The sequence below is a fragment of the Dromaius novaehollandiae genome, chromosome 2, assembly GCF_036370855.1.
Source record: "Dromaius novaehollandiae isolate bDroNov1 chromosome 2, bDroNov1.hap1, whole genome shotgun sequence".
Classification (NCBI taxonomy): domain Eukaryota; kingdom Metazoa; phylum Chordata; class Aves; order Casuariiformes; family Dromaiidae; genus Dromaius; species Dromaius novaehollandiae.
In genome coordinates this window covers 125025196-125169374 of record NC_088099.1, presented here as the reverse complement: position 1 = coordinate 125169374, position 144179 = coordinate 125025196, and the positions used below count along the sequence as shown (strand labels likewise).

Below are 144179 nucleotides of genomic sequence, written 5' to 3'. Positions count from 1 at the left end.
CCTGAGTGACAGCAGCAAAGATCTGAATCGGTGAGTGAATTGTGACAGACCCCAAAACCACTGACAAGCTGGAGACGGCACTTCCTTGCTTTCCTGCATTTATAGAAGTAAAGCATAGAGATCTTCAGTGCTTTCCTGGGCCTACAAACCTTGTGAAAATATTTTTAGCTAGCCCAGAACCAGAGGGGCAGGCGCATCTCAGAGAAGCAGGCACCAGGGCACCCCAGCTGCAGTGCTCCTGTACAGCCTCTGCTCCCCTCCTCACCGCCAGCAGGCAGCCTTTCGGGGTGCCCACATGCACCTTCTCCAGCCTTGCCAGGTACTTGGCTCCAGAGCCATCCTTGAACTGCTCAGGAGTCACCGACTAGCCACCCCCTTGAGGAGTCTCATTAGCATCACAAGCTGGCTGAGCTACTGCAACGGCTAAGGAGGAGTCTTACTCTTCATTTTAATTTTGCTAAGGAGTTTGATTGTTTTATTTTCCTATAATTTTGCTCCGCTATGGCAAATCCATGTTTCTAGGTAAACATATTCCTTAATCCTGAGATCCTCTGTGGCGCTGAACCTGACTTTGAGTAATGTAGCAGGGAACGGGGCTTTCTAGTCCTGCTTATGGGATGAACCTCACGGAGGAGTAACAGCTTCTCCAATGGGGCTCCTAGGATGATCCGAGAGACTTCACAGACTGACTCTGTGTGTGCAAGGAGAAACATCTTCTCGTGGTTAGCACTAGCTGGAGGAGGTCTGGCATACAGCCAGAGTGGGCACCTAAACCCTATTGTTCTCCCACAGGTCTGTGACTGCTTCACTGGAAATTTGGGCTCATCTCCTCAGGCAAGATTAGGCCCTGCAAAACGACAAGATCAGGCAGTGATTTGATCAGTCAGAGCAAAGCTGCACCTGTGATACATACCAGAGCTAGAAAGCAGAGAACTGGGGAACTCTGCCCTCACATCTTTGGCGTTCTCTTTTTATAAGCGTAATACTGCATGAATATCAAAACCACACCATGAATTTGTGGTTTCCTGTCTACCAACAACTTCTGGAACAATTTTTACACTCTTTCCAAAAGTGAACAACCATATCTTCAATCACAAAATTAAAAGTATCCCTCTCCCCAAATAACATGGCAGAAAACACTGTAAGGAGCTCTGGATAAGCAGAAAGATTGTATGTAGATGGGCTTGCAGCAGCTAGATCTCAAAGCTCCTCTTACAGTGAAAAACAAAGACTTCCCCTGCAGAAAGAGACAGAAAGGTCTGTCTCTCTTCATTTGTCTTCCCCCTGTCTTGGCTTGCCCATGAACAAGGGGATAGAGCAAAAGATGCACTGCAGGGGACACAGTCCTTTGCAGAGTCTGCTGGCCTCTGTCTTAAGGATTGATTTTCTATGACCAAAAGCAATGTCAGAGATTCTGTCATGTGGCAGGTTGCCTGTGCACCAGAAGGAGCAAACCACTGCTGTAAAGCATCTAGTTCTGGGCTTACTTGTACTTAGACTATGTCTATACTAGTAAATAAACAGGCCAGGGCTCATGAGGCCAAGTGGAAAACACAGCTTATATCCTTATATCCTTATAAACTTTCTTCCCCCTCAGAAGAGGGTGGCTCCATCCATTCTGCATGTTGGAAATGAGACTAAAACCATGCTGGTGAGCAATTGAGCAGCACAGAAGATCATGGAAGTGTGACCGAGCGCAGTCCCAGGCCCTGTTTAGCTCATTCATAGAGAGAAGGCCTCAGCAGCTGGAAACCCTGGTGTCGAGGGCTGCCAGCAGGGATCCTGCAGTAGGTCTGACACAGTCAAAGCAGTGACTGTTCGGAGTGTTCAACCTCCCTCCATCCCCATGCGCCTCAGCAGCTCTGCCAGCATAACTGCATGCATTATTAATCCCTGGCCCAGATCAGCCAGAGTAACCCAGGTCCGTTTAAAGAGTTTTGGTAGGAGGTTCTTCTGGGACCTGGGTGATTCAAAGAGATGGAAATTAAGCATTGCTTTTACAGTCAGTGATGATGACAGAGCGGGCTGCAAGAGGGGAAATGAGACGCTGCCAGTAGAGAGGGTAGGGCTTCAGTTCACTCTGGAAATCCCCAGGGCAAGAGCAGGAGGTAGAGGCAGAGAAAAATGGTTCTGTTCTTTATATTGCAGGGTCTTTTGCTACAAATTGTAGCACACCTCTATACCTTTCTCAGTTCAGTATCCACAACTATGTGAGCTTGGCAACAGCCTTTCCTTGCTGCCAACCACTCTGGTTTTCAGCCAGGGTTGCACAGATCAGCCTAACAGTAAATCTCAGAGACTTCAAGAGGTACAAAGCGTAGCTCCGATCCTGCCCCGCAGCAGGGGCAAGCTGCCCTCTGGTTCCACAGGGTCAGTGGAACCCCGGCTCCACTGTCAAGCATTGTCTCTCCGTTTGGCTTGCGTTTTATTTATGAGAATTAGCCTGAAGGTTAAGAAATTGCACACAGACTGGCCAACATTTGGGAGCAGACTTGGGCAGAGGATTATACAAAGCAGGAGTCACTGGAAAATCAAATAAAAGAACCGTCCTGAAAAATGGGTTGCATAATACTAATAACAATAAAAAAAACAAATCTGGTCTCTGGATGCAAGCCTTTATGGTCATTTTCTGACCCCTGCTCACCCAGCCCTGGAGGAGATGTGCAGACACAGGCGATTAAAGGGAAGGAAAGGAGACTGTCTCTTCCCAGCGGAGTGACAGCCGCAGCGGCAGATTCCCGCGGCAGCGGAGGGGCCGAGGGCGAGGAGGGCTGGCGTGCAGGCGCTGAGGTGCGACGGCCCTGCAGAAGGCCATGCTTTGGCCGCTCAGTGCCAGCCGGGGAAACAAATGCTTTCCCGCTGTCTGCTGGAAATGCTTCCACCGCTCCTGCTCCGCGAGTCCATTTCAAAGCCACCTGACTTTTTGCCCTTTCTAATAGAGCTTAAAATGTTTCTGTTTTAAAGCCCCCCTACCCTGACCCTCAACTCAGAGGCATTAATATTGCAGGTTTGTGAAATGCCATCGGAGTATATGGCAAGTCAAAAGGATTAGGAGGGTGAATGGTATCTGAGGAGGCCGTTAGGGTATTAAGATTCTTCCCCACAGTGTTAGTGAAACGCTATAAAACCGCAAATCTTAAAAGGTATCGGTTAAAGCCAGCAAAATCCCCTTTGGAGTCTGACCCCTACAGCTGCAGGGCTAAAATCCTGGCATGCAGGCCTTTCCCATCCCTGTCCTTTTTTTTTCTTCTCTTCTTTTTTTTCTGCTCTTCTTTCAAACCGCTCGCCCCGTCTGCTTGCAGACAAGAGCCAGCTCGCCGCGCCGCTGGCCGCGCTGCAGGCTCCCGGCCTGGAGCCTGGCGGGCTGCAGACGTGGCGGATGCTGCAGCCGCTGGCAGGGCTCTGCAACGGGCTGCGCGCGGCCCCAGGCCCGGTTGGCAGCTGCCCGCCTCCCCCTCGCCCCCGTGCCTGCGTGTGTGTGTTTAGGAGGTGCCGTTTCCCACAGCTCTGATCTAATTCAGCTGTAATTCAATCTCCGTGTGACCAACCCTCAGCCTGCGCTCTCCCACCCGCCGGCAGACTCCTCTCTCACGGGCTGTGTGTGTTACACATTTACACTGTCAATCTGACAGGCTCCCCTCAAACAACCCCTCTGTATAGATTTACAACGTCAATCAGCCCGGCTTTGGGGGCTGTCTGCAGCAATAACTCTCACCGCTCCCCCCGTGCACGCACCCTGCTCCTCCCTCCTGCCGGCGTCCCCGGCGCTCACGGTATAGTTACCCTATACCTGCCACTCAGCTGCTGCAAAAGGACTTTTGTTTAATGGCATTTGTGTGCAGCGACAAAGAGTAAAGGCAGCTGAACCAGATAAGGCTGAGAACCTGAAACAGATGTAAAAGAGATCAGACCTAGTTTTCTGTGGATCTTCAACTCCTGTAAAGATTTATGACCCCTTTTAACCCCATTTTAAATAGGTTAAACTGCGTTTGTTTTACACGGACAAAATGAGACTGGCACTTGTATAGAAATTTATCCTGAAGAATAGATCCGCCCCTGAATTTTGCTCCATCCCTTATCACTAAGCCAGCCCATTCAGCCGCCGCGTTGCTTGTCGTTTGAATGCTTTACGGTGATCTCATTATAACTCACATCCTCCAAAATATCGCAAAGCTCCTGGTTGACCTTTCGCCCCTGAAGAGTCCTAATTTGGGGTTGGCAACTTAAAGCTCTGCAAGCAAGGCAAAGCAGCCTGACAATAGCAGAGGCTGAGGACAGAGAGCCCGGCACAACAATGAGCCGTCCTTGGAACTGCTCGGCCCTAATTGTCGTGTGAGACACAATCATGGGAGACTAGGTTGGGATCGTTTTCTTTTGGCAGACAGCTTTGAACTCTGCTTTTCACTTCCTGCTCCGCTGTTAATTATAAGTTTCTGCTTTTTCCCAATGGCAGATGAATACTCCAGGAGCGAGAAGAACCAAGGGGACGAATTCTACTCTGTTAACACTGTTGAACCTCCGTTGACTTGCACCCAAGTGACTCCAGATTTACATCAGAAAGCTTGAATTAAGAGGACAATATAGCTTAGTAGTTTGGCCAGCGGTTTGTGCAAAACACACAAACCGCTCTTCCTTGGAGAAGGTTTGGCAGAGCACCACGATGCTCACTACAGGTAACACTGCTCATTTACTACCACAGCACTGCTTGCATCCTCCAGCAGGCACCAACAGCACCAGTTTCTAGAGCATCCTGGTGTTTCTTTCTTGAGGGCTACACCAAAATAGGAGCCCCCAGTAAAGCCCATCTGTTGCTGAATGTCACTTCCTTGCAGCTAGGGCACATGCCAAGTTTTGGCAGGGGTGTGGTGCCGGCAGTCGCTAGCCAGCATCCTTGGGCTGAGCTTTCTCAAACACCTGCGCTGCCCAACGGAAGTGACTGCATGGATCTGCAGCCCCCTCACAGCTGTAGTAGGTTGCACACACCTGTGAAGTGACAAAATGATTTTTTTAAACAACATTCAGAGTTTCACTGATATCAGGAAGGGGGCTTTTTAAAAACAATTTTGTAAAAGTGCTTTTCTCACTGGTCACTAAAATGGAGGCTCGAAACGAGGCAGATCTAAAACCATTATCACGAGAAGAACCGTGACAATTATTTTGCTTCCACGGACATTACTGACTCATCATAGTCTTCTAGTGCGCTAAGCTTTTAAAGCCAGCAGTAAGAGAGAAAACATTATATTTCATTTCTGTCATACAGGGCTCGTTCCGAATCCCCTTGTTTTCTCTGGTTGCAGCCTGTTGGATACAGAGGTAAAAGAGGAAAGTCCTCTAACAGTGATACAAAGTGTGTTTGACTTGTGGCTGCATCTCCACACTCCCACTCCCACGCACACACCTGTGCCCCAAAGACTCTAACAACAGCATCAGGGATAAAAAAAAGCTTTGCTGTGCTCACAGGAAAATAAGTAATGTGATCCATCCAGCCTGGAAGGGAGAGAGAGAGAACTCAGATAGTTAGAGGTTATGTCTCAAACCAGTATTAACAGGATATGGGCTACTTCTGGAGAAGAAGAAAGGAAACACACAGGCAAGAAAAGAGGTATCATAAACTAGAAATGGAAGTTTCCAGTTTCTCCCACTCCTGGGACAGGTATTTGCTGCTGATCTGTTCTGCCCAGCACCTTACTCACACACTTGTCAATGATTGCCAGTATTTTTCTCCGTATTTTTCACATGCAGAAGAGGTTTCAGCATGAACCGTCGGGGCAGAAAACCACGTGTTTGTCACAGCTGCCAGTGCTGCTGGTCTGTGTCCATCAGCAAACATCCTGTCTGGGGGCAGAGGAGGCTCCACGCGCAGGCAGCTGCTCTCCGACGGAGCACGGACCTCGCCGGGAGGTCCCATGTCTGGCAGGCGGCGCAGAGCTGGATTGGCATCCCAGCTGTCTTCTGGCCTTGTGGGGCTGTGGGGGTCGTGGTCCCTCTGGCAGTGTGCAGACAGCATCCTAAGGGCCATGAGCAGGAGGGTGCAAGGAGAGCTTCTTGCTTCTTCAGCAGGAACCTAGATAGAGCTTAGCCTAACTCCTTACTCCTATCATCTCTGCCCCAGCCTGCAAATTAACACCATCATCCTAAATCCACAAACTAAGCAGAGGGAGTTGTTTTTATTTAAAGACAACATAAAAGGCCTATAAAAAAGGTTAAAAGCCCCATATAATTATCTTATTTTATTTTATGTCCCACGGTATTAATTAAAAAAACATTATCTAGCTTGAAAATTTGATTCCTTCTGCCTGATATGGTGAAGGAAAGGAATCTCTCTTGAGAAAGGTCTCCAGAGTCCTTAATCACCATTTAGGGGCCCTGCTCTTTGAAGGGCCATAGAGGAACAAAGTGGTTTGGGGATTAGCGAATGGCTTTTATTTCTTCCCTAATGATGAGAAAAGTGCAACGAATGCCTAGGGCAGATGATAAATTGAGTCAGAATATGTTGCACGAGTGCCCTTTGCTAAGCTAGAGGATCAGTGTCAACAATATAAAAAAATGCCTCTGTTTGCTCATAGGAAATAATGTTTGAATCACTAAACAGTAGAGATGGTATTGGCCATATTTAACTGCATCGTACCTGCAGTCCCTTTGCAAATATCCCCTTTGAAGTGACATCAAAAGGTCTGTGCACATAAGGAGAGGCTGCAGCATCCATCATTTCATTGGTTATTCACAGGACCATGGAGCAGAGCACAACAGAACTAAGCTGCCTGCACCCCACAACCTCATTCAGGGATGGCTCTGAAAAGAAAGGCCATCCAAAAGCCCCTAAGACATATTTTTTTCCTTAGGAAAGAAGAAAATACACTGAGTTCCTGTTAATGTTGCCCCTAAACCACTTTGAGCAGGGGCTTCCTTCAGCCATGGGAAAAACAAAAGCTTGGTTAGTTTTAGGAAAATTTATTTTTTAAGTAAAGGTTCTGTGGCACTTTTCTGAAAGCGTCTGTGGTGAGGGTGAGGAATCCAGGACTGAACCAACATCCATGGAAATCACTGGAGGCTCTTACTGATTTCACAGAGTGCCCAGCCAGGCCTGAGGTTTGAGTCAAGGCTAACAGGAAAGGGAAGTTAGAAAACTTGGTTGGCCAGAGAGATATGAATCAGGAGCTGACTGAATGGAAAACAACCAAGTCTGCAGACCGGAGTATAAAAGCTTTTCCTTGATGAGGCTGAGTACAGTTCCATCTCAGGGTGTAGACAGGATTTACCTCTTGAATAACACTGCAGGATTTAAAGAAACCCCTTTTCTTCTTTCTTTCTTTTTATAGATTTTTTTTCCTCTTTTCACAGACACCATATGAGTTGTAGAATTCAGGCTGTCCATGGTGTCTGGACAGGCAAAGATGGTGTCACAAAGTCGTCTTGACTGTAAGGAGAGCATGGGACTCGCAGTGTCTAAAAGTGCCAAGACCATTCATCTGGCCAGTGGAGAAAGCAAAGATGGGTTGGAGAGAAGTGCAATGTTACTGAGCTCGAGACATCAGAGTAACTCATTGCTTTTTAACTTGGAGGAATGGTATGAGTTAGTTAGCAAGTCAGCTGTCAAAATCTCTTGCAATGCACCAGGCCTGCTTGGGATGCCTTCACTCAGCCCACATCACCAGATTCTTCCATTATAGACGAGCTCCTGTGAAAGCCCAAGGTGAGGATGCTTCCCTGGTGTAACTTTCCTACCTTTAGGGAGGATTTTTAGCCATGCAACCCACTGCAGAGCCTTATTTATACCAGGGAATATACCCACACATGAATATACCCATAAAGGAGCTCTTGGAATTGAAGAAAAAGGTGGATCTGGAGCTCTAACCACCTCCTTTGAAACTAGTGAGATACTGACAGGAACAGCTGAATATCATCCAGTCAGCAACATTGCCAAAGTTTTACTGTGTTCAGTGAAGATCAAAGACAATAGCTCCTATGTTCTCATGGAGTCTCAGTCATTTCTAGAGGGACTAACCTATTTATTCGCAAATTTGTCTGAAATGAAGATAGAATTGGTCAAAGCTGATCTGGATCCTGCAGCTACCTCATTAGTGTAGTGGGATTTTTTTCCATTCACTAAGCCTTATCAGATAAATAGCAGCATGCTCTGTGTGTAGCTGAACTGGTGCTCTGGCAGCATGCTGGGGATCATCCTGCTGCTCTCTTTTTACTTTCTGCATTAAACTTGTGACATGAGACTGTCAAGTCATCAATGACCATAGAACCATCTTTGCAGAAGTAGCTCTTTCATCCCTTGTACTTGGACTAGATCCCAGGTGATTACCTTTTTGCTGAAATTTTGGTCACTGCAAAAGGATACAGTATTTGCAGCTTCTCTGTGGCACAGTGATGGCTATTCACAAAAACTATTCTTGGATGAAGTGAGGGGTCTCATCAGACAGGAAGTTAATGATATGTGCTTGTTCTCCCTCTCCACTGATTAAAGAGGAAGTAGAGGAAGATAAGATGTTCAAAAGTGCAGTGTTTTTATGTCCAGGGCTATACATTTCAGTGGTGTCTGGCGTCCTCCCCCTACTTATTGCAGCCGTTTATAAAGCTCTAAAGCACTTTATGAGGAAAGACACAACCTAAATATATACTACATGATTTTATTCCACAAGCTATTTTTAGTAAGTAACCCTCACCACAGATGTATTTTTAGTATAAATGATTTAGTATAAATATATTTAGTATAAATATATTTTAAAAAATGTAAAAACAATTTTATGCTATTTATGCTCAAAAGCTTTCATAAGATGAGCTTGGGAAAGATGAGAAGTAAGACAAAGACCTCAGGATTTCTGAGATAATTAGTAATGTTTTAATGATGAAACAGCATGAATAAAAGTGCCAACAGTTTATCTCCATGGAGACAAATAAATTACCTGCTACTACAGAAAAGCAACCTGGTTAGCACCTTAGATATTTGTAAGGAATGAAAATAATAATGATAGGGCAAGTGGTCCCCAATTAGCAGATGGGAGAGAAAGACAATATGTTCTAATGGAGAATGAAGATTAGCAACATGCTTTGCTGCACGCTACATGAATACACAAAATAAATGCTAAATGAACATTATTGTCTGCATTAAAATACCTATACTATGTAGATGACAGAGAAAGGGAAGAAAAGGGAAGATTAGCGAGGTATTTTAAATACAAGGAGCTAGCGAGCTTATATTTGCCTCTCTTGTATTAAAAAAAAATAAATAAATGTGGGAGCAATTGCTTTTTGTAAAGGTTGAAATAAGAAGCAAATATTTTGACTAAGTCAAGGAAGAGCAGAGATTAGGAAAGCATTGTGGTCAAGAAATGTAGGGATGGATGCAACCTTCAAACAAGCTGAGGAGATTAGGAGATGGTTTTTACATATGCCAAGAACATAAGACTGCCAGCCTCTATGTCTATGGAGAGGAATAGCAGAAATATGTATCAATGGTTCAAAAAGGCTTTTACCAAAAAAAAAAAAAAAAAGAGGTTCAAAAAAATTTCAGGCAGCTCTTGAAGCCTTCAGTAACTGGTTGGGTGTGCTCCTGAGCTGCTGATTTCTGGAAGTGTCAGCTACTAGTCACTTTCAAATATGGGACTGGGATTATGGATTTTTTGTCTGTTCTAGTGTAGTTGTCCTTGGACTCTCACCTCAGGTACCCACTTCACAGCCCTACTCCCGCCACGCACCCCATGGGGCACTGCACAGTGGGGTTCGGCCATGGGCAGGAAGCCTCTGGGACCAGCAGCTGAATCTTCCCCCACGTGCCTAACTACGATGGCTGGGAAGGAGGAGGGAAGGCTTCACCATGAAAAGCAACGCCACACCTTATTAAGCCCCCAGGTAAAGGGAAGACTAAGAATGGAGACTTGATTCCCAGAGACAAATTTCACTGTGGTCTCCTCACAGGCCCAGAAAAAGGGAACGCTACCCTTAATCACGAACAACGTGGAGGATGTCAGCTTCAAACATAGGCAGCCCCTGAGGCATAGCTAGAGACAACTCTGACTTTGGAGATAGTGTAAGGAAAGTGGGATCTTTCTGAAACATAACAGAGAACATCGGAGGAACACATTGTGACTAGTCAGAAAATCTAAATACATCAAGACAGAAAGGATCCAGTAAGGAAAGTGCTACTGAAATTAATTCTAGTAAAGTGGAGAAAGGGAAGAGGGCAATAGATTCAGTGTTCCTAAATAGAGATGTGAGAGATTAGGATGAGCAATAAGCAGAAGGCCTTCCAACTGTAAACAAGCTGGTAAAAGAAGACTATGGGAAAGCTGTACAAATAAGCAGAAGTGATTTTAAAAGATATTCAGAGGAGCAAAAATAAACCTTGAGTACAGTCCTCCAGATAATGCTTTTCTGCACCACTATGATGTCTCACCAGACATTCAGAGCAGGGCACACTGCCCCAGCACACACTGTCACCTCTGTCAGCTGGGCATCCCTACAGAGCAGATTGAGGTTTGGATATCATTTCTGCAGATGCTGGAGGTTGTGTGAGCTTTCATGTAATAAATATAGGAAACATTTGGCTAAAGAAGGATATCACTGGGCAGAGGCACTTCCGGGGCATTTGGGTTTTGATTTCATCTGAATGAAAGAGATAATAATGAAATAAAAGACAGAGAAGCCAGATTTACTGTATCTTTTACTAGTTTTTCCAAATGGCATTTATACACGAACAAGTTAATAGAAGACAATCTGGGGTAGGACACTTTAATGTGTAAGCTACTGGTGTTTCATAGAGAACTTCTCAGCCCTCCCAGTCATGATGTTTTATGTATTTATATAAGAAAACATGAAGTAGAAAACCCCGCAAAAATTTTAATCTTCTCCTAGTCAGAATTGCTGCAGAGAAAAAGAGAGAGAAAGACGCTTTTTGTTTATTTCCTTTGGGGAGAAGATCAGATACTGCGTGGTCATAAAGACCTGAACTGAGAGCAATAACAATTCCCCTTTCCCAAAGAGCTTACAGTGTGTGTGTGGGGGGGAGCTGTTTTTGTGTGTAGAGGGGGAAAAGAATGGGATAAATGGTCTTTTCATATCCAGAAATGCTTTATTTTCTTATGAGTCATAGCTGGTTTGAGTAAGTCTTTCTAAATACCTCATATTTTGGCTCTAGGCACAGAAAGCCTCTGTCAGAAATCAAGTTTCTTAAAGTCACTCTGAGGATTTATATAAGCTAGGGAAACTCGTAACCATTTCCCACGCTGCAGACACTGTTCCAGCTCGTTGACTGTAGCAGGGTTGGGGACCCTGCAACCGTAGGGACCGCGCAGAGTTTTAACATTTGCATGCGAGCCTGCTTGGATCAGATCAAAATGATACGGTTTTTGAAATACGAGCAGTGACACAGAAGCCCATCTGTACAGGTGGGGATTAACTGGTACTAGCAACAGTTTTGGGGGGTCTGAGTTTTGTTTGTTTTGTTTTCATCTAGAAAACATCCCTAGGGATGCAGAGGGTGGCTGCTTTTAGGGAAGTCTTTTGTGCCAGCATTTAAACAGGATTTGTTCAGGAGGCTCACACTTAATTCATACCGTTTCACATTTTGAGAGTCTTTTTCAGTCCTTTACCTAAGCCTGAAAATGTTCAATTGTTTCCTCAACATTTCGAGATTGGAATCAAATCCTGTCTTTGGGTGGAGATATCCTCTGGGCCACAATATTGTTGCCCTCTCCCCCTCGAGCAACCCTGCTTGCTAGGACATCCAGCCTTGCCAGAGCCGAGGCTGGTAGAGCTGTTATGTGGGTACGTGGCTGATATCAATCTTAGGATTTTTAGCTCATGAGAGAAAGCAGCAATGATGGGAGGCTTTGTAGTCCTCTTGGTTAACTTTCCATCAGCTGAAAGCATTTTCTTATCTATCTCCCTGCAAGTGGTGGGGGAAGACATGTGGGAAAAGCCTTCAGCAGTGCTAATATCCGCCACAGCTCTTGTTACAGCGTTTCTGGATCACTTCACGTGTTTCCTTCTTATCACTAGGAGTGATGCCTGAGAAATGGAGAAACCCTCAAAGAAAACCTGCTGTGACTGGATTTCTGGAAGCTGTCAGATTTGCTCTGTGTTCTTCTGGGGAAAAGGGGGGATTTTCAGGCAGAGACTTTGGAGACAGTGCTTTGGATGATGAGAAAAATTTCCTTACCCACTGCAAGAGCTTTGTATCTCCCATTTGGCCTGCTTGGCTTGTTCCAAAGCTAAATAAGAATCACTAAAACTTCTGACACTTTGCTGCAAACCAGGCCTAATGTCAAAGCAAGGCCATCCCTGAGAATTATACTGTACTACATATAAAAAGAAATGATACAGTCAGTACACTACTAGCTCCACATTGTCTGTTTTATACTAAAATGAGCTTTCTCCCATCTATTCATCATCTAGTGCACTTTAACATACATAATGACATATCTCCAGCATAGAAATGATCAGGAGAGGCTGTGCTGTCATTCAGACACCTTTCTGTCATTGTAACCACAAGCCTATGACTTGATTTATTCCTGACATTTTGTTCCAAATATACCACATATTCACATCCATTAATGAGCCTCTTTCCTATTCTGAATGTTACTTGTCATATGAGGAAGGTGACTCTACTCTGAGGGGAGTCAGGAAACAGTCAGGACCAAGCAGGAGAAAGCCAGAGATTTCTTAACATGCAATGGCCACAAGATGCAGCCTACAGAAGGGAGACTTCAACAATTATAATGAAAAATCACAGCCAAGACACAGGTCAGATCTGAATTTGTCTCTTTATCTCACCGGGCTGCTCTGCAGCTATGACATCACCTAATTTAAGTCCATCGTTCCCTTGCTTCTCACACGGCAATTAGGCCCCGGCGAGAAGCTGAAGCTGACCGGAAGGGCTCAGCAAGCCAGAAGGGAACTCTGTGAGGGGACATTTGCTCCATTCGATCAAACCAATTTGCTGCCAGGCCACTGTGTGTGACACACTGCAATCCCTTTGACCTGCATGCCCTGAGATGACAGTCCCTGAGTTTATTAGGATATTGCATGGGCCAGGCGTGCTGGTGTTTAATTGCCAGCACCCTCTGTAGTAGATGCCATTACTTGTACTGCAGCCGCAGCCACTTTTCCCACCTGACAGCCTAACTGAAAAACAAGTACTGGGACTCCTCGTCCCACCGGGCACCCCACGAGGAAAAGTCCAACCAGAGGCAGCAAATTGCAGTTCAAACTGGGGCCTCCTGTGGCTGCAGTCTACGAGGAGCCATGCTAAATCTGCCTCTCTTGGCGAACAAATTGTTCAGTCTTCAGACCTGTCAGCAGAGTCAGGCAAGTCTCTAAATTTTTTCAGAAAGCAAAAAATGTCTAAAATTAATATGATTTTGAGACCAGATTTGCCAGAAATATGAGAAGAGAAAAAGGAAATAGGTTTTCATAGTACTGAGGCCAGTCAATGATCATCTTTTAGCAAAAGCCCAGCATGCCATGGGCATGCCACAAATCACCGGCAGTGCTAGTAGTTTCCTCCTTGACCCCTTGTGGAGTCAGCTAAGCTCCATGCGTTCCCATTCAAATGCCTCTTTTATGAAGGCGCATGGCAAATGTCTGTGCAGTCTGTGCCCTCAGCCTGCAAATGCCACTCCTTGCATCTTGGTCCCCTATTAAAGGGACTTTCCCATTCTCAAACTACCCCCCACCTGTCTCCCCATGCCACAAATAAAGCTCAGACAGGGCCGAGCAGTAATACCTCACTCCCTATCCGTAACACCCCTTTGAATTTGGGAAGAAACCGTCAGCCGAAGCTGGAGCCACATTCAGTGCTGGGCGAAGGAGGCTGTAGATCAGAATTTCAGAGTCTTGGGAAAGTATCATGGGCTGTCTTAAATAGCAGCGCTAAGCACAATGCTTAATTCAAAGCAGAAAGGTGATAAACCTGTCCTGTCAGATCACACCTCATTCCACATCCTATCCACCAGTCCAGTCCCTTCAAGTTTTCTGGTCATGGCCCAAAGGCCAGGAAACAATCCTGTGATAGAACAAATCCCCACAGTGCTGCAGGCTTGTGGAAAAATCTGTGGTTGGACTTCAGCTCCTGCTGGACTAGTGCAGTCTGTTGGGGTGATGGTGGCAGTCCATCGTGGTGGTGGCAGTGGTGGTGGCAGTGACAGTGGCATAGGGTTGCCTGAGCCCGGGCATCGTGGGGTCCGGGGTGCTCTGGTGGGAACAGCAGGGCTGGAACAAATGCAGGGATTGAAGTCAAGGAGGGTGTCAAGAAAATGTAATGCAGCCAGAAACTCCTCTGGGAGTGCCAGTCTCCCCCATCATGGTCAAGGGACAGCACTATGGGTTGTTTTGGTATCTGGAGAGGGGAAAAAAGAAAGGCAGTAAAGTGAGAGCAGAATCAGCCACGTCAGGGAGTGGGAAGGAGAAAGAGGCTGTGGCTGAGCCCAAACAACTGCTGTATTTTTCTGTTCTTTCACTCAATTCCCAGGCACAGCCTAGAGAAATCCTTCTCCAGGCTCTGCAAACTGACATACCGATCAAGCTCTTTCACATCCATCTGTTAGCATGCACAATTGGAAAGAAATTTCAGAAAGATGAAGTTAAACTTGATGTAAACCACAAAAGTCATGTTTTCTATAAACCTCCCACAAAGCATTTCCAACCTAACCTAAACTTAACATTGCCAACTCTCCAGAGATTTTCTTGGAGTCTTGTGATAATGGGTGTTTTTCCTAAAGCCTCAGCTCCCGAATGGAAATGATTATGTGAGAATCTTAGCTGTCATTAAAAAGTAAATTTCTATCCCTCAGGGCCATGAAAGAAAGCTTGAAACAAGGAAGCAAGTTATCAAAATGGCCTAAAAAAGAGAAGACAAATAAAAAGAACCCCACAGTAACTATTGTCTCTAAGATTCAGCACAATTCCTGATTTTGTAACATCTGGGGTTAGCAATTAAGTAACTGCATGGCCATGACTATATTTTCAGGTGAACTGCCCTGTGCTACCAAAAATTGTAAAATAATAATGCATAAACCTTTGTTTGGTAGTTGTTCTGTGGTTGGACACCTTTTTTTCTTTTCTTTTTCTTTTTTTCTTTTTTTTTTTTTTTGGATGCCTAAATGTAGAAACAGATTCAGCAATATAGGTGTAAACACACACACACACATGCATGCAAGTCAGATTCCAGGTTTCCTGGAGTAGACAAAGTCTTCATGATTTCAGTTACACTGATGGGAAACCCGGATAAATTCATCAGCCTCACAGGAGTCCCACGATAGGTATTGTTCTGTTACAATGGTGCTACTAAAATAGGATGCAAAGATTCTTAGTTTTCTAATCACAATATTACAAATAAATGTTACACAGCAAAAAATAGCGTGTGTTTATACATCCCCTCCTTATTTTTCTAAAAACTAAACTCCAAATACAAAAAAAAGCGCTAAAAAAATAATTTAATCAACATCCTAATGTGGAAACACATTCAAAAGAAGCAGAAAGAATAGGAACTACATTTTTATCTTGGCATCTCTGTTAGCTTTTTATATACAGATTTAGCTTCAGTGCACACTTAAACTTTTACATTTTATTTTTGAAAAAATAATTATGTTACTACAGTACAGATTGAACTGCACCATTTGACACGGGTTGTTTATATTCTTTAGATCAATGCTACCATTTCATTTGCATTTAATTGCAATACTGTCTGAAAGAACAAAATTCACAGGACATTTCCTGTTTGTTCTCAACCATGAATAGTCTGATGATTCCTTTTTGCCAGTGAAGGAGAGCATTTTTGGAGCAAGTACATAACTGACTTTGTTGCCCAGATCAAGTGAAACACGGAGGTAGGTGCTGCATTAATGCACTGGTATTGTTTTCTTCAAGATCGAAGTGAACTAGAGAAGAGAAGTAGGAATAGAAATTCCAAATTGATCAAAAGGGCAAAGTGTTTTGTGACCTTTGAAATAACATTGCAGAAATCCAACTGTCTCATAAGCAAGCAAGAAACACAGCATCATTAACAAGCTCTGCATCAAGCCCATCAGTCCAAAGGTTCATTTGGAGGAGAAAACTGTTTTAAAGGTTTTTAAAAGCAGATCACATGTGCGCATACACTGTTAAGCAAAATATATTCTGAGACTTTTCTCTTAACACTTTTCATTTTCTAACTAAGATAATTGAATGACTCAGTGAACATGGCTGGCATTAAAATCTTGGGGGAGGGAAAAGCAGAGGTAGCAAGCTCTAAATCCTCTGCCAAATCCCCTTTTCATAATTTATAGTCTGTCACCAGTTTATCACAGAGAACTGTCCCTCTTTCTCTCATTCTACAGGCTCCTTTCCCAGTGGACAGTCCATGCCAGCTGTCTCGGCAGCAGGAACGTCCTTTTTTTCCCAAGCCTCGACCTGTGGGAAAATCTTCATTGGCCAGTAATTGATTCCACCCTGCCAGCTCCATTACTTTAGTCTACAGTCAAACTGCCAGCAATCTGGAGACAGGCAGCCGCAGCCCTCCCGGCTCCCGCTATTGAAGCCTGCTCCTACCAGCGCTGTTAGCTACCGGGTCCCGGAGTTGATGTGTCAGCCCGCCCTGCAATTAGCACTAATCTGAAAATTGGCCTTTGCTAGCAAAGCCAAGCACCTGACAGCTAATTGTTTATGTCAGATTGATGTGCATTTAATATGGAAAGGTTATTTATCAAAGGGTACTTTTTTCTGTTTGTCTTAGTTCAGAGCAGGGAGAATTGCCACAGGCACTTAGAGCCTGCAAACCAATAAAGATCTTATACTTCATTTAACTTAAGCAGCCTTCTAAATACCCTTTTTAAACTCTCAGTGTAGTGCAGTGCAGTACTCATCTATTTATATTGCTTATAAAGAAACTGCTGCTAACCAAGCAGTTATTGTTTTTAGTCTCTTTTTTTGGAATCAAAATATTGAGGGGTGAAGAAAGGTTGATAACAGAATAGCAACTGCCAGCCAGCACTGGAATTAAAAATGCATTAAGTTTTGACTCATCCTCGAAGTCTTGCCAGTCTTTCCTTATACCAGGTTACTTTAGTATTTACCAGATTACCTACACTTTCCCTCACTGCATTGTATCATAGAAAACATGCAGGGTAAAATACTGGTTGTATGGAATATAGCACAGGTTTTGCCACTCGCTTCAGCAGAGCCGGGATGTCACCAGTAGTAATGAAGAGACAAAAAGACAAGGTTACCCAGGTCCTGATCCGGTGATCAGCTCACAGCAGGCCGAGCCTCACGCTCATGATCCCCATGCACTGCAGTGGAGCTGGCTGACATTCATCTACTGCAAAATAGGGTCCCTGGTCGCCAAAAGCCTCATCTAGGTGTTTCCCAAGGTTGTAGCACAATCACTAGACTGAAAACAGGGTGCACTACTAGCGTTACAATTGGAAGCACTTGACTGATGTTGAACAGGTTACCATTTAGCTGTTCTGTAAATAGCTTAAAAAAGCAAACTCACCAAGTATTTGACAAGAAGCATGTTTGTTCTGATTGGGCAAGCACATTTCATGTTATATTAAAAGTCCTCCTAAAAAACAATACGTCTTTGCAATCGTTTAGAGGAAATTAATATATCCTACCCAGAGTCCAGGAGGTCAACACAAGATAATAGTGGTGCACATGCAACTCTAGCACACAAGCAAGAGTAAGAAAAGAAAAGAAAAGAAAAAGCTGATGCTTTTAAATGAAGCAAGAAAGAGGACAGTCTCCAGTATGGAAAGAGTGTATGAAAAGTAATAAATCAGATGATAGGACACAAACACAACAACTGTTTGATACAAATCATAGTCTGACAGGGAAATGAAAAGTACCAGTGTGATTTGTATGAAACTCAGATTCATTCCACAGATGGAGGAAAACATTTTCCACGTATTTCAAATGATTCTTCTTTTTAAATGAAGAGGATCAAATATTGCACAAAGTATCTGTTCTCTAAATACTGTATTTTAAAACAGAGAAGTACACGATTTATAGTCTTCCCCTAACTACCCACCATAAAAATTTAGGTGGAAAACATACAAATATGCAGGATCTAGAAAGGACTTACACAAAAACCTCTCAAAAAATATTAATTACTTTTCATGTCATCATTCATTAGTCTTTGCCTGGATACCAACATCTGTGCATTACTTCCAATATTGTTTTATCCTCTACAGTGATACGTTTAATAAATTTGATAAATTAAAAATTTGGAGTGAATTAAAAACACAATCATCAAGTTTACTCAGAGCAATTAACTGAGCAACACAAGCAGAAGAAACGTAGTTGCCTCTGAGGTACACAGCTTACTTGGTTCGGGTTTTGGTGCTGGGAGGAGTTGCTTTCAGAGTTATAGTTGCACATGCTCCAGCTTCCAGCAGAGCTAATGCCAAAAGTTGACCTTAATCCTGTATGATCAGGCTTCAGAAAAGCAAGCTGCTAGGCAAAACTTTCTGCAGTACAAGACCTACTGGTTGCTGCTTTGCCACTTTCCAGCCAGTCTGGTCTCACTCAGCTGAGACTCTCGGGCTAAAAGTCCATGGCCACTGCACTTTTTAAGAAGAGCAGCTCTAACCAGAGCAAACATTACATTTGTCAGCACCAACGTGCACGAGCTGCCCTGCGCTCCCCGGCGTGTAGCTGCAGTGCACAGCCGGGTATGGGGCAACAGGTGGGTGGCGAAGTCTGGGTGCATCCGGCACAGGGTGCAAGGGCTTGTCTGCCTGCTGAGGGAGCACGCCCCGCTGACACAAAATGCTTCTTCTGGCACTGCTGCAGAGAACATTTACACTAAGCAAATGCTTAGCTTTAAATATATGCTTAAACCCCTCTGGGTTGGTCCTTGACGGGGATTTAAAGATGTGTTGGAAAGTTTTGGCAGTGTTGGTTTCAACTTGGCCAGCTAGGACATGTCGAAAGCTACATTATTGCATCCACTCTAGAGTTTTGAAATGTGTTAATTAAGACAGTCTGTTACCAGCCCCTTCCTTCCTACACAAGACAAAACCCATCGGGTTATAAACATGTCTGAAGTGATTCGTATGTTTTAATGCTTTCCTGAATATGGATCAATTTTAACACTTTTTATAACACTTGTATCCTAGCCAAGACAAAGCCAATGACTTCAGTGTGATCTGAGCACACATTTAACGTCCTCCATTGAGTAGGATCCTAGAACAGAAGAGAGTTCAAGAAGTCATCTAGCTTATTCCCTGTCTCAAGGGAGGAGAAGCGTGGGGTAGATGTTTGCATAAGATGTCCTTAAAGATTTCCAGTAACAAAGATTTCACAAATTCCCTCAAGTAATTTATTCTATTCCTTCATTTTCCTTACTGCTAGTTCTTATTCCATAAGGCTGATACAATTCTTCCTTACTGCAGTTTAAGGAAGTTTTTTTCTGTCTTCCACAGACAAAGACAACATTGTTCTTAGCAGCTGACAGTTATGTATTTGAAGCCCCCAACACTTTCTTTAGCGCAGACAACCTTGATTCTTTCAACATTTTCATAGAAATGTTTTCCATGCCCCTGAACACTGTTCTCTTCTGCACTCTCTGCAGCTGCCCCCATCTTTCTTCAAGTACTGAACCCATAAGTGGAACCAGCACTGAGCAGAGGGGAAGGCTGAACTCGTATGTCCTACAAGCTCTTCTCCTGTTACTTGGCTCAGCAGGACACTTCACACTTGCCTTTTTGGCAACAACATGATAATGCTGAATTGTTATCTGCTGCAAGCTTTTTTCACAGAACCATTGCTGCTGCTATATCTGCACTTCATTACTCATCTCAAGTGTAGAGCCTTGTATTGGCTCCTGTTGCCTGTAGTATCCTTTCTTTCTTTCTTTTTTTTATATTTGCCTTGCATTTTATGATATAATATTGCACTCTGCTCCTAATCATAGACATATGGGCACGGTGTCCCTGGCAAGGTGAACAAGCAGGCATACAGGGTCAGAGAGCCGCTGGACTCCCAGGTGCTTCCCTGCCGCCCTTGTGTAGCACGGAGGTTTTACGGAGGATTCCCACAACCACAGCTACTGCCTCCCATCCTGAGGGGCAGCCTCACCTCACCTGTCCTTCCCCCTACTCTGATATCTCTCCACAGAGTCTCACATCATGGGGACCAGCCTGTCAAAGGAAATTCGCACCTGGACCTGTGCCCTCTGCAGAAATCCCAGCCCATTCCGCATCCCCACACCGCTCTCCTGGCAGGGGGAGGATGGAGCTGCTGCCACATCTGTCTGTTGAGCACACCCAAGGCACAGGCTCCCGCCTGCAGAAGTTTCCGATCCACCAGAGCTCTCAAGGTGGGACTGCCACGTCCTGTCCGGTGTCTCACTTAGTGAGTCCAGTGGCCTGATCAGGGGAGCACCACAGGGGTGCAAGCCTGGGGTGGCAGCCCCACACAGTATGGTGTCCCATATGTGGTCAAGCATCCCTGAACCCATAAAGGGGCTCTCTTAGAAGGTAAAGAGAGTCTTGTTTCTATCTTGGAGAACATGTTCCTTCTGCGGAGCTCAGGGCCACGGTCTGGGCCCATGGGATAACCCACAATCCTGAGAACTGCAGTGTGTGCTTGGACAAATGCAGGAGCCTGACTCCCTTCCACCTTCAAAATACAGCAGAGTTAAGAGCCCTGTTCCCCACTCTTGCACCACTCAGTCAGCAAACTTAGGGACTTCCCTAAGCGACTGCAGGTGAGATTCACCCAGGTTCCTCCATGACAAGTCTCCCTCTTGCCCCAAAAGATGGCTTTGATGATGGACTCTCCCAGCAACATTCTTGTCTGCAATTTACACAATATAAATGTTATTAAAAGACCTATATCTGCATGCATCCTGGTATGGTCTATAACAGCTGCTAGTTCAGCAAGAGTTTCAGCAAAAATAAAGGAATTTTTCATTATATAAAGCTTTCTCTTACTCAAGTATTAATATCACTGGATAACATACATCGCTGTAACCTAGAACAAGGGTTTACTTCTTAGGATGTCAAAGCCTCTCTCTATCAGATGGGAACACATATGTGTCTTGGTTAGCTTATATCTTGGATTACTTAAAAAAGGAGGAGAAAACGCAACCATTTCATCAGCTAAAATGAGAAAAAGAACTCAGCATGTCCAACCAAAACAATGACCTGATGCAAGCTCAAGTCTATCAGGTAAAGCTCAGGGGAACATTTTAAATAAGGAAAAAGAGTGGAAGTGAAAAAAATATCATCATTGTATTATTCAGTAATGTTCCTCTACTAGCATTAACAGCTTATCTTGCCATCTAAGCACTTGTAGATAACAGACTCAGTTTTATGTTGAGTACAGGCTGTACCAAGTCACTAAAAACCTTCTATTGTTAAAGCTTATGTAAAATGGTCAATCAAAGTGTCGCTTTTTCCTGCCCATCCCCCACACTGTTATGCTGCATAGTTCCTTATAAAAGCCAGGCACAAAGGAGGAAGGCTGGGAGCAAAGCGCTGAAACAGAGAAAACTGCCCATTGCAGAGCTGAGACACACATGGAAATCACGGCACCGAGGCTCCACAGAGCTAATTTCAGAGGACTGAGTTGCAAGGTCGCCTAAGAGAACAGAGAGAAATATCTCAATTAAACTGTAAACTTTATCAGTGAATTTTCCCTTGTAAAAAATCTCATGTTTAACAACGTGCTCACTTGAAGAGCTGCTGAGGTCCTTTCCACTCCTTAGCCAGTGCAGTAGGCCCCAGCTACAACACAGCAGTGGAAAATGAAACTGGCGTAGGCTCAAGAGAAGTAAACTTTCCTAGTTTTTCAAATGAGATTTCTAGTTATCTACTCCAAATCCATCTTTCTGAAATAAACCATGACAGATCTGAGTAATGACAAATCATCAGATTTGATAACTGAATTCAGAAAGTTGCTTGTTTTTCTTTTCAAGTAGGTTTTCATACATGTTGCAGTGCAATTTTAAAAGACTTCTCTGAGGAGACATTGACTGCCCCAACGTGGCAGCTGCAGTTGGGAGCTCCATGCTCAGTGTTTGAGTGAGGCAGGAATCATTTCCTCCAAACCACAGAAATCCCACAGGCCTCATAAGCAGCAGAGCCTTAGAGACAAGTTCCTACTCCAAGTGAGCCCAAGCAATCATCTCAGCCATAGAGATACCAGGAGCCCTGACAACTGCTTTGATTTAGGAAAAATTACTCAGAAGAGGTGTGTGTGCCAGGCCTCAGAAAGGCAGGAAGTTTACATAAACAGGATGTCACATTCAATATGTTGCAAACTTTTTTTTTTTTTTGAATATGTATATTCTCCTTCACGCACAGGCCAGTTAAACTTTCCTAATAGATAGGTGCTACAGCATTCCTTAGGGGATACAGTGCTCTTGAAGCAGATGGAGAGGAATGGTGTGGTTAGATGAAATTCAATTTTAACCAGCCTCAGCTGGCTAATGCGGCATGTAGGATGTGGCCCACACACCTCATCCAAGAGCAGTTACCTGGTTTGGGGTAGATGACTGAGATGAAAACAGTAATGCTGGCTGTCCTGGGTCAGACCAGTATTGTCCAGCTTCCAACCATTTGCTGCTCAGATTTCCCTCAGCCAGCATTGGCTTCTGTGCATGCAGCGACCCTTGAAGGCTTTCTCTTCCTTTGATTTGTCCAGTCCCCCTCCAACCCATGCAAACTTTTAGTATCCCCAGCATCTGGCAGCAAGGAGTTAACTACATGTTGTTTGGAGAACCGTTTTTTTTTGCTTGTTCTGAGCATGCTGCTTGCTGTCTTCATTCAGCACCCCCTGTTTTTTGTCCTGGAAGTGGCCATAAGCTGTCAGTTCCTCCCCACCCCCTTCAAGCCATTCATGAGGTTACAGACCTCTATCATACTTGCTCTCAGTCATCTCTTTTTCTCAGCACTGGGAGGAAGTAAACCTGGTGCATCTCATGCCGAATGCTCATATTCCCGGGAAAACTGAGCAGGGAAGAGAGTGGGATACGTTTGTGCAGGGTTCAGATAAGCATTTGATAAGTATGTGCTTAACACACAAATGCCTGTCACATTTGAAGACAGGCAAATCAAGCAGAAGTTCTAATTAAGGAAGGGACCATACGATGTGCCTCCCTCCCAGCAGCGATTTTTAAAAATTTTTGTCCAGATTCAATCGCTTATTCTAACCACATGGACTGACAGAGAGGGAGATGGGTAAGATGCTATTCGTGATCTGTGATACAGAGTAAATAAAGGAAGGCAACAAGGAAAATAATTCCTACTTCTCAGATGTCCAAGGGCAGACCAAGTCTAAATGCAGTTTGTGTCAACAAGAACAGCAAACCACCAGCACGTCTCATTTTCATTTGATATACATGGAAGCCTGACATTATGGACTTAAAGGAAATGTGTGTATCATTGCACCAGGATATATGTCTCCCTATATACAGTACATGCACACACACACATAATACCCTTATTAACAAGGATATCTACATCATGTACTGGCAAGTAATGGAGAAGTTTAGCAAACATACCTGAAATATCTCAAATGCTTAAAGATGCCAAACAGGCTCAACACACCATTTCCAGTTCCCCCAGCCCTCAACATCCCCCATCCATTCAAACTACAGCTTCTCCTTTTGGCTTGCAATCTCAAGCAATCATCAGTTAGGAGAGGATGACTTTAAAATCTATCACTTGCAATCGCCAGCCAAAGCAAACAGCCAGGGATCACCTCTTCCTGCCAAGTGCTGGAGAGCTGCTGAACTTCCCCTGGGCCCATGCTTGCCCTGGGGCCGCAGGCGCCCCGCTCACCCGCTGGTCTCTACTGCTCGGCCTTCCCCCGTGGCTCTCTCCCCAGCACCCGGCCTCTCTCCCTCCTTCCTCCCGCCGTGCCGTCTTTCCTTCCAGCCTTCCCTCCCAGCCCTTCATAGAGAAGAAAGCTTTTGCTCCTCTTTGCTGAATCTCCCTCTTGCTCTGATCTTCTCTGCTACTAATCCAGCATCCCAGGCAATTAGCAGGCTCAAAGCGCCCACTGCTACAGTAGTTGAACAGTAGCTAAAAATACCTGGTCGGACAGAGCGACGGTACTTTGGAGTATTGTGCCCCACTGCAAAAAGCATGGTTAACCCACACAGTACTGAAAGCTAGTAAATACGTGGGAACGCATGGAAGGAACAAGGCGACAGGCAGCCTTTCGGTGCACTGACCCTCCGTGGCAGCGCTGGGCGCGCGCCCAGCCCTGCACTGCAGTGCCAGACTGGGGGCAGGGAGCCACCGCTGCCTCTGCAGCCAGTGTGAGACGGCACCATTGCGGGAATTTTGGACACCCCGACTCTGAAACCACAAAGAGGTGACTGACAAATGACTTTCCTGTAAATGAAGGCCAAAGACCAAATATGTAGAGAAATCTGAAGGCACTAAATAGCAGAGAGGGTACCTGAGCGATTGCACGGGATGATCCAGCTAACCAGGCATGATGGAAAGGATGAAAAGGATGGAAAGGAATAAAAAATAAAGAAAAGGTGGGCCGTCATGGGAAAGCTCCTTGGCAGGGAAGAGTGAGTCTCGGCTACGTCTCAGCTACAAGACAAGAAGGCAGGTGGGTGCGACCTTGCTGCAGGCATTTGAGACCAGGCTGAACGAAGCTCTGAAGGCTGCAGTGCGAGGACCAGGGCGGCCCCAGCGCGTGGGCCCGCCTCAAGCCCGCCGCCTCCCATGACCCTGATTCCCTGAAAGCAGCCGTGCACCGAGGGCCTTTTTTTCCACAAACCCCTTGGTGGCCGCCCTGGGGCCGGCGGTCGCAAGAGCCTTGCGGTCCAATTAGGCCAGCAAGCGGTCGAGCTCCCCCAGCGCGGCAGCGGCTGCTGGGGTTTCTGGGGGAAACAGCATACGGGAGTCACCTGATTTGCCCTTGCGGTTCAATTAAAAAGGGAAACAAAGCAGCAAAATTGGTCTCCCATGGGGGAGGGAGCAGAACAGGGACCGTCTCCCTCGTAGCTGCCTAGTCGCTCGCAGGGCGACTGCACTAGGACGGTCAGCACAACTAGCAATTACAATTAACGGGCCACGGCAATGGGAGCCGGGGTCAAAGGCAGACGGCGGGTCCCGTCATTTGCACACAGTAAATTATTCAGGGCCGTCAGCTGCTCAGACGGGAATGGGCAATGCTGCGGTTAAACGCTGGCCACATGGCTAATTGGAGGTGCGCCCGCCTGCCCACCCCGGCCCCGGCGCGCGGCACCTCCGCGTGGCGTGGGCAGCTCGAACCTGCGCCGCCGGGGCGGCCCCAGGGGACCCTGCACTCGGCCAGACCCCACAGCGCAGCGGTGCACGGAGAGCTGGTGCGATGCTGTGGTGGGAGCGAAAAACACCCAGAGAAACCCTCATACTGGAAAAAACTGCAGTTCTCCTGTTTACAAATGTGATGGCTCTTTAGGCTCAAATAGGCCTAAATCAGAATTCTGGAGAGTATTTTAAATTACAAAGAGCACTAATAGCCTTATCTTGAAAGATGAGCACACTGTGAATACCTGGCATGAGCAATGACAGACCTGCGCGGGTGAATTAGATGTGCACTGCTAATCTGGCCCTAAGAGATGTATTTTAAGGATACTGCCCCTCCTGCAAAAGATCATTCGTTCAGAATTACCCTTTAGGGTGGAGCAAAGGGAGACTGTATACACTCTTAAGCTAAACTACTGTATGTTGGGGCACAGCACAAAGAATAGTAAATGTGTGTCAGAAGAGAGTAATTTGAAATGTAATGGGGAAAAAAAATAGCATGGGCAGTTTTCTACCCACATCTCCATCCAGTCCTTAATCGCTGCTTTCCGGAGAAGAGAGAGGACAGGAAGGGCAGTGACACAAGCATAAAAACAAAGGGTTTTTTTCCGGTCTCAGAATGACCAAACTGTTTCTTCACTAGCACCTCAGTGTGGACGACCGCAGCAGAAGCCATTCATTCACATTCAAATCAGACTGCTGGTTTACGCAGAGGTCTAAAGGCATTCGTTGGTACGCAGCCTCAGGGGGGATAGATTTCATGTCAGGAGCTTGAAATGGTTCAGAGGTGTCCCACATGGCTCAGTCTCCCAGAAGCCCCTTTACCTTGCTAGCTATGTTCCCCTCGGCAAACCTATCAGACTGCACTACTGGTGGCTTTCCTGGGAGCGCTCGTCTTTTAGTTTCTTAAATGCAAGTTTTTTGGTAGTAAGAAAATATTTGATTAAGGAATAGAAATAGGAATATAAAGGAATTCTTCTGAGAAAAAGAAAAGAAATGTAGATCAACCCTCAGACTTTAAGAATTAGAGATTTAAAAAATGAGAAATAGAAGGGGAATGGCAACCCGTGATACTCTGTGAAAGCACAGTAGCATAGCCAGGGACTAAAGTCATGGCAATGAACAGCAGAACAAGCATCAGGTGACTTTGCTAAACGAATACCTAAGCTGAAAGTATGGGCACAGTGAGGTGCCTCAATCACTCCAATCTCTCCATCGCTGAGCTCACACGTATTTGAAAATGCTGGGTATGCCCCACTCAGCTTGTCTGTATTTAGGATGAGTGATTAAGAGAGTGTGATTGTCAGAAGGTCAAGCTATTTCAGATCTACGAAGACTTCAGATCTATCCAAGTGCTCAACTGTACACTCTGGACAGTCCCATCACAACCAATGGGCCATGTAGCAGTGTGGAAATTTAGACAGCATTTTGGTTTTTTGCGCACCAGAGCCATATTTTTATCCTCACTGAGGAGCAAAGTACTTATGCATATACATGCTAGCTGAAAAACAAGAGAGTGATCCTTTATGACAGTATGACTATAATCTAACTTGACAAATGCAATTGTCAGCATCCCTTAAAGTAAATTACAACTATGCCCCCTTGGCTAAATCCTGAGCCCATTCAAATAACAAAACAAACTGCTCTCTCCCAAGAGTTGTGTTCTCTGCTTTGTGTTTTCTGACATGCTTTCCCACCATCAACCTTTCATTCTGTTGAACTAATTTATACTGCAAGCTCCGGAAGGCAGGGAGGATAACTCCCTTTCATCTGCCGGGGAAGTGCGTGCCTGCTCTGGGTAACAGCAGCAGAGGGGGCACATCCCTGCGGGGCTGGCAGCACAGGCTGGTGCCGAGGCGACTGAAGAGAATAATATGCTATGCACAGCTATGCATTCCTATAAATAACAGGTAATGGGAGCTGGGAAAAGGTACTCGCCGACCACCTCTCTTCAGAGCTTGCAGGGCGCCACTGTGGTTTGCACCAGCGGAGCACGGCAGTGCTTGGCCGTAACGTCTGGTGCTCGGTGCTAATATCAAACAAGGCATCCAAAATAAGGTCAGAAATTTTGCAATTGAGCTTGGCTGCTGCATAGCCCCCGGGGGAGCTGGTTGGTTTTCAAGACCTCCTCAGCCCTTCCCTCCAGCCAGCTCTGCAGCACGCAGTGCCCCAGTTCCCCGGCCGGCTCTCGCAGTCGCCAGCAGTCCAGGCGGCCGCTGTCTAGGAGTGACACAGCCAAGTTGTGGGTCTTTCCAGAGCTTTGAAAAGAGACGCCATCAGGTGCTGCCAGATGCACTGCTGTGATATGGCCAGGAGGACGCTTGTCTTTCTGTCTAAAGGGAAGAAATAAGCCTTCTACGCCCTGTTTTCTCCGCACAGTACCGATGACCCAGTGAACACACGTTTGTACTACATCCCAGCCACTGCACACTAGGCTGGGTTGCACAAGGGACCGTGCTGTTGGTCCACACAATTCTATGCACGTCAGAATCAATCCAGGGACATCTCATGATCTCTAAATACAACTTAATAAACATCGAAAGATAACAGTACTTCTTTCTCATGGAGACAAGACCCCTTGCTCTGAGCTTACCATTTCAGCCTGGCTTTGCCATACAGCAGGAGTAAAATGGCCCTCAGAGACAGGTAATGGCTTTATCTCAGCGAGACTTCCCATGTAATGCTTCCTATTTCTGCAGTACAACTGCAGGGTGGATAAAACCTGAGATGAGCAGGAGTTTTGTCTGTTGTGTTTTCTCTTTGCTCTCTGCATTTTTCTTTATTCTAACAATTTTTTTTTCACCTTTACCTGCCTTCTGGTTTGGGGCGTGCTGAAGATTTGTGGGTCGGTCACATCACACGTGCAAAGCCGTATTGACATCAGTATAACTCACACAAAATTAAGCTCCACATCCTTGCCAGAGCCTAAGCCAAGGCTGTCTGGGCTGTCACAGTTTGGATGGATACGATAGTTCAAGGAAAATCATTCTCATCATTGGTGGTGGCAATTCATTAGGTGAACTCCTCTTTCTATGTCAACACCGGATCTCAGCCCCAGCCTATGCACATGTGATGGTGACGTTTTTAGGGGAAGAATAAAAGTCCTGCTCCCACATACGCCTCGTTTCACCAGGAGACAGGTCAGACCAGCCAAATCCCATCCCTGGTATTGCATCCCACCTCCTGGGCAACCCTCCAGCTTGGCCGGGCAGCGCTGCCTGCAGGTGTCCTCCGACACACTGCTCCGTCGTGCTGTTCCCACCGCGGGGGAAAAGGCAATGCCTTGAAAATCATCTTAGATATAATCCTCTCCCACTCATGTGCTTCACGTGTGGAGCTTTTAACAATAGGATAAAATTCCCAAGGACTAACAGGTTTATTGAGACATGGCTACATGCCCTGTGTAAATGCCAGCCCCTCCTCTTGCAGCTGCAAGACCTAGTGGCAGCACTTGTCAGCCCACCCAGCTCCTAACTTGGCCAACTACCGAAATGTATGGCAGAAACAGAGCCCACGCGGGCAGTGAGAACGGCCTCCGCACGCTCCCCGTGAGTCACTGCGCCCAAAGCCCTCAGCCAGCAGCCACAGCAGCCCGCTCCTGTTAGCAGAGGCAACGGAGGAATCAGCCTAAATCATCCTATCCTTATCCAAGGATAAACAAGAAAGCCTGAGAGTCTTAGTGTGTTCAATCACCGCTTCCTTTAACCCATTAGAGGTCTCAGAGGGACGGTGCCCAGAGCCAGGACAAAGGCATACGGCGTTTCACCTTGCGATCTAAGCACAGTTAGAAATGGGAATCGAGAAGGCAGAGATTGCATCTATCCACCTATCTGCAAGGACTGGTCCTGGTCAAAGCCAGGAGGAATGTGCTCGCCTGGCCGGACCCTGCAGGTGTTATCCCCGCGAGCCAGCCCAGGCCTCTGCCAACAGCTGGGCACTGGCAGCGACAGCAGCCCTTTCTGCTCCCACAACATGGGCAGGAGAGTCAGAAGGTGCCAGAGCCCAGCAGTCGGACCCGGGCACTGGCGTTTACACGTGCGAGACCTCTTCTCGTTACCACTGTTTTCAGAAACGTCAAGCATCGGTAGGATGGAAAACAATGAGTATTTTAAGTTCTAAAATAAGATTGTAACATGCTGTAAATTAAAGTAAGCTGTATACAGCAAAATAAGGAACAACAAAGAAATACAATTGCGGAAATACATTCATGTATGGGTGATCACCCACATGGACAATAACACAATTTCACACACACAGATCAAACAATCTTCTGCTATCTGATACGAAAGATCAGATCTTTCTTTTTTTTTTTAATACAGATTTCCAATGTGCTGAAACTGTTTATAATGAACAAAATAAAAATTCCCTGGGAAATTATTGGCGTGAACTTTGAGAGCTCTAAATTAAGACAAGCCTAATTTTCCAATTAGGCAGCTTGATAGGCAAGATGACATGTGCGGAGTAGAAGGGCAGGCTTTAAACTGCATTTTTATGAACATTTCTCATGACTACAGCAGCCTTTCTATAACTAACAGCTGAGGACTGCACTTTCCCATGCCGTCAGGGGTGAGGAGGTTACGACTTAAGTATTGTGGCAGTTGTTTTTCACACAAGACTCCAGCCCGCTGCAGCTCTCTTGAAAGAACCCAGCGCCCTTGAAAGAGATGGGCGCCCCCGTGCCTCCCGCGTGCACACACACACACACACACACGCACAGCTCTCCCGCCCCTTCGCCCAGCCCAACGCCCACCACTTGCGTGGGCAGCTCAGTTTAACCTGCCATTGAGCCGGGCGACTTGCAACACTAATTGGGAATAGGGACTTTTTTCAAAGTTGTTCAGTCGGTAAATGAAACTTCAGCTCCCCCGTGATCTCGCATGTGCAAAGAAGCTGCAGCCCGTGGCACAAAGGGCACAGCAGAGGGATTTCAAGCAGACGCTGCTCTTTCACAGCGCGCGCTCTCCAGGTAGCTGCCTGCCTTCGGTGGCTCTGTCTCGTGCATCCCCGTTGCTCCTCCAGCAAAGGGAAACACTGAGCACTTGCGGTCCCCTGGGGCTGGCCTTGGGGTGGCACATCCTCACCCCCAAGGCTAGCCTCGGGGTGACACATCGTGGCCACTGAGGACATGCTAACAGCTATCTGAAGACCTTGCCACCCCAAAACGTTAAGACCACAGTGGCTGGTCTTCTGGGGACGAAGAGGGATTCCCTGCTGGCACGCGAGTTGCTCGATCACAGTCACTAAGACAGCAGTCTAGTGTTCATGGCACCAGACAGAAAGAATGGAGTCACACACCACCTTCTGCTGTGCGCTTTTGTGATTTTGAGCAAACCATAGCAGGCCTATTTAAATGTTCTCTTCTGGTATGCTTCGCGCAATTTAACACTAGATATATGCTGGCTTGCAGGGAGCTGGGGAGAGCTCGCCCAAGTGCTTCTGGCAGATGAGAAGAACAGAGCATAAAAATACTAGTATAAAAATAGTATAAAATTTGTTATTTATACCAATATAAAAATATCGATGTCCACCATACCAACAAGTTGTCCTTAGGGTGGATACCGTAGCAACACAAGTTCTCCACGTCATCTCAGGTGAAATCATCTGTACCATTAGGAGTGGTGCTGCCTGGCCAGCTGATCTCTGCAAGGGGCTCTGCGAGAACAGCCTCATCAGTCAAGGGGCACCCTCTAAAACCAGCCATGCCAACTGAAAGAAGCTTGTGGCAGCTATATTAACAAAACTGCCCTTTTACTTGGTGTGGCTGAAGCCAAACTCTGAGTTGATGCACACAGCACAGTGTGCAGGAGCCTGAATCTGAAGGAATATGATATCGTCTTTGCCTGAGCCTGTTCTCCATCGACTCATACACACAGTAGGAATAAACTAGGAGGGACGATTCATTTTGTGGAAGATAGCAGTGTAACACAGTAGCCACAGTCTCCCTTCCACTACAGGGCAAGGAAAGGCAAATTAAACAAGCAGCAAATCAGCGACACGTCTGTGCAGAAGGCACTGATTTACACCTCAGCCACTTCTGGAAAACCCTACTTCCCTGCATCCTTTTAGCCATTGCACCCCCAAACCAATCAATCAATAGATCACCTGCTCCTGTCAAGCTCAGGAGCAGATGATCTCCATGATGGTGTGTTTAGAAGATGTTTAAAGTTTTGAGAAACTTGGAAAAATGAAAAGATCCAGTGCTCAGACTGAGTGGCTTCAGAAATAAGATACCAACATATGTTCAATATGATGCCAGTACGCCTATTTGTCAGGAAGTTCAAATGTATCCTGAACTCTCTTCTCCGATGTCTCTGTTTGTATGTTCTGGTAATTGGCACATTAGTTTGAGGCCTTTAACTTTAGTAAGTATTGTGCTTTATTTGCATTTGATTTAGTCATTTTAAAGATGACAAATCCTCTCCCTGGGAATAGAAGTATTAACCTCTCAGCTCCCTTATCCATGGTCTGAGACCATGAAATAACAAGTTCCCATGTGTGTTGTGTCTTAAATACAAACCAGATCTGAAGCTATGGAGAAAAGTAAAGATTCCAACCTTTTTAGCTGTTGTTGCAAGAAAGAAAGGCAGCTAAAGGGGAACTGCCATCTAACAGAGCTGATTAATGAGATGTAAAAGAACTACTGAAATAAAGTCAGGAGGAAAAAAGACCTCTTTTACCACTTCGGATTTTCAACATTTGCCTGTAGCATTTCCAAAGATGACATTGAATATAACTATCACTTCTCAGAAGTAAATGAGATTTTTAGTACTATACAGCTAAACTGCTTATAATGCAAAATGAATTTCTTTCTTATACTTTCAAAATAAGCCATAAGAAATCCTTCATCTGTTTATTAAGTCAAAGCTTTATGTTTTCGTTTGCAATTGGACCAGGTGCTCCCTACATTAACACTTTGTCACTACATTCCATTAGCAAAATGGTCCTTTTTTAATAAATTATCAAGATCCATATTTCCCCCATCATGTTGTACAAAAGATATGCTAATTAAGTGAAAAGATATTAAAAATAATTTAAATATATTGCCACTTTCAGAAGTTATCCCAAAGCCACAGACTGACTACAGTATCTATCTCAAAAGGTGTGTATGCCTGGGAATGATTAATCTGTTTAGGAAGTTTAGCTCTTGGCTGTGTTTTGCATCCGATGTTGCAGACAGGCTGAAATGTTAACAAATTCCTGATTTCCTCATTATAGCTGCAGCGTAGAGTGCATCGGCGTGCTTAATTCTGATTGAACAAGACAAGCCCAGAAGGAAACAAGAACATTTAAGAGTATTTAAGAACTTACTGATGTTAGTCTAATGCAGTCATACCAGAGATAATATTTATTTTGGGTTAAGGCCAGATGACAACGTAATAGCCTCACTTGGGCAGTCTAGACCCTTCATATGCGATAAACACTTCCCCAGAATGCATAATTTACTAAAAAACACACACAGAGTGCATGCTTCTATCTAGCAGAAATGGTATCTAGCCAAAACAGAAGACTTGAAAAGCTTTCCCAGAATAAGGGAATCATGATGTCAGAAAAAGCTTAAACAATATTTTGCCTGATTTATAAATGTGACAATATTAAGAAATGAGGAGGAACCCAAACTTTCCAGAATGCCCTAAAGAAAGGTAAAATGTTAAGCTTTCTTTTCTTTGAAAATAAGTTCAGTGCCGAAGCTTTGGTGGCAAGATGCTCATTTGCTCTCAATAGGCAGGTCTGATTTCTTCGGCATTTCTTTTTCCCCATCTCGTCACCTAAAGGTGGAATATGAAAGGGCAGACAAGCCCAGGGGAATCTAGCAGGTCCTGTTATAGCACATCAGCCATCAAATATATTATATTATATAATATATATTGTATATATATAATACACTCATATTGTTTTAATGTTCTATACCTGAAAGACAAATAAAAGGTACAACTTTAGGAAAACTTATTGAACTGGTCATAACAAGACGCAAACAAAACAAAAGCTGAAGTATTTGTTAACCTTGCTTCAGCTACAACCCACGCTGGCTTTGATTCAGTTTTTATGAAAGCCAGCTTCTGCTCACAAGCACATCTGTAAAACCAGAAAGCATTACTAACATCCAGGTGTAATATTTGGATGCCCTGCCAGGGGAGTGAGAAGTGGATGTGGGGTAAAGTGAAATCTGGGAGCATTTCAGTTACAGGCCTAGAAACAGGAAGTGCCTGTCCTTCTAGCAGAACGTGCAGAACTTATTAAAGTTGTGTGAAGGTTGAACATTCATACCTGCCCTGAGCTACTCGCCACTAAATCACACAGCTTGCTGCTGGCCCTGCAAACTCAATGCGCGGCAGCTACAGAGGCTGGGCCACCTGCGTGGTCCCTGCATCTCTTTTGTCTGCTGCAGATGAATTTCATGCTAGTCTCCGAGAATAAATTTTATACTATACCACATATGAATTACAACTGGTTGAAGTGAATCTGTCACAGTTATCCAAATTGAGGGATTTGCCAATTAAGAGATGCGGGCAGGATACAAAGCAGTATCTGATAGAGGGAAAGAGAGAACTGAATTTCTGCTAATGAGCTGCGGTCTTTGTTGATCCTTGAGAATTTTCAGAGCAAAAAGCCTTAAACTCATACAAAAATCAGGAGCGTTATAGAAAAAAAAGCCTCTGAAAAGCAGATCAAGAAACAAAAACTGAGATCTGCTAAAACCAAATGTCTTCTTGGCTGTGTAATCCAGAAAAAAATGAACTATTAGATAAATCCATGTGATTTACATGATGATCTGTGATAAGCCAATCAGAGTAAGACAAAATAACAGAATTTAAAAGAAAAGTACAAAATGTTCTGTAGAGGAATTCTTCATTCTAGCAATCAGCTGAAACTAGTCACAGAAGTCAGCTTTCACTGGCCTAAGAATTCTCAGCAAAATTATATATTTATACTTACAACTATATGATTTTAAGTGTCAGTACACTGAATCAGAGGCATTACTTCGGTTAACGTAAGTAACACACATAGCATACTTATGTGATAAGAGTATTCAAAGTGTTGCTGCGGGCTAGGCATAATGTCACAGAAGCTGGTGGTGTGACTATTACCCTTCCTTTATGTTAGTAGAAACAACTATCCTCCTATATGAAATAATAATGACCTCCAAACAAAAAGACAGATTCATGCAACCGCCCAAACAAAAGCACATGCAAGGCCACTCAGGAATCTGAACTATGTGGATAAAGAGACTTCACTGTGCATTGTTCAAGAAGAATGGGTTAGATGTATGCTCGTGTGTGTGTGTGTGTGTGTGTGTGTGTGTGTGTAGCAGCAGAAAAAGCGAAGAGGCAAAAAGGCATATGGCCACGAAGAGAGAATTGCTAGGGATAGATAGATGAGAAATGGCAGAAAAGAGGTTACATTTGTTAGAATTATTTTGTGTTCAGGGATGCAGAACTTTGTAAATAAGCTGGAAGGCACCAGAAATACCTGCCTGCATTATCAATTTCTCCTCTTATAAACGATTTGAGTCAGAAAGGAGAACAGCCTTATAACTTCTACAAGACACACTGCCATGCAAGTGTGCCAGCCTGCTTGTTTAACACTGAACACATTGGTGGTTCCTTACACCACATTAAATAAAAAAGCATGTGCATTCTATGCAGATTTTTTGGAATATATCGGTATGACAAATATAAAACACAAAGTATACAAACAACCTATCATGGAGACATCTCAAATTCCCCGCCCTATCATTCTAATTCATTTGGGAGGTACAAGGAATTAAGACTATGTGTAACAGGCATCGGCTACCACAAATGGAAGCTCCTCTACTGGATGACTCCTGTCTGAGCAGTCCTGCTAGGAGGACATTCAGAATTTAGAGGTTCCATAATGAACTGCCTTGAAAGGTCACCCAGGATAAGCTTGGGGCATAAATAAACAGTGGTTCTCCACAAGCCAGAAAGGCTAGCAGCAGGCTTTAGCCTGTGAAGGTTCAACCATACAGTTAATGTCAGTGGAACTTAAAGTGTAGGATACCAGCTTGAGCGCCTGCCAATTTACTGCCCTCAAAGGAAGGCAAGCTCACTTTGTAAGGCTGTGAACCTGTGGATTTCCAACTAAAATACTAAGCTGGTTTTGAACAAATCAGACTACACATTTAGCAATCACTACAGTCTTTAAAAGCCACTTCTCTAAGGGTTATCCAGAGGAAGCTTTGATAAAATCAATATTTGATAGTCTGCTGTAAAATAAGTCTTAATATCATAGTATGCCCCTGAAAAGTTAATGCATATATTTCCTCTTGAATCATTCTTGTTGAAGTTTGATCAAGCAAGTAAGATGGGTTACTTTTAACAGGAAGGATTATCTTTGATATTTTAAATCCCTTCTGGTTTCTTAAAAAGGCCCTCTTTCTCTATTTCAGTGGTAGCATAACTCTTCACCTGGAGGCTAACACCCAACAAAATTCATGTTCAAACTCCCCTAATTAAGATCACTAAGATGAATGAGCAAATTAAGGCAACAAAATAAGCTCACATGGCTTGTTTCCTCTCTCTTGCTTGGAGCTCTACTGATTTCAGAAACACAACTTCAGTTTGCAAAACTGTGAAAGGGTCTGCTAAAACATGTCCATTTCCTTCAGAAAGATTACATATTTTCCACGTGATTCCTCCCTGTATTTTGGGCAAATAAACACTTTATTTTAAAACATTCTTCTTGACAGATCATGCATAAGATGTATTTTGGAGACTATCCATAGGTGCTGATGCCTGCACAATAACTGTTTTCTCAGTGTTGCAAGAGGGCAAAGGAAGGAAAGGAATTAAGTCTTTCTTTGGGCAGGAGAGTAAGGAAGAATCACACAATAGTGTGGTAGGCCTCTGGTTCTAGGTGAAAAGGAACTTAAATATAAGCTTTGATTTTCCTTTTCCTTGTGTATGCTTTCAAAGGAAAGAATAAAAGAAGACAACCTTTAAAGTAAAAGAAAACTGTTTTTGGAAAAGAGCTCTAAAAAGATCAAAATCTGTGTAACCTTTTCTGTATGACAAAATTTTGTTCAACCACATGAAGACTTTTAAAGTTTGGGTAGCAAATCTCTGACCCACAGGCCAGCTGCAGCTTAACAGAATTATTCACATTTTCTGCTCTGATGACCTCTTATCCAAGTATCTAGATACACATATAGACCTCTATAGACCTATATAGATCTATCTATAGATCTATATTAATATAGATCTATAGATAAAATATAGGCAAGGAAAGTGGTATGTGAGTTGTGGCAGCCTAGAGCTGGCTCTTTGGTTCCCTATTTTTTATGGATCCCATATCACCCCTTCCCTCATGTGACTGAAATACAGAAATACCTAGTCATGACACAAAAAAGGAGCTATACCATCCTTTAGTGCCTCCATCACTGCTCATGCTGCCTGCTCCAATGGAAAGACCATGGGGATTTGAGTAATATCTTAAGTCAATGCACAATTTGCTAAATTATTACAAATAATTAGAAATGATTGTCACTGGACTGTCACTGCAGTCTGGCAAAGCATATGACCTTATCAATTCTCACTTTATTCCAACATTTTAAAAAATACATTTTAAGATTTAAAGGCTTTCTTTGGTAATCTGGTGTTTTAAATGACAAATTTCACTTGCCCTCACATCTGCTAGGCACTATACAGATCAGTATGCAGAATTAAGACTTGGATATACCAGAAATCAACAGAAAAGCTCTCTGATAGCAAATGCTCAAAAAAGATATGGAAACAACAGAGCATGATTCATGGCTTGTAAATTCAAATATCCATTATCTCTATCTTTCTAAGTTTACTTACAGAAATCCAAGGCACTACACTTAGCCTGCTACATTGAAATGGTTTCTTTTCATTTATAATAATGACCAGACAAAATTTACTAACATGCTTTGGAAATGAGAGCTCGTATTAAAGCAAAGAATAATCCCAAAACCAATATCTGCTGTACAAATTCTTCACTGTAACTTTGAAACCAGGAATCCTCAACATTGTTCTGTATGAAACATCTTACTTGAAGGAGCAATGCGACAGCCAGCTCTGGAATTCCTCCATGAAAGAACAACAATTTTGATCAACATTTCTTCGGGACGGGAGGGTAAACTTTGGAATTCTTTAAGCAAGAATATGCAAACATTCAGCTCGTGTTACCTAACGAAGCTTTTTCAGATGTAAATATAAAAGCAAATGGCTAGACAGGTGAATAAATAAAAAATGAGTAAGAATCAGGTACGATGTACTTACTGTCTTTTATTGATCTCACTATTTACATAGCCAAGAGGAAAGAAACTTCTCATTCATTTCCTGAGGGAACATTTCATTTGTATAATTAGCTCAAAGCGTATAAAGTGGATTTATTTATATGAAATTTACTCCTTTTGCTTTGTTTGCTTGCTTTCCACGAGCCCTAAAAGCACTGCATCAGCTTCCAGCAAAGTTGTATCAGTTGTTGCACCCAAGAATCTAGATGTGAGTTCAAGATCCAGCAGTCTCAGACGTACTCGGGATCCTCTCTGATATTTTCTGTGGACAAAAAGGAGAGGGAGAACAAGACAAGCTTTGATAAGCAACAGTCTTGCATCTTCTGAGGCATCGCTCCTCTCTGCGGACTGGAGTAGCAGCCCATAGAAAACAATGTATTATAATGGAATTTAATACTGAATCATACTGCAGCAGCACTAAAACAGTGAACTTAGGATACGAAGACAGATTAAATTCTGAGTTTATCTCAGGGTTTGGTCTTATGATTTCTCTTTCTTTTAAACCATTCACTTTCATGCATATAGTATTCTCCTTTGAGCCCTACTTATCACTGATAACAGCTTCCACCAAAAGGAAAGACAAATACTAGACAGGAAACCTTTACAGGTTCAGTGATTGAGAAAATACATTTAAGGGATTAATAACCCTACACAGAGATCCAAGGACATACTTTGCAACATGGCAGAGCCAATCTTTGTTGATATAATCCTGTCCATGGAACAGCAGGCAACAACAGATCCCACTAAGGGAATGGAGGCTCTACAGAAAAGCAGCTATTATATAGGAAACTTTTTTTGTCTTCTATTAAAATATGTTATTGTATCATCTGGCATCCTGCACACAATTATCTGCAAGACAATATATCATTAAAGGGGAGGACAAGTCATCATTAGATCACTGGTGACATTGCTATTATCAAAAAAACATCATGCCAGCTAACTATGGCTTATATTTCCAGCTCTGGGCCTCAGGCAAGGAACTTTCCTTTTCTTTTTCTTTCCCCTAAAAGTGCATATTGTCTGCAACTTTTTTAATACATATAATTAAAAAGAAACCCCACAACTATTCTAATGAAACATTCTGCCTACAGGGTTGGGGTTTATTGTTCTACTTTTTCTTTTGTTTTCCTTTTAAGTCAGAAGCAGAGGCGAGTGCTCAAAATGTTTTAAAGTTAGACCGTATGTCAAGCTCACCGTGCTGAATTAGTGAAGATTTTTGAAATGCTGACATCTTTCATAACGCACTTGGAGAGCTACTGATCAAAGTGTAGCAATAAAACTGAGGATTATTCTCATTTTGAAAGTTCAAGCCAAACACCTTTTTTCCTTGTTAAAAGAAAGAGCTGAAAATGTATCAAGCCTGACCATCCTGAGCAAAAACTAGAAAACAGCCACTGAAAACAACCATCCTCCAGTTACAAACTGCAGAAAACATAGTAGAGAAGTTTGCTGCATGACAGTTCCACCTTGCTCATTTTCCTCTTCAGCTTAGGCAGGCAATCTTTGTCATGTGACAACGACATGGAGTAAAACTGAACTGGGTCTGAACTTTGTTTGGCACATCAACCAAGATCCCTTTGGAAAACTAACCATTTTAAGAAAAGTTGCTGGATTTGCACATGCTTATTTTTATTTTCTGGCAATTCTATTTTATATTAACTTCCCATGGTTCTTGGTTATCCTGTGCAACATACTCGGTTATGTAACAAACAGAAAAGGACGATCATTTTATAGCTCTACACTGAACAAGCAGCTACAGAGGGTATTTGTGGAGCAAGGGCTTCTGCAAAGGTTTGTCCTCACGAACCCTTTCTCGGTCTGTATGAATCGACACAGTGGAAACGTCACACACTTTCTTAAAAACATGAAGTCACTGATCTGCCCAAAAAGTGAGTAAAACAACTGTTGCAGTGCAGAGCATGGCACAGCTACGAAAGACAAAGACCGGCTTGTGCGAGGTTGCTACATCTGCGTAGCTGGAAAGGATGAGTTTTACCCCTTTCTTTGTGAACTACCTGCATTTCCTAACAGGACAGTTTCATGACTGATGATAACAATTCACGAAAGGTAACATGCAACGTTTCAGAGAACTAGGACAAGGGCAAAACAAAATCAAAAGACAATGCAAAAGACCTTGAAAAGGGAAGGTAGCTTCTGGGATTTGTTAGGCTTACTTAAAAGAGAAAGTTCCCCAAAGAAGTCAGGATGCTTTGAGATAAGAAGAGGAAAAAAGAGGAAACCTCCTATTCCTTCCAGCTGCTAACAGCTGAAGAACCTTAAATAAAAGACAGCTGCTGGCTAGTGATTTTAGGCATTTGAGCGTAAGGGACAAACCTACAGAAAATCCTCTAGTATGAATCGAAACATCTAGCCAATACCTTTGACAGCTACTGGCTAGAAAAATTGCTTTAGCATCCAATCATAAAGTTATTCTGATCCCTAATCCTCTGTTTGGCATAAATTAACAGACTCTTCAGCCTTTATCTCTGAGTGTAAGGAGTGGATGGAGAATGAGAGAAGCCAAATTTAAGTTAAAAAATAGTTTTGGAGAGAAGGCAAAAGCAGAGGCAGAGAAGGAACTCTGAGGGAGAAATGGGCTGTGGAAACAAAAAAGAGGGGGCAGACACCTTATAAAAAGAAAAAAAAGAGAGACTACAGAAGATACAAAGGGGAGGATAAGTGATAAGGCAGGTGATAAGTAAGCACAGAAAACAGTATAGGCATATCATCTAGAAAAGAAAGAAACTACCGAGTAGAGCCACAGAAGAAAAAGTCACTGAAAAGTCAAGATATACTCCATAAAACTATCAAAGCTTGAGTGATATTAAATTCAAATCTGTAAAGTACAGGTGAAGGACATGTTTTTAATCTAATAAAACTTAATACTAGAGTTACTGGGTTTGTGATAAATTTTAAATCCCAATAATCAACTCTCTGCCTTTTTCTTCTCTCCTTTCTCCTACAGAAAAAAAGCTCACCAATACGACAAACTAGAATGCTATTGTGAAAACTCTTCATAATCCAACATGTCTACAGAATATTAATCTGAATGAGGTTTACACTAAATTAGAAGTCCCATCTAGATTCGATAACAACTACTTGTGCAGAGTAGGAAAAATATTAAGAGCTACATATTTGTAACTGAAATACAAAATATTACCTTCATCATGCAACAGCTCCTTTTGGTCTTGTTGCTAGACAACAGTGAGTGTTTTGCAACTGAATAGAGGAAATCAGTTTTTTTTTCTAATCGGAAAGTGTTATACAGCACCAGCAAAGCCCATGAAGAAAATCTGTGAAGGAACTGTACTTCTTATGATTAATAAGCAAATTCAGTGCATAAATCTTAAGCACAAGTGCCTGTATTTTATAGCATTAGGAAGACTTTGTGAGAACTTTGTTCAAGTTTCTGGACGTGACTTTAGCATATATTTGTAATGCAATAACCAAGCAACTGTATTTTCATAAAAGCCCCACAATCTTAAAATGCTGCTGCAGTAACTCAGACACAGATTGCAGATACTTTAATCATGCTTAATCTAATTATTAAAGAAAATTTTTCAGTCACTGCACACCTGCTTACAAAGAGATCCTGAAGAACCTCACTTTCAGGAGCTGATGCAACTGCCAATTTGTGTGGATATAAACATTTGTTGTCATGACAGATGTTCCTTACAGCTGAAAAGTTTTAGGATAAATGATCAGAGGAAGAGGTATAAAAAGCAGAATCGTGACTACAACTTGCAGTGGCGTTCTGTTGAAGCCAAAGGAAATACTAGGTTGCTCCAGGCATGATAATCATATTCTACCCACGGCACAAAGGAATTCATCCCTAAAACACATGAAACTATCCTACGTTCAAAGCAGAAGCTTTAAGCAGGGCCCAGAGACAAAGCAGGCATTTTGTGAGCTCCAGAAACAGCGCTCTAGGAGCTGCATGACACCTGCATAAAAGGGAAGAGACTGTCGTCTTCATTTTGCAAAAGCACTTGCTTTATTTTTACGTGACAATGCCAGCATTCAAGATCATCCCATGTCAGGAGGATTGGCAGGAACCCTTAACCTCCATGCAGCCCCCACGTACCGAGTTTGTCAAGGATGCACATGCTTTTCTCCTACCACTTCTATTGACAGGTGCTAGTATTAGATTCACTTTGAAGTAAACAAAGATAGTTTGGTTGCAAATATAAATTAAGGTACAGGAATCTGCTACGAAACTTTAAAGAACGTATTTTACAAGCAGACTCAAAGCTTTCTCCACTTCTTTAGAAAAGACAGAAATGAATTTATGGAGGTAACACATATGGGATACATAACTCATTCAGGCCCTTATATCCCACAGCATTTCTACACACAAGCCAAATCGTACTGCGAAAGCTTTCCTCTCCTCTCCTTCCTCCTGAATGGCACTACGCCAGAGCAGAGCTGGCCTCTCCATCCCCCCCCTTGCTATTCAGTTATACTTTATCGCCATCCTGACAACCTTGGAGCAGGTTCTTTGGAAAAAACAGTAGCTCCATTTTCTTGCCCAGAGCCTTGAAAATGTAAACAGAGAGCTGAGGCTTAAAGTGCATTTATTTTTCTTTTCTGCTAACAATCATTTCCCCATGAGAGCTATCAATTTTGATCCTTTGGGCATGCAAGCTTTGGGTGGAGGGACCCAGACTGACATCCCGGTTTGGAGGCGGGAGGTTGAAGGAGATGAAAGGAGGTGAAGTCACCTTGGCAGGTGCCCAGCTGCAGCCGCTGGCTCCTCGTCCCCTGCCGGCTGCCCGCGTCTCCCACGGCGCTGGTGGTGCGCGGGTACCCGTGGAGCCGCCTGACAGAAACCTCCCTCCAGCCGCAGTCGAGGATGCGTGTCCTCTGAAAGGCTTTCTGCAATTCGACAAATTGCTCGCAGGCTTCCCTTCGTCCGTTCTGGAGCGGGCAAAACGTTGGGTGCAAGGGCGTACCTTTTCTCAGACAGCCTTCTGCAGAAAATGACTTAAAAGTTCAGTCGGAGCTGTCGCAGCTAACTGTTTCAGTGCTCTTTGCAGCTCTTGGGCTACCATGGTAAAGAACTTGAGAAGAAGCCAAAAGAAACCCTTTTTCATACTCAAACCTTAAGTCCATATGGATTTAGCTAAAATGTATCAGAAAGCATGCAGTATAGCTTTGTTAATGCTGCCTAAAGAAACTTTAAAAGCAAATGAAAAAATTAAAGTCGATGTGCTGTCATTACATTGAAAGTAGAGCTTTTTTTCTTTGCACGTAAATATCAAACTATTGTGTCTTAACTTGCACAAAAAGCAGGTCCTTTCTTTGCAGAATACACATAAATAGCATATAACGTACCCTTCTAAACTTAAGCATCTCAGAGTTTCTATCTCCCTTTCACTGAAATCTGGTTCTTAACCTACCCTTTCACTTTTGCACTGAAGCTTTAAGTCTCTTAAAACTTCAAAGGAAACAACACCCAAATTAACTTTTCAGTCAAGATCTCAACTTGTAATTTTTAATAAACTTTAAATATTAATAGATATTATTTTAATGTCCCCTTAAAACATATATATGAACAAAAGGAACCTGTAATATTTTTACAAAATAAAAAAAAATTCGGAGGGGGATTACATGGAATGCTATATTTCAACTCTTGCTAATGTTCGAGACAGCTAAGGGGTTCAATCTTTTTTTTTTAATTTAAAAGTCATTTCAGTCTACAGCAAAAGGTTTACGGAGAGAGTTAACTTAGAAAGCAGTGAGCATGTACAAACCAGGAGGCTGTAAGTAAAAATTTTTTTTTGATTATAATTATACTGTTTGCTACAAAGAAAACAGGAGAGTAGTTTTGCAGGTGTGCAATTTCACATGTAGAGGAAGCATTCCTATTACTAAACGGCATCAGGAATTTTATTCAGATTCTAAATTACAGGCATTTTGTTAAACTATCCAATATTTAAAACTGCATGCAAATTAGCAAGCAGTGCTTTTTCTGTTAATAATACTGAAATCATTATTTTAAAGTTAACAAACCTTTTATTCTTGGCAATAGAGCTAAAAAAAATAACAATGCAATTATAGAAACGGTTGAGTCTCACCAGGTCTTGTTAAATATTTCCCTCTCACTTTAAAAGTGCATTCACAGATATCTTTCTATTCCATACTACAAAAATATAAGACCACTGTTTTGAAAGACAAACAGAATATCTTCGGTTATATTCATTCTATTTTGTTACTGCTTTTCAATTTCCATTGCTTTCTTTGGAATGATCACCTGTGAAATTTAAAGCTAAATGAGCTAACTCCTAGGGCCTGCTCTGACCACTCTCACCCACCATTCATTGCTCCATACCATCTGTTCCACACCTAATAAGCCTGCCTGTGTGAATGGAATAGGAAGAGAGCAATTAATTCTGTTTTGTTATTCCTATACCAATCCCATGATTTAGAGAATTTAGTTTGGATTGTTTACATTTTTTTGTTAGTATTTTTTACATCTCCTAACACATTCTAGTGATGGCTTTTAACAACAGAAATAAAAGGAATCTATGGATGAACTATCCATATAAAATATACTGATATAAAACAATTCAAAGATAGGGTTAGAGAGAATATCTACAGAGAATGCCATTAGAAGCCTTGATTTCTCTCATTTTTGTAATGTGAGAATTTCAAAATGTTTTTCACATCTATTATTCAAGAGTTTTTACTTCAGCACGTTAACATAGTACAGTACAGAACAGCGTAAGAACCTTAATTGTTTCTTATCATGTCCTGTTTTTAAGTGGAAGACATTACATTATCAATCTCAGAAAAAAACACAACAACAAAGATGGTCATTAATTAAATTTGACAATCGTTTTTCTCCAGATTTTTCATTCACCATTTTCACCACTGCTCACACTCACTTATATATATACATATACATATATATATGTCTGTAGCTCCTCACTAGCAATATAGAAACTATGATGCAACCCCAGAGAGCAAGCCCACCTCTAAATGAACTTACCTTGTGATAAAGCAGTATAGCTGTGGTGAGACAGAGCTGTGTGTGAAACAATTCATTTTATTTCTCAATATGTTTTGAAGTGTTCACAGATGCATCCTAAGCCTACAGCGGTCTCAACTTTAGCAGCAAAGGGAGGCCACGTGGCTGGCTCAAGCAGCTATCTAGACATAGGTCCCAGCTGACCAGAGCCGCACTTTTCTTGTACAGAATACTCACTGCTGGCTTGAAGGAAGGGAAGACAGTAAGAGTGCACCAATCTCCCTCAATCCCTCATTCGCTGCCAGTGTACATACGATTCTTGTTTATAAAAAAATATGGATAAGACAAAGATTAGCAGATTGCTTAATCAAGTTGAAGGCAGGATAGGCATACATGGCAATCTACAACCTGGTAAAGTGGACTTATTCAGGCAAAACACACATCCTACACCTAGCAAGGGGGGAACAGCAATCCTGCTTACGGGAACTCTGAATACAGGAATCATAATGGACAGACACTCAACATGAGCTCCCGTCAACACTGGGGCAAAAAGACCCAATAGTAGCCTTGTATCTGTAAACAAGACAGGGGAAAGTGGCAGGAGCAAGGTAGTGTGAACTCTGCAAAGAGTGGAAACCTGGATAAGAGAGAGAACTAGAACGGTATGTCGTGTGCTGGTGCCTACCTTTTTTTAAAGGCTGTTAAAGAGAGGACTGAAAACAAGCAAAAAAAGGAATAATCACTTAAAGATCCCAATCTGTTAAGTTATTAAAAAAAAAGACTGAGTTATCTATACCTTCACAGCAAGAAAATACTGATATAAAAGACTCTTAAATCCATAAAAAGAAAATCTCTTAAATCTAAAAGCATATAATGGCAGGAAACTGAGGTCAGACAAATGCAAGTTAGAATAACCTTTTTATCAGTTATACTGATTAACAGCTGGAACAAATCACCAAAAGGAAACTCTTTAGCCATTGATGGCTTCAAGTGAATAGATGTCAAAACAAATGCTTTACTTCACTTCAAGGCTACCTGCTGAAATTTCATGTCTCTTGATCCAGTGAAGTTCAGAGTGATGACCTGAACGTCCCTTTTGCTGTAAATTCTGTTCATGTATAATTTATTATCAGCAGCCAGTCATTCAAAAGAAGGATGGATGCTCAAAATAGGATTTTCAAAGCATCCCTGTTCTCTGCCATCAAATACTTCACAAAAGTGCTCCAAGGTTGCTGGTGACATTCCATCAGAAAATATAATCTTTTTTCTTGTGACTCATCAACCCATTGCTGCTTCAGCTGTATTTGTTTCCCACTCAATTTGTTTGTTTGCATCTTTCTATGAACTAAGCAAGCAAATATCTTTTTCTGATTTCTTCTAAGCATTTACTGTTTCTGACATTTGCTTAGCCAGTTTTCAGAATATTTTTGCTTCAAATGCCATGATAAATGTGTCAAAACCACCCTTTTATATGCAAAAAGGATATACTCTGCCAGATAAAAGCTCTTTATCCATCTCATGTTCTTGGGAGCGTTAAGTAGAGTGCTTAAAACTTGTATGAAACCATCAGCTTAAACAACATTCATCAGCATACTGTGCTTTCTGACAAGAGTACCTGAGTAAAGCCTATGGCAAGCACTATTAAAGCCAATCAGTGTTTTGTGTACCTGAGTCCAAGATAAGCCCTACTGCGTTCTGACCACTGCTAAAGCAGAAATTAGACATGAACTGCCAAAAAAGTTGGGGGGTATTAGCTAGCTGCTGACATACAAAACAAATTCTGGAGCACTTCAAAACATGCACAGCCAACCAGAGCTTACAGAAACATGCACTCACACAAATGTCACTGCATGTTCTTCAAATCTTCCCAACGACTTTCAATAATACTACCAGACTGATAAAAGTAGCAGAATTTGGGGGTCACCCGATGTGTGATATCTCCATTTTTATTTACAGAGCTGACCAAAACTTAAATGTACTGGTCAAGCCCTGATATCGTCATTCTGTGAGACTCAAAGTTCAGGGGCCTTGGCCTGTTTATCTGTGCTTCCATTGCTGGCTATTAAGATGACTGGCAGCTAATTTATAACACAACAGACACCGGTATAGTTGAAACATGGAAGTTTTCAAGTGTTGGTAGCTAAAACAAAGTAAATACAAAGCCTTACAACAATTTTCATGATTGCCATGGAAAACACCTGAGCAGACCATGGCAAACTTGCTGTCATTCTCTGCTATTATAACGATATCAATCAATGACGTTTGTTTCTAAGACAGGGAAAAACCACAGTCAATTTTGGAAATGTATGTTTCTTTTTAAGAGGAAGGATAATCTGTATTTTAAAATGCACTTCATATCACAAAGATGAATGCTGTAACCTTTTCTCTATGGCGTGGTGAGATAAACTTTGACGAATGAAACCTGCAAAAGGTGGCTCCTGTCATCCAAGAACTTGTATCAGATACAGTTATGCCATCATACAACAATCTACGCCAGTTCCTTTCTTGGTCTATAAGATAAAACATATCCTTCAACTTGAGAGGAAATATCACTCCAAAGAAACTGAATAAAAGCAAGCTGTGTCTTTAGCTCAGACTGTCTTACATTTTTTCTGCTGTTTAAATTATGTAAGAATTTATTTTGATGAAAACATTGTTTCAAAACTTACAAAATGTTTAAAAATAAATATTATAATGCATTTAAATAGAAAACAAGATCCCAGTTATACTACAAAAGATTTAAAAAAAATTGCCCTTCATGCTTATGGGTACCAGAAGACAGGCGAACTGCTCAAGACATGAAAGAGAAAGGTACTCAAGTGAAAAAAAAAATCAAGTGGAAGATCCCAGTGTTCTGGATTAATTCCAATCAAAACTCTGAACAGAAGCATGCTCTAGCAGATAGTCATCTTTCCACAGCTTTCCACTGTGACTCCCATCACAGTTCCTGTTCTTTCTTTATCCACTCTGGGAGCTTGTCTCAAGTCAGATACTCTTCATGTATATAGTCCTAAATCTTCACTGCTCCAAATTTAAAAGTCTCTACAATACTGGTTCTAGTGTTCCTCTTAACACACAAGCTCTTAAATTCATTCTCTTCCTATATTTGTTTCCTCCTGCTTCCCCTAAATCCATCTCCTCATGTGATCTCTCACCATCCTCCCTGGGATCTGATCAGGCATTTCCAGTTCTCTTTTTCTAACCCAGAAAAAACTTAGATTTTTTTTTTGTCCCTCCCCTTACCTACTGCCTCCTCCCTTGTTCCTGATCCCAACCTATTTATCCAGACATATTTATCTCATTTTCCTTTCAGTTTCTTACCCCATCACAGTTTACTCCTTCACCAGTACCAGTTAAATTCAATTCTCTTTTCCTTTCAATGCTTCTCAATCCTCTCACTCAGCCAGTTCCAGTCCCCTTGCAACAATCTTGACAGGTCTCTCATAAGGGAGCAAAAGTAGTGAGTTTTGATGATTCAGACATGGTATCAAAATTCAAATCAGACTGTTCCTCCCCCTTACTGTCCATGTAATGGTACTAGCTAAGGGAGCAATAACAACACATGAAAAAACCTGCTCAGCCTAGGTGCTCACCCCTCAAGCTTGAAGAAGCTGTTACAGAGGAAAAACTTCAGCATGCCAGGATTATTTATGCACTGTCTGCAGATTTTTGCATACGTCTTCTATTCCTGATCCAGTGCTCCCATCTTTGTCTTTAAACCCCAACATAGATACACAGTTAGAATTATTGCTCTCTTGGGAGAGCTGGGCTGCAGAAGACTGGGGTGGTGGTGATGGCTAGAATGGCTCATCTTGTGGCAATGAGTGCTGGAAACATATGAAGCTGGCATATCCAGCCAGACTGAAAAGGGAGTTCCTGAACATCTGAAGCAGATGCTCAAATTCTCAGCTGCCTGTGAATCCAGTAGGAGAGATGGGAAGGCGCCTAAAGGGAGGTTGGGGCACTAATGCTTGAAGGGTCTCTAAGAAGGGAGAATAATCAGAGAAAGACTAGGAGGTATGTGGGAGGTCTGGAGGAGATGCAGGTTGAGAAATACAACTTTGGACAAGATGGGTAAAGCCTTTGGAGAACAGTGGTTTGGTAAGAGTTGGTGTGCTTGAGGGAGAAGGAGGCTCTAAGATAAGAGGAGCTGGAGTTACCATACGATTCCCCTTTATCAAGTAACTAAGGCCACACACTGAGGACCGCTCCTCCCAAGGGACTGCTGAAAACCACCAGTCTCTTCACCTGTCCAACAGAACCTCCTTGGTCCCACGTTTTCCCCAGTTTTCCTTTTTGAGTGTTGGCACTTGCATAGCCCTATCCATAACACTTGCCCTCTGGCCTGCTTAGTCACTTTTCTGTTCACCTATGGCACAAGCTGAGTTGCATTTAGATAATACACAGGTGTTCTATAAGATGCAACATATGCAGATTGCTCAGACAACAGGATGAGGCTCAGAGAAGAAGAAATCAAACATTTTAGCTTAGAATATCTAACAGTATCAACATGATGGCTAAAGACTGACAAAGTTAAAAGCAGTTAAAACAGGATCTTACACAAAAAAAGCATTACTGTAACAACAGATTATTAACTTTACAACTTTAAGTGCACAAAGACCATACTGAAGCATCAATGAGCATGCAAATCTCAAATAAATACCTGTATTTAAAAACCAGGGAATATTACCCAACCTTTTAAGGTATGTCAAGTTACATTTTTTTTTTAGTTTCAATTACTTGTGTACCTTTAATCTGAATGTCCTAGGAGCAATCTTAGCTCCTTATATTTTGAATGCACAATACAGACTAGTACTGAACAGACTTTCTGATGAAAAAGAGGTCATGGTGCCCCTGTAAAAGAGACATTTTCAGATTTCATCAAGAGCATTTCTTTGTAAGCTAACACTTATATTACTCATTCAAATGGCTTTCCTGATTAATAAAAGCCTGTTCAGAGAGAACGTCAGATTCTTACAGGGAACTTTAAAAATACAAATTGTTTGACATTGTCACGTGTATTTTCAAGAACTGGCAAGAAAGAGTGTGAAGCATGGGCCAAAACTATCCACAAGGCTGTTTTCTGCTAAAACTAACACTAGAGGCCTTAATCGGAGACAGACAGTTCTGGGAAAGATATGTTTCAGATATAAAAACAAGTGTTTCACGAAATAGAACAGGAAAATGTATAACGAACATCTATGAAGAACGCCGTGGCTCTGGACAAGGCACTAGAAGTCAGATAGCTCACCCAGCAAGCCACTGACCTGTTGCACACAGTGATGTCAGGAGTGAGCACAAGACTGCAAAGGGCAGCTTTTGGAAGGCATACAAATAGCAGGAAACAAGGCATGGTTAAAAAAATATATGAGAAATGACAAAGATCGTCCTAATGCCATAATGCTTGAGGTTAAGGAAATACAAAATCTGTCACTGAGTGTACCTGTCAAGAGGGACTTAGGAGGAACAGCAGAAAATTTAGTTTTGGAGGCAATAAAGAAGGAATGAGCAGCTGGATACCTCAAAAGAGATATGAAGGCAAAATCTGAAGTTGAAAGTCAGAACTAGACAAGGAAGGACTTAAAGAGAAAGCTAGAAAAGAAATTTTGTCATTGGATACAGCAGCAGAATGGATTATCAAACCAACAGGGAGCAGAAAGGATTGAAGTCTGTTCAAGGGACACTGACTTTTATGACAGCAGAAAGAAGAGCACGTTCATATTTTAAAAACAGGGGGCTACACAGAAAAGGGGACTGAAAGAAGAGGGAAAAGATTAGAATAAGTATAAGTAAAGCAATTCACTGTTTCCAGTGAGAGTGTTTCCAGTGGAGAGATAAACAAGAAACAGGCCTCTGGGCTGTATAAGAACAGTTAAAAGTTGGTGTATTTATAACAGCAGAACTGGATGCAGTATGTGAAGAACACTTGGAAACGAATTAGCAGTAACTGCCATGACACTATAAGAACCACCAGCTTCCTGATCTAGTTGTTTGGATAATGCATTTTTTATAACCACTTACTCATCTTTTGTTGCATACTGGTTGATAGAGAAACACTGATAAGTTTTCATTAAATGTAATACAAAAACAACAAGTGAGAAAACAAATAATGAATGAGTTCTTTTTGCATAAATGTGGAAAGATGAAAGCTCCACAGAAAAATAAATCACTTCATCTTTCTCCACAGTAAGGAAACTAGTGATAAAAAAAGATCTGGGTAAAGAAGAAGAAACAGAGCTTCTATCACTAGAAGAACAAATTGAGAAACAAAATAATTAATGATTTGTTCTCATACATACTCAAGTAAGCTTTTGTCCTCCGTAGTCTGACCTCCAAACTCTAAAACCAGCTTCTTCCAGGAATTTTTAAGTTAAAATCCTTCTTTTCTGAGCCATTTTGAAAATGAGCCATACCTCATTTTCTCCATCTTCAGTTGTGTAATCTTTCAACTGGATCTGCATGAGCAGACCTTCCAACTCAAAACTTGTTTATTCTGAGGGTATAAAACTGCCAATCAAAACAGTTAAAGTCAGGACAAAATCTGTGCATATGGAGATAAAAAATAAAGTGGCATGGACAACAAGAACTTAATCAAGACCCCAGCTGACAGGTCTATGTTTCTCTCGCTCAGTATCGCCAACAACAGAAAAGTTGGATTTGGTGCTTTGGGCTGGCAATGTCATCAACTGCTTCCAAAGGAACACAGCGTTCTCTAATACAAGAGGTTGTAATAAAAGAACTAATTGCAAAGGCCTTGTTTCCTTTTCTGTATGAAAGCTTAGACATATTTAGTGCTATAAGTTTCTAATTTTGAGTTTTTTTACTTAGAACTATTACACAGAAACCCAGAACATATGTCCTAAAAAAGATTTAAAAGAAGGCATGTATAGTATCAGATCTTCATGCAATTAAAAAATAAGAGCTGAAAGCGCTACAGCTCTACCTTCACAGTCAGACCATTTTTGTTAAATCATTAAATAAAGTTATTAAAACTACCACTCAGTGCAGCAGAACTGCTGCACATGCTTGGGACAAACCCCATGACTGTACAAACCATGCCAACCCTACCTTGTAGGACTGCTTTCCAAGGAGAGTGTGTTACTAGCCAGGATTGGCTCAAACAATTCACTGCCCACAAAGCTACTTTAATGTACTGTCTCTACTGAAGAAAAAAAAAAGAAAAAGAAAAAACACAGTAATCCAACAATACATTACGATACTTTCCCATCACTGCAGCAGTTCCCACCACAGGCAACACTTTGTCTCCAACAAAGCAGCCTCACATTCTGCGTCTGCAGAAAAACCTATCCACACTGTAGGGATGCCAAGAGGAACATCTGTGTGCTCAGAACTACACAAAACTGGCTTTTTGTGTGTGCGTGTGTGTGTGCGCGCATGTGTGTGTAAGTCTGTGCGAGAGAGATGGGGGTGGGGAGCTCACAAACAATAGCTCGTGTGACTGCCTGCTAAGGAAATGCTCTTTCAGTCCCTTCCTCTTTCCTTTAATTTATTTTTTATTTTGAACAAGGGAGTCAAACAGCCACAGCAGTTATCAATGACTTCTCCGGGTATAGTGAAAAGGGTTAAGCTTCTTCCACGTTACTGGTTTTAGCCTAGATTTATTTTTACAGTAAAGGATTTCTTTAAATATTAAGCACATATACATAATTCTCACCAAATAATCTGAGGACTCTGGGTCTACTTTTCTATTTAGCACAACTTATTATGACCATAATGTAGACCATAGCTATTAAATGCAGAACTATAGATAGTAAAATACCTACTATAATATGGATTCATTTGGGGGGTTTTGATTATGAATATAAATCACAAAATTTAAAGGAGAAAAAAGAAACAGACAAAACCTCACAAATCCTGTTGCCTTTCTGAACGTTGGGTCAATCGTTCAGAGTGCAGCATACAAGAATGTGAGCCAGGAACTTGCAGGACTGTGAAGTTCAGGCTGCAAAGCAACGAAAACCAGTCCAACACAAAGTGCTCACAGAATGACCCTCTCACCATGCAAGGCAAAGACCACCCCTTAGAGTTGAGCATTCATATTTTCTCTTGGTAAGACCTAACAAACTATTTAAATAATACAACAAATCTTTGCCGATGATCCTAAACTTGCTTTTTTCTTCTTTACTTTAGAAAACACTTTCTGGCCATAGGGATTATCCTGGCCCAGTGACTTCAAATATGACTTCTCACTTGTTTATGTTCCAGGCTACATGTAAAATATTAGAAGAAACTAGAAGTTTTTCCTGCAGCTATGCTTACTAATGCCATATTCTCACTTTCTTCCTGCCCATTCTCCAACTGCTCCTTCCGCAGCCTCCTGGGTGGTACAATCTAATAGTCTGACAGAGATCACTAACTTGGACTATTTCATGCCTCATCTTTAATACAGGCATTACCTTCAAAACCGCGAACAAGTGGTCCAGAGAATCAATTAGCAGTGACTGATCTGTCTCTCCAAATATTTGTAACTCATTAACCAAGAGTCTGAAATTACAATCCCCCTTACTTTGGGGAAAACGGAGATAGGAGATGTAAATCTGGAACAATTCTCAGCTTTTCAATCAGCCTCTGAAATGCTCACCTTACTGGGAACTTGCTCAAGCCAAACAAATAACTGTTGTGCGTCAGACAAAGAATACGACATTTGTTGGTCTCAATGTGCAGCATTACCTTCATGTACCTTCTCTGAAGAGGAAAACAAGTTTTAGGAGCTCCTACAACTCCTGTCAGTGGGGAAATGGAACAAACAACCTCCACTATGTAAAAGAGGTATCCATTGCATTTTACTTCGGGTTTGGAGACACCAGCCCAGCACTTCCACTTTTGGAGATGCAATACAGAGATACCTGACCTCAGCCGTACTGAGTGCGGGTCTAGCAGGGCCTATCAGCTCTGTCACACCACACAAAGGGGCACTTTCTGCAGGGCTGCCTGGGTTTGGAAGCAGTCAAAGCACCCTTGCAGTGCAGATTTTGACTACTAACCCATGCCAATGGGTTCTCTGCGGTGCCAAATCTGATAGGTCTGTACTACAGTCCCAAAATCAAGAGCTTTGAGGGGCATAAGGGTGGCTTTTCAGGGAGTCAGCTAAGGACAAGTAGAGGTTTTTAGCTCTTGTTTAGCCTGGCCCCTGCCAAGTTTATATTGCTTATGCATTTCTGCACTAGGCTCCAATTTCCAGAAGGTCATATTAGACCAGGCCTAATGCTGCTCAGGCAGAGAGAGCCTGCTCTAGCTCAGCATCGCACTTCAGTGACTATATGCTGCTGGAAGGCAGGGTGTCCAGGGCCATGGCCCCGCTCTTCAGGCAGCACGGCAGGAAACCAGCCTACATTTGACAGGGACAGAGACAAGCTGCCGCTAAGAGGTCCTGCTGATGGCATGGAACCTCTTGGATATATTTCCTCTGTCCTTTCTAGTGCATCCTTCTATAGCTGCGTAATCCTGTGTAATAATGGAATAAACTGGGTATTTCCATCCCAACTGCCTTGGACTAAAAAACAGAGAAGGAAATCACTGAAAGTTTCTACAGGTGGTGCCACAAGATACAAGCACTCAATGAGAACATTACTTCTTAGCTGCTGCTAGAACCTGTTCCTGGAAGGACCGGCCATCCTGGCCTATTTCCTGTAATACTGCAGGAAAAAAGGAAAGCTGCTGGATGCTGTGTCTCTTTTTCACTGTCTGCTATCACTGCTGTATATTTTGTGCCTGAACCTTGCTCATATGCAAAAAAATCAAATACCCTGTACCACGATCTCCTTAATTCATCACTGCAGTTCCTTTTTAGTGCATCCAGGTCCTGACCTCTAAGCCCTCCTGCTAAATTGCTTGCTACTTAGGAAAGTAAAAGTCCACATCCACTTTGCTGGCATAAGTTCTGCAAATATCTTCCCTTATTTGATCAGAATTTATTTTCACTGTGGCTCTGAAAGTCTTTCCCAAATTATCTGCTAAATCACAGGAACGGACTTAAAGCTCTCAAACCCCATTTTTCTTTTAAACAGTATCTGCAAAATACCAAACATTTATATTCACATTCTTACAAACACTGAAAAGATCTTTCAAGACTCCAAAGATCTCAAACGCTGTTATAAAATACAGTGTTTTCCTATAAAACAGGGAAACATTTGTTTAACAAACTGAAAATGAATGTTTAATATGTTCACGTCTAGTTACAGAAAAGTTTTGTATTTTAATGGGTTTAAAAACTTTTTGGGAATAGTAAATTAAATAGGTTCTGCCAGTGAATTATGGCAGACTCACAGGTAGTGGAATAGATGAACAAAACTGAAGGGCTTTGGAAATACTTGCAGAGAAGTGCAACACATCTACCCATCACCCTTCCATACACTTCTCTAGGTCACAGGCCCCCTTGTTTTTCATTTCTGATCTTTCAAGATCCCAAGCTACCTTGAAAACCTAAGGCTGCTCAACCTCTCCCCCTCCGCTTTCCTAGGACCTGCTCAGAAGTGGGTTGTGGCAGAGGCTGTGAATCCCCTGGCTTTGCAATGGTGAATTATCTCAAGAGAGCTGAAAGAGAAGGTTGCAGTGCTTTGCAATTCTCATCTTCCTTCTGCCCTGCAAGTAGAACAGGCTGTGAGGCTGGTACTACCTGGCCATATTAATCCAGCATAAATCTGAGGTGCTAAAAGGACAGTATGACCTGTCTCCCTTTCCTCTCACCTACTCACTCTTGAAGTTGCCCTCATGACAGCACAAGCTCTCTGCTACCAACCAGATCAAGGAACTGATTGGTGGGAAAACTAACCAAAGCTAAAAAAGGTTAGTTTTCTTCTGGATCAGCTCCCCGATCCAGCTCGAAATATGGTTGCACAAGGGAGATGGCAACTGCAAGCAGCTGAGGATGAAATGGTACTAGCTCTTTTTGCAAGAGAAAAAAATTCACCAATGTGGATTCTACCTGCTTCTGTTCATAACAGAAGACAAGGCCATAAAGATGATTTGGGACACGTGGTTATCCCTCTATCCACTACTGAATGAGATCAACAGGAATCAGTTAGACAAAAAATAGAATAAAAGAGAAGAGGTTTTGCAGATGCAGCAGATTGGAGAAATTTCATTAAAACAAATGAAGATCAAAAGAGAATTTACAATTTAAAAGCCTAGAATAAAGAGGACACCTGAAATGTTAGCAACTAGTCTTGTAGTAAAAACAGCTCTTGTAGTAAAGCTTTGTAGTAAAGATTCAGCAATATTACTAAAACAAAGAATTGTTTTGTCTCAATCGATGTTAAAATAAGTATAGTCATTGAAAAGGGAACTACTTATCACCTTCACCTATCTCAGAATTCAGAGCTTGTGGTTATATTTGTTAGCAAAAGTAAGAGAGCAAGATTTCTTCTACACCTTTTACTCCTTAATCATTTTTTTCTCTCTATCATTCAAGAATTTCAGCTCCTACTATTGCTTACATTCTGGTAAAGTATGGTAAGACCTAATTAATCACAATAACAAAATCCTATTCTCATTTGTGAGTAAAACTAATTGTACTACAGTATTTTTTTCCATCATCTTAGAAGGTGCCTTACAGCTTTCCCACAGTATCAAGTTCCCAATACATACACACACAGAGTGCCTAGGTGACAATTCATTCCACTTCAAACTACTTTTTCAAACAAACTTCTCCAAACAATGTATTATCTACATTTTAAATGAGGGGTGAAATTCTACCACACTCTCTATAAAAAGCACAGGGAGGTTTATTGTACTCAACAAAAGATTTAAGGAAAGTATTGACAGTAAAGCTAATACTCCTGGAGTGGAAAGAATTGTTCTAAAAGTTTTCTCACAAATAGAAAAGGAAATATATACATATAATTGATTTTGTCTATTAACATGCCAATCCCAAAATACTTTATTGCTGAAAAAATAATTTATGTGATATTTTAAAATATCATGGCTGTAGTACAGGAAAAAGCTTTTGAAGCTGATGGTGTTAGTTGGAACACGAAGGAATAAAAGAATATAAAGAAAAAAGCCAGGCATTCAGTTGTAATCAAAGAGGTCAAATTAAGTTGCTCACACACTTGGGAATAAACTCAGATTACCTGGCTGATTAAACACCCACATAGACCAGAGCACAATTTACCACCAGGAAGCAGGTACAGGTTTACATTATTACAGGAATGGTCCTCAGGATCTGCTCTGTTGTTTATCGCTTGCAGAAATTTGACCTGAAACCAGGATACGCACTCTACTTGCTTCCACAGAGGCGTATGTTTCAGCACTGTTACCACCACAGTACATCAATGATTATGTATCAAACACTTAAATTTAACTCCAACAAGGCTGACAGAATTTCCGCACCTCATCTATCTACCTGCCTTTTGAAGCATATTGGACTGTGTTTCAGTCTTACCTTTTGAATCCTGTCTTAACATGATTTCACATTTTTCCATTCCAGTACTATTAGCCATCCGTACTTAAGTGAAGTATTAGAAGAAATTTAAAAGAAAGCATTCTGGTTGAGATGAAGTTATTTAATCCCTGTACTGATGGATACATACAACTAATACACAATGAAAAATAGTTTAGTTAAAAAGTCAGTATTTATACCACTCCATAAGTAAAACAATATTAAATGGAAATGTTTAAATATGTGAATTAACTTTCCTTTTACAATACCTGATCAATTTGTTTTGCCTTTCGTCCGTGAGCAGAACACTTAAAATGTTGTTTACTAGCAACTAGTCTTTGAATAACTGATCAAGCCAAATTGTCTTAATAATATTATGTGACAAAACAGTTTAGGAGTAATTAACTAAACCTTAACACATCACTTTTTGCTCAGGAATCATTTTCATACATGGAAAGTAAAGCTATTCATTTAACTTACAGGATTTTAGCAACATGCCACACAACGCACAACTAAACAGCATATGAACAAAAGAGTGAGGGTTCTGTCTCATCAAAAAAATCAAAAAGAAACCTCAAAAATGTTACAGTTCAGCCAGCACTGCAATTATTGTTAGATAGGATGTGGAAAGCCCTGGCAGGAGGACTTATATCAGTCTGTGCATTGGACTCTGTGCTCCCAAAGCAATTCTTTATGGATAAGAGAAGCAGCGGAATTTTTGAATCCCCCTCTGGCATTAGCAGCCAGGTTCACCTCCGCAGCCCTGGGGTAATGATAAGACAGCAGCTACTCTACCGCTGCAAAAGTGATAGTGAAGTGGCTCTGAAAAGTCCAAGGGTTCGCCTTCACCAAGTAAAAAGTTCATTCTTCACACTCTTGTCATGTAATGATACAGAGAACAGATTTTGCTCCAAATAATGATTTCAGTGCTCTCCTTCCAGCTTTTTAAGGCACAATTCCAATGTTTCACCCTTACTTAAGAAACCCAGTTTATTTTGCCTGAGGAATTGGAGAAGAGACTGCAGAAATAAATACTTCTCAACATTCAGTAAATAACTGAATATTCTTGGAATATCACTATCACAATTAGCAATTCAAATAAACACATCCTCAGCTGAGCCTTCTGAAAAATCAACAGTTTTTCTGATGGAAGAAGAACATTTGCAACATTTGTGTTATTTTATATTGCAGTACAAGCAGTGGCTGCAACATACGTTTTCCGTTACACTCAAATATAACAACAACTAAGGTAACACTAGGCTAAAATATCTTCACATAATAATCTTTTGTAGCAAATTTGGATTTAAAAAAGTACAAAAAACTACAAAATATCAAGAAGGACTAATCAAACTAAAATTTAACATTCAAACCCCTGTTTTTTTTCTGGGTTTGTTCCTTGGATGTTGCAGAAGAGATGTTTCACAAGAAAATGTTTTGTGCCCTGATTGATGATACGTAGGTTAGTAAGACGCTTTTGAGCACAGGTAACTAACTTGCATCTTCAGTAAGGCTTAAAAAAAGTAATTTCTCATTGTAGCACTGTATTAATCTTAAAAGATAAAGATGCCATCTTCTAACTCAGGAGAGTGAAACTGTTCCAATTCAAGCTGCTAGCATGTGTCCTATGAAGTGAATGAAAAATCTTAGCTCTACATTATTAACTGTTGAGAGTTTTCACTATTTTTTCCCCCAATTTCAATATCCAAGCAGTTTCTATGAAATGACTGATTGATATATGCAGTGGTAACAAGATACCTTCTTAAAGACTCTTCAGGCACTGTTTTGTGCATGTGCACATATGCAAGCAGAAAAGCAATGACAGAATTTAATTAAACTATACACGTGTATAGGCTTTACCAGATATTGCTCTACCACGGCAATAGTGAATGTTCACATGCTCCTGTTTTTTAATTTTTTTCCTAATGTTTTCCATCTTAAAAGAAAACAGTTACAAAGCTGTAAGCAGTACATTCATTCTTCAGTGAACACCAGACATTTTTCTTCACAGCATGCATGAGGAACAGACAATTAGAAGGACAGATGTTGGGAAGATACTTGCACCATGGTGTTATTTTGTTGATAAATACTACAAGACCATGTTGAGCCAGAAAATGTATTCAAATCACAGTTTAGCTGAGTCCGCCAGTATACTGGTTTAGAGCTACTTCTTACATGCACTCCAAAACTCAGTCTCTTCCAATAACTATCTAGCAAATGGAGAGCAATGAGAGCTAGGAAGACTGAATGAATGAAATTTTGGTCACAGAATCAATTCCGGGCAATAGTTGCATCAATATTTGGGCCAAATACTTCCCATCAAGCTCCAAATTATTTCATGGTCATTTACAAATGCAGTTCAGCAGATTATTTTGAGATTGAATTTACAAGTATTTCTCATCCACCTGCGTCACTTATAAGAGAACGTAACATCCTTGGGGGAAAAAAAAATCCAGTATTTTCTATACAGCATGCAGAAATAATTATTTCAGGAATTTTGGAATGATTTTTGGTGCTTGTTCTGTGGAAAAGCTGGATTTTCTATAGTATTTGCCATTTCAAGACACTCGTCTTGAAAGCAAGTCATCTCTAAAAACCAGCCACTTTTTAAAATCTTGACCCAGATCAGAAAAATTGAAGATGCGAGAAGACCTCCAGCCCTACCTTTTACATTAAAGGAGATTATCCCTGACAAATATTTATCTAAGGTGTTTTCAAAAGCCCTCTATGGAGGAGAGAGTTTTTAAACAGCCCTTAGGCAAGTGCTCTTAAGAGTTTAAGTATCCTAATGCTAAGTTTATTTACCTAATATCTAACATAATTGTCTACGCTACTTGTATAATGCAAGACAACTTTTTCAGTTCTGCCTTGAGCAAATATCAACAGATATGAATGAATCATCTTATCTACTGAAAATAAGTTCCGAATACATGCACAACCCATTTTAACATTAAAATGCTTTTAAAAAAAGAAACGACTAAAAACAGATACCTTCCATATCAACACTTCCTTTAATACTTCATTTATTCTGGTATTTACTCCATGAAGGAAAATTATAAGAAAGTTAAGGTGGCAAAAACAAGCATTTGAAAGCTAAAAAAATGAAAAGTAAGATTCTCCAGCATTCTTAATTCAGGCATAAGTTCAAGTTTCATTCAACATTACTGCTATAGGAAGCCTGCTGTAGAACTGAAAAATAGAGCATAACTTTTCAGTGCGTTAATTCTCTTCTTCCCCAAAGAGAATCAGTGGTTTTACTACCTACTACTCCGGGCTCTGACAGAAATCAACATGTGTAAATTCTCCATTTTCCAATTAAAAAAAATGATACTTCATTCTTTAAGTGTAAGATTGATGACTGACACAGTGATAAAGGGACTGGGATATACAAATTCCTGTTATACCGTCCAGAAGAAAGAAATACAGAGCCTAGACATCACTTTCTTCCTGACTTACTGTCCATCCTCCTTCCCTGGGCTTTAGGGACATGAGTTTCCACTGTCACAGCTCAAGCTGCCTTTGGTCTGAAAGAGCAATCTATAAGGACTAAAGGGTACTGAAACTACTGAGAGCTCTCTGGCGATAGATGAGCTGATGCATTCAAGAATCCCAGCCAGAAGCCCCTATCAAATCTTGATGCATGTCCAAACACTTACTATCTTGGCCTAGTGTAAGTGGATTATCAAGTGAGTAGCACAAGGCACCTCTCTGATTAAGGTTATCCTTGTCAAATTTCAAGGTTTTGCCCTGAAGCAGGGTAGGATAACTCCATAAAAAATACCTAAAGCAACATACTTCCAGAAATGCTTGAAACATCTCTGCAACAAAAGAATACAAGACTCTCAGAAAAAAACAGTGATAGCTAATTTAATGCCAAGCATTCAACAACTGACAAAATGCTGAGCGACCAATAACAGGAGATACAAAATAAAATATATGAGGCAAGCTCACCTGGGTAGCATCACACTGCCTATGCAGTACAAACAGATGCATTCATTTAACAATTGCTTGCTAATAATGAATTGCACTGAAGAATTGCTTTGCTATGGGAACAGCTGCCCCACATCACAAGAACTTCATTTGTACATCAAAGTAGAAGTTATGCTCAGTGATATTGCCAAATAATGCTTCTTTAAATGTCCGCCTAAAAATAGCATAGAACAATCCTGTATTTTGATGTGACGACTTCTGAAAGGAAAAGAGATTTTCCCTACAGCAAAAAAATGAAAGGAAACATTTTCACTTTGCATATTACAAATATCATAGGACAATACAGAAACTAACTGTAACTCTACAGAGTGGGAGGCAGTGGGTGTGAAAAAGAGGAAGACTACTTCTTACACGCACTCCAAAACCTCTCAGCAACATCAGAGGAAAGCATGCCACATTCTTCAAGAAGGTGTTTGTTTATGCTACTAGAGCAGCTTATGGTGTGTAGGCCTCCCAATCACATGAAGGAACGCACTTTCATCAATACCAAGATCCCCTCATGCTTTTCTATTTACTCCCCAAACGTTCTTTACGCCACTAGGCCTCTATTAAAGCTTGTAATAGACTCAGAAAGTACACAGTACTGTGCCATTGAAGTCTGATTTGCCCACTGACTGGCATTATCAAGCAGAAAAGACCACTACAATAGAATATTAAATATCTTCTTGCTCTCTTTCTCTCTACTAGTCCCCTCTTTCAAGAAAAACCTTGGTGTTCTCTGCAGAATTTTGCTACTTCATTCAACACTGTCCACAAAGTCTAAAGTAGCTTAGTGGTGGGCTTTGTGTCATTTACTGATGATGGCATGGCTTTATGTCACACACAGCACTTTCAGGCTTTTCACTAATCCCCATTCTTCTTTTCTTCTAAGCCTTATGTTACTTGAGAATTTGACAGGAGGAAGTTTCATATGGACAAGGCTTTCCACACACAATCTGCCATTGGCTGCTGATGACCAGATCAAATACAGCAGAATGGAGCTTTCATCTGTCAAAGGCCGCAGGAACTGTAACGCAAGCTTTCATTCTTTTTCCATAAATAAGGGCAGAAGTACAAGCTCCAGGTTCAACCGTGTTTGGGACTTTTAGCCCCACAGAAGTGCATTTAACTAATAGCCAAGTGTGGCAAGCAAGAACGGCGACAAACTATTTTCCCTTTTACCTGTATCATCTGTATGAAAACTGTAGAAAATGCTGAAACTCTTGTGAACAGCACTCTAACTGCAGAATTAAAAGTGATAATATTACAAGATTTTAAATTCAGTACAACACTTCAACAGATTAAAATTAAGCAATAAAAACATTACTCATAAAAATTCAAGTTACCCTGCAGTGACTTTGTCACCAGCCTCAACCCATAAAGTACAGAAGGAAAAAAAGCTAGGTAACGTCAATGTACTCAATTACTTCCATTAATTGTTAAAACTTCCTAATGAAATCAAACAGTTTCGGGGCCCTAAGCAATATAGTTTGGAGATGAAAAAGCAGGCAGGCCATACCCCCCTTGTTTTGAAGTCTCTCTACTCCTATTAGCTGTTGGTAGGAAACACCCTTCCTCCAGCTGTAAAGACGGCAGAGCAGCTGCCTTAATAACCAATGCCAATTCTACATATTAATACATAAGAGCAGCTGCCTGCCTGCCTATGCAGCTGAAGAAAAAGTGCTAGAGGCACAGGCCAGTATCTAATACTGGCACTGATTGCAAAGGCAGCTGCTCCGTTAATACAGCTGCAAGAAGAGTGCAAAATCAAAGTCAGAGGAGAAATGGAAGATGGAATGGCTGAAGCTGTGTATAATAATTCTCAGAATTTATAATAGATACTTGCATCCTTATCTCTGATTTTCAGTTGCTCATTTGTGAATTGGAGATAGTATGTCCTTATACTCACAGGATCTTGACAAAATAAATTCATTTGTGACTATGAAGCACATTACTATAATGATGAGACCACAGCAATGCCAAAAAGAAATAAGTAAATCTGTCTTCCTTGCTATTTATTTTTCTTGCTATTTATGTCACTTTTCAAAGTGAAAGGACAACAATGAGCTATAATGAGAATACATATTATTGAACAGCTGTCCACTACATAAGTACCATTCATTCTGTGGATTAAACAGAATTAGATTTTGTTAGCTAAAATTAAAATGAAAACTAAGAATGGACAGGCAACTTAAGCACTTTTCAGCTTCTGAGTGCTAGATTTTGCAAACAGTTCTAAGGGTCTTTGGTTGCTTTTCAAGTGCATGTTTGCACATGAAAAAACAGCGCACTTACACACAACACACACATCAGAAAAGTCATGCCTTGGTTTCCCCATTCTGACTCAGTAGGCATATGTAGTACTGTATACTTCACTGCATAACATAAAACCATGGGGAGTTTATGATACCATCTTTGAAAAAAAAATCTCTACTGATATTCTGCAGCTAACAAATACTGAGTAACATATATTCTCTTATTTCTGATATAGAAATTGCTCAAAATTACTAGCGCAACAGGCTTTCAGATTCCCTTCCCTGCTGAGAGCGCAACTGCAGAGTTAGCAGAACTGACTACACTCTTACAGCTGGAAATGGAGAAAGGGGAAAGAGAGGCACAGAACTGAAAGATAAATGGATGTCTCTCAGAAAAACTGAATCTACACTGAAATACAATTCAGTATAGGAGGCACAAAGGCGGGACAAAAAACAGGACAATAATTAGAACTGGAGGGAAATTTGGGGGCAGAAAAACAGGAAGGGATGAGGAACTTTGTACAGGGCAGATTCTTTCAGCATAGCACCACCTCTTAATTTCCAGAAGGAGAACAAGGGGGCTGCTCCTGGGTTAACAAGCTCTGACTCAGGTGCTGGGAGTCTAAAGTGCCTCTGTGGGAACCAGAACAGGACTAGCAAGACTGGTAGGCCAAACCAATGCCATGCAGTCAGATATCTCCGCATCAGGCTCCTCAGCATAATCCACAGTACCAACACTTCCCCTCTAGGCTGCCCCTGTTCTCCAGAACATCCTAGACTTTAATCACCTTGCGTTGACTGTCCCATCTTCCTATCATTTTGGCTCAATTTCTGAACAAACGTCTGGGAGAAAAAGAGCAACCTCAGCCACTCGGAAGTCATACAAAATCACTGGCCATGTGATGGTAAAAATGTAATTTAACAGCTACTCTATTCCGCTAGCAGCCATATTAATACCTGCACACTGGCTAACTAGAAACTGTGTCCTTCAGTGGTGCCCTTAAGAAAGAAATACCTGACACACAATAGAAATTGGCTACCTTCAAATCATCAGAAATACTGTACATCCCCTAGGATTATTCAGTATAATATTTTTAAGAAAAAATAAATCTATCAAGAAGCTCGTTGGATGAAGAAGTCCTACATTTTTATTCAAACACACTAACTAAACTTAGATGACAAACAGAAGAAAAAAAACTGACATTTTTACAGAACAGCTTTTCCAGCTTATACAGGCTTTAAAATGTAAAGTTCAAATACTAAAAACAATATACAAAAAAAAGTGATCAACGCTACTTTACAGACACTTACTGTCCCCACCTTGGTCAGCTGTAAAACAGCCTCAAGCAATCTGACAGTAAAATCATTGCCTAGCAAGTCGACTCTGTAGGCTGCTGCCTCAGACAGCTCACAGCTGCTTGCTGACACATCATGTAAGCTACTTTGGCTCCTCTTCACCTTTGACAGGAGTGTCTTCTGTTCGGGTCAAGTCCCACATGCGGTGATGTGATTCCACCCAGTGCTGGCACCACAGCGTAACACCACGGAGGTGCGCCATTGTTGGAAGATGCCATATTTCAGATTAAACATCAATATTCCCTTGTCTGGGGGGGAGGACTCAGGAATACTATTACTGCAGATAAGCTGGCACTAATAGAAATGCTAACAGATTTATACAAGATATAGTGAGTACATGGCCATACTCATGGCCACCTACATGCCATCTATGTGTAACCACTGTCCAAACAGCGTGGAATTCGTCCCATTGAAAATCACTCCCCATCAAAACTCTGAAGGAATACAGACCAGACAGCACTAGCCCATGGCATAACCAAAGTAACTCAGATTTTTTTGTTTCAATATCCCGTACTCCAGTCCTTTTCCTTTTTCCCCCCCTCAACTGATGATACAATTTTGTGTTGTAGAAAATGTATATTTAAATGACCAGTACTATTATGCATGCCCATAACGTACTGTTCTAATACCATCAATTTTAAAATTGGTGTCAAATTGACTTAAGTTATTAAAACAACTTTTCTACGTGCTGCTGGCAATGTTTTTATGTTTCATAACCGAAGTACACAGTAAACAAAACACTCAACACATAGGCCCAATTACAGGCCCAATTACACACAGAACTCCAGTTGATAATTAGTGCTTCCTACTCAATTGGCTATCATTTACACAACACCTCTAATGAAAGGGAATACATCAATTTCTGACCCAGTGTGTTTAAGTTTATCAATACCCTATACACAACAGTAAAATTAATTCACTACCAATAACATATATCTTCCACTGCTTTAACAGCCTTCTTGCCTCCTCTCTAAGACTCAAGTAATTCTCATTTCCTCCCAAAATGCTGAAGGCACTTCTCTCTTTCTAGGATGCATCAGTTAGGTTGAAAGCCAATACAAACTGAAATAGCTGAGGAAATAAAGCAAAAACTTTCAAAATTATCTCACCAAGAAAAAAAGAAAAAGGGAGAAGATACATAACAAGCTACACGTGCCAATTGAGAACATCAAGAAAGTCTTCTCTGAGCTGAATGCCAGACTCCTAAAATGACAGACAGTAAGTATCAATGCTAAGAAAAAGATGATTTCCATCATTCATCCAAAACCCCAATGAATGATCTGGAGTTTAGTGTATTTTAGGATTTGGTTTAGTTTAATTAGGTTTAAAGGAAAAATGGCTAAAATATCTCCTGATAAGTAAAGCTCCTAGAGAAAGTGCTGAAGACTCTCTATTTGATTTCCATCAGACAGAAGACTCGACTATCATATCTATAGAATTTCAGACACAACAACAAGAGCAGCTGATATGGAATCGGATGGCATTTAGGATGTAGAAGAAATAAGAATAAAAATTTCTGCCCATCTCTGAAACACTGAATGTCAGCAAAATGTCCGGTCCTAGACAGTAAAGCCTCACAGAAGAAATGCTCCCGTAAGCCCTGAAGACAAGGACCAAATCCACGACGACAGTATACACAGGCAATATGCACCTGGTGGAGAAGATAACAGTCTTAATTATGCTATGAATAGAGGAGTAATAGTTTATTACACCACTTCTTACAAGTTGTCTGTATCATATTCTACCAGCAGCGACTACAACCAGGACACACATTGTGAGAAGAATTTGCCTTTCTCCATTTTGTTTCTCTAGGTACTGTATGTTTCTACGTATCTCAGAAGAGTTCAATACTCTATCTAATCTAGCTTTTACCTTTCCAAGATGAAGTAATTAAGGTTTTAACTGGAACCTTTTCCTACGGACAGGTCTTAAATTGAACAAGCCCACTAAGCAACTGCAACCAGGCAATACTGTTATTATAGCAAAATCTGTAGTTTTTCAAAACATGCAACAGACTACACGTCTTTATCCAAAACACTAAAAATCCTGTTTTCTGTACCACAGACAGTATTTTGATCTTAGCATTCAGCAATATTTATCTCATGCAAAACAGCAATCATATGTTTAACTCCAGCAACCTAGTGAGGCTTGACAGTATAATTATACATCTATGTAACATGTTACATAAAGTAACATTTGTGAAAATAAATACTGATAAAGGAATGTAACATTTAAATCTCAGTTAAGCAAGGTAAGAATTTAAACACTAATGAAGAGATCAATCAAGTTTTAAGCTTTTCTTCTCACTAGCAAAAAGAGGAAAAGAATCCTGTTTACGACCTCCATTACAACACAGTTCTGCAAACATTCAGAAAAGCAGAAAGGAAAATGCTTCACTAGCTCCAAGTTGCTCTTCAATTTGACTGTCAGAAAATGGATTCTTTTCAACTGTGATGTGAATCACTAAATTTTAGCCAGGAAGAATAGTGTCTCCTGGTTAAAAGAGAGAAATAATAAATTCAGTTACTTCCAACTCCTGCCAAAAGAATCTGTAGTCATGGGTGTCTTACCATCTCTGTGCCTTAATTTTTTCTTCCAAAAATGGGAATAATACTCTGTTATTGCAGTTGAGAAACCTGTTTTATTACTATTTATTATTATTATTAACATTCCTCTTGAGCATCCCAAAGTAAGTGACAGAAAGAAGTAATCTGTTACCACAACTTGTACAAGGACAGATATGTCTTATTGACGGTCTCTCATACAAACTAGAATGTGTATGTGTAACAGATTAGTTCCCCAATAACATCATCTGTTCTGCGTACGAACCTAAGATCATAAATAGGAACAAGAAATTTATTACAAAGATGTACAAAACAGCCAAATGGTACAATTCCTACCCTGAAAAGCCTACAAACCTATTTCTAACAGGAGAGTACGTTAGCCTAAAATGGCACAGCGGAAGGATGCATGGAGATGAAAACAAGGTCCCTTAGAACATGTGTTAAAAAGTACAGATCGTGCCAATTCAGAACAATTTTAACACACAATGAATGGGGAGCTGGGTTCATTGGAGGGATGAGCCCTACCACGAAGGGGTTACAAGTAAGATGGTACAAAAAAAACCTTCCTATGAATAACGGCCAAAACCATAAAGGTAGGAGAAAAGGCAAAAGGGACAAGGGTCAAAAAAATAAAAATCAAATTGTTCAGCAGTCAGAGTAGTTGGGCATGTATCGTTAGGGCTCCTATAAACATGTATATCATGTATTTCTGCATTGCCCCATGCAATCACTGATCGCCTAATGTGACCTAAATATTCAGCAACCTACAGAGTAGACGAATCAGCTCGCTTCAGTCTCCCCTTTAATCTCCTGGTGGGAAAATGCCTTTGGCAGGGAACACCAGACTCCGGGGCTCTGGCTGAGTGGAAGCCCTGGCTGCAGATAAGGGCTCCTACACGACCGTGAAATCCGACGAGTGTTACCACTTTTCAGCCTTGGTGCCCCTACTCCCACCGCCAACGGCGCGGCTCAGCATTTCAGCCAGTGAAAAGGTTTTTACACTTCAAACGCAGTTTGTTTTCTTACGGAAAGCTTGCAAACAAAGAAGGGGATGTCTATACATTTTGTACAGTTTTCAAAGCTATTCAGGAAATAAATGGTTTTCAGGAAATATTTCAGTGTACAGCAGACTCACAATTTACAGTAGGACACAGCCAATCCCAGAGGAAAACAGGGGAGATCTAACACTTTTATCTATAATGAACTCTCTAGACTTGGCTTATGCTAATCACAAAAATTGGTGAGGCAGGCTAGCTTTCCACATACAACAGTACTTGTGTCTTTCCAAGTCGCCTCATGTTCCTATGAACCTCTTATTTTGTGGTAGAGAACAACAGCATATTTGTTTGCTTAGGCATACTTTTTCCATTACAGATGTAATTCTGATTCTAGTGGATGTCTCAAAAATGATAATATATAATGAAACAATCTCCTTAGTTTGGGACTACTGCCTATGGAAACTTTAAACTTTACTTCCACGTACCAAAACACAAACCATGCAGAATATGATAATACCAGATGCAATGCTTAGATTACAATTCAAATGCTTGAAATTAAATTTACTTTTATTAAAACAGCACAATAAATTAGCTGCTTAGACCTCAATCTAAAATTAAAAGAAAAAAAGCATGCACAAAACATTAAAACATGCCAGATCAGAATCAAAGTGTATCGAGCCTATATCAGACACTGCTTATAATATTTTGGATGCCATCTTTCACCAGCCCCTCCAGTATATCTTCTCCAATCCCAACATGTGCTTGTGTCTCTGCCTGAGATAACTTTTGATAGTGGGCAAACTAATTAAACATTCTTTAGAAGCCACAGAGTTGAAGTCACAGTGCAGTGACTAACCGGCGCAGCTGTCAGCATAGACAGGGTGGGTTCCCATCCTAATCCTGCTCTGACCCCAGAGCCGAGCCTGAGAACCTGTCAGAAAGGTGCTCTCACAGTGCGAGACAGCAAGCAGCAGCTGCTTACACTCAGCAGGCTGCAGCCGGGCTTTTTTCCCCCCTTTTTACTGTCACTCTGGATACACACCGCACAACGCTCGCACGCGCGCACACACATCCTCATTCCTCTCAAGAAGGAGCTGCCAAGAAGCTCAGTATTTCTCAAGTTCTAAAGCTGCTCAAGCCCAGGTCTAGGTGAAACTCAACATTCTCCAGCCAAAATGCAGACAGAAAACCTGCATCCACCTTGCACGTGGGCTGAAGAGCATGAAGAATGTATTTAAGATATACTTTTAAAATCCAATTAAAAGTGGGCATTTGACAGTGTTCATTCCTTTATGCAATTAACAAAAGCATTAAGCTATTTTTTCCTTGGATATAAAGACAATTAACTGGGAAAGCACATCCATAATTAAAGCAAAAGGAAGCCTCTTTAATGCACTAGTCACTAAAGCATAACTACGTGGCAGAATATCTAAACCATCCTTTATTCAAAGGTGTGATTTTTTAAATGCAAACGAGAAAACAGAGAAAGCAAAGATTTTTTAATATTTTATTTCTGAGTTGCAATTGCTCTATGAAGAGTCAATGCACCAAGAGTGATAAGTGACAGGCGCAACAGAGAAGGAAATCCTGAAAAATGCCTCTGAATTAGGCATTCATTCAGACAAATGAACCTCAGAATTTCAGCTAAGTCTGGCTTATCCACAAAGATTCAAATTCCCAAACATTTTAAAGGACAACAATATTCTATCTGCAAATCAATAAAGGATGTGGTTCATCACTATCGTGCATTGGTCACTCTGCTGACTCTCTGATCCCCAGTGATCTCCTCATGGCATCTTATAGCTGCCTAATTTTCTGAGAGAGAAAAAAAGAGAATGCAAATATGATTGCTGCTTAGGGAAAACTAATTCTAAAATGAAGAGGCTGAAAAAGGATATGGCTTTACATGAGTTACTAAAACACAGTTCAGAGAATTATTCAGTACAGAAAACTGCTTCATCAGTTTTGCTTCATCTGCAGTTTACTGCAGATTCTAGTACAATGCACTGCAAACACCTATCCTCATCATCTGATCGAATAAGAAAATAAGTCACATGTATTCCGCATTTTCCTTTGATACCATGATCCCATCTTTTGCTACCAATTAAACAACTTGGTAAGCTTTCTTCAGTTCAATCCTTGCACGCACAAAAAAGCACTAGACAAACCTAAAGGGATTTCAATACAGCTTTTGTAATTTGACCTTTATATTTTCTGGTTTTGCAAAAGTATTGACTAGAAGAGTCAATACTCATGTCCGTGAAGAAACGCTTCTCCATTACAGATACAAAAGTAACACCTGTACTACAAGTCTCACAAAATTTAGAATAAAACATATTAAAATTCATAACCACATACTGAAAAAATATCCTATAATGATTGATACTTGCCTAACCTCAGAAATAAATACATCTTCACTACTTTAAGACTGGACAACCAGGATTATTACTTTTTGCTGAAGTCACTTTCAGAGGCTCTGCTTTCTCACTTTTTCCCTCCTCTAAGTGACAGGAATTGAACATAGTGTTTGGATACCACGATCTCCTCTCTCTCCTGTGGACAGCCTTTTGCTGTTTATTTATGAGACTATATCGAACCAGCCAAAGACTCAATTTCCCAGCTGTCAGGGTAACAGCAGACAGGTGAATATCAGACTTCTGGGCAACAGCAACATCACTTCTCTGGCCATCAAGCTATTCTTGAGGAAACTAGAGCTGGAAATGCACAAGTTCCTTGGCAAAACTGTTTACCATGAGCACATCATACCTATCCTTTGATCATCACATGACCTTATAAAATATAGTCATGATATTCCAAGCTCTTTGTCCCTTGGACTTAAAGGTATTTCAAGACACAGGGCTGGGATATACAAAAGATGCAGTATACTGATTTCTAGTTTTTAAATGTAGTTTTTGCAACTAAAATACATGTAGTTATGGACTCCGAAAAGAAAATTTAGATCTTCCAGACACCAACTGTTTTCTGAGGCCAGTCCATGAGCATAAAAAGAGTGCCTGCATAAATTAGGAATCACCCCAAAGTATACCATTGTGTTTCAAGCACAAGCTGCATTACTTCAACTTGGGTTCCTTATATGAAAAAAAACTTAACAAATCAGACATGAATTAAAATCTGCAAAAACAAAATTCCATATGAAATTTTACCCCTGGGAAAAGGAAGCAGAAACAAAGAATGGATTGCATGTGACAGATGTTAGTCATGCTTCTTACTGTATTACTGGAATGCAAATGAATACACAGCGATGGGTGCAATAGATAGAACCTTACTAGAATAAAATTCCACTGTCCTTACAGAAAGGCATAGGAAAAAATCTTGCTTTTAATATCCAAAGGGTCAATTGGGATCATTACACCATCTTCTCTAACTGATATCCAGAATGACTAAAACTTCGAGGGAGTAAGTTTATAACCTATGAGGGGCTGAGCCTAAATACACTGACTGCACAACGTGAGCCTCACTGCCATGAACAGTCCATAATACCTTTACTAGAACTCTGTGTAGGAAGTTGTAGGCTTGGCAATAAAAGTGAGCAGAGATGAGCTCCTTTAAATAAAGAATTTTGCTTGTCAAAATAAGAACTCTGCGTAAAGTAGGTAGACGTATTTGTTTCTGACTTGGGATTTTTAACAGCTCTGTTATTATCTGAATTAGAAGAAGTCATTTTTATGAATCAAAATTCTGACTGTAGCATCTTTTCTTTTTCCTTATCATAGAGAATTACCAAATGTAGTGATATGAATATTGGGAAAAGGGCTTATATGTTGGTCAATTAACATGGCACAGTTCATTATATAAAGAATACTTCCTGCTGCAATAAAAGCTGACTATGAAACAACAGTATACAAAAAAATTAAAAGTTGTACTTTCAAATCAAGAAAGAAAGAATGCCAGAATAGAAGATACTCCATTAGAGAAATGATTGATTGATCGATAAAATGGTGTATCTGCTGGTGCAGGTGTCTGACTTGACAAAGAGGCTGTACCACTGTTCACATAAATATAATCATTTGTCAATTTATAGCTGACAGGTGCCAATTTCAAGCCCAGTTAAAACAAAAGCATTCTTACCAGCAGCAGTTCTACGATGAAATCATCCGATCAGCTGCAAGGTGCCAAAAGCTAAAATAAACTATTCAGGTACAAGCCAGCCACACAGCTAGACTATATGTTATATACATTAATTGACAATTTGCCCAGGCACAAAGTTTTCAGTACATTTAATGTTTTAAAGGGGAAAATAACTGATTTTTTCTTGAAGGACAACATGTGCATTTTTTTCTTTCTAAAGTTTAGCCTTCTGAAACCTGATTTTCCATTCATGTTATTGATTGGGCTAATTGCATTTTATCCTGCTTCCTCCTCAAACAATAGCAACTTCTTATTTCATATTCGCATAGAAAGAGTGGCGTTCTTGTTCTCCATCTGCTGGCTCTGCAGTTAAACATGATTTCCAAAATACTGACACAGCTGATGAGGCCACAAGGAAGAGTAAGGAAACAAATGAAAAAGTTTTATGCCACACTCTTCACTATTAATATTTGATAAAGTTGTGTCTGTAATGAAATAAAAACAGACATAACAGAACCAGAAATCATTCGGAAACTAATCACAAAATATGAAGGCAATGAACTGGGCTTTATTACTGCAAAGAATTTGCTGCCTTAATCATATTCATTTCTTCTGAGTAAATTCAGCTTTAACATCTGTTAACATTGGTATTTATTTATTACATCACTGTTTTCACTGATCTCACATTACTCTAGCTTATACTGTGATACTCAGTAGTCCTTCCACGTGACCCAAGTTTTAATTTAACAGTTATCTTCGAAATACCCACACACACCTTCCCATACTATTATAGAGAGCTAGTATCCAATCAGTTTCTGACAGATTTTCTAAAAACCAGTATAGTAAGCTTAAATTCTTAAAAAGAATGATAACAAATTAAAAGTTGTAGATGCACTTGCAAGGGTGCAAAAGATATTTTCTGTCCTTGAAGAGACATATATTCAAGCGCACGCACACACACACAGAGCAGGATGTTTCAGAAGACAGCATTTTGGACAGGCTATCCTAAAACTGCAGGTAGCATTTAATTTTTTTTCCCTCCACTTATCCAACATCCTATTATGTGCAGCATGATTAAAGTTCCAATAGAGTCAATGGGACTAACTCATAAAATGACTTCTCAAATTGCTCCAGATAGTCCTATGTCACACAACATTACTCAAACTCTGGACAAAAACAGCCCAGTTGCCAAGAAAAACATTACTCTTAAAGAATACTAGTAACGATTGCCAGCGTCTCGTTTACTCCCTTGTAAGTCTTCACGTACCTCATCACCCACTCACTGAATTTGCCCCAAATCTCCAGTTCCCTTTCCCCTAGCCCAGGGCACTGGATATATTACAAGACTAACAGGGTCGGGGCAGGATGGTTGTACTGACAGCAGCCACTCCAGCTCCTGTGGGGGGATCAAAGGCAGCCCTTGGATACCCTCCTGCCTCTCATTTCAGCGAGGAACTTGGGGGAGATTATGTAACTGGAATCAGCTGGCCTGCAGTGAGGCTGAAAGGAGCACGACTGCAGACCAGCAGCACTCCAGTGAAGTCTACTTGAATTTCCAGAGGCTTTCGTGAGGTCCCTCGCCAGATGATCTTAGGAAAATAAATGGAGAAAAATAAAAGGCTAAGTTGTCATGGGATAAGACGGAAAATCATCACATAGGTAAATAAAAGGTGAAAGACAGGAGGTTAAAGCAGGACTAAACTGGTTTATTTTCTCAATGAAGGGAAATCATCAGCGAAGTCCCACAGGAATCCATACTGCAACCTGTATATAAGCAACCCCCCAAAAATGAATAACTAGGTTACAACACTTGCTCATAATACTAAGCATTTACGTTAGCAAAAACGAAGCTAATTTCAAAGTGCTGCATAAGCACCTCACAGAATTGAGTGAACAGGACATGAAGTGACAAACGAAATTCAATGCAGACAAATACAAAGCGATGCACACGGGGGTAGGGGAGAATACAACCTCCACATACACACTGCATAGATACTGAACTAATTTCTACTGCTCAGCAATGAAATCATGTGGCTACACAAGATTAAAGAAAACATCAACTTCAAACTCTGTTTCAGCCAAAAAAGCAAATCAAACGTTTGGCTTTAAGGAAGAAATAGAGAACTAAACCAAAAATATTTTATGCCACTATACAGAACTGTGACCTTATAAAGTGCCTTCTGCATTCACCCTCTCCTATAAAAGGATATAGTTAAACTTGAAATGTTCAGAGAACAGTGAAAAAATTAGGACCGTTCAGGCTAAAAAATAAAGAGAGGACTGAACAGGAAAACAGCAGAGGTCTCCAGAGTCACGGAAAGCATGGTGTGGATGAAATTGTTCAGTTTCTTCTAATACAAAAAGTAAGGGGCATCAAAAGAAACTACTGTGAAAAATTAAGAAAAAGCAACTGCATTTATCACACTGCGATACTCTGCCAAAAGAGACCGTAGATGCTAAAAAACTTGACAAAACAGAACTTGTTTCCCTGGGGCAGGGGAAATAATCAAGGGCTTTAAACATGGAGATACCACCTCTTGCTCAGGAAGGCCCTCCAGCCACAAGTTGTCGGAGGCTGGAAGAACATCCGGGAAAGCGCTGCTGTATTATTGCCCTGTCCCTATAGCTTTCCCAGGCATCTGCCATTGGCCACTGCTGGAGACGGGGTACTACATTAAGTATTTCTGTCTTACCCAATATAGCTGCTTCTCATTCTAATAAGCAATGGGCAACCACAATTATGACTACGAGCTCAGCCTCTGAGGAGAACAGAGGGAGATGTGAACAGGAAACTGGAGTCTACAGTCTGAAATTCCTTGCTTTAGTCTCAATTCTATATTCTGCATCCATCTAATAACCAGTTAATAAAATTGATTATATTCAAATATACACAGACATGAGTTAAATACTTGTGATTAGAGAGAAGTCAAGTCTCTAAAAGCTATACTTAAACTAAAAAACACTAAAACTAGGAATCTCACTTACCTGAAAGCTAAACCTACTTACTGAAAAGGAAGACAACAGATGCCCCAGAAACTCTCTCTCATAGAAATAATTATAAAACCATGTGGAAAAACATTGTTTTAAAAATACTGATGGAAAAAGTAAGTCTGAATCTGTATTGAAAGTAATGCAGCAAAGGGTCGTTCTTCCCTCCTTCCTGGAATGTAACCTTGCTTTAATTTGGTTAAAGTTTTCATGCTTGTACAGTGTCTTTCATTTGAAGTAATAAAAACCTAAGAAGTGACTGAACATCACATGCTGAACAAACTGTTATTCCTTTCATGTATTTATACTTATTAAAATGCATACAACTGGCTCAGCACTTGTCAACATAGTTTAATCAAACCCAGAAGACTCTACAATAAAAATGTGCATTTTCTACTGCTGAATAGCTGTAGGAAAGAGAGTTTTCCAGAGCTAATCCTTTTATATTGAGGGAAACCCACAATAATATACTTTATTCATTCAAAATGCATCACAATATTGTGACTGACTCTCATCTGACATGAGAGGAGGTCATGCTTAGTATCAGTACTTCAATGAATTAAAACTGTGCTCACAGAATGGTCTAAAAGACCACAAAAGTTTCTTTTGACCAATGATTGATCTGTAATGACTGCAGGATATCACAGTTACTCTAAGACAATGACAGCTACTGTGGATTCTCCCTAACAAAATGTAGGCAGACTGATGCTGCATTCCACATCCAACACATTTTATGACATCCGAGGCAGCTTGATTTCTCTAATCAACAGGCCTAAGAAATCCTCTAAACAAAAGAACAGATTCACTGAATTCTAAGAACATTGGAGGTGGACAGGGATGAAGGAAAGAAGGGAACTGTATAAATTACGAAAGTAGGAAGGGTGAAAAACCAACATGGATCAAAATAATGAAACTAGAAAAAAAATCCCTTTTTTAATTTTCTGGAAAATTTATTCCTGATCCCAGTTATAAAGTATAAATTTACGCATCTCAAACTAGTAACACTGCTTACTATTACCTCTAATTAAAAAGTGGGTTAAAAGTAGGTTGGGGAACACAGAATCCCAGGGCTGGGAGGGAACTCAAGATGTCACTCAGTCCATCTGGCAGGACCAGTTATACCCACGTCACTCCTTTCTGATGCCCATTACCTGTTCCTAAGAACGGCCAGCAGCTGAGAGTCCGCAACCTCCTCAGGAAATCTGTTATCACTGGAAAGGTTTTCTAATGCCTGCCCTATACCTTGCTGCTGTTTAAGTCCATCACTTGACATCTTTTATTTGGGGGCGGGGGGAAAAGCCTGATTTTCTTGGCTCATATTTAGCTTCATATCTGCAATAACATCCAGGCTTTATTCGGCACAACTGCTGCCTACTATTTGATGCCCATATGCGTAGTTGATTCCTGCAATGCTTACCCAACACTTTGTACAGTGCCTTTGGATTGCCTATCTATTTTTTCAGGCCCTTTTTCCAACCGGTCAACTTAATTCTGAAGTCTACGGCTATGTTACAGTTTCGAGGACTCGGAAGCTGACCTCGCGGTGCCTCTCAGCTTGGTATCCCCTGCACGGTTAATGTGCACACCCGCAATTTCACCAGCCCGATCATTAAGGAAACTTCTGATGGCTACCATTAGACCCCAGCTAGCCTCCTGTGGAAGTCAACTCAATCCATCTTTTCATTTAGACAATGAACCCCTCACTGATAATGACACAGTACAGTTTTACAACCGATTCTGCACCTATTGCATAGCTCCTGCCTCCCTAGTTGGCTTACCAGAAAGCCATTCAGATGGCACAAAAACCCACTTACTGACATCAAGCTTCAAACATGCACTGTTTCTCTTCTGTCCACAAAGCCTGTTAACCTTTTTTAAAAGGAAATTATATTGATTTTACATAATTTTTTAGCACATCCATAGTGGCTGTTACTCATTCCCTTGTTTTCTTCTAGGTCTTTGTAAGATATAAGGCAAAGAAGGAAATAATTTATTTTTCTAAAACAAAAGAAAGAATTAACATACAGTAAGAAAATTGTACCTCTGAAAGTTTACAGTCACCTGTCATATGCTGAACAAGAGTCTAGTGTATTTAAAAAGTGAATGTGTTAAATGTAATAGATTTCCCTGTCTTTTCATACTCCAGCCCTTTAATTTTGTTTTTCTTGCTTCATATATAAGATTTTAAACAGAATATAATCTAGACAGGGAAAAGTTCATTTTCTTTGTGGAGAGGAGCCTGCAGCCAAAGTGCTGTATAAAATACTGTCTAATTAAACAACAAAGCTGAAGAACACGTGTTGATTTTCTTTTTACCCTTGAATTCACCTCCCCTCAACATTAACCAAAGTCACCTGAATGTGATACTACTACAAAAACCACAGCTCTACATGAGGGCCAAATCTGCCCAGATTAATATGCTGAAAAGCCTCACTGACACTGAAAGGGTGCAATGACATTTAAATCAGAACACAAGAACAGTGTCCTTAAGTGTTTAAAGTACTTCAGTTTGGTCTAGAACAGATCCACGCTCAGTTACACTTCTAGACATATTTATTCACTTAGTCTTTGAATTTCATACAATACAGTATAACATATGCAGGAACCACCAGGCTTGCTCTTTGGTCATAAACTACAAAAGCACATTGCAGAAAGTACACAGGCTCTTTCCTAACAAATGTTTGCTGATGTTAGACATGCACACTGCACCCAGGATCTTGATTCATATTTCATTCTTGCAAGCTACCATGCCCCGTTTTACCATGCCAAAAGCATATGAAGATGGCACTAAGATGTGTTTCTCACCCCCCATTAAGTTTTACAAATATGTACAACGACACTTACACAAAGTGAAAAATATCAAAATGGCCTGTACTCTTACTAGGCCACAGTTTGACTGTCACAGTCCTCTGCTCAACTGAACTTGAAATAAAATACATAATCCAAAAAATATTTGAACTGAATTTATAGACACACACATCATTTTCAGCCACTTAATAATCATAATTCAAATAGCACACAGCAAGACAATTCCCTTATAATGAATATAATAAAATGAGAAAAAATCTAGTTCACAGACACATACATCTAAAAGCAAATACTGCTTTCAAATACTTACTTTACATTTCTCTTCAAGACATTTTAAAACTTAACCTCATTCCTTAATATATTTTACATGCTAAGGCTCAAATGTGAAGCGTTGTCCCTGGCTTATGAGCACACAAGCAAAAGGTTTTATTTAAAAAGAAAAGAAGAAGGAGAGAGAGAGACATTAAACATTGAAAACAGTGAATATATAGCTAATTTTCAAGTAATTTAGATAAGGAATTTTCATTGTAAATATTCATTGTACATTCCAATACATGTTTTCTCATGGTAGATCTTAACTGATCCTCAGCAGTTCTTCCATAAAACAACTGCTCTCAGACAACTGGGTCAAGCTATTCTTTTTACAAGTGTCTAAACACAGATTTACATGGAGCTGTTCTGTTCCTTAGGATAAATAAATTTTGACTCATGCAAACTGCCTATAGTAATATATTAGAATATTGACTTTACTGTTCTATCTAGCTTTAAAATAACTGCACAAACATTTTGAAAAACAGAGCATAACATTGACTATCCAAATATTTCTTCTGGAAAACAAATGCAGAAAATGTAAACACACAATTTCTAGAGCATAATTAACTTGGCTGTAGCTGCATCTACCCAACAGACACCAGTCTGGTCAGATGAAAACATCTGCACGCTCAAGGACTTTTACCCTGCTTTTTGCCCTGCTCTTTTTCTTTTGTAGAAATGCCTCATGTTTTCACTTCAATGGGCAAGAAAGAGAGGCTCCAACTGTTCATGGCATACAACTAACTGCCCTTGCTACCAAACCACAGAAGATGAGTTACCTGTCTCAAAGGCATAAGGCAGGTGAATAAATCCAGAGCAGCTTAATTTCTTATATTCTAGTTTGGTACACTAACTGGAAAATATTAGCTGCCTTTCTGTTATTCCACAGGAGACTAGAATTCTTTATCACCCGTGCTTATTATAAACTAAAACAGATCCTCTCTGTCAGCAGAAAGTAATGCTTCTTTAGGTAGTGAAACTTAAGCTGGTGTGCTGCTCCTCCCCAGAAAAGGCATCTCCCTCATCATGGTCTTTCTCTTCTGAAGCTGTCTGCATTATAAATGAATGTGAGGGACACAGGTCCTTTTCTTGCTTTACAAGGTGGACCTTCAATGATGGAAGGATTCTAACCAGGTCCTTTGAAGCAATGTATGATCCAAGGCAAAAAGTCGAACTTGTAGGTAGAAAGCATAAAATGGGAAGTAATCTTCTCAGGGTCATTACCATCTTATTCCAAGCAGTTTTTTAGCACAGCAAACTGTGGATTGTAACTCAACAGCTGACTTGGTGGTTGTATGAAGACAAGTCTAAAATCCACTCCAAGAGTGCAGCAGAAGTTCATCATTACACCTACCAGACTGGAAGACAGGGAAATGCCCGTGCTGGCACTCTGCAGTCATTCAAGAGGATAGTGTGGAGTTGGGAACTTGAAAAATGATCAGGTGAGATGCTAAAGTAACAGATTACTGTTACGCACAAAGATAGCATGGATTAAATGAGCAATCAGCCCCTAACTAACTAGAAACTTCCTTTCCTCTACTACTGTCTGCCACAGCTAAAGCTAAGGGCTTCTGCTCTTCAGTGACATGCCACGGTCTACTATGATGTGATTTACTACATACTACACAGTCCCATTGAAGGGAACAGGGCCTACCTGGAGATTTAAAGATGCACATAAGCATGGTTTTTGATTCAGTCTTGTTACCTACTATTAAATATGCATACTAGTAAAGATTATTTTTGGTATTAAGGTTTTGTAGAGTCAGACTGCAATGCATTATTAATGTTGTCATACCTCAAAAGGAGATGGCTCTCCGACCTTCACAGACATGAGTTAGGCACTTAATTTCCACTGAAATTCAGTAAGAGATGGAACGGCTTAACTGCCCCTTGTGCCTTTGGAAATTCCCTCAAACCTACAATGCTCATTTTTTCCCTTTTCAGATATAGGTGTGTGACATGTCCACACTCACACTCTAGATATAACCTTACAACTTCTATTCTTTAAAAATGTTTTGTAAAATTTTTTTTTTGTAAAAAGCATGCCTTTGTACACTTCACAAATACACCAGTTTAAGGAGTAGCACTTACCCTACAGTCTCTTTCTAATGTGTCTACACACACACAATGTTATCAGCTCTCAATTTTATCACAAGGCTTTATATACCTGTATTTCTCATTATAGGCGCCAGTGACCAAGTCCTGCAATTATAAGCAGTTTTCTTGTTTACTTTTTAAATAACAGGTTTGGGGTTTTGTTTGTTTGTTTTATGTTTAACCTGTATCAATCTGTCAATCTGTGACAATACTTGGTTAACTGGGCCACCTGATGATGTACTATTTTTTTCTGATCAGTCATTACTCCAGGACTGTAAACAGGCTATAGCCTTGGGAAAGTAGCATCTATTAATAAATTCCTAAAAATAAACCAACATTCTTCAAACAAAAAACAAACAAAAACCAGTAATTCCCTATTTGAAAAGCATCAACACAGATCAACAGTTTAAAATCTTCTCAGCCTAAAATCTTAAATTCTCATGATTTCCTTTTTAATGGCAAATATTCTATTCCTTCTCTACTGTTTGCAAAAGAGATTTGCTCTACAGTTTTAACTAGCCTCTCCTTTAACTGCAGGCTGCTATGTGCAGTGATTCACTGAAAAAAACACATTTATTGGCAGGTATCTCCCCCCTCTCCGCATCCCTGCATCCTTTCTTTTTAAGGATACAATGGTGAAGCTGGATGGGAAAATGCTTGGCTGTTTTGTTTCAGGTCTGGACAGCATCTTGCTTTCCCACAACAGGTAGGCACAAGCACAGAATGCTGCTGAATGCACGAGACCTCGCCAGAGGCTCCAACCACTAGTTACTGCTGCTGTCTCAGGCACAGCATATTTTCTACTGAACATGGCTCTTTGCCAAGGTCTAATTAAGACACTTCAGAATGTCAGAGTGTTAACCCTCTACTGCACCAACCTTCTCGAGAAGAAACAAAGGCATATGCATCTTTCTGAAAATATCTGAGTAGCTACGTCACCAGACTTGTGAAGCTCCTAGCCCTCTACATTTTTACTTCACTGATTCTTTACATGAAGATGAATTAAACAGAGAGTTGGTACTGTGATTTTATAACTGTTCCTAAAATTGAGTAAGTACTCTTCCTGCACAACTTTGGTGTGTATTTCCATATTTATCCTCCTTCTGTTTCAAAGGAGGACAGCAGTGTCTCAAATTTTCAAAAAGCAACAATTTCTCAAAAAATAAAAAAGAATGAATAGGCTGTTGCAAATTCTTTAGTCTCTGAATAGTACTTTATTTCATTCTTTGAAGGCTGTACAGATGCAAATTTTTCAGGAAGGAGACAAGGAACTCTTAAGGAACCAGACTTGCACATCTGTTTTACAATAGAGATCAAATGTTAAAGCAGCATTTGCTGATTTATCAATACTATCTACTCGTCTCATGCGAAGGACAACGATTACCAAACTGAATGACGGGAAGCTGTGACAATAGTCACAGTGGGTAAAAAGAAGCTCATGTTGAGATTGACTTGTACATTTTGTAATACATATATTCAGGTTTCAGAACCCTGTTTAACTACTGCGTCCTGCATATATACTGAAACTTTCCCTAATGAAAAGCAATACAGGTCACAACGTGACTGAGCCATGAACTGAGTTCATTTGATTCTACTAACTGAAAAAAAAAATCTAAATTTGAATGTAAAAAATGTTTACATGCAACAAAAGCAATACAGAAAAGCAAACTGTTCTTATTTAAGTTATAAAACCATAGAATACTTAGTTGACTAGCCGGTTACTCTCATTTTATGGGCTATCACAAGACATTCATAATGGACACATTAATTACTTTTGGGCAATAAATCTGGATTTTACACAGTCTAAATAAGATAATTTGTAATGCAATTCCAATTCTTTGCTCTTACTGTGCATTAGCTCCCATGCTAGGGAAAACAGGACTGTATTCCAAAGCCATCACTGATCTGATCCTGGTTGTGCAGGTGTTTTCCTCTTTCACAGTGAAGTTCTCTGCTTTAGACAGTATGTTAATAACTAAAATACCTGATCCTCCCTATATCTCTGCTTCTGTAAAGCAGCATCTGAGCTCTTCATTTCAACACATCTAGAAAGCTACACATTACGTAAGGATGCTAAGTCTGTCCCAATATGAGATAACATTCTACATTTTTAAATTGCAATAAATGAGGTACCTAGTGGGTTTAAGATTTACTTTCTTCTTAAGTTAGAAAAAAAAATCAAGTGCTTTGTGTTCTTTCAGTCCTCTGCTTTGTGAGATAAACACAGCTTTTTTCCTGAAAAAATGTTTATATGAAAATATTATAGAAGGTTCAGTTATGCTGCTAGTTCACAGTACCACAGATCATTTTCCACAGGCTGTACAAAGACAAATCATGCAGAAAAAAAAAAAAAGCAGTGGAGAAAGATTAGTCTTAATCTATAGGTATTTTCCATTCTTACATTACCCTGCTGTACTTTATAGCTGTGATCCACAGAAGCTGTTTATCAGAAAAGCACACTGTGCTATTGGAACATAATTTCCAAAACTGAAAGGGTATGCCCTGGGATGTATTTTTAGAAAGGTTATTTCAGTTTCCATAAAGTTCTTTTGAACTCACAGGGGCAACATGTGCCAAGTGTACTGTTGTTTTTGCACATAGATTATAATATCCTGGGGCCCTTTGCTTAAACAAGGCAACTAATTTCTGTTAGAAAATTATTATTTTATTTTTTTTATGAATCACACTTCTTTTTCCTTTTAAGAAAGGTACACAAACTATGCCCATTTAGATTATGGCTAAATGATATATATAAATATACTCAGGGCTGCCTTTACCACACATGCCCATTTCAGAAAAAACATTATCCATTACTATTTCGAATGCATAAACAGATGTTGATAGATAGATGATACAAAAGTAGACAGATGTCACACTGTGAATTAAGTCTCATATATGCTAACAAACTAAAATAGAAGCACAAAGATATATTAAAATGTAATTATTACCTAATCCACTATATAAGCAAACATCTTAAAAATCAAGTGGAATTCTTTGTAAAGGTATAAGGAATTACTCTTAGCTTTTCAGTTGACACATGCTGTTATTTTGAAAGGTAAAGGAAAAGCTGTCAACAGTTGATCAGAGACATCTTGTTTCCCCTTTAACAGTAAGCATTTCAAGTATTACTACCTCAAAGACAAAAAAACATAAAATTTCAACTGGAATTCCTTATGCTTTTTTTGTCTGTTTTTACTTCTGTAAACTATCACTGCTTCAAAAAATGAATTAGACCAATAAAATAATTAATAATTTTTCATTGTGGGATAACCCAGGGGCCGACATTGAGGTTGTTCTTTGAGAAGAGTAGGCCAAGACGTTAGAGAGCCACATTGCACGTGCAGGGAATTAGTTTTCAGTGCATATGCAAGAATGCGACTTTTTTCCTGTTTTGTCTAAAACTGTAAGAAGTTTGTCTATAATGCCTTGTTTGCTGAAATATGAAACAAAGCTATAGATACCATGGTAGGGTCCCCCAGGATTAGACTGATACTACTACCTTAAGCCTCCCTGATTCAAAGTTTTATGTCAGCACAGAAATTTAGAAATATTTCAAAATAATACACTAAAAATAGTTAATAGTCTTGAAGTTATCTGCATGATCCAATTCATTGAGTTCATAATTATTTTTATCTTTTCTATTCTATTTCTATCTTGTTTGCAACCTTCCTTTCACTACCTAGCCCTGCCTTTCAAAGGTATGAGAATGCTGCAGTGGTTAATACCTATTTCAGTAAGTTTGATGAATAGCTAAAGAGAAGAATTCATCTTGCCTCTTTGTAAATGATACTCTTATAACTTCTTTTGAGTTATCAAAAGAGATGAATGGCATTACAGCAGAGGTATCAAAGAATGCATGCAGCATCAAAATTTGAGTAACTGAGCTAAAACTTTGCTCAAATTTTAATCACTAGGTAATCCAGGACAAAGCATATTTGACCAAAAAGCTTCTTGTGCTCTGCTGGGATTTCCTATTCCAAGTTCTTCTTCACTTGGAGTGGAACAGGGTTTTTCAGCTCTAGAACTGAAGTATTTTTAAGAATGTAAGGCCTTTATGGACTTTTACAGGATTAACCTGCAGTCTCACTTACCCCCTCTACAGAAAACTCAACTAAGGAAAACATTGTTTTAGAAAGACTTATAGGGACTAGGGATGGGTCCTTTAGATAAATATTATTCTTTGGTCTTCACCTTAAGGTAGGAAAAAATGTGGGTGCTGAAGAGGAAATACTGCTTTGAATATTTTCTTTTTTTTTTAAGCACAGAAATCAACAACTGGTTTGGGAGACAGAGCTACACAGGTAATCCTAAGGAAGAATGGTAGCTTTCTCGGATGTGTAGGACTTTGGTAAAGTTAGAATTCTACCAGGGAACCCACAAAGAGAATTTTCGGCCTATCCACAAAAATCTTCTGTGACTCTTAGGAAGCAAAGAGAATGTATATAGACCAGGTATATCCTACAAAAGTCTTTCTCACCCTAAGAAAGTTTATCCCTTTCTACAGTAACTAAGTAGCCTCAGAATCAAATAATTTCAGGAATTCAAGCCTAAATAATTTAACTCAGTCTTCTGCTGGTAGAAGAACTTCCATGCTCTCCCTATCTAAAAAAGAAGCTATTTACAACTCTTTCCAGATACATTTGAAATATTTCTGAGTTTGGTTCTTTCGCCTTTGCTTCTTGCCTAATAGAATCAGTAATTTTTTATTCTACAGAGGCCTGTACGGAGCATAAGAGGGTAGAAAGCAAGCTAGAAAAAGGAAAAGAACACAGAAAAGGTATAAGTGAAATAGAACCACATTCCAGAAGCTTATCCTCAGTGAGAAGTTAACAAAGAGAAGAAACTAATTGCACAACAGATGCCTGTACAAGACAGAATTTCAGAGATCCACATTACAAGCAGGTTCCTGGGCCTTTGAGGTGCTTTTTTCCCTCCCTGTTACATGCACAAAGAGCCAGCCCTTTACTCAGAATCAGTGGACGTGCCTTTGTAGGAGAGTTTCACACTTTCAGTAATTGCAGTTGTCCTGCAACTGTAAAGAATCTATTATACATTTTCCATAACACTACTCTGCATCACCTAGTCTCCCTGTTGCATTATGTTTCACATTGCAATAGCTCCTCAGAATAATTGGCTCCTAAGAAATGACGTTAGAGTATAAATGCAAACAGAAGTAGCTAACCATTCATTCCTGCAAGAAATTCCTTAAAGTAGAGATTTATCTACAAACTGCATTTCCCTCTTGCCCTGCTGTCAGGGCTGCCTAGTACTGCGTGTCCTCTCAGTTTGCATGTGCCACGAAAGTCACTCACAGCTGTGTAACCCTCTCCCCTAACTCACATAGTGCTTGTTGTCCACCATATCCTTGAAAGTTGTACAGTGCAGAAAAGCACACTGTTTTAATAGTTATTTATGTATATATGTATAGACCTCTTCCCCCGCAACAGAAGGGGGAGGGGGAAGGATGTGTTAGACTAATTTACATGCAAATACTATGCATCAGTTCCAAAGTACATTAAAAGAAAAAGCAGTTGCCCTAAAATAATTTATGGCCAGCAATGTTTTATTACCCTTGTACACTTAGTGCTACATTTTGAAACGTTAGCCTATTGTTAATAAAGACTTGTTATCTGGAAATCCTGGCAACCCAGGCTCAAAGGATGATAGCCATTGTAAGCACCTCAGTAAAAAACCAGCTAATGCAGCCACTGTTTGCAGAGCTGTTCTGCACACAGATTCTGGAAGACAGGATCACAAAAGTGTTTTGCCATCTCTCCTGATCCAAAACAGCTAAATAATAACTGGATCTTGGGTCCAGCTAACCTTGGAGCTATGGGAAAAATGTGGTGTGTAAGGTTGAAGAAACTCATAAACAACTGATTGGACTTACTTTTGTCTGCATGGATAAAGTATCCACACCTTGTTGACCTGTCAGTCTCACTAATCCACCCTCTATTTTCAGTTAATATCCTTAAAGTTCAGTTTTCAAGAGCCCAGACACAGCAGAGAAAACCACATATACTTTTTTCACGGGGCGGTAACCAGATGTCAATAGCTGCAGCTGTGACTACATAATTACCTGTTTGCATTAACGCAGACCACAGTTTAGATTTAATAGGTCAGATGACAATGCAGCAAAATGCATTTAGCCTATGATTACCCCTTTTCAAACATTCTCTCACTCGCAACTTCGACCCTGGGAACATTGCAGGCACAGACTTAGGTCAATAAGAAACATTGGCCGGCACAATGGGCCTTGCCTCAAACAGCGCTGTTGACAGACACCAGCACAAAGGAAATGAATAGAGTCCCCCTCAGTTCTCACACAGAGCGAAGAATGAGTCAGTGTACTGCTGCTTTGGTGCTCTGTTTGTACAGTGTATACAGCTTTTGTCCTCCACCACTGTTCTCGGCTCAATGGGGGCTAAAGAGCCTAGGAAGTGAAGGCGGAAGACTGGCTCCGCACTCCCCCTCGCAGCCGGCAGCACATCCATGTGCACATGACAGGTCAAATGAGAAGCTGAAAGTCACTGGTCACATATCTCCCACCACGCCGCCTTAAAACAGCACACCGATGTTTCCTATTTTGACCTCAGACCGACTGTATTCATAACGGCATCACTGTGGAGACAGGCTATCGGTTTTTATTAGCATACTTTATCTCCTTTAAAAAAAACATCCCCCTTCCCCCTCAGTATTACCCAGTTCACTGCTGCAACTTCAACTAGCAGGCAAGCAAACCGGACCCTGGCTATGGAGTTAAGATAGGGCCCTGTTCCCTGGGCAGGCAAACCAAGCCCCGTAACGATGTGTTCATCATCCTAAGTTCCCCCCTGCAGAGACTTTTAACAGAACTGAAAATAACAGACAACTATAGCTGTACGGTCGTGTTTCACACCAAACCGTCATACAGGCATATAAAGGGTCAGGGAAAGATTATCATATATATAGTATTGCACAGGCATCTCTATGTTAGTTACCTATACCTATTAGCACGAGAAAAAGAAACAATTCATACAGATTACTGGCTATTCTTCAAAAAGTTGTTTCTGTCAACTTTCCCCTTATGTAAACAGTACTTCTAACACTTACAATACTATCTTCATAAACCTGTTTAAGAAACAAAAGTAGCCCTCTTTTAAAACAATTCTGGCACAGAGTTGAAAGCGTTACCTTCACCTGCTTCATACACTAGATTATAAAACAATATGCTTAGATTATTCTAAGGATCAAAGTCTTTGCTTGTAAAAGGTATTTAGACTTTGGTATGATTAGCATGAAGATTCAAGTGTAAGGGAATTACCAATATTCCTCTTTAACTCATACAGATAATACTATGGATAAAGTTATACATGATAAAGTTTGAGTTAAAGACCTGCTTAATACGATTTAAGACTCCAAAATGGTAAGAAAGAAAGAAAACGCATTTTAAATTACACAAATCCCTGGATTTCCGTGAGTGGAACAAAGAACATTGTTCATTTTAACACTAACAGCCAAGATAGTATAAACACTCTCTCTATTGCTTACTCTTTCAATTTTGTAAGTTCCAAATACTGGAATCTTGTTATTATCCAATAATAAAAAATAATCACATACAGAAGAAAGCCCTAAAATATTAAAAATGGATGTTTCTAATAACTGAAAAGAAATTAAATCCTACGAACTGAAAGTTTCATGATGTGTGAGGTAGTCATAAAGACGTTTGGAGTCAAAAGCCATGACTTTCACTCTTGGCAAATAAGTTGTGAGCGAGTAACCTGAAAGATATGTGAAGACAATCACCTTATTTTCAGATATTTCATTTTAAAACAACACAAGAAATTTAAGTTTTATATTTACATATGGCCTCATTGAAATAAAGCAGGCATACCTGCTTTGAACACTAGCTATAAGACATATGATTGCACTCGAGTAAGCTGGCATTGAACGTGCAAAGTAGGTAAATGTTTGTATGAATGCCAAAGTATGCCTGCAAAACTACCAGGAATCTGATCAATGAGAATCCCAAATGGACATTTTTTAGTTTGCTGTAAATGAGGAGAAGCCTCACCTTTCAACTACTATCAGGGCTATTACACTCCTTTGATATATTTAAATACATATAGCGCAGAAATATATAAAAGGGTTATAAACCAAGCAGGAAGAATTAAAGTCTAGCACAATTTTTATAATGAATTGGCAAGTCACGAAAGACCTTCAAATCAAAGTTTGTCCTATGATCAGAGCAGAAGAAAACAGAGAAATATAAACCCTGCTGCATCAACTCTTTTAATGGAGTGCTTCTAATTCACTGCAAACTCCTCTTCTTTTAAAGACTTTCTGATTTTATTTTTGTTTAGTTTAAATCACTGCCGAGCCAGTGAAATCTAGCCTAACCTACTACAGGCATACATTCCTTTCCACTGGCTTACTATAATTTATAGTTTTAGATAAAAGCACAACTGATTTCTGCTGTAAACCAAGCCAAAGCTTAGCATGCTCTTAATATATCTTGCAGAAGCAGAGGATCAAGAATCTCCACGTTACAGCAATGTGTAATTCAAGTAACTGAAAGACCGCAAAAGGGATATTGTATTTTCGGCCACACATCATTGTTGCTTTGTATCTCGTACAAAGCTGGCAGGAGTGGCAAAGCTATATCCTGCCAAGCAGAGGATCACAATTTGTTTACAGAATTCTGTCTGGAGGAAGCAGAGAGCATTTCATCCTGATCTCTAGCAACCCTTTCAAGATAGCTGCCAAGAACAGGCTTGAAAGGCTTCAGAGGGAGCAAAATCTACTACTTTGCTATTAAAGAGACTGGTCTGATACTGGGCATCCAAAGATGAGTGACAGGGAGTAGGCACTACCATATCTGAAAGATTAAAACACTTTTAGATAACTTCAAACGTATGAAGTCGTAGCAGTAAATGTAAACAAACTCAGTAAGTGGAGGACAGATTAGCAACCAACTTGTAATAACCACTAGGATTAAGATCTCTAGTTCTCTATACAATATTTGAAGTTAATGAGTACAAATTACAAATAAATTAAATCTGTATGCTACTTGTATTTCCCTAAAATGTACAGAAAAGGCCTAAAAAGTTTGATGGGGACTTCGTGTTGTAGACGACTGCAGTTTAAATATTTTAATTTTTAAAACTAAGACTCTACTACTTCCAGAAGATTTCAGAAGTGTTAAACATGTATGCCATGCATTTTTATAACGACATGCTTCTCAAATATTTTGGAAAAGTCATTAAAATTGTGTATATGTTGAACAGGCAAGACTCCTAATGAGGCTAAAGATTTATTTCAAGTGTTCTGCTTCTACTTTCTTCACTCCTTTTTTATGTTATCACTTGAGTATTTCTATAATAACAGAAGTGGATCATCACTGGGTAGAATTATTACAGTACCACTACCTTCTAAAAGGTACTTAGATTTATACCAGCTGTGAAACTTGTTAATAAGATCTCATTATCTTTGGAAGAACCCACTAACTATGAAAATACAGAAGAGAACAAGAGTTTTCACAGAAAACACAGAAGCAAGCAAGCAAATCCTTCACTCCTTTTAAAATCATTAATAAAAGGAAAATTGCTTAAGCTTTTTTCTCTTACCCTACTAATGTAAAGTCACCAAACATTAATAAATTATACACATTTTTCATTGCATCCAAATGCGATGGCTATTTCCCTAGCTCTATAGTAATATTTCAGTTTCTCAGTTAAGTGGGTATGTGCTCACACAGGGACACTGTGATCAAATTATGTGCCTCTTCCATGTGATGAGAGCCTGCCAAGTCTCAAAGCAGTCCATTTGAAACACATCTACAGTATTTGTCAGAATAATTCCTCAGGATTTGGGGGGGAGGGGGTGTTATTATTTCCCACCGAAGCTGGGTGGCTGGACTTTCAGTTCTTCAGATAAAAATAAATTGCTGCAAAATGCTAAGAAAGCAAAATGGAAAATTTGACTCTCTTGACAATTATCAAAAAAGGACAAAACGGAGAGCTTTGAGGGTTTTTTGTTTCATTTTTTTGGGGGTTCTTTTTTTAGAAAAAATGTTCCATAATTGACTATTATCACACTTCATATTGCAATGTCTGTAAATCACGGCTATGCTCAGCAAGTCAGCAAAACAATAGCAACTTGCATCTCTGCTGGCTGCTATGGTTCCTAAAATGCTGACAGAACCATGGCAGCAGTGACCACACACAGACTGAAGAATTTAGTGAGGCAAGTTTTAACAGCTATTGAGTACTCTTAGAATAGTAATTTTTTTTTTAATAAATAAATGAATCTTTACGTACACTGTACTTCCTCCAGTATAGCAACAATGCCTGCCTAAGATTTTAAATTTAATCTTGGAAATAAAGTAAAATTAGGCAAGCAAAAACGATGGCAGGGATTGCACTGTCAAGTTCTTCACTCAGTAAGGGAGATTATACATACCCCAGTGTTGCTTTAAGTTCTTCTGTTTTCTCTGCTCCTTACCTCCAAAACATTTGATATAAAAATTATATTCAATTTCTATTCCAATCCTAGTCCTACACAAATGCACATGAAAACAGAGGCAGCAAGGACACTGTGGTGTTTTTGTGAGCAATTTGTGAAGAGAAGAGAAAAGGAAAGGAAATTATTCTTAGATAGCAGACATGCAATAAAATGCTATTTATTTTTTGCTTCAAACTTTTTTCTTGCTATTCAAATTTGATGAACTGCCTAGTAAGACCAAAGAAGCTGAATCCCCTACTCTGAAATACTTAGAATTAATTTTATCTATCTTTTGGGCCTATTCCAAGTGGCAGTCAATGCCCACTACTCTCTTTTACGGAACATCCCTCTGTACAGACAGTTGACTGCAAATACAAATGTATGGCTAAATCATCAGTGATCACCACTTCCGGTCAGGCAGACAAATCTTCTACCAAGTAATTATCTTAGAATCAGAGAATAGTTGAGGTTGGGAGGCACCTCTAGAGACTGTCTAGTCCAACCCCCCTGCTCAAGCAGGGTTAGCAAGAGCAGGCTGCCCAGGGCCATGTCCAGTCAGGTTTTGAGTATCTCTAACAATGGAGACTCCACAACTCTGGACAAACCATTCCAGTGTTCAGTCACACCTACAGTAAAAACATTTTTCCTATGTTTAAATGGAATTTCATGTTTTTTAGTTTTTGCCCATTGCTTCTCATCCTGTCTCTGGACACACTAAGAGTCTGGCTCCATCTTCTTTACTCCCTCCCATCAGGTATTTATGCCCATTGATAAGACCCCCTGAGCTTTCTCTTCTCAAGGCTAAATGATCCTGCCCTCAGCCTCTCCTCATTATGTCAGATGCTCCAATCCCTTAATGATATTCATCACCCTTTGCTGGACTTGCTCCAGTGTATTCATCTCCCAGTATGCCCATGTCTTTCTAATACTGGGGAGACCAGAACTGGACCCAGCTCGCCAGGTGTGGCCTCACCAGTGCTGAGTAGAGGGGCAGGATCACCTCCCTCAACCTGTTGCAATGTTCCTCCTAATGCACCCAGGATGCCACTGGCATTCTTTGCTGCAAGGGCACACTGCTCGCCCCTGTTCAGCTTGTTGTCCACCAGGACCTCCAGGGCCTTTTCTGAAAAGCGCTTGTACTGGTACATGAGGTTATTCTTCCCCAAGTACAGGACGCTGCATTTCCCTTTGTTGAACTTCATGAGATTCCTTTCAATCCATTTCTGCAACTTGCCCAGGTCCCTCTGAATGGCAGCACAACCTTGTGGTCCATCAACAACTCCTTCCAGTGCCGTATCATCAGCAAACCTCCTGAGGGTTCATTCTGTCCCATCGTCTAGGTCATTAATGAAGACATTAAAAAGTACTGGACCCAGTATACCCCTAGTAAGTGGCCTCCGGCTGGACTAATCTTACTATTATAAAGCAGACTAAGAAGAATAAAATCAGCGACGTGAGTCTGCTGAACATCTCTAACTTTGCTAACATTAACAATTTTATCAAAATTTTGTATTTGGTGTCTGTCTTAAGTCTTGGCTCTTACAGTTATGCTATTACACAAGAAACTCAATTGCCTTTTAAAAATTGTTGGTTTAATTAAAAATTACAAGACTGCAGAGTAAGAAAAAATTGTGACATAAGCCCAAACATTAATGAACCCAAGAAGATATTAAAAAAAAAGTTTTTCATACCATGATTGGTTTAAAAGCGACATGATTTGTGAGACACTTGACTCATGATTTCTGAACAACCTGAGGTCGATATACCATCTACAGAATGTTCCCCTAGCTGAGTTAATGCCCTTCTTAGACTGAAGGAATGCTTCTGAGTTCCTTACTGAAATTATTCCAGAGGGATGAATAATTACTACTCCATGGTTTAGTGTTATATGATAGCACTAGTTTTCATGAATAAGATCTATAGTTTATGAAGACCTGTAATTCACATTTAGTCCTAACTGTAATTATTTCAATTTCTCAACCTAGAAACTAAATAGTTTCTGTCTCTGGGCAAGTCTACACCTCTCAATGCATTGCAATGCAGAGACCATAAGGTAGCACAGGCCAATAGCATAGCTCCCAAACTGGAATCAAAGGCTCCATCAGCACAGCACTGCAGCTGAACTAATTCATTATGCTAAGAAGAGGGTTTAGTGCACAGTTACACCCAGTCTAATAAAGCACTTACATTGCTTCAGTAACCTGGACTGTCTTTTCATCTAGCACTTAGCTATGCTACAGGAATAGGTCAAACTGATCAGAATCTAAGTCAGAAACATCTGTACCTTACTCTGCTCTGGGTTTTAGTCGAGTCTGTGCTCCTAGAAAGTAAAAGATATTTATTTTCAATTAGCTGTACACCTGGCATGTTACTACTTCATCAGCTATTAGCCAGGAGTCACTAGCCACTGAAACGTGTTGGGCAGGGTTAGCGTTTTTCCTAAAATCATTATCTTCTGCATCTAGAATGGTTGAGATTCCTAGCTATTGAGGTAATTATACTTCATTAAAATACTTCAGTAAGAGAGCTTCTCCTTGCAAGGAAACTGCAAGGCTTTCTCAAAGCTGGAAAAAAAATGAATTTCCACATAGACTGCATGAGAGATTTAAGTCCTTATATTCTCATAAATTTCAAAAGAGAGTATTAGAAAATTCTAATTCTTCTGCCAAATCATGAGTTTATAATTCTAGTTCCTACAGTTCTTGACATCCAGCACCTGAAGTAGGGCAAAAAAGAGAGTTAACCTACCTCATCTTCTACAGAAAACAATCAAGCCTTCAATGCAATAATAAGTTTCCCAAGCTTTATTTTCTATCATGTGTGTGTGCACGTCCACGTATGAGAAAAAGTGTGGCTTAACGAGTATTTACAGACTTAGACACTGCCAAAAAAGCCCCAGGCCACCTATGGACTGCTTTGTTCTCCAAAGACTTTTTATACAGCATATTCCAACTCCCATATATCACGATGCCCTGGGAGGACTGAGCTGGCACAAAGCTTTCATTGGTGAAAAATGTTACTTGTTTCTTTCAAAACCCATCAAAATCTCATAGCTCTCTGCTACTTTAAACTAATGACAGAAGTGAAAACAATGCTTAAAAAAAACTGATTTGCAGGCTAGCATGCAGTAGTGTGTCAGTAATCCTAGGTCTATAAGGTACACTCCATACTGAATGCACCACAATCTGTATCATTAGTATGGATGAACTGTACTTCTGATAACCAGTACCTGTCCCATGCTATTACGTTAACTAAACTCTAAAATATCTATGATGCAAAAATGACAATATTGCCCCCAAAACGTTTACAGACTTTGGGCTCCAAGAACGCTGGAAATACAGTCTTTGTGTATTACAGAACTACAAAAAACAACACCTCAATTTGTGGTTGAAAATAACCACTGAAGAACAATGTACAGTGGGTGGCAAAAAACAGTCACAATTGTAAAGTAACCAAGAAAATAGCAAGCTATGTCTATAGGGAATAAAATGCTGTAATTTCAAAAATGCATGCTGCTATAAATAAATTAGAGGTTATTTGCTGAAGTGCACAGATTAAGTTTGCAATCACATGGCTATTCTGTGTACGTTTTCAAAAAGAAAAGCTGAAATTGTTTGACAGCAGACACAGTGGCACCACATGCATTGTTTGGGCTAGGAGCGATGGCAAATTGCACTATATAGAAGCTTTGTAAAAAAGAGAGCTCATACTACCTCCTTGAATTTAGCTGTCTTTAGCATAAACAATAATGCTTCCTTTTAAAGTTGCAGTGTTGGCATGTGGGAATAGAGCAAAAAGATCAGTTCTGCTTACCACTTCTCCCTAGGAGTAAGGCAAAGTTTGCAACCAAGGGGGCAACCAGAGTGCCAAAAACCATGTTTGCTGATGATTAGTGCCAACCACCTTGGTCTTCAGCAAATTTCAACATGACATTCTTGTAATTTTAGTCACCAAAAAAGACTGCTTCACAGTGTGGACATCAACTGTCTGATTATGTTTGCCACAAAAGATACAAACTGGAAGATATTCAGGAAAGTGTGTGAGTGTTTTGTTTTATATTGCAGCAAACTTGACCAGGTCATAATTACTCAACAATTCAGAATAAAGAAGGTCTAAGTTCATCCCTCAAACTGCAGAGGAATTTTACCCTCCGTTATGTAAGTTCTGACCTGATGGGCAGGACAACTTGCAGGACGAGGAGGGCAAGGGAGAAGTGGGGAAGTACTAAGATTGCTTCCATTTGGTATGGCTATTTGACATCACAAATGCAGAAGACAGCAACACAGCACTGATGGACTTAAGTCATTCAAAGTTATATCCATGAAGAAATCAAAAACTTACCTAGGTTGTTTACCTACACCACTAATTTTTATTTTTTATTCCACCAAAAGGACCGGTTCCACATTTTCTGCACCTTATTGTAAGAGTTTTTTCTACAGTATAGTTACTATTAGAAAGACTTGTGAGGAAAAGAGCTAGCGACTGGGAACAAAGGCTACACCAAAGTCACCAGGAGGGAAGGAACAAAGGCGAAAAACAAAAATTTTATGCTGATGAACTATTATCAGCAATAATTTGAAAACATAAATAGAATGAGGAAATGATGTTAGTATAGTCATTATTTTCATTTTTCTCACTTACCAAAAGTGGTAGTTAAAAATATTTCTCAGCAGTCCTCAAGCCTTTTCTATGCAAGAATTACACCATGGAAATCAAATGCAATTCTGTACATTGACTCAATAAGGTGTTCATTGTATCAGAGCAGAAGCATTATTACTGGCAACTACTGCAACAGAAATTAAGTCCAGTTTTTTATTGCTGCCCTCCTTTAAAGGCTTCTTTCCTCTGCTTTAGTTAAGATGCCACCAACCCAAACTAATGAAAAACTCCTCCATGCACATACATACCATCCGCAAGCTACTTTTTCTAGATTATTTTCCTTTCAGATACCATCATGAATTCAGTTTCAGACAGAAAAAAACTAAGGCAATAAGGAGTAGAAGATTTTCAAGTGCAAACTAAAATCTACATTAATAAGTAACCATAATTATGCTAGGTCATTTCCTGATGAAAATTTGAAATACCTCAGTGTTAAAAACAAACTACTTTCAATATGCTTTAATAACAAAGGACATTATTTCTACAGGTTTTCAGTCCCCTTCAGTGACCTGTTTTCTCTGCATCTATAAGAAACTGAAAGTTGTATTTGCAAAAAAAAAAAAAAAAAAAAAAAATCATTTACCCTGTTTGTTAGCAATTTCCTTCTTTTCCCTTCAAGAATTGCATATTACACATAGATGTTATTTTGCTTGCAACAGAGAGCAAAAAGGAAACAGACTACTCTAAAACAAACAAGCAAAACAAATGTCAGCATTACTGCAGCAAGAAATATTTCCTTTATCCATCACGTTAATCACTGTTTTTATCAGGAACAGTTCCATCAAAACTAAAGTTTAACATGAAAGCTGTAAGATGTGCCAGGCTGCCAAAACAGCATGATTTCCAGTCAACAGCTGTACAGAACAGGGAAAATACAAGTACTTAAAGAAAAATATTAAGCCTCTCTACTGTCACTAAATCTACATCCTATCAAAGGCCCATACTGCTACTAAGGGAGACTTTGCTCAGTTAGTTACAGACTCTAGGTTAGGTGTGAGGCCGCTGCTCATGATTCCTATGGCGGTGAAGAAACCAAGGCCTTTCGGTACAGCAGGGGGGTTTCAGGTTTCTCTTTTGGGGCCCGGCTCCCCTGGGAACGTTTCACCTGACCCACGTGGGGCTCTCTGCCTTTCTCTTCCTCTGGAACAAGCCTCTCTATCACCTTCATACCTATCTGTCTACATAAGGGTTTCATTATAGCCTTCCCCAGCTCCAAACACACACCTTTCCTTTCTTCCACACCTTTATCTTCTCTCCCCCCTATCTACCTATTTATAGGGCACCTTTGTGATCATCCACTTGTGATTACTATCAAATTCTCCTTTGCTTTCATGCTGAAGCTCTATTTTCTCCTACTGCAAAGGCCTAGTGTACAGCCCACCTCCATCCTTCCTTCTCTCATACTGTTCTTATCTCCCAGGCAGAAAAGAGGTAAGTTACTATAAGGTCAATATTTTGAAGTAGAACAGGATACATCCCTATGCACGCCCAAGACACAGATAAGTCCATGGGACCAGACGCAATGCATTCAAGGGAGCTGGCTAGTGTCACTGTAAAGCTGCTCTCTACCTGAAAGATCATCATGACTGGGGGAGGTTTCGCATGCGTGGAAAAAGGCAAACCTCACACCCACCTCTGAGAAGGGCAAAAGTAGATCCAGGGAACTACAGCTCTGTCAGTCTAACTTCAATCCCTTGGAAGATTATGGAGCAAATTCTCCAGAAAACCATTTCCAAGCACATGAAGGAGAAGGTGACTGGGGACAGCCAGAAGAGATTTCTCACCAGCAAATCATACCCCATCAACTTAATAGATTTGCATGACAAGATGACTGGCTCTGCAGACAAAAGGAAAGCAGTGGAGAGAGTTTATCTTGACTTTAGCAAGGCTTTTGACAGTCCTCCATAGTATCCTGATGGTTAAATTACATAAACATTGACTGGATAAGCAGACAAAAGGTGAGTGGAAATGTGGCAGGATCACAGGCTCAAAGAGCTGTGATAAGGGGTAAAAAGTCCAACAGCCAGCCAGTGACAAGTGATGTCCTTTGGGGACTGATACTAGGGCCAATACTGTTTAACACCTTTATTAATAATGTGGATGATGTAAACAGATGCACTGTCAGCAAATTTGTAGATGACATCTGACCAGGGAGCAGGCAGGAGAGCAGGGATGATATTCAGAGGGACTTGAACAGATTGGAGAAATGGTCCAACACAAAACTCATGAAGTTCAGCAAAGACAAAGGCAAAGCCATGCACTTGGGACAGAACAACCCCATCCACTGCTACAGGTTGCACACTGACTGAACAGAAAACAGCTTTGCACGGAAGAACCTGGGGGTCCGCCTGGACAATGAGTTGAACATGTGTGATTAGTACGGCCTTGAGACAAAGAAGGCTAACTGTGTTCTAGTTAACTGCATACTGAGCTGCAATAGCAAGAGTGCAGTCTCCAAATCTAAATCTCCAGTCTCCAATTACTTACCAAGACTGGTAAGTAATTATTTCCTTTTATTCAGCACTTGTAAAACCACATCTAGAGTTGTGTCCAGTTTTAGGCTCTGAAATTAATCCAGTAGAGAGCCACCAAGATAGCCAGAGGGCTGGAGCACATAACATACAAGCAGATACTAAGACAGCTAGTTTTGTTCAGTCTTAAGAAGGGAAGACCAAAGGAATTTATTCTTGCCTCCAACTACCTAATGTGAAGGTATAGGGAAGATGGAGACAGACTCTGTATGTGCCCAGCAGTGCACGGTGACAGGATGAAAGGCAACAGACAACGTGTAACAAGAATAATTCAGATCAGACATTAGGAAAAAAAAATCATGGTAAGGGTTGTCAAACACTGGAACCGTTTTCCCAGAAAGATGTGGAATCTCCATCCTCAGATATTCAGAGCTCAATTGGTTGTGTCCTTCAGCAACCTGATCTAGTCAGACCTGCTCTGAACAGGGCGTTGGACTAGGTGATCTCCAGAGGTTCCCTCTAACCTATATTATTCCACGATTTTATTAAGATAGAATGTATTAATGCTCGCTCTCCTTTGAGGCAACTAGGCTTTTGTGCTTGGGTGTTTTTCTTTCCCCCACCTAGAGGCAGTTACTGATACGGTTGTAGGCGGTAAACATGCCGACCTACATGAGCACAGAGCACTGTACGCTTCAACTCACCAGTGTTAGGAACTGTGTGCTTCTGCCCATGTGCTCCCCTCCAAAAAGTATGTGAGTAGTGGCATACATCCATTCTACACACGCCTTGCGGATTCAAATCTTTGAAGAGGCTTTACTGAGTACGCCCCTGTTAAGCGCACAGTATCAGCCCACCACATACAAGTTCAACACCTTCTTTGCATTTGGAATAGCTCTGTCCTAACTGCTGCTAGTCTGGGATTTCTAGAAGTGCAGATGCTTACCTATTGGGTATATATGGCAGATTCCAGCAAATGTCTAGAAATCCCATAAAACTGAAATCTTTAAAATAAATTCAAATAATTTCCAATAAGTTATTTAGAAAACACCTGGGAAAGGCAGGAAGTACCACAGGCTGGCCCTTTCTTTGCTGCTGTTTGCTCACCGCCTCCTCCAAAATAGCAGGGTTCAAGCCCACTGATTCTTAAAACATTCCATGAAAAACTGGAACCAAAGCTATGCATAAATGGCCAGAAGTTAAGCTACATTCAAGTGTCAAAGTTCAATATGGGGACTTGCAGGTTTGACAAATTATATCTTGCTCTAACATGCTTGGATATGCTGTTCTTTGCTTATCCTAGTTGTGTTTTACAGGTTTTGCTTTGGAGAAGCTGGAACACAGGATAAAAGATGGATAAATAAAACACATACCAGATACAACAAGAGGAGGTAATGAAAAATAGGTGAATAGAGAGAGTAACAGAAAGGACTACAGGGTCACACGTTATGGTGTTGCAGTAACAGCAGTTTTGTGTAGGAATGAAAAAAAAAAAAAGATTTGAAGCAGAATGTACTAGAAAAGAGTCAAACCTCCAGGATCAAAAAGAAAACAGAGACCTGGCAGGTTGGCATTATCACAGGTTTTGCCAAAGCAGAGGCAACAATGAAGACAATGGATGTGTGATGGACAGGCAGCCACAGCGGCAAACTTCTGCCTAATATTTCTATGAACTTTAAAATAAGGTGAAAGTTTAAGTTTAAAAATAACTGTGATCTGCACTTTACAATAAATAGTGATCCACATGTACTGTATGAACAAATGACTGGAAGTGCAGGAGAAAATTATTTTCCCACCTCTCTGACTGCCTGTTAATAACAGTAGGTTTCTATGGGACACTTCTGTATATGTTGTATTAGAGTACCCCTTGCCAGTATCAGAAATTACTCAGTTTGCATGGCTTATGAATGGCACTACAGTTAATTACTTGGTGAAGTCAGATGACCTCTCTACCTGTAGCCGGGGCACAGGAACAGTGATAATGATATTTACTAGTCTGCCACACACCACTAAAAAGACCCTGCTCAGCTGCAAAACTTGACACATGCTCTCTTCCTCCTGCTTAACTGGCAGGAAAGACAGGATTTACTTTACAGCTCCAGCTAGTAGAAGCTGTGAAGTGTTCTGCACCTCTTTATATGCATGATACTGTAAGAGTTAAAACAACCATTTATAGTAAAAGAAAATTATACTTAAAAATTTCTTCACTTCTCTGGCCTAAATGGACACTGTCTTCTTTTTCTAAAGTAACTGACGAATCAAACAGCTACCATTGATCAAGTGAAAAAAAAGATCTTGAAATAATTTTACTAAGAAAAGCCACGAACAAAAGAAAAGGCACAAAACATTAAATAGATTAATGAAGTTCAGTCAACAGGAGTACCTACCAACACTGACAGAACACCACTAGCTATAAAAAAAGCTGACTCCTGACAGTTGTCTGGTCTTTACTTAATTTTCAAGTAAAGCGTTAGAAAGGTTATGTCTTTATCACTGTCTCTCTAGACTTTTCCATAGAATTTACCACATACAGACAGCTTTCCTTGTGCAAACATCTTGGCCACACAAAGGTAACTTACTCTATGCTTTGTGTGAGGTAGTTCATTCTAGCTGAAAGACACACTAATTGTTAAAGACGCACACTCATGCAGAAGCATAATGGAGTAGCTAACTCCACATTCACCCTCTAGCTTAATGCATGGTAACTTTGTTGAATACACAGTCCCAAACTGGAACTAAACCAAATGTTGTCTTACTGAAACCCTCTCCCATGCAGACCATCCTTGCCCATATACATCTGTTTCCCCATATATATCTGAAACTTTTTTTTAATCTTACAGAATCTTTTGAATAGTTTCACCTACCACTATTTAACTTAAAAAAAAAAAAAAAGACAGCCTTAATGAAATGAGTCTACTAGAAAACAGCCAGCCTCATTTACATTACATAGTCTAAAAATATGTATTTATCTGAATTCCACTTCTCCCTTTTCTATAAAATATTTTTAAAATAGGAAAAAAACCCAAGAATTTAAAATGTTTCCCAAATAAAATTCACCCTGGCAACCATTCAAACAGCATAAATATTTTGATACAATTTACAAAAAAACATTAGGTAATGTTTTATGGTGCTCATTAAGCTGTCATGTTCTAAATCACAACTAGCATCATACAATTTCTTCCCTCTCCGCTATTAAAGTTTGGCAAATATGAGCTGCATAAAAGGTGTCAAGTAAAATTGCCACAGGATATACTGGAAATCCCTGCACCAGCTGCACACTCAAACATAAAGGAAGTGTTTTCTGATTCTATAGCCTGATAATACTGGAATTGCTGCAGGGTTACAGCAGTCTTTGAAAATAAAGCTTCATTACACTGGCATGGGAAGGTGCAGTTTAATCCTCTTTAGAAGCTGGTCCTACAATCCTACATTTCAGAAAATTGCTGAAAGCCATTGTACTTTTACTTGGAATTAGTCATTAATGGTACAGGTACAGAGCAAGCAACAGCCAGTGTCAGCACAGCCCCTTCCCACACTTTATGATTCTTAAGAATTCCATCCAGTAATGGCAGAAGCAGGTTATAACAGCACCTTTCACCATGAATTAAAGTAGTGCTCTTTTGGAGATATCAAACAGACATTTTCATCTTTAATGCTTTATTTCCTCAACATGTAAAAAGAAAAACAAACAAAAATACCACTTTTTTCCTCTCTAATATTTGAAAAGTTATTTTACCTATATTTTTCTAGAGACCCTTTCTTCCATTCATATAGATGCTGGGTGATTTACAAATTCATCATACATTGTTGGCATGAAACAGATTTAATACAGCATTAAAACGAATATATCAAGAAACATGTTTTTAATAATTTTGGTTTATTTTCACATATTGAAAATGACTCTCCGATCATATGGATAATAAATACTTGTGTCATATTAAATAAATCCCAAACCACAATTTGCTGTTGATTCTTACATGCAAATACATCCTAGCCTGACTCCAGCCACATTTTACCAACAGTATCTTTGGTCTCTAAGCAAGCTGACTTATGTTTCCAATCTCAGTACAACCAATACCGATAATGAAATATGTTTTCCAAACCTATGAAACAGTTTTTCCAAAAAGAGTATAGTAAAGGAGGGAGACAATCAGCAAAAAACAAGAAGAAATAGCTAGCAGGTTCCTAGCCTTCAAATGCTGATTCAGTTTCAACTTTGTATCGTTACTGTTCTAAAGTTTTTTTACTTGTTTATTTTTTAAAAGGATGAAATTTTTACTTTAGAAGAACAGGTGGAAAAATATATTTGGGTAGGCACTTCAAATTTTCCACTCAAGAAATACATTTTTCTGTAGTTGCTGTTCTGCCTAGCATGGTATTGAGGACAAAATCCTTCCATATTGCCATGTAGCAGTTGAACTCCAGGAAATCAGAACCATCAAGATTAGGACTAGCAGCTTGTTTAAAAGAACTGGCTTTACAGACCAGAACCCAAAGAAAGTTTTCTTCCATTTCTTTTCAAATGACTTTCAGTGCTTTCAAAGAGCAAAGAACACATTACTTGAGAAAAAGCAAACTGTATTATAGTATCAAACAGATTAGTTGAATTCTAGTGAAAACTCCAGAACAAGGTCAAGTGACCAAGGAAGGCACACATCCTTACAAAGCTGCCTCCTTACTTAATTGGCAAGAGAGGGTTTTTGTTTTTCCCTCATTAAAAATTCTAAAATAACATTTTGGTGGAGTTGCTAAATACCTGAAAAGGCATCACGGTTAAAACCAAATATCAGCATTAAAACACAGGTAACTAGGAGAGCTATGCTCTCAAGACTGACTCGGCACCATAAGTTTCCATGTCTGAAGATTAAATTTGACCCTTTCGTCCTGAATTGAAGGCCTTCAGGAAATCACCTGTTATCTGTAAGTTAAAACATCCTTTCTTCTCCTTGGCACAAATGATAAATAGTTTGCAAACAGTAAACCGTTCTACTGATAATGTGCAAGTAATAGATTACCATAAAGTAACTTTGGTCAGCAAGCGGATTAACCAAAATAACTGTAACAAATTCTTATTACATTCACCACTGTAAGGTACAGATCTAAACACACACTGCAAACGCTCCTGAGTTACTTTTGTGTTTTGGGAGAAGATACTGTGGTATTGTTTTGGTCTTTATTTTGGTTATCTAAAACCATTATTGCCTTCCAAACAGAAGTCTGTGTGCATCTCAGTTAAAGGTGTATGAGCAGCCAAAGACACTAAGCCCTCACACTTACTAAAAGGCCATTATATGAAAAGATTGCATTTGTTCTGATAAGGCAAACTTTACTTTGTAAATCTATGAACTGCTGTCTTTACCAATTAAGCAGACTAAAGCAATTGTACAAGCGAAGGCACATCCTTCTCACTACTTTTTAAATAAGCAGTGAAATCCAAACCCAGTACTATCTAAATACTATCAATACATGCAGCTAGTTTAGACAGCAGTTTTCTGATTTTGTATTCTACAGTTACTTTGCAAACATGACACTTAAAATTCACTTAGCAATGGACTGGTTCAACTATATGTTATTACGACAGCACCTCATGACAAGCTACAATCTAACAACAAATAACAAAATAAAAGACTGCAACAGCACTTTTTGGTAAATCTAGATAAAATTTTAGAAATTCCAGCCAAATCAGAAACAGAAAAAATGAACTAGAAAAAGGTGGCAAGATTGATTTAAACATTTTCCAATGGATATACTTTAATTTGAGGATTAGGTCCACAGGGCTTTTAAACAATTGAGAAGTCAGAGACAAATTCAGGTTCCTGGACTTTAAGAAGAAAGGGGATTTGAATCAGTCTCCTACATCCCAGATGAATACTGTAAATCTATCAGAAATAGAGAGAGTATCACCACCACCACTGTTTCCTCGACGTTGTAAATGACGCCTGTATCATTTTGTGAACCACCATTAGTTCCAAATTTTATTTCATTAAAAATGTCCAGACCATTTATTTCCCTCTCTCCAGTGCCACCCAAAAGAGGGGAAAAAAAACCCATAAGAGAACCTTATTTGACTCTACTTTTTTTTAATCATCAGAATAAACAGCCAAAAAATTATTGGCATGGATCCTCTCAGTCCCACATTTACCTTCCAGGTGTTCGAGGGGCAACTTACTCATTCTGAAACATCTGGTGGAAGGCCTTACAGTGCTCTGACAATAGTTTGGCTGGGGCTCAGTTCCCCCAGTACCACTGTAATGAGCACCCAAAGAAAGAAATACAGTATATGAGATTGATGAGGGCAGAAAAGTGAAAAGAGGACCACAGGCAGACCAAACACTTGTCTGCCTACAAGTCTTATTAGAGAGAATGAATTCAATTGAAATACATTTCTCTCCCACACTTCATTTTGTCACCCAAGTACTACAGAGCAACACAACAAAGTGAGATGCTAACAGCATATGAGGAAACAGCAGGTGATGGGCTCAGCATCCACAAGGTGAACTGCTGTTAAGAACTTAAAGACAACACAAGAAATTGCCTGCTCCCCAAACATAGGACAAAGCAAGCAAACATGCGACAAGACAAAGGAGGTTGCACTTTATGCAAGGAAGGGGCACGAATGAACGTAGCTTTGCTATGAAAAGTGCAAAGAGACAGTTGAGAGTTATGGGTGAGAATCAGAGGGGAGACCAACAAAGACACTGTCATGGTGGATATCGGCCAGACTGATCAGGAGGAGGAAGTGGATGAAGCTCCTTCAAACAACCCTAAGTCTCGTGATCATAGGTCTTGATTCTCACAGGGGACTTCAAACATCCTGACAACTGCTCAAAGAGCTGGACAGGCTGACTAGGTAGATGCTCTCCTGGACACATTACTCACAAACAAAAACAAACTGGTTGGCAACATAATAGTCAATGGGAGCCATGGCTGCAGTGACCACAAAACAGAAGAGTTTAAGCTCTTAAGGAAAGTCAGAAAGACAAGTTTCTTTAATGCTTAACCTAAAATTACAAATATAGTTATTCTTAAGAAGGAAAATATAAATTAGCTGTATTGAATTAAACAGCAACAAAAGATAAATCATACAGGAACACAACGTCAAACTCTGTAACAAAACTATTCAGTTCAACTGCTCATTATCAATTTGCAGCCAATATGCATTTCAAAGGGGAAGAAAAATTCTGAGAACTTGCGTATTCAAATGAATAGAAAACACAAAATATCAGCAAATGACTTTAGACCCATAATTACTGTTTTGCAAACAAATCATACTTTAAACAAAAGTAAGTTGCTTTGGCCTTTCTAAGTTGCCATAGTGTAGGTATCAGTAATGTAAACCTGCAAAGGAATTTGCATTTGAGACAACGATTTCTGAGCTAAGATTCGTTTGTCATAACACATTTATTCTGCATGATATTTTAACTTCCATAGTTTAAAGTATACAGTTTATAGAGCTCACTCCAAAAGACTGAGTTCAGTTATCTAACAATTTTAGTTTCTCTTTCACATATTTTAATTCCTTACCATAACTGTATTACTTACTTTCCATCTAACTCCGGTCTTTTGCACACACAGTGAAACTTGCCACCAAAATCTATATAAAGATCATCATCCACAGTATGGAATATTTGACCAATGGCAATTTTATCTTTGGCAGGTCCCAGCTGAATTAAAGGAGAGCGTCTCAACATGGATGCAAATGATTCCAATTTCTCTGAAGGAACCTGCAACAGAAGCATAGCTTTTACAAAACATGCCATCTGAAGGAGGAATTTAATAAAATTAGTAACACATAAATAGGCTCCATCACTAAATTACAAGTCAAGACTTCATGCCTCTGGACCATCTTTAGCAAGTCTTCAAGGGAAGCATCTTCCAGATCTGGTATACTTCTCCAATCCAAAACATTTTACACATTAGAAGCAAAGCTTTTAGTAATTCAGTCACACAAAAAGGTAACACTCAGCACCTTCAGAATCTTCTGAAAACATCTCCAGTTCTACTATTGAGTAGGTAAGTTGATTTAAAAGCACATTTACAACATTAGGAGATACTCCTGCAAAGAACACATCTCAATCTTTATCTCTTCAATGAGAAGCAAAACAGAATTAGTAGCTTGTTGCTATTCATGAAACTATTTAATAATGAACAATATTTAAACCTTCATTTTACAGAACAAATCTATTTTGCCAAAGCAGCAGAAGTGGAATGTCCACACAAGACTGATCTCTAATACATAGACGAAAATATTTAAAACCCTCGGTTTTCTCATTTTTCCCTCTACAACTTTGAATGAGGTATTTTAATTCAGTAACTAAGTAAACAAAATAAAATGCCAGTTTCTTCCCATAAGGCTTTGGGAAAATGGGAGAACACAAATCCTCCTGCCCTTCCTGTTATATGTTAGATTAAAATACCCAACCATAACAAAGTGAGACTCATTCTTATATAGCTTCCTATGATAAACTAAATTTGATTGCTTTTCAAGATTATCACCTTTGAAACACAATTGGTAAAAACAGCCTTCTAGCAGGTAATAAGTCAAAGGCAACATACATTTTGGAAGCAATGCATACCTGAAATCAGAAAGTGAACCAAGTGAAAAATTTTATAGATGAATAAACAAATTCACAAAAAGAGAACCTATCAGTTTTTCCACATATTTAGAAGGAATTAACTGGAGAGAATAATTACTTCATGCAAGATTTCAGACTATTTTCAAGCCAACATAAGAACTAAACGGAACAAAATAATCAAGCAAATAAACCCTTAAGATTTGTTTGCTACAAAATAAAACTTTTCCAATAATTTACTACACATTATCAGAAAATCTCAAAGAAAAGAAATATTAATGAGAATTCTAATGATGATTACTATTTCCATTAAGTCAATCCAATGACTGATGATGTTCAGCACAGCATGTGAATTTGGTAGGGATTCATGGGCACCTAATTTCATATCCAGAGTTCACGACCTTGTAGGCTTTGCTCAGCAGATAGGAACCTGGGGCTGAATTCACAGCATGTGCAAGTTGAACAAAATTATATCTGCCTCATTTGTGCGAAAGGGCCAGTAATCCAAAAATTGTAAACAAAACATTATAGATTTTCTTAACACTTATAATGTCCTCAGAGCATAGTCTAATATAGACTACTTCTGCCTAACTTTCCATGAGATTCTAGTGCTCAGCAGTGGGGAAATAACCACGTTGTACTGAGGATAACCAAATGAGCAACTGAAGTATGAGCAGTAACATATTTTAGTCAGTCTTGGAGACTGCAATACACAAGAGCAAAAGTGAAAAACACTTGGCATTTCTTTCCTTCCTGATTTAAACTATTTAAATTGAATAACTATATGTTATTTAAATCCAAGAATCAAAACCATGTCTTCTTGGATAGTAGAAAAAACACATCTCGTATCTCCCAACAGATTATTTACCAAATTTGACAGAATTGAGAAAATAAACAAAAAACCACCACACATTCTCCGAGACTAATCTAAACAGATGCTGAAAAAGCATGAAGAGAGAATAATGTCATCATTTTCCTTCTGTACATTTAGAAACTTTTATTCTTGGGGAAGTAATAACAAACGATAGTTTTGAATTTCAGCTTTGCTGGAGTGAACGAACAGCGTGGCTTGTTCTGATGTGACAAAACCTCGGGAATTATAAATCTGCTGGTAAATCTGCTGCTTCAGAAACCGGAACTGTTAATTATAGCATCCCAAGGACAAGGACGGAGCAAAATGCTTTCAAACATACATATATATAAATATTTAAGTATATAAATATATGTATCTATCACAAAAAGAAAGTAGCCAATGGTGGTGATCCACAAACACAACAGTAGGATTTTGTACAGGAGACCTACTATCAGATAAGTTTTTGAACCTAGGAATTCACAAACGCAGTCTAAATTCAAATACACACAAAATTAATTATATACGATGCACTTCTCAGTGCTTCAAGAATAAATGCAATATAAGAGAAGCAATAAGAGAAAGTACTTAAATGAGATATCATATGAATTAAGAACTCAGCAGCAATTTAGATGTAACTAATTTAAAGTATGTCATGTATAAACTAAAAAAAAAGAGGAAAAAAAAACCCAACCACAAACACACACACCTTTCAAAATGAATACTGCTTCAAAATGACCCAACCCAGGCAAAAGACTGTATGCCTATCCTCATATTGAGGCACCAAAGCCTGTTATAAGGAAAACTGAGAAATAGATCCTTGTCATTGTTTGCTGACGTATAAGAAAATACACACACACAATCCAGTGGTTTTCCATGCTGTATGCTCACAAATATTGTTTTTGAAGATGAATCTCATCTTAGTTATCTGTTGGCACTCAATGCCAAACTACAGCAGTTAAATACAGCAAAACTCCATGGTCACTTCTCTATCCCCTGTTTCCGAGTTCTTTTGCTGATGGTTTGATTCCCTCCTTCCCTCAACATCATTATCCCACTTCACCATCCTTCACCCGACCTAATTTAATTTGTCTGAGGAAGATGACGATGACAATGAAAACAATCATCCGGAAAGCAGCAACAGGAATGTTCATAGCTCAGGAAGCCGCTGAATGCTATGGACAAAAACAAATTTTCCAAGAAATAACATCAGAGATGTTAAGTCTCTGCATGCAGAGACTTAATACATAGTTTAAATACACAAGGACAGCCTATACGATGTTGAAGATGGAGAGGTAAGTGCTATTTACTTTCTTGTAAGGATATTTTTCCTCTGGTCTAGTTCCCAAACTAGATCACCACGCGACCAGGTGAGCACAGAGTGAGAGCACATAGATGTTGCTTGAGATCAAATTTTTTTCTCTTTACTTTGTGAAGAGAGATACAGTAACATTCTATGGATTTCCTGCTTTTATCACCTAAAAAAATGGACCATGCTAGTTACTAACATCACTATCCTGTATCTCCCTAGAAGGAAAAGTATGGACACTAAGCTCTCCAATATACAAACTTGCCTGTGAAGTAGTCTCTGCACACAATACACAAGTGCTTTCCTTAAACACTGACAGATGCACTTCACTCCTTCCTAGTACAGAGATTAAAGTCAGTGAGATTTGAATGCTAATGTACCAAGAGTTCTTGGGCCATTTTTCATTGTGGACAATTTTCCAAGAAGCCATCAGGAATCTTTTTTAATTATACTGTAGGTTTACAAGTCTGCAGAATTCTCCATTCTGCTTCCTGGAAGGAACTTTTCAAGAGTGTGAACATCTAATATAAGCATACAAGAATTCTCAAAACACTGCCACCAAGAATACTTCTATGGACAACTTAGTAACAGAAAGCAAGCTAAAATATAGTATTTTTTTCTAGCTTTCCACATAACCTAAAGCAGTTCTCACTAAAGAAGCTTGAGATAAATTGCTGTCTAAAAGATTAAATTCCATTTTGAGGAGTTTCTCCCCTCAGTGATTTCTAAATCTTAAATGCATTCCACACAGTGGCCCCAGAAAAAAAACAATAAGATAGTGTGATAATATGGCAATATACTTTTGTATTAACTACATTTCAGATTTCTAACTCTCGAAAAGTGTTGTCCATGCAGCTGTGATAAATAATGCATCAATAATACCTGTCAAGTTGCAGAAGTTAGAGAACATCACAAAATTCAGAAGCACAAAGAGCACATTCTTTTCAAGTACCTGAAGCATAAAGATTTTTTTTTTTAATGCTTATTTGATTTTCCTTCTGATTTCTAGGGTTTAAAGTTGTTCACAACTATTTGGATGCCTTCCACTTTTTGTGCACATAGTTCAATAAAAAAATGGTAGCTCTTTCAAGACCTAAATATTCTACAAGGCAATATATATTAAACAGAAGAAAAGGTTATAGATTTAAACCCAATAAGATCCAAAGGAAAGAAGCAGCTCCATTGGAGGAAATTGCTTTACAATTTCTGGAGCAAAGCCTATGACTATACAAGCAAGGTGGTCCTATCCCACCCAGTGAGCAACAAGTTTTCAGAACCCTAGCTATATGTTTTATGTTTGCTTGCAAAGACAAGTAGCATGCACGCTGGAACATGTGTGATACAGTAAGACATGGATAAATGAGATGACAGACTGGTAATCAGACTGCTACAATTAGGGAATGAACGACGTAAAAACATCAAGCAGCATGCAAAAAATGCAACCTCCTCTAACTATGGAATTAGTCTCCTCAGCACTGTCATGCAAGGCCAGACAGATTTTTCTTCCCCAAAGTTAGCTACAAAAAACAACAAAATAGGACAACTAATTTGCAATAGCAAGTTAACGCGATGCCAGAATGGCTAACAGCACAATGGCTTGGAGATTATTCAAAACTTGACTGAACTTGGCCCCGAGCAGCCTGAACCAAGTTGGCCCTGCCTGAAGCAAGGGGCCTGAACAGACAGCCTCCAGGGGACCAATTTGTGTTACTTCAAGGCTGTAAAAAGCACAAAATAGGGAATGCAGCTTGCTGTAAAGGGTGTTAAAACAAACAATACAAGGGCTCTTCTCTGAGCTGGTATATTGGTAAAGTACATACTTCAACAGCCAGTCTAAAAAAGTTCATTCCTATCTACTAGCCCACTAACCCTTATGTTTCCATTCACTGTGACTATTAAAAATGTACACTGTTACTTAGATATAAGTCTGAATTGCAGGAATTAAAAAAAAAAATTATATATATATATATATATAGTGATTCACACAGTTCATTTACTGAATCTCTCTAGTGTGGTTTTACTATTTTTTTAAAAATCAAATAAATGCAACGAGCTCTACTTTTTGCTAAAATATCTTCCCCTTCGAAATCAACTCTGCCCTTCAAACAAGAAACAACCAAACATTCATTCCAAAACTAGCAATCTTTACAGTTCTTAAAATTACAGTCTTCAAATAACACGAATTGTAACTGCAGTCTATAATGTTATAACATGTTTGGCTGAAGCACTTTAAATCAAACATTGATTTTGCATGAAAATCTCACCTTAAAGCCAACAGGAGCAACACAAACAGATTTAAAGACAATATAGCACTACCCTGTACCAAGACCTCATTCTTTTTAAACCTGCAGAGTTCTTCAGATCTGCATTCATACCCTCCTGAACTCTTGGTCTGAAGTAGCTCTACCGATTAGCAAAACAGGACAAAAATGCTCCCATCAGCCCGCCTTGGCTCTTTAGAACTCTCAAGCCCCCACAAACAACAGGCTCACCTCGAGTCATTCTTCTTCTTGGAGATACTCAAAAGCTGTCTAAACAGGGTCCTGGGCAACCAGCTCTCGGTGACGCTGCTTCAGCAGCGGTTTAGACTGGATGATCTCTAAAGATCCCTTCCAACCTCAACCATTCTGTGTTTCCTCTTTCAAATTTTCAAAATATTATCCTACCGTTTATATATGTCCTGAGATGCAGAAAACGCCATCAGTAATCACATCAATATATAATACTTGCTAGCTATAGTACTATGCATGCTAATCCCTTGCAGAAGGTTTATGCCTACCATTCCTTCTAGGGAGAACACTAGCTATAGCTCTGCATGCCAGGGGCTCACCTGCTTGTTTATTATCAGCAAATATATCACCAGGAAATAGAAATAAAATCTCAAATGTACTTCTACTCTGATGTAGTCATTATACAGAGTGCACGACTTGCTTATATTTTGTACTGGGCACATCAGAAGTTTAGGATGATGTGGCTCCAGAACGCCACTCTAGCTTTCAGGTGAACACGAATGCAAAGAAAGGAACCATGTCTTCAGTGTGACATACCTTTTCTTCCCCATCTCTACTCTACCTCTTTTTAAAAAAAGACATTATTAAAAATATTAAATTAGTTGTTAACCTCTTGATATGTAAATAGCATTAGTCTCCAGTGGTATTAAAGATGATGATTGCCATAGTGGCAGCTACTATACTGTATTCACCCATGGAGAATACATACCATACACACCACCAGCCTGGCACTCTGCTGACTAACAAAGGACGATGTTTGACCACTATTTATAGCCTTTTTCAAAACCTAATGTTTAATTTTGTAACATGGAATAAGACTAATATTAAAATGCTATCTGTTACTTTTTACTAAATATTAATGGACAAAGCAGACACACATGAAACTGTGCACACAGAAAAAACTCACAAAGACTATTCCTTACACAGCTCTCTATAATGCAAATGAGGTCACAAGTTTTAGCTAGCATAAAAGTAATTAAATACAATTGCCAGCAAAATGAACCTATTAAACCATGTAAAGTTCAACAAAATTCCACTTGCACCTATATAGTTATAGTAGAAAACAGCACAAACTCAAGAGTTTTTTCTGGTAAAGTCTACAGTAAGTTTTGCAATTTTTTTCCCATCATAATATAGCTCTTTTTCCTCCCCAATTAGTGGTCTGAGGTTTTGTCCTATGAAAAAACTATCAAACAATTGAAGTTCATACTGTTTCCTGACAGATTCAACTTACAAGCCCAAATGGGCAACCACAAAGACAGGGAGGATCTTTTCTGTTTCCTTAAAAGAAGAGGAGTTTTTTTCCTTTTATTCCATACAGATAATGGTAAGGAGCTAATACATAGTTCTTTCTAACAAAGGGTTTTGAAAATGACTACCATGTAAAACTGAAACAAAAGCAAGATTTGTGTTATTTAATAAAACTACCGAAAGAAAATGGTGCAAAGGGAGAGCACAAAAAAAAGGATGGCTGACTTAAAGCAAAAATAAAAGCAGTGATTTAGGGAAAAACTAAGATTAATGATTGTAAAGTCACAAGGGACAGTTCTGAAAGACATAGGAGAAAACTGGAAAATTTCTTGCTAGAAAACAAGAGGATATTTATAAGAAGCTTCATGCAATTCCTTTTCTCTGCAAAGACTGTTGCAAGTCCCAATTTCTGCAAGCACAGCACTTGCACATAAGCTTATATTATGATGATTTGAATTCTTTAAGGAAAGTATAACTGTAAAGATTCTAATATTACTTCATTCTAATATTAATTAATGTCTACAATCCACACAGTAAATATCAATATAACTAAAAAGCACTATCTACCACCACAATAGATTCAATGCCAAACACATTTTTTATTCTGGCTTAAAAGTCTCCTTTGTTCTTCTGAATATAGAAATATGTTCTGAAGACATGGGGACTTACCAGCTAAGGAAACAATAGTATTTCAAAAAGCACCAACAAACAAAAGCACACTAATTCCAGTGAATACCATATCCATGAAGTTCTGCCCACACCTAATGACCTGATCTGCACCCTCAGTGGTAGTGAACACCAAATTACATAGTTTTCGAATAAGCACAAGTACTGTCTATACCTATCTTTTTAAAGGTAAGCTTTGAAGAAAGCAGGAGAATGGAAAAGAAACCACAACCATTTTTCAATAAAATATAGTACTACAAAAGCAGTATTCAAGAAGAGCACAGTGAGCACTGAAAGCTTTTTCTCCAAAACTTTAAATTCCAAAGAAAAAACTCAGATTTGATGACTTGAAAAGGCAAAGGAGAAAGGTTCATTTTGACTAGAATAATGTAAAGGAGATTGACTGCTATGTTTTCCTTCTTAACTTTATTAAGTCTGTATAAACTTTAAAAAACTTTCATATTTAAGGTTTTAATTGTCCACAGTTATTTTCCATCACAAGCTTAAAGATACAAGCACCCCCAAAAGAAGTGCCAAAAAGCAAAACAAATTCTTCAGCTGTTCCAGCCAGAAGTGGGACATCCATACATTTTCCTCAGTACAGAGAAGAAATGTGGTTTTATTTTAGAAAGCAAAACAAACAAATTTCTTTAGCCAGGAAGGCTGGAAGGAAAAAGCTGAAATTAAGCATTTAAGAATCCCTTGGTGAGAAGTGGTGACCAAGTGTTCTGGCAAAGTGTCATCTAAGTTTCACTGAAGGTATTAGGATATTTGGCAAGCGATTTGCTGTGCAAGTCCAACACTACTCTGTAAAGAACTTTTCATTAAATCCCTGCCTCCTTATTTTTTAAAGTACTTGCAGGATCAGAGTTTAAAAGTAGCACAGCTATGGAAGCTAACATAGCCTCAGATTCACCACTAATTTGAAGGTAAAAACTGACACTGAGTTTGCTGCATGCAATGCGCAAAAAGCCTCAATGCTCTGATCTGACTTCGGAGCACGTACCAACTGAAACATCTACAAGAAGAGCATCCTCTCCCCTATGGAACTGCTAAGAAAGCGTAGCTACTCTGTAAGTTTCCTGTGCCTCTTGGACAAATCAATCTGACAGGGATTTAGACTTAAGTTGTAAACTGGAAAACTTAAAACTGCTCTTACCAATCTATTTGAAACCAGCTGAGCTGTAAACCCCAGAAAATGAAGTATGGTTTACTTTATTTTTCAGTTTAGTCTTAAGTAAACTACAATAATAATAAAAAAATCTCTAGAAAATCCCATTTAGATAGCTACATTCAGTGGATATCCAAGATGCACTCATAAGGCAGAAAACACCAAAACTAATACTGAAATAGAAATTTTAATGTTGCTTTCTTACATGCACATATTATGATTGATACATTTTCTAAAAAGTCCACAAATATCTCCAAAAAGATGTGTTATGGTCCAACCACAAGCTGTTGGGCTAAATGCAAGGATCTTTGGCTAAGGTTCAATGTTTTGTCAGTCATCGTCAGACTAGAGAGCCACAATGATCCTTTCTAGTCTAAAAACCAAACATTTAATTTTTAGTCACAGAACTACATATTATCCTTGTAACAATTCAGTAACATCTTATGCCAACAATAAAATCTTCAGGAACATGCAACACTTAAACCTTCTTCAGAGTTAACTGTTTCTCTGACTTTCACCTACGAAAAATTGTGACTAGTAAAGAAAGGCTGGTACACAAGCAACTATAAAGCTATTTTGAAATGCACACAATGAGGAAATAACATTTTCACTTAAGAAAAATTCTTTGCTTTGTTCAAGTTACAGTTCCTATTTACCAGACATTCTCATCTCAAAAAGGAACAATATGAAAAGGGCTAAACTTCAGTTATACTTAGAACAGGACAATTCCTATTTTGTAGCTTTACCCAAGCAAATAGAAAACAAATATGACTATAAGAAGTTTACAAGGGTAATGTTCATCACATCTGGCAGAAAGAATTGGAAGATTTTGCAGAGAGACGTGGCTATACACACAATTTTTATGCCAATTCATACATACTGAAATTATACTTTTTAAAATAGTGCTTTAAAATTGTGTTTTGATTGGAGATCAGGAAAGGATTAAAATTTTATTTACAAAAATAACAACAGATTCATTAGGCACTATTTGAAATCAGTTTATGTTCACTGTTAACCTTCAGTCCTTACCTTCCACTTATCTTTCCACAAAGTTCCATGTTTTAGCCTTCATTGCAATGCTGACTGATAAATATACTACATTCCACAGCAGCTTATTCTATCTTTGTATACAGAATAGCTTACTAAAAAACTCAACTGAGCAGAGAAGATGCTAACAGCCACAATATATTTGCAGAATTGTTGTCCTCTTAATAATGAACAATGTAAAATCCTGAACTAAGCACATTTTAAAAAGAGATGCAAATAACAATTAACCAAATACACGCACCACTTAACCACTATAATATCATAGCAAAAACAGTATTTTCTGTCTTTCCTAATTGCACTTTTCAAGTAGGATGACACAGATCTCTTAAAAGTCACAGGAATATGATTTGCATGCTGAGTAATATGCAATAGGTTTTCCTGAACAGAACTTTAAATATCAAGACTTCTTTGATGTCTAGAAAGCTTTTCCCTTACATTGTTAATGGCATCTGCAACTTTCATCTATTTGAAATTAGATGTTGTTTCTTAGACTTATCTAGATATTGTATATGAACAGTTTTTCAAACCCATGGAACAGAACAGCATAATTACTTAGAGCACTTTGTAAAGTGATATAACACATTAGTAATGTCTCAGTACACACTGCTAAATCAACTGTAGCAATACTGTTCACAAAACAAATGTAATTTTTTTTTTTAATCAGCAGGTTACCTAATTTTCTATGTCTTATAACAAAGGCATCACTATCACAGTAAATCCAAAGGCTGGTGATGTCTTAGTCAATTCTAGTTCTGTCTGACCATTAGCAGAATTGCCAAAGTTATATTTAGATTTGTCTCTGTCCGGATTTTTCTGTGTTATATACAGGGATACACAACAATATAAATTTAAAACTATATGGCTTTTGCCTGTGACTTGTTTAAGCAACTGTGCTTAGAAGGGGTAGCATAACAAACACCACGAATGAGTACATCTGGGGAGGGGAAAGACATAACAGCTGGATCACAGCAAAAGTAAGTGTCTATAGTTACTTCTAGACCCTTTTCTGAAACATCTCCCAAAATAAACAATTGTCTTTTAAAAATATTAGAAAGCAATGAATTCACGGAAGGTTCCCGATCACTGGTAGACTCAATGCTAAAAAGAGGTTTTCTAGTTAACTTCACATTTTGATTAGATAGTGCAGAAACTGCAAAACAAGACTTCAAAAAAATTTTTCAAATGCCACTTAGAAAATATGCTGCTTACTAGCCAGAAGGATCATTTTCTAATATTAAGCTACAAATTTCATAACAAAGTAATATATAATTTGATTACAACCAAGCTGCTTATTTTTCTTGAATTTAAATAAAGTCTACACATAATTAAAAAACATGAAATATTTATCTCTTTCTTTCAAAGACTGTTTTATAGCAATAAAATTTAGAACATCATGACAGCATCAATACAAGACTAACAAAACATGAAGTTTTCAAAGAGGATGGAAAAAAGGGCAGATGAAAATATGTGAAGAACATAGCACAGATGAAAGTGAATTGATGTTCTGCTTTAATGACTATAGGGAGAAACAAGTCTTATTGCAATTACTGTATGATCAGCAGAAAAAGAAAATTCAGATCACTGAAAATTATCTAAACATTTTTACTACTTCATGTAGAATACGAAGAGGGAAGAAAAAGCCAAGAGTTGATGCTTGCATCCCCTGTATTTGTATGTCCATGGCTTTTTGTGTTCCTCTCAGCTATCCCCCAATTTATACATACTCCTCCCTCATGCCTGCACCAGTTCCTAGAGGACCTGGGCTCAGCTATGCAAACAGTAAGATTCCCATCAACCCAGCACACTGCCAGGCACCCAGAGGAACACAACAAATATCAGGTTACCTGCAGGTGCAAGCATTCCCAAAGTCACAGCTGCCAGAACACCCAAAACATCTAATTCTTCCCTGCAGTTTAATTCTGAACAGAGATCATCCAGTCTCTAAACTCAGGTAAGTAGGTGATCCATGGATTGTGTCAAGGAGAAAACTGTAATAGAGCAGCACACCAGCTCCAAAGAACAACATGTTTCAAGCCCAGCATCTACCTGTGCAGCCAGACGGTTTAGACAGAACTCTGAATTAATTTTCTGAGCAAAGATATGTCTGTGTCCTTGCATTTTAGGGACAGCAGCAATCCCAAACAGCAACCTGAAATGCAAGGAGGCAGGAGTATCTTTGTTCATGCATCTCCACCTCAAGTGGGTGGCAAGCATACTTTCCAGTCCCTGCATCAGACCTATACACCAAACCTATCAACCAGACTTGTTCCTAGACCACAAAAAAAACAAAAAAAACCCAACAACAACAATACACTATCATTTTTTTCAGACTCCTCAAGGACAGGATGCTGTTTCAACAGACAGTGAGAGAATAACTGGGACCTGCCACAGCAACAGTGGCTGTAAATATCCTTTTGATAACAATAACTACTAGGAAGGATTAAATCCCAGTTTAACCTTTACATCGTAGTTCCTTTCTCCAGACATCTCACATGAAGCTAATCAAAGACTGCCAAAGGATGCATTCTGCATTCGCTTACTTTTCTGGAGGAGCCACAGGCCTCTCTGTGACACTGGTAGTCCCAAGACAGTTTGCATTTTAGGATGCTATCTTCTGACAGCCAGTTATCAAAGGCATGTCACATATGCCAACCACTCACAGCAGTGCCAAAGCGATCATGCATAGACCTGGAGCTATCTGAAGTAGTAAGTTCCAGAAGGCAACTGCAGCCCGTTCCTTACCTGCTGTGGTCTTCCTCATGCTGAGGACAGAGCTTTGCAAGGTGCTATGGGCCTTACCACACAGGACGTTGCAGAGCCGCTGCTCTCTGTTACAACTCCATGCAATTTCATCATGTTATAATCATGTCTTCAAGAAGGGCAACACACATCAGATCTCTGCAGTCTAACAAGAACATCCAGAGTCCCATCTTATCCATTTCAGAGATTACTGCTGAAATATCATTTGATTGTTACAAAATTCTGCCCTATATGCCATAAGCTAATTAGCTCATCTGACAGACCCAACTGGGCCCACAGCTGGAACTAATCAAAGTCAGAAGAACCAAGTTTAGGTGTCTCAACCAAAGTGCTCACTGGTGAAAACCGTTCTCTCGGAGAAACTTCAAAAGGACAAACAAGTTCATTCCCACCACAAGGCCAACCAATTCTTAGAGTGGATACAGCCAACAAGGTGCTGAGAACTCTGCAATGCAGTCCTGGTCCAGGCATGAACCTGGATGCATTAGCATGCATTCACAGCATAGCGGGGGTAGACATACGCTAAGTTTCTCAAATGTGGTCTTACAAACAGATAAAGCAAGCCAAGAAAAATTTCCAAATAAAGAAAACTCATTCCAGCTTCTGTAAATTCCACAAAGGGCAAGCTGTGTGCCTAGCTAGTCAGCAGTTTCAATTACTTGAATGCTGGTCGGAAGGTAATCTATGTAAATGAGAATAAAACCTCCAGGCTTGGTGTATATATTTTTTTCTAATGCTATTACATTTGCAATCAAAACAAAAATGTTTTCAAACTACCTATTTATTAACATTGGTAAAGAAATTCATCTACACAGAGATTAGAGGTGCCTTAATAAATATTAGTGAAGTGAAAATACCATATTTTCTATAAAAATAAGGATTTTTGTTCTCAAATATCTGCAGATTCAGTAAAATTACGTTCATGCCTTCTACATGTTATCTGAGGTGGAAAAACAGGTTAAGAGAAATATTTCATGTCAATAATTACTTTAAATATAATTCTGACATTTGCTATGCTTAATTTCAAAACAGTGTTACATATTATTTAAAGAGGTTGCCAAGATACTGCGTAAGGAATATAGATACATCTCCAATATATGGTAATGAAAGAGCAACATGTTCCTTTAGAAACCCAAACATGCAAATAATAGTTTAATCTCTCCCTTAAGGCAAGAAGAAATGAGATAACTCTTCATATCACCTATTCAAAGTTTTTATTTTCTTATATTTAGAATACTGATGTTTTGTTAAAAAAAGTAGTGACAAGATGGATACCCTTTTCAAGTTTCTGAATACTTTTGGGAAAGAACCTCTGACTGAATAAGTTAAAAAATTGTAGTTTTGAAGGAATACTTTCTCATCTCTGTACATCAGAAATTAATCACTATCATGTACTGATACCACCCCACTGGAAATTTATCATTTCATAGATTACTGATGCTTTCTTGAGAAGCATTATAAAACTGGTACAAAACAACCTACAGTCTACAGATCAAACTACCTACTTTTCATACAACAATTCCAAGTGATTGGGCATGCACATTATTATACACAACTGTCACTACGGTTACAAAATGAGTATTACAGATCACATAAGTGAAAATCAATTAAACTGCATCTAAAAAGAGAAGATACAATTATAGGGTTTTTTAAAATACTCATACATGCATACACTTGAACAATCTAAATACCCAGATTTAGAGAACAGAAAACATGATCCATGTGATAAATTCTGTTCATCAATTATAAAAGAGCTGCAACACTAACGAGAAGCACTACCAAATACATATAATGCATTTCTTCCAAGATTAAAATATCAGAATAAAGAATGAAGAATAAAATGTGAAATTTTCAAAACTCCCTAAACAATTCAGAAACTTGGAAGCAGGAAGCATGGAACTTGTCCTTTCAATGTGAACTGAAAAAGAGTCTCTTCATAATAAATGCTTTCCTGTAAAACATGTTATTCGAGGAACTAAATAGGAAACCCTTCAAATACACTGCATTTCTCCTATAGCATCTAGAAAGAAATGATTCCCCCTGCTGCCCTAGAATTAAAAGTTCACATAAAGCCAAGTAAACCAATTCCTTGTTCAGCTGCCTCCCCCTAGTGTCCATACAACACTCACAACCTAATCCACACAAAAGGCTGAAGATTAAAAAAAAATAAAAATTTTAAATAAATAGTAAGTTTTTATTTTTTTTCCACTTAATTAATGTCCCTGATATTTTGTATCCTGCTATTGAAAAGCAAAAAGGGCCCAACAGAGCACTTCCATCATATTTGCCACCTATTGCAGACCAATGGCAAAGATGTCATCGCAACTACCAATTTCTGCATAAAACAGACATTTGCCAAACTCCAGTCATTCACACGGTTTTTAAGACTTCTTCTTTTTTTTTTTTTTTAACACCATTTAGTTCACACAGCAGGAAAAAGTGTAATTTATTCTTAACTAGTTACTTCGTTCTTCCATTTTCTTCAAATGATGGTAACCTAGTTAAGTACATAGTTCAATAACTGTTTCTGTACCAGTATCAACAAAAATTATGATGACCTTCTCAAAAGGAAAGGTTTCCTACTTTGCTAGGCAGACAGCTTCAATATACATATATACAATAAAGATAATGCCTAAGGCATTTCACTTGCTTCTAAAATACGGTTTTCTTTATGCAATTCCACACAGGGGAATAAATAAACTTGTCTTTTTTATGTTGAGTTTAAAATGTATATGCTTAGACATCAGTAATATGCAGCAGGAAAAAGCAGTGAGAGTTAAGCTGCCTGTGGTAGACCATGAACTGAAGGTGAAAAATAGAATGCAAAGCCCTAAAAAAGAATACCCGCATAGCACAGAATAATACCAGGCAACTATGCAGTAAGGTCAGCAGTAAACACACGCTGCTGTGCCTGAGAAATTACCTAGCAAAGAGTATCATCATGCTTTTTAAATTCTCCGAAATGAACACACATCAACATACCCATTTATCAAACTTTCCACCACACACAAAAAATAAATCATTGCCTATCAAATATCATAACACTAATGCAATTTCAAAAATGTGGGGAAAAAAAGACTTGTTATCCATGAAACCACTGCAGAAAAAACACCAAATCTGTATGGTTTTTTTTCCCCCCTAAAGAAACAGACACTAAGGACCCAATTAACATATCCGTGCTCCTACAGCCAGATCACCGAAAACCTGAGAGCATTTTGTGCTTATCTGTTCATCAGCAGAGTTAAGGAATACAAGCTTTTCTCTAGGTGTGGCTCAGCTAGGAGCTGAGCAAAACCACATTCCTCCTGCTGAGAGGAAAAGATCTTGTACGTTCATGGCACCCCAGAAAGGGACAGTAGCCACAGCCACTTCTTTCTCCCCTCAAAAGAGGATGCTGTTCCCCTTAAAAGGATCCAAAGGGGTTCTCTAATGCTTAATTTTTCCAGGAAACAGCAGTACATCCTTCCATCAGGACTGCCCAGCTTTACACCACATTAGCATCAGGGTCGCTCCCAACTGTACAAAGTTTGCATGCCAAACAATGCGCTTCCTGGCAATCAAAAATAAGTTGGAATTGGTGAAAAGGAGATTTCAAGAAACCGCGAAAGAGCCAACAGCTGCAAGTCCAAGCTCTTTCTTTCAGTATCCCATCTTCCCACAGCTAACTCACTCTCACCAAAACCCACTCCCTCTTCCACGCAATCTGAAAAGAAAATGACAATGAATAGATCATTCACGCTTGGTTTCTCGGAGTGCTTTGCTAGCTGGACTAAGAACAGCACAAAAGTAGACTCAGGGCAATCCTACTCCATCTCACTGTTTTGTTTCTAACATCACCGTGATACCACAAATAGAGATACCATTTTTCTGCTTGTTCAAGTGAGAAAAGAGCGCAGGAAAATCCAGATTTGTTCCCGCTCTTCATCTTACACTCCTAGTTTGATTTTATATCTGATTACAAGTATTTATACTTAGATATATATTTGTATATATAAGTACATTTGGAATTTATGTTGTAAAAAGACAAATTTGCTACATAACATTAAAATTCTGAGTTTTCTTTGAGAAGGAAGCTGCAGACCTACTACTACTTAAGGAAACTCAGATTCTGATACGCCAGCGTTGGTTCAGTACATATACAGAGCCTCTAAAGACTTGAAGATAGAAAGAGTAAGTTCTTACCTTCTCTCTTCAACAGGAAAAAAAAAATCAGAAAACAAAACAGAGTTCAGTATCTTCTGCAGCTAGATCAACTGGATCCATTCTTAAACTCTTCTCTGTACATCTGTTTTAGGTTATCATCTGAGCCAGAACACTGGGTTAGATGGACTTTCAACCCTAGCACAGCCTCATTAGTGTGGATATTCATCAGAAAATAGAGGGTTAAAGATCACACAAAAATTTGGGATATCATGTCCTGGATTCAGTGACTGAAGACATTTCTAATTCTGCATTCCTAGCACTAAGACAGGCCTGCGATACTAATTCACAGACTAATCTCACTATCCTACCTGTCATGATACCTATCCCCTCAGTAATCCCAGTACCTGATGGGTCAAATAGAACTGGAAAAGGTACAAAGAAGAGTGACAAGGATGAACAACAGTATGAAATTCACTTCCGCATGAGGAACAACCAAGTTGATCAGGATTTTTCAGCCTGGAAGACATATTCTGGATTAGTTAGTATGTTAGTACACATACACCACTTTCCTTCTGTGGTTCCTTTGAGTATGTTACTGGCCACTCTCACAGCCTATCCTGTAGGAAAATCAGCACAAGATTCATGCAAGATCTTACAGAAGAAGAATTTACAAAATCTCCAAGTTGATTTTACCCACTCAAACTCATTCATTCTTTTATAGATCTCATTCACTCTCACTGTCTTACCCATTGCACAAGCACTCAAAAGCATGTACCAAAGGAGTCTGGGCAGGAGCACACAGAGGACAAAAGATGCCAGCTTTCAAGGCCTTACCACATCTCTGGGGGTTCTTCTTGATTGGCAATGACAAATAGTCTTTGGACAAATATTTTATAACCTTTAGGAGTCAACTGTTGTTCACAGGCTCGTCCTTTGCTTCAGAATCTTGCTTACTTGAACTTCAATAAATATTAGGCTATGCTGCTGCTGTTTCTCCTTGCTTGTTTGAAACAACTGTTTTCATTGTGGAGTAACAGGAAAAGGAATGGCATGTAAGATATACTGCACCCTTGTTGCCATCCTCCTGTTGTTAGGATGCAAGATCTGCTCTTCATGAGTCATCTGTGCTACGGCCGTATCAGACTGATGGCCTTGACATAAACATCACAATCCTTGATTTTACTGCTAGGAACAGTGTCCTGCGGAACTGCTTTGCATCACTCTTTTAACCCCAGTTATGCTGTTTCTTTTACATACTCACATTTGCATTCATGTTTCACTCGTACCAACCTTAATGCTTCTGTCACAGATCTTTATAGTAGAGGCCTAACGGGTCTTCAGTCAGACCTACATTTCTTTCATGAAAAACTTTCTGCATTCTCTATCTGCACACAAAAGCCAGGACAAACTTTGCCTGTACGTCTGTGTCTTCTGTTCTAAACACCCAAAACTACTTGTGTATTTTCTTTAAAAATGAGTTACATGTTTGTAGAAATACATTTTTTAAGATGTTGACATTTTTATGCTTTTTTAAAGATATTTACTACACATTGTGAACCAGTGAGAAAGGAAATTAAAAAAAAAACTGAGGGTTTGATAATTAACAGAAAAGAAAAAATAATAATAACTGCTTTATATTCACTGTCAATATAGACAGGTATATAGATAAAAAACTGCTATGGGCAGACTTGACCTTTAAAAATAAAACAAAACAAAACAAGGACACTAGTCAGCCACACTCTGAACACAAAAAAAAGAAAACATGACAAAACCGTACATGCCCCAGACATATTGGGCAAAAAATGGAGGAATTGACAGGATTTCAAAATTACAGTAACAGAAGAGAAATGGAAATATTGTAAAACAGAAGAAATAAAAGCGCTCTCCTGTGAATATAACGTTACCTTGTATTTTTTTTGTTTTTTTCTTTTTTTTTCTTAAGAAAGCATTGCAACAACGGTTTGGCATCATCTGAAGAAAAAAAAGATGCTATAGAGATATAAAGCATGAGATGGAAGAGAAGTAACAGAACAACACCTTTATAAAAATGACATGATTTATAGCGATGAAAGCATCCCCCCAGACTCCCAAGTCACATCCACGAGCAGTCTTTGACTAAAACAGAAAAAATAAACCGCTTCCAAACGGCTGAAAGCTAGGACCGTGCACAAGGAAAGCAAGCCCGCCTGCCCGCCCTATACGCCTTCCTAGGTATCCGTTTCCAGCTCTCCGTGCGACGAGCCTGACTGCAGGCCGGGCCCCGCAGGCCGCCCGTCACGGTGTCAACGCGCCCACCTGGGCGCCCGGAACATCCAGTTACTCGCCAGACGCTGCAACGACGCCCCGCTGAGGGCGGGCGCGCGGCCGTCCGGGCACGTGCGGCACACGCCGCCAGGCCCTGCCCACCGCGCGCACGTGACGCACCCCCGCCACGTGACCGCCGCCGTCCGCCTCGCCCTCACCTGCTGCGGGCCGGCGGCCGCGGCGCTGGCGGCGGCGCCCGACTGCTCTTCGGGCGGCTGCCGGGGGGGACCGGCAGCTTGCGCGCCCGCGGAGGCGCGGCCGCTACACTGCCGCGCTGCCGCCAGCAGCCCCCGCACCCGCGTCCGCGCGGCGGCTCTGCCCCAGCTCAGGGCCGCCATGATTATCCGGGGGGGGGGCGGAGCGTGAACTCTCACCTCGCGCTACGCCGAGGTCACCGGCGCGTTCCGGCACCGCAGGGCGCAAGCGCGCAGGGCCCGGCCGGGGCGGGGGCGGAGCAGGCGGGGCCGCCGCCATCTTACGTGCGGCGGGGAGCCTTCGCCGCCCCTGAGGTGGCTCTGCTGCCCAGAGCTGGTGGCGCCAGGCTAGCTCCAGCCGCCAGCGCCATTAGTACGGGCACTGGGGTAGCGGCAGGGCAGCGCTCCTGGCCGCCGGCTCGGGCACCCGAGGCGGCTGAGAGCCGCCGTATGCCTGGCGGAGGGACCAGGCTCCTGCCGCAGGCGGGCGAGTCCACGGGGCCCTGCTGGCCGCGCGGTTGGGGCTCGGCCTGGCGGTGGCGGAAGGAGCCGATCTGTCGCGCCGAGACGTAGAAACGTTAGCAGTCTTGCCTCATTTACATGGAAGTAGGTCTTTGTGGTGGCATTAACGCCGCTCTGTCCAGGCCCCCCCACTCCGTTAAGGTAGAAGTTATATGGCTACAGCCACTGTAAGGCTACTCGCACTGAAGAGGAGGTTGCAGAAACCCAGAGAAAGATGCTGCAGTTTGCTTAACTCAGCTTTTGTGGCCCTGGTTGTATGAGGAAAGCAGAGTTTAATATAACACAGACCCACTGATAGAACCATTTGGTCCGAGGGAAGAAACAATAAAAACCCCACTATCTTCCTTCATAATCAGAAAGCTGCACTCCAGGGGCAGCAGATGCTTAAACAGATGAAAAAACAACCCTTACAGCAAGGATAAGGCAGGTCCCTGCAGGATGTTATGTGGTGGTGATCCCACAAAGGAACAGCTCAGTTCTTACTGTTAGTCAATTCTCATCTCCATTTCTTTGGCAACAGTATAGCTATCAAAGGCTGTGGGTACATTTCTGTAACACACTTGGTTAACTTTTAAAACTAATCCAGGCAGTTTATATATAGAAGAGTAGCTAGAAGACAATATAAGCCTAGTCTCTAGAAACAAGAAATTCATCCATGCGCAGATTCCCCCAAGTACAGTAGTATAGATCTATATCAACACTATGTTGATGGAAACCAAACTGAATTCAAAAGATTGTTTTGATTAGAAATAAATTACTCTATTTACATAACTCTCCAAGACAATACATTCCTCACATACAGGCTTTTATTAAGCTGCTCTCATGTGTAATTGAGCATATACACTACATCTGACATGCTAACAAAGTCATCAGGAGCCAGTATTTTTTTTCCACCAGACATTTGTGGCAGTTAGAATTTCACGGATTTCACACAAATGTTTCAAGACTTGTTTCCTGTTCTAAGCATGGTGATAAAACATTTGCCAAAACTTGTAATCTTACACACACCATGTGCCAGAAACTTAAAAAATACAAGAATTTTCAAGAGTACATACAGTGGATAAAGCAACAGGTAGGAGAGCAGATCCTGTAACATGTCTATGCTGCAATATGACATGGTGCACCTCTCAAAATGGATTTCTGTGGCTTTAAACAGGAGTAGGGGCACAAGTGGTGCAGGCCTTTAACAAAAAAAAAAAAAAAAAACAAAACACACCTTATGTAGCAGAGCTACATTTAGATGCTCAGTCTACAGGGACTACAGTGAAACTTAACATTAGCATTTGGGAGCAGTCGTCTTGCTACCCAAAAAAAAAAAAAAATTAAAAAACTTCCACGGTCAGGCATATGCCTACATTCCATGCTTTGTTAGTGTAAATGTGACACCATCATGTGTGGTTTAAGATGAACTTATTCACAACAGATCGAAAGTTTCAGACAAGTATATCTTTACACATCAAGATCATGTACAAAACATGAGATTGGAGGCCTTACTGTAGCCCAGCTAAACCAACACTATTAGGCATCTTGCTTCCATTTGCAGTGGTCAAAAATTTCCTAGTTGGATGATCCACAGAAAAATCACTAAGTTTCAGGTGTTGTGTATTACCCTATCCACATCTGTTGTACAAGGAACAAGCTCTTAATACAGTATATTCCTACATATCTGTAATCCTGCTGTGAATAATTTAAGCATGTTGAAGCAGCAGTCCTTTCTTTAGCTGGGAGTGATCTTCCTAGTTGGATGTCCCACATAGGCAACACTTAACTGAAGTAATCACAAGAGTGAAGTAACAAGCTTCAGTTTGGCAGAAGTAGATTTATAATGATTAAGTTGAACAATAGTTACAGACTGAAAAGAAGTTATGTATCCACAGTATATGTACAGTATAATTAACTTCTCCAAAGAGTATTTTCAATGCTATACTTTAAAGGTTGCCTTCAAATTAGGGATAAGTCCTTTAAACGTTTGAAAGGCATAAAAATTCCCCTTCCCACACGAAAACCCAAACAATGTATTTTAGTTTCAAAAATATTTTGAACCCAGAAAACAAGCTTGGTATCAATTAATCTGGTAAAGTAGCTATGTGCTAAATAAAAGCACATCTGGTGAAAGAGCGCAAAGAATGTTACAAGTGTGCTTAGTTTTTGCTTGTAGCATCTGGCAGTGGGTAGCAGGACAGAGGCAGGAATCTCAGTTGGTCTCCTCCTGTGTCTGTTCTGCAATGATTTCTGTGGAACTAGCATTAGCGGCAGAATTAAGAACTTCTCCAAAGTCTCCCCCAGCAGGTTTGCTTCCTCCAACTTTAGACTAGAACACAGAGAGAGTCTCAACATAAAATTGCAGTTATTTAGCACATCAAGTATGGCTAACTATATAAAAACAGTACCTCTGCATCAAGAAGTTTAATAAGCATTTTCAGTAGGGCAGCTTTTCCAGGACTGGACTACCTCCACAATAACACAAAAGACAAGTCTCAAGTATCAGGTGGAAAAGAATCAGTAGAAGCAGCTTAACGTAACAGTCTCTCTTTGGCCTCAAGATACACAAAATACGAAGTAGCCCTAACTATAATAAGCCTGAAGGTTGACACACACACTCAGTTAAAAGTGGATACAGGTATGCAGCCTTTCAAGCCATTTAACTCTGCATCTTTCAAAGCCTAAAACTAACTTCTGTATTGCTCCAGAAGGAACCCCTGAACAATTTTCAACAATGCATCTTGAGTTCTCTAGTGGAGTGTATCAACTACTTCATTTTTTCAGATAATGTGTTTGCCTTTTCGCTTCTCAGTACAGTACCTGCTCCATGGGACAGCATGAATGTTAGGGCTATTTAGTCCTCTAGAGGATTTTTAGTTCCCCATGAGAAAGGACAGTCAGATCTGGTTCCTATTGCACATACTGGCAATTTTTAAGGTGAACTTTTAACTGGAGAAGCCATTAATGGTTGTTTCTGGCACTTAAGACCTTTGGATTTTAAATTTTCTCACAGATGCAAAGACCTCACATGTTTCTGTCAGAAATGTAAGACAAACCTTCCAGGCTATATTCCTGTGTAGAATACTAGTCCTCAGGCAGGCTTGGAAATAAAAGCCTAGACTATTCTGGATGTATAATACTAGGCATGTTATATTAGCCATTTGTGCAGGTTAGACAGCTATTAGCTGTCCTTTTAGTTCAGGGCATCCTCCTATAAAAGGCTCAGGATGCTTATTTTATGTTCTCAAATCATCAGGCAGAGAGGCCATTTCCACAGTACTTAAAAAGAAGTCATCTAAACACTTTCAACAGTTTACTATTGACTAAAAACCAGCTATCCAGAGTCCACTTAAGTATTTTCTTCACATATACAGATCTACAATCATTCAGACATTTTAGTAATAATGCTTACCTTTATGTTTTCAACTTTTTCCTCAAAAGATTTGAAAGTTGAAGAATTTCTAGGGACAAAAAAAAAACCCCACAGAATTAAAACCATCTCTAGTTAGTCTATAAATATCAGAAGACAAGGAAACAGTTGCTTTTTCCAAAGTCAACATGCATTTTATGTTTTCAGCTTTTCTTTGTTTTTAAGGGTAACCCAAAAATAGTTGAGATGCAAGTCTCCAAGAGTACTACAAAACTGAACTTCAAATATGCTCAAGTTACCCTTCATTTTTATCTTTGAGCCAAACTACTCAGAAGAAAATAGAAGTCAGCATTGTAAATAAGCTTTGCCAGTCTCAGTGGTAGGATCCTTCATCAAAACACGGAAAGGAGAACTAGCAAATGTTAAGTTTAACTTATCTTTTGCTACCGATTTCACAGGCTTCTTGCTTAAAGGATTTGTTTCCGAAAAGCTCAGTCATCACTTCCGGTTAGCCTAGTATATTGCTAAAGAAAGCTTGCTATGATTGAGGTTTTTTGCCTGTTATAGGAAAACAAGTTTAATTTAATAAGCTATGTGTTCAATTAACAAACCATGGTTCACATTGGTATTTTGTGCTAACGTGTTAAATTCAAGGGAGACTCCTCCTTGCTTTTAAAGTGCTGGAGACAGCTGTGATCACAGCCAGTTTAAGTACTGCATCTGAAGAGCAGGACAGCTCAGGATTTACAATGCTGCAGGCCAGTGCAATATTGTTAGGGTCTGAAGAGTTGCTGTACGCTCCTACTAATCACCAGTGTCATCTGCAAATTAGTGCAATAGCACCTTAACTTTTATGCAGAATGGAGAATGCTTGCCTTCAGTGGACCAGGAACTAAGAATTCATAGCAGACTCCACAAAGTATTATTGTGTAATATGAAAGAAAGGAGGCTTTTTTGAAAGAGGTCTTAAGCTTCCCCCCTTTCCTTTGCTTGGTATTTGTGTAGATCACCCATATTAAGCAGCTCTCTCATTTAGGAAAATACACAGTAACAGTAATCAGCACATACATCAAACCAGATTCTCTCAGGGGACTGAGGGACACAGAGCCAAGCAAGAACAGAGAAAAGGCAAGCACTCAAAGTCAGCAAGAGACTTTTTGTGAAACCACAGTATTTCCTACTTGCTTTCACAGACAGTTCTAAAATAGTTATTAAGCTATTGTCTTCCAAACTTGGAATCATTTGGTAGCACTACATTTCCAGTGGGCAGGGAAAAGCTGTTTCAGTTCTTAGAACAGCAAGAAAAAGTACACTTAGTTGCAATCCAGATGTGCAATAACCACTGATATTAAGCAGAACTAAAACCAGTTTTATCCTATACGTTAGTACTGGTAATTCATTACAAAGAATTTTTTAATTAATATTTATTAGTTAGTTTATTAGATTTCAATTTGACTTGATTCCACATATGAAAATAAATATACTCGACATGAATTAACATACATTACCTCATAATAGGCATGCTAATTGAATGTTGTATGGAGCGTATACTAAATGCCAGCATTAAGAAAAGAGAAAGCAAGAGGTTAGTTTAAATGACTGACTGAGAAGAAATTTGCTTAGAAAGCTGGTTCTGGATACTGCCTTCTAGTAAAAAGCAAAATACTCTTACACAGTAACTCCTTGGTTTTTTGTTTGTTTAATTGCTTGGCCATGCACACACTGAAGCACAACAAAGCAAAAGCTGCAACAAATTCCTGCCCCCAAGTGCCATGCTTGTTAATAAGTTCATAACCTGCGTAGCTGCAACAGCCTACTTACGTTTTTCGAGCAACGAGAAGCATGCTACATTTCTAGTTTTGACAGTATCAAATAGAAAGTGAATACCCAAGAGTCTTATTAATCAACAATCTTCACACTGAAAGAATTACTCCTGCATTCAGAAGGGTTCTAGACCCAATCCAGTATAAAATTTCCATATTCATTAATACAGATTATCTAGAGCAAGCGGTCACATCAACATGTATTCAAAATCAGGTTAAGTGAGAGGGATCTGAGGGGGAGGAGACCGTTTATTTTATCAGACTGTCCTAGTCTCAACCCTGTTCTTAAATTCATGGAGGATTTCTGTAACCTGCCAATATTGCCAGATGCTTACTGCTTGCTTAGTTACAACACATACGTACTCCTGTAAGTTGAGTGGATATAGATTAAGCAACTCCCCGATAGCTTCGAGAATACCTGAAGTCTAATATAGTTCCATATTCTGAAAAATCCTTATTTACTCTTGATACAAAGTAGTCTGTTAAACGTTCCTCGTCCAATACCACAAGAGCAGGTTAAAAAAAAATGAAAACAGTTTTTCATAACTGGGCTTTATAATGTCTTTCAAGAGAATCCTTGGCCAGCAATTGCTTGGGCTGCTGCTTTTCATCTTTCCCGATCATCTGACTTCCATGAAATTTCCCAGAGCATGTAGAGGATGACTGTCTTCAGAAGTGTCATGTCCATGCTGTGGACTACTAGAAATTCTGATTTTGCTACGTGCCAAGTTTTAGTGGAGAACTAGGCTGATACTGTATAATTCTATTTGTCCAGCCATAGTCAGCCACTTTAACAGCACTTCTTGCAGGGTAAGGGAATTTTTAAGACTAAAAAGGGTGAAAGATACCTGCTTCGCCCTCTATATTACAACCTGCAAACCTGCTCATACAGAAAAGCAGCTACCAATGGTATCCTGCAGATCTTGTTCCAATAGCTGTCTAAAGAAATTTAATTCAATCCCATAGAGCTCATTTAATGGAAAAGCTACTTACGTATTTGTGAAGAGTTTACTTGCTGTTGTATAGCTTACGTATACTCACAGTACATTTTGTAAAGTCTCACCATAAGAGAATATACAGTTTTAGCACTGAGATTTGGTTTGCAAGAGAACTGCACTAGACCAAGCGTACTGCATCTGATCCCCTCCCTCCCCCCTAATCAAATCACCCATTCTGAAATAGTGCAAAGAAGCAAGATTAAGTTTTATAAAAGCTTTACAAAGAGAACTCCATTTTTCTTTTCATGAATTATGGAATGCCACATTACGACACTCACTCAACTAGGCCATAAAGCTGGGCAGTCTGAAGACCAGAAGACCATTTTACAACAATCACAAGAAAAACCCCTAGCTTAAAGTAAATAAAAACAAAAAGAGCCACAGTAAGTTGCTCTGCAGCTTTCTATGTATTTTATGTTGCATTAAAAGGTTTGTAACACTTACACACAAGTGCTGTATAGTTACTACATTGACTCATGTTCTGAAACTGGACGGTAAAGTATGCCAGAGTCCCTGCCCAGAAAGCAGAGGCTTAAAAACTCATAAGCATTCATTAGTGTTGTTAGTTAATAGTTAGGTTTCCAGTTGATAAATGATGATATTTAGGAGTCAATGATCATATCAGGTTTCCAAAGCAAGCAAAGAAAGTTATTCTGCAATCTCAGAACAGGGTGAGGATGAAGAGTTCAGCTCCGCAGCTCCTCCTGCGCTGCATTCATACTATGTGCAAATGATGACTGCTCAGAAGTTTGCTCAGAGCTGCATCTTGATACTTCTGCTATTTCCCACATTGCCTACACAAAGATGGCTAGCTAATCAAAGTTCAAGACATTCATATAAAGGAGAATAAAGGTATTAAGAGAAACCTAGTAAGGGACAGACTTAATTTTCAGCATAACAAAAAGAAAGTAGAGGAAGCATTAAAAAAAAAAAAAAAGCAGTAACACACTGACTTTGCGCTACAAGTCCTCTCTCCTTCTCTATTTGATTAGTTTTCATGTTCTCAGATCCACTAGTGGCCTTATTCCCTTTTACAACTCCCTCCAAAATGACTTCACAGGGCACAAAGACCTGCATGTGATAATTGCTATATGGAATATTTGGCAATAGTCCAACATAGAACAAATGTTGTTACAGCTGAGGAGTCCTTAGCTAAAACAGTAAGAGAAGTCATGATGAAGAGGCCATGTGAGAGTTTAGTAAGAAAATTCAGTATGTTTTCAAGTAAGTATTGGGCTCATCAGCTCTCAGTTTCTTGTGCAGTCTTAAAAGGAGACACCAGTTTACTGGTCACATAATGCAGGGACATGAGTTCACTAGTTGTTCAGAGGTTTCCATTTCCTGCTCAAGTGCAAGTAAGATCTAGAACAATACTAATTTTCCCCAGCCCTCCCCTAAAAATAAATAAACAAATAAATAAAAACACTCACACTGCTCCTGAATTTATAGCTACACCTAGAATTTCCATTGCCATCGTTCTCCCCAAGAAGCACACCAACACTGCGACTCCTCTGGCCCTGTTCTCCTTACACTCCCTGCTACTCAGTGGCTGAGTTTCTGCTGGAGAAAGTATTCAACACCAACCTAGCAGCTAACTTGGGTAGTCAGGATACTTCTGTTGGATGTTGAGATATTAAATTCTTGAGCCTAGAAGAGAGCTTTGAGTCTGTGCTTGCTTGTTCGAATAGTCTATTACTAATGAGGGAAAACACCATAGCCTTAAGGAAGAAAGATGAACGCTATTAAGGGAGTAGTTGTTCTCTGCTTCCTAAAGGAATAGAGACACCTTCCAGTCTCCCTCTGTCAATTGATGACAAAGGAGATGTATTTCAGACAGGATACTATTCTTGTATGTGAGCAAACTGAGCTCACTTCACAGAATTTCTGCTCAGCACAGAGCCAGAATTCTGATACTATCCTATGCTGTCCATCTTCCCAGACTCTGCCTACAGTGCTAAAGCTCTTAGCTTATAGTCTAGGAGCCCAATACCTACATCCTTAAATATCTTACTGCTGCCTTTACCTGCTTACTGGGAGCATACAAAGAGGATGAAGCCAGACTCTTCTCAGAGGTGCACACAGATAGGATGAGAGGCAATTAAAAGGAGTTGCTACCCAAGAAATTTCAATATAATAAGGAAAAAAAAATCACCAGGAAGATTGTCCAACACTTGAACAGGTCACCCAGACAGATTATAGAATCTCCATAGTTGGAGAGACTTCTAACTTACATGGACAAGGTCCTGGGCAAGCTGATCTAGTTAGACCACTAAGTAGGAGGCTGAACTGGATGACCTCCAGAGGATCATTCCAACCTTAGCTATTTTATGATTCTGTCATGTTCCATTCTACTTAACTCTGAGCAGGCAGCAAGAGGAAAGCCAACTTCAGAGACAGTTTCACATTAGCCACGTAGAATAGGATGAGATCAAGTTACAGTGGTAGCACAGAGGCAGGAGAAGGTATTAGAAATGGAGCACTCCATATTAAATGCAGCTCTTCTGATGCCTGTTGACACCCATGACAACATTAAGAGTAATTTCAGTACTTTTTGCAAAGTCTGTCAGAATTCAGATTGTACATCCTTTATACAGTCCCTTTATACACACATGCATTTGGATAAGCGTATCATCCTTCAAGTGCGAGTCATTACTCCTTTACAAGCATCAACTTTCAACTTGCAGCCTTAATACCGTAAGCCATGACTTACACACTGTTACAGTTAACTATTGAAATCTTTACACTGAATATTTGCTTAAAGTAAGTAGATAAAAGGCCAGGGCAGACAAGGTAACTGAACTATGCAGTATCTGGAGCTGCTAAAGTAACTCAGTAACTCAGAACTGCTAAAGTAACTGTTCAAAGATAAGGACAATTTCACAGGACAAACTATGAACAGAGAATGCATAAACTATTTTTCATTTAGACTCTATTAATTTAGATTAGAGCCACAGTGCTGAACAACTGCTGTAATAGACACTAATAGGGGAACTGCTATTCTATCAAGGCACAAACACTGTACAGACAAAGAAAAGAAGGAATTCTGCATGCCATTGACCTCAAAACTGTGTCGTGTCTCTTTACCATTTTAACAGCTTCCTTTCTTATGAGAGAGAAGGGCAGAGGGAAGGGTGAAAGGCAAAAAGAATAAATAAATAAAAAGAAGAAAAAGAAACATACAAAGAGAAGGAGAGATAGAGAGTGTGACCCACAGAGTGAGCACGTGGAACAAGAAATAGAGTGAGAGAGCACACATATGGGAGAGTGAAAGAGAGTGAGAGTGTGTGTCATTGATTACATATTCTCAAGATTTCGTGTTCTGAGACACTTATTAAGTGAACATGAAGAAATGCCTTCCCTGACATTAAAAGAAGTTCAGTTTTACATTTCCTAACACTGGAGAAGAAACTTACTTTTACAGACAAAAGTCATTTAAAGATTTTAATGGAGACAGTCTCTCTACATGCTTTATTTTAGTAACAATTCTTGTGCCCACCTTACCTAAAGGAATGTGAAAATGCTTGCAGTCTGCACAATGCCAGAGTAAGCATTAAAGAGAGAAAGGAAGTTCTGATAAATCTGAAGCAAAGTATTTAACTGTGTAGCTGCACCTCAAAGTAGTTTTTTTTCATTAGACTTACAAAAGCAAAAAAGAGGTTAATGGCAGCACTTTAAAACAGAGGGCTGATTTTATTACATTGTTTTCCAATGCAACAATATTGTCTTATAATGTGTAATTTTTATTTGTCCAATATTTGAAAAGATAAACTTGATCCACTCTTCCTGATAAGTTACAACCAGAGATGAGCAGTTTTATCTAAGTCTTACTTTTGGAACATATAATCAAGCAAAAAAACATAAAGTAAGCATATGAATGAATTGCATTCAGGAAGACTTTTCATGAAGCTCATAACACATACAGTGCTAAAAATGACCACTAAACTTGCCCTACCTTGCATGAAGGGCTGCGTCATTTGACACAGAAGGTCAAACAAGTTTTTGTATGCCAATATGTAAGAATTAGCAAGCACAAATGGTAATAAAATCAAGCCATTGCTATGAGGTAGAACAGCGTAAAAAGAAATAAACATGACTTAAGGAATCCAAACACACTATACAAGAAACACCAAAAAAAAAGTTTAAAGACAAAGTCTAAGTGTAGCATTCCAAAGACTGAGAAAGAGGGAAGGGAAACGACGATGCTATATGCAAGTACAGGTGAAGACACTGCCACCTGCAATGCTACCAGAAGGTCAGAGTAGCAGCGGAGGAAATAGCACACACTATTTCTCTTGCACATGTAAAATACACACCACTCAACTCTGCTGCGTAAGTGAAGACATACAAGCACATTTTGCAGCAAGTCATTCAGCAGTCCTAAAACAGATGCTGAGGCTTCTTGATAGATTAACTTGTAAACAGCAAGGTACGTTAACAGCATGGGCTTATTTCAGTGATTAGCTGTTTAAATCAAAAATGCAACTACTTGGGAAAAGCTAAAGAAACCTACTTCACATCTTCAAACTTCTTGGTTATGACTGAGCCAACAGATGAAAAAGCAGCAGAGGCCTTCTGACCAGCCTGAGACAGGGTTTCTGATGTCTTCTTGTATCTGTGTTCAAACAAAATTAAGTTTGTAGTTATCTTAGTAGAACACATAAGGAACCATTTAGTGTACTTAAATTTGTATCAAATCCAAAGATATACTTCAAATTTTTGGGGGGACTGAACAAGCTACAAAAGAGATTGTATTCAATCCTTGCAGTCCCTTTCAGCTACAGCATCTCTGCCACCTCACATTTCAGATCAAATTCACCAGCATTCCAGTTCTACCCTACCCCCAAAGCAATTGTAGGCAAAATGCTCTAATGTCACTAGTATTTTATTTACCTGCAAATCACTGGTGTTTGCAACCTGCTGTTGTAGGACTTTTTAAAATGAAAATTAAAAAGAGAAACATCATAGACACACAGGAAAAAATAACAAATGTTTTTGTGTCAAGTATCTAAAACCTTATACAGAATGGTCTTGTCAATAAACTTAACCATAACAGCTTTCCTAGCAAGAGGTACATCTTACAGTCTCTAAGAGTCATTAATTGCAGGAAGAGGCAGTTCACTCCTGTCTTTAAGCTAATGGTTTTATTTGGCAAGAATATTAACCATCACTTCGTATTCTTCCTGCATCAGCTCAGTTTACCATAATTTTTCAGTTTGGAAGAGAAGGGATTATTCGATTTAGGACACTCAAGCACTACTTAAGTAGTGCTTTGCTCTGTCAGGCAAGAAGTGTATTAAAATCTCCCATATTATAGTTGCTCATTCTTATTTTGCACAAGATAACATGGTTAATAGTAGCCTTCTTGGAAGAAGGCTGCAATGATTTATCCAGGTAATTTTTAGTGCAGCTTAACTTCCTAATATCTATCTATCATCACCTAGTCCCACAAGAACAGCAAGTTTAGACATGACACAAGAACTATACAGTTTTCACCTCAACAGCTGAGGCAGACTATCATGAACTGGTACATACGCTGTAGTTGATGTGACATCTTGCCAGCTTTTGGTGATGTTCTGCTTTAGTTCCTGCAACGAGTTAATTCCCAGCTTCCTCTTGATTTCCGCTAGATGCTTCTCTTTGGCAGCTAGCACTTGTGAGAGTGTCTGGATTTCCTCTTCTACCTACGGCAGCACAGTTGATGATAGCAGTAAGTTAACAAGTGATCTAAGCAGCCATTTAACTACGTATTTACAAAAGCATCTACTAAGCATCAGTCATGGAGAAGCTGACATATTTCTAATGTTGCTTCAGTTACTTCAAAATTCTGAAAAGGAAATCCAATGTACTCTACAACAAGAGCCAGTTGGTCACAGAGAAATATACTTGCAGCTATTCCTGTTACTGGAATATGCAAAAGGAAATTGGTAGCTCTAAAAGACAGGACATTTAGAGACAAGATAGTGGTCTAAACCAAACAGGGTAGTTACCTTTTGATATCATCAGCCTACATGAAGCTCAAAAATTAGTCAAACCTGTGACCACCCTCAAGCCTATATTTTTCTTTCAAGTCAGAAGAGATACCAAGTTAAAACAGTACCAGGAAACTCAGAGCACATCTGTTCCAAGCACAAGTTTTGTCTCCTTGCTCAAACTGAAAGGTTCTTTTGTGGCTTAACCCAGCAACTTTAGGCTGGATCCAGCCACAGCAATGCCTTCCCCAGTTTTACAGTGCCATTTTGTGGCCTGTATAGATGTGACAGAGGCACTAAGGCCAGATGCATAAAGGCCAAGGCATACGTTCAACCCTACTTCCTTAACCACTATTTTTAGGATGGCAGGCTGACCATTCATTTATACTCATTTGCAGAAATAACAGTATCTTCAATGCACCTTTATTTTCAATGCCTCAGTCCAGCATGATGTACCTTAGCAGGACCAGACTTCGCCCGCCATCTTTGACTGATTGGTTTGGCATGGAATAATCCTCAGGAGTAAAACCAACACTGCATTAAATAGCTATGTTGGCATTTCACAGCTAACCTTGGTACACCAATCTTAGGCATAAGTTCTGTCTTGCATATCCTTTAGGGTCCTAAAGTCGCACAGAGCTACAAAGGGGAAAAGCCTGGTCACTCAATGCAGCTTGAGTTTATCAGCTTTGGAATGGATGTACCAGGTTCAAACATTTAGCTCCCCTTTGAAGAATACTACTTTAACTTGCTCTTAAAAGTTAAACATTTTTCTGCTACTATGAATTATGGATAAGAATAGTTACATGGTTAGCCATTAGCAAGGCAGTGCACACATATTACTGCAAAGTGTCCTTCATGCAAATAACAGGTTCAGTCACTCCACACCAGTTGAGGCAATACTTGGCTTCAGCTTCCAGCCTCATGCTCTTTGATAGCTTATTTATCCCTTTCTCATTTGAGAGAAAAAAAAAGGTTATACATTTATACACCTTGGTTTGAACTGCATGTGATAAGTACTTCTAGCTCAGTTCCCATAGGAAGAACTGGACCTTCTCTTGTCTTTGACACCTACCACATAGGAAGAACTGGACGTTCTCTTCTCTTTGACACCTACCATTTCTCTCCCCCAATACACAGGAGTCCTGTACCCAGCTTTAGACACTCAACAAATGAACATGCAAAGCATTAACTCCATGTTCAGTCATTTCAATAACAGCATTACCCCAGATTTTCCTTCTCAAGACCAGCTTGAGAATTATTTTCAAGAGACTAGCAAATTTACCTTAGCAAGTTCTTTTCTTAGTTCATCCTGCTCTTCTTCTGACAGTGTTTCCGACATACTAACTGTAGCAGCAGCATCCTCTCCAACCTCAGGTATAGGGTCAGTTCGCAGCAGTCCTTGAGGTGAATAAAGCATTAAAGATCACATCATGATATGTTTGTCAAAGAGCAGCTAGATGTTAACATGCATCCCTTTTGTGCCAGCACACAGGTGAAACGGGTGAGAGGACACTGGAGTCACGGTCCCCAAGCACTCCGGTGCGCAAGAAACAGGAAGGCATTCCACTGACTTTCTTCTACCGAGTTGCTTTAAAGCTCAGTGTAATCTCATTGAGCTTTAAAATCTCAACTTTGACTATTGAAAGGAACTGAAAACGTGCTATAGAAGGGAACTGGAAACACACCGAGAACAACCTGGCCCACTGCTTTGATAGAAACCAGGGTAACAGAGCAGTATCTCTCAACCAGTGGTTCACAGGCAACATCTGCACAGGAGTTTTATGCACTTACTGCTCTATCTTGCTCAAGAAGCATGAAACTCTAGCAGCATCAGGGGCAGTCAAGATCAACACAGAAGGCTCCCTCCTTCACTGGTCTTTGGATCAGAGAAAAATGCCCGTTCTTAGCACATTGCTTACTGAGAAAGGGGTTATACTGCAAGTATGAACCTGCCACCACACCCTGCTCAACCCCTCTGTCCCCAGTAACTGGGACCATTGCGGCTAGCAAGGCGCAGGTACTGCAGAACTAGAAGCAAGCCACTGCTTTCCTCCTCAACATTAAAGCAGTTCCATTTTAAACACCTTTCAATGCAGTGAACAGATTTTCCAACAAGAGTTCCCATTTTGAATCCTTGTAGCTGAAACAAACATATAGTTTGTCAGAATAAAGGAAACCTATACTAATTTGCAAAGACGCTGATCTGCAGAAAGACTGGATATTGGAATGGTTCTGGAATCCACAAACTAACAGACTATTCAAGAAGTAAAACTGCTGCATGTTGCTTTCCAATTAGCACCAAAGGGAAAAAAAACCTTAGAAGAAAACTAACCAAGGATTTTTTCATTTGTTTGGAAGTAGATGGGTCAGTGCATGTATAAAGATAAATATATAGCTAAACAAGCCAGGAATGGGGTAGAGTTATGTGTAAATCAGTAATAAACCAGAAATGTGAAAGAGTTACATGTGGATCTTTTCCAGATATTAGCTACTCACTCTGTTAAAAACAGATAAAATTCCATCCTCATTATGGCAGCTTTTGCTGGCACGATGTAATACCAGTTGGTCCAGGAATCGGACAACTTGATGAGCAACAAGATCATCACTATGATTTCATCATTAACCTTGATATCAAATACCTACAACACGATCAACTTAAAAGTCTGGAAAAAAAGATTTTGCCAGTCCAAGATTAGCTGTATGTACTCTATGAAACATGATCCTAGCAGCTGACAAGCCTGAAAAAGGAGAGCCCTTTTTCCTTGAATCAAGTAAAGCTTGATTCCACAAATTCTCTGCATAACAGTGCATTTTCTGCCTGTATTTGTATCCATAATACTTGTCCTCTATAGGGAGCACACTGCTACACAGGCAGAACATTTTTAAGTTAGCAATGGAGTATACTGATAAGCAAGCATATAGAAATAGAAAATGACTTAACCCCCATTCTGCAAGCTTTTATTTATGAAGTCTATGCCACATTTTTCCAGAGATTTACGTCTGGCTTCTGGACTAAAAATATAGTTTCTATAGGTTTTCTGACACACTTTTATGACAGGAATCTAGGAAGAAAAGAATGTTTTAAGACTAATGCCCAAACCGAGCATGGCACTACAGCACTGAACACAAAGGATTACTGCCCATGTCCTACAAACTTTATTTATATATTCCACTAGCATATTTCCTTTTCTTAACATCAAGCTGTCAAAAATGCCTTTTTTTTGTTGTTAAATTGCTGTTTGTGCTGCTAGTTACCATAACTGAAGGAAAACAGTAATGATTCTGACTGCATTTTTCTCTGATGTTCTACAATCGCTGGTGCGTTAACCTCTTTCTGAACGCTGACCTCCTAGCTCTGCAACCCCTCCAGGCACTACAGAACTTGCCACTGCAGAAGCCATTTCAGAAAGTTTGCAAGTACCAAAGATCACAGACTACGGAGTATTAGCACATCCAGCTGAAAGTCTGTTCAATCTGGTTATGAAGAGTCATACGGATTATCTCACTAAAAATAGATCAAGTGAATTCAGCAGCAGGAAAACATGCTGGATTATCTCCTATACTACTAGTTTCTATTTTAGGAATATATCTTATTTTTGGAAAACTAGTGTTTTAAGGGAGTTTGTGCTGCTCACTACTTACACTGACCTTAAGATTCAAAGCTAAGAAGTTAGGGAAACATCTTTCCTCCCTCTCCTTTTTCTACATCTTTTAAGAAGGAAATCACTGCTATTCAGAGTCTTCCATGCCTCATCTTGTACATCTCACCAAGCCTCCTTCTTCTTGCCGTCCCCTCCTCACAGTTGATTACTTTAGTTCCCTTCTTAGTATCCAACACCCTCCATTTGCCTTTATTCTGGCACCTTGCCTCACATCCCCTCTCCTTGCTTAACTCCCATTGCTCAGTTTACTTCAGCACTTGCAGGGTACAGGGTGCACCTGCACTGTTACAGCTAGGAAGGAAGAGCTAACCAGCCTGATCAAGAAGCAGCTGCCTAGACAGATAGCCCACAAAACTCTGCAGCAGCCTGGCTACAAACCAAATTTAGCACATGTACTAGTGCTGACAGACAATGAAATCCTGACTTGCAGCCAGCTTCCCAGAGAAAGGTGCACGGCACACCTTGGATATTTATGTGGGGTGGGGGGCAAGAAACCAGGTGAAAAGCAGTCAGCTGCTAGATGGAAATAGTTCAGCTCAATCTGACATCAAAAGAGCATTTGCCATGTGTGCTCTTCTCTCTTCCCCTGTAGAACGCCTGCTGTCGCGTTCCAATTTGTTACCTTTCATTGCATTATTTCTCTCACATATATTGAGAGTAGCAAACCACTTCATTTAGTAGTTTCATATTCTGACTGCTGTGACCAAGTTTAGCTTCAGCATTTCAAGTCTCTTAAATGCAGTGAAAATTCTGTAGAGGGAAATCCAATATTGGGAATACTATTGTCTTACCTAGTTTTAAGGTCAGTTTTTAGGTGCCTGTACTAAGACTGACATACTCTATCCCATCAGTTTATTAGATCTACTGAAATGAACCAAGTAAAGGTACTGAGAATTTAATTGATTAGGACTCTGAAAAACACATTCCTGAACTGCCAGGGGAATAAAACTTAACCCCCCATTAGCCTGCTAAGGTAGGCAAAGTATTATAGCCATTCAACTTGCACCCAGGTTTTCTGGTCTGGAATGAGCTTTGGGGTTGGTTGGTTGGTTTAGGGTTTCAGGGTTTTGTTTTTGTTGGGTTTTTTTTTCCAACCCAAGTTCATGCTCTATTTTGACCTGAAGTTCCTACCATTTTTTCTGGCCTGAGTTCAAAGACTAGCAAGAAACATCAGCCATTCAAGGAAGTATTGGTCACTTTAGATAAGCAGCATTTGGAGGGAGAGGGTTAGTCTTCATAAAGCTTGTTCTTTAGACAGACGTACTCTGTGTCAGGCAGAATAAACACTTTGGCAATCACCATACAGCTGGCAAAACTAAAGAAGAAAAGGTGTTCACTAGAGTTCAAGAGTACAAGCTGTTACAAGTTTTTAAGATCACGCCAACACTTCAGCAATCACGGGAGTGACATCACTACAGAGCAGACTTATTTTACAGTACGTAAGTAAGAACAAATGTAAGTGCTTCCCATTTATCTAAGTGAAAAAGCCAGAGTCAAACAAGCATTTCTTCAGCTTGGGGAAGAAAGTTCTTTGGCTTCTCCCAAATATAGGATCATATATTCATTTAGAGTGAATTGAGAGAGGAAAGACTGGTCTCTATTCTGATGCATTGCTCTTAGATCCAAAGCACTGCTTCTTCCCCTCTGGAAGAGGGGGGCGACACAGGAATTTAAGGGAAAGCTGACTGACCACCACTCCACAGAGGCCTGTCGTTCGCTTAGTTCACGGAGCGGTTTGTGCAGGGCTTGCCCAGGTTATGCACATCGCTTCAAAGATTTCAGGGAATAAGCCCATGGAAAAGGCAACTCCTCTGCAGCTTAGTTTTGCTTTGCTACACCCGAGGCAGGGCTAAGCTTCCCCTACTTTTTAGAGCAATTACGGAGAATTAGGTTCTGGAAAGCATTATATGCAGTCCTATCAAGGAAGATAATGTCCATTAGAATGGAAAGGAAAGACGTGGTAAAAACTCGCTGTTTTGTACAGCAGCTTATCAGGTAGAAACTAGCGTGGTTAAGCATTAGATGCTGCTGCTGCTGCTGCTGCGCTACAGCTGCTGCCTCGGGGCATGCAGCTACAGCCTTAAGATTTACAGCCTTTTAAATGCTAGGTGGAACACAGTAAAGGTTTTAAGGGTAATTTTGTTAATCACTGATATTTCTAACACTAAGGCAACAGCAGATATTAGTATAACTTCAGTGCTCTATATATTTTAAAAGTATGTAATTCCAACCTCAACAAAAAAAAAAAAAAGCTAATACTCAAACTAGGCCAATTATCCCAATCCTGCAGAAGTTCTCCCTAATTTTTTTGCTCACTTTATCTTCCACAAACAGCCTTTCTACTGAGTTAAGAAATAAGAAACCAAGCAAAGTGGAAAATTTACATCACCCGAGGTATTACCTACATGGCACACTGCATCTACCAAACTACCAGAGTTAACAGCAGGACACCTTCTGGCTTCATTTACACCTGTGTTTCAGCCGAATCCCACAGCTTCTTAAATTGAGAGGTTCCTTGTCACAGATACCAGCCATTCAACTTTTCAGGTGGATGTTTCTAAAAAAGAAAGATCAGCAAGTTACCAGAGCTTCTCAGCACAGGTGATCCAGGCGGAGAAAGGTTTATACCAGGCGACAGGTAAAGGTAGCTTCTGTTCACTCCAGAATTGAAGTCGAACGGTGACTTGTAATCCTCATGGAGATCCATCCCGGCAAACTCAGCGGGCACGGCTGCGCGCTCCCTCCGGGGAAGGGCCCATCTTGCCTCTCCGCGGGGCCTCCCTCATGCAGCAAGACCCACGCTCTGTTTTGCTGAATTTTATGCTTCTGTCAGGTTTGATACAGCCATCTGGCGAGTAATTTCCTAACCATGGTGTTTACATGGCACAAGGTTAAGTTCCTGTAAATTTATAACTGGGGCTGGACTTAAACAGACCGTTCCTTCAACAAACATTCGCAGTACGCGGCTCACGGGCTTCCAGAAAAGCCTTCGTCCTCCACAGAATTACATCAAGAATTTTCAATCATTTAAATAAAAAAAAAAAAAAAAAAAAGGTCAGCTGACTGCAGCTACACCAGGATATCCTTAATCTTCTAGGACACAAAAGGATTACTAGCCATAATCTATCCTGTA

The 144179-nt window shown here is 39.9% G+C and overlaps 1 protein-coding gene across 4 annotated transcripts; it reads right to left on the bottom strand.

The window, feature by feature from the left end:
• Positions 1-37493: 37493 nt before the first annotated feature.
• TPD52 (tumor protein D52) lies at positions 37494-143898 on the bottom strand. Of its 4 annotated transcripts, none has more exons than XM_026100680.2 (8): positions 143630-143898; positions 138667-138782; positions 136945-137093; positions 135923-136024; positions 128634-128682; positions 105482-105663; positions 42246-42494; positions 37494-37786 (listed from the first exon to the last, which is right to left on the bottom strand). In XM_026100680.2, exons 1-8 carry the CDS (start codon positions 143751-143753, stop codon positions 37633-37635), a joined length of 1125 nt encoding a protein of 374 aa, XP_025956465.2. In that variant the 5' UTR covers positions 143754-143898; the 3' UTR covers positions 37494-37632. The 4 variants fall into 4 exon arrangements, with proteins under 4 accessions (XP_025956465.2, XP_064363438.1, XP_064363439.1 ...); XM_064507368.1 differs by lacking the exon at positions 42246-42494 and adding an exon at positions 130100-130141 and having other exon boundaries at positions 143630-143882; XM_064507369.1 differs by lacking the exon at positions 42246-42494 and having other exon boundaries at positions 143630-143878.
• Between the last annotated feature and the right edge of the window lie 281 nt (positions 143899-144179).

Coding starts and splice junctions, on each gene's coding strand:
- TPD52 (XM_026100680.2), bottom strand. CDS start 143,753: ATGGATCTCCATGAGGATTACAAGTCACCGTTCGACTTCAATTCTGGA. Junction 136,025..136,944: donor GATGTCACATCAACTACAGC/GTATGTACCAGT, acceptor GTTTGAACACAG/ATACAAGAAGACATCAGAAA. Junction 105,664..128,633: donor AAAAAGTTGAAAACATAAAG/GTAAGCATTATT, acceptor CTTCTGTTGCAG/GTTCCTTCAGAGAAATTGGA.